Source organism: Dermacentor albipictus, chromosome 8 (genome assembly GCF_038994185.2).
Source record: "Dermacentor albipictus isolate Rhodes 1998 colony chromosome 8, USDA_Dalb.pri_finalv2, whole genome shotgun sequence".
NCBI classification, from domain to species: Eukaryota; Metazoa; Arthropoda; class Arachnida; order Ixodida; family Ixodidae; genus Dermacentor; species Dermacentor albipictus.
Genome location: NC_091828.1, coordinates 51173100 through 51287303, shown reverse-complemented (window position 1 = coordinate 51287303; position 114204 = coordinate 51173100). Strand labels below are relative to the sequence as shown.

Here is a 114204-nt window from a genome sequence, read left to right as displayed (position 1 = left end):
CCATTGACACCGTTTTGCGATCTGGGTGTCAATGTATTAAAGGGCCCCTGAAACGGTTCGGACAAATTTTGTAGGCGCGTAGGGTACAGCTTAAGTAGAACATTCGCACCACAATTTAAGTGAAGCGTTACGTATTAATGGAGCTGCAAGCGATTAGAAGTTACCCTCCCCCCTAGCTATGCTTTTCCTCCTCAACTCGCTCGCCGAGCGAGCGGCGCTAAGCTCCGCCTTCACTGATTCAGCGTCACGATGCGACGTCACATCGCTCACTTCCGGTTGTTTAGGAGCACGCCCCCTCCCGCGCGAGACCTCTCCGCTAGCCGCTTGGCCGTCGACCGAGAGCTATCGAAGCAGCGTGCGTTGCGAGCATTCTGTCGTAGCGCCGAACGTGTCCGGTACTCCGCTAAAAACAGGCAAGCTGGTCATTTCGGCAAATGACCGGAGGCATAAACTCAAGCTGATGAAGGAACTTCAGAGTAGACGTACGTGAGCAGCCTGATCGGTCTGCACAGTCCAGACACTTGCTGGCGCAGCGCTTAACCAGTCAAACAAAGCGCTAATATTGCTCTAACCAAATGTAAAGCATTTTAAACATTTTTAAATCAATGTGTTGATGATTACACTCCTGCGAAAAATACACACCAGCAGCAAAGAATACACTTCGTTGCTGCTACTGTGTATGGTTGAGCTCTGTGCCACCAGGTGGCTGCACCGTGCAGACCGTTCACATTTGCCCTTCTGCTCATCTCGTGGCTCATCCCGGCACAGTCAAGCGGCCAGACCCTGTCCTCTTGCGCTTGCGTTTGCCCTAATACTGGACTCGCGGTTTGCAGGTCGCTAGGTTTGCAGTCCACAAGGCAACAAAGTCGAATCATAGTGCTCGCGAAAAAACTGAGACCGACTCTGACCGCGGAGCTCTCGTCAAAATGGAGTACGTTGTAATACAAGCAGACGACACTTGCTATGTGCCGGAAGTGCTGAAGTGTACTAAAAAACTATTCTTGTGTATTCTCTTTAAGTTATTTTCTTTTTACAAAAACAAAGTAACTAACATTCCAGCTATTACGAGCATCATTTGTTCACCATAAAGTTGGAAAAATTATCGACCACGCGCCCTGGTCAGCCAATCAGATAGCTCGCCCATGTGACGTAATATGGGTTATTTGCATCATATGGGTAGGGGCGGCTTAAAATTCCGCCGAGCAGTGCGCTGCGATCGGCAGCGATGGGTATTTTTAAAACCTTATAATAAATTACACGCTTTACGCAGAGCACTTAGATGCATCAATTAATGATCAGAAGGACCTACTCTAACGACTCAGTACGTTTGTAGAAAATCGCCAAAATCGTTTCAGGGTCCCTTTAAGTCAAAATTGAAATGGAATATGCATGCGTGTGCAATATGCTACATAACATTCTGTTATACAAACGTTACCGTATGCTGAGATATGTTGAGCTGCCGATGTAATTCATAGCATGTTCCAGTATAATGTGAAAGCTGTTTCATTATGATTTAAGAATGCAATGAAACAATCTGAAAACACTGATATGACATGACAATGGCAACACCACAACACCAAAGTCAAGTATCGTGCCAGTTGGTACACACTGTGGAAATAAATATGTTGTAATATAATTTAACAAGTTCTTTAGTTATATTATGATATAGCCAAAGCCATGCAGGTGTGCTGAAGGTTGCGGAGATATTTTTGATAATCAGTTTAGAGCACATATTTCAGTGGCTACCGCCATGTGATATTCCTTAATGGCTCAACGACAATTCATCTGTTTATACACTATGCATACAAAAGACCCCTTGCTACGGTTGGCGTCTGGCACTACGTGCAGAAAGGAATTTCACCCGACCTTCTCTCATCTTGCCTCGTTGAAATGAGGCGTGACTTCTGCTACGGGTGGCATCCAGCACCACGTGCAGAAAGGAATTTCACCCGACCTCTCACCATGTCTCGTCGAAATGAGGCGTGACTTCTGCTACGGTTGGCATCCAGCAGTGCCTCGTCCAAAAAGGACTTTTTCTCACCAGACCTTCACCCACCATGCCTCGTTGAAATGAAGCGTGACTTCCTAATTCGTCATGACCATTTCAAGTGTCTGCCGGTCTGGCGGAAGCCCCGCAGTGTTTACAGGCCTCTTTTGTGTGTGTGTGTGCGACTTTAAAGGGACCCTTTCCTCGAACGGTCAAACTCTACAGGAGGACTTCCACGAACCAGCATCGCGCAGAAGAGATGGACAAGCGTCTACAATTCCAGGAAGCTTGATAACGTATAACCGGAGGCGGGGCCCTCTTTCCGCCAATCCGATTCTGTGCGGGTCACGTGACGTCGACGGAAGCAAGATCCCTCCCACGATTGTAGAGAGCCTATTTAAGGGGCTCCGAAATGTACTTTTAATCACATCATTCTCTTCTCATCATCTTTCATCACCCCGCAGGGGTGTCTGCGTCAGCAGGCGTTTGGTGGGTTGCGACACCACGTACCCGAGCACACGAGGGTTGGACCCTCCCGGGTGTAGCCGTGCGCGGCTCAGCCGTGTGCGGGGAAAGGGGGATCCTGGAGGTTGAGCCGATGCTAGGTGATCGGACCTTTAAGGCCCCCCGGCGGAGGCAACACACCTCTTTGGCCTCTGCTTCACGTAGACGGCACCTCCGGACTGACCCACCCGGGGGAAATCGGCAGTCGTCTCTTCCTGTCTCTTTCTCCCCAAATCTTAGTCTTTGTCTCTCACTTTTAGATGTTTCCTGTCCTCTTCTCTCTTCCATTTACTTCCTTTCTCCACGGCGGCTAGGGTTAACCTTGTGTGGCTATCCTACCTTGGGTACACCATATTTGGTTATAGCGACGGCGTACGACTGGCGTCGTGCAGACTTGTACACAAGCTCTGCCGCGTCCCCTCGTTGGGCTCAGTGGTGGGCGGTCGGCGCTGTTGCCGAACATACACATTTTTCTCATGGCAGTGCAAGCCTCTATTCTCTATGATCGGCGTCTGAAAAGATGCCGCACCGAAGGAACGTTCCAGTTCTCTTTTGGGAGCAACGCTCCATCATTTCCTAAGTTCTATGTACTGCACAGTGAAAACAACGTACCAGCGAGAAAGCTCTCTCCATTACTTGTGGCCAAGCGTCTAAAAGAAAAAGATCGGACCTACATACAAAGCCTCAAAAATGTCTAGCGGGGACCTCCTCCTAGAACTCAATGACAAAGACCAAGCGCAAAAGCGCACAGAACTTACCAGTATTGGTAACGCAACAGTGACAATTTCACCGCACAGAACATTAAATACAAGCAGGGGTGTAATATCACAGGAAGATTTTATTGGCTTAAGCGACGAAGAACTGCTGGAAGGTTTCCAGGAACAAAATGTTACCAAGGACCAAAGAATCGTCATCCGCAGGAACGACCAAGAAATCCCCACAACATATGTAATACTCACCTTCGGAACGAGTGTAATGCCTACCTCGCTGGATGCAGGTTATGTAAAGGTAAATGTTAGACCACTTCTTTTTCTAGTTTACATAAATGATATTGCTCATAACATAAGTAACGACATAACCATCCGGTTATTTGCACACGATTGTTTATTATATCGTGAAATCAATAACCAAAGCGATCAGGCGTCACTTAGTCAAGCCCTTAAAGCTGTAGAAGTCTGGGCCGCAAAAAAATAAAATGAAAATTAACGAATCTAAATCAGTCATGCTCAGAGTTACAAACAAAACAAAGCATGTTATTGAGTGTAATTATGAGATGAACTCAACAATTCTTACCGAAGCTGAAACGATAAAATACCTAGGTTTAACAATTTCGAAAGACTTAAGTTGGAAATCACACATAGACAGAATTTGTGGAGCTGCAGAAAAAAAGTTATGGTTCCTTCGCCGAAAATTAAAACTAGCAACGACACCCGTCAAACTACTTGCATATTTAACTTACATTAGACCAACGTTAGAGTATGCCAGTGTCATTTGGGATCCGTTTCAATCCGGAATTATAAACCGCATTGAGAAGATAGAGAAAATCTGCAAGGTTCATTCTTTCCCGGTATTATCGTACTGACTCTGTTTCCGAAATGCTTCGGTTGCTTGATTTGCCTCCACTGGCTCAACGGCGGAAGTTAGCTAGACTTAAATTTCTTTTTTTTTGTTGTCGAAAGGCTACTTCAATATTGAAACCACGTCCTATCTTGCTCCCAGGCAGGCTAGAAATGTCATTTCATGTTCTCAATTCCAAAAGCATATCTGGACGTGTACGCTTATTCATTTTTTCCGCGAACGATTAAGGAATAGAACAGTTTGCCGGCGTCTGTTTTGCAGTTGAGTAGCACTGAAATCTTTGAGGAACATGTTAAAAACCTTTTATGAAATTTAATCTTTGTGGTGCCGTGCAAACATTGTCACACTATTCAGTGGCGTAGCCAGAAATTTTGTTCGGGGGGGGCTGCGCCACTGGCCCCATGTATATATATATATATATATATATATATATATATATATATATATATATATATATATATATATATATATATATATATGTGTGTGTGTGTGTGTGGTGTGTGTGGGGCCAGTGGCGTAGCCAGCAATTTTGTTCGAGGAAGCTTTAGCTCGGGTGCTCCTATTTAAATACATGTATAAGGGGAATTCTTTTTGCCCTGCAACCACTTCACCAAATTTGAGGAGGTTTGTTGCATTTAAAAGAAAAAGTTTAATTCTAGTGACTACTGGTTTCGAATTTTTCATGTAGGTGGTCAATTATTTATTAAAAATTGGCCAAATCGAAAATTTTCAGAAAACGAAACTATTAAGTTTAAAACTCCGTGACTCAACAATGAAAAATGATATCACAATTCTGTGAATTGCATCTAATAGTACATCTACAGCGGACAAAATGGATATGTTACACATGAATCTAAAAAAAAAATTTAGTATTGTGGAAATACTGCTTGTGCCGAACCCTTGTACACAACGTAACCAATTCACGTAAGATACAAATTGACATAGCAAACTTGTCCGCTTTGACTGTTATAATAGATGCCGTTTATAGAACCACAATGTCTGTTCTTCATGCATAGCTATTAGTTTGTAAACGTCATGCTTCTATTTTTTCAAACTTTCGAATTTTTCAAAATATTTTAAGCAAAATTCAGGCCCTAAATCGAAGTTGTGTTTCCAACAGAACTAGGATTTAACTTTCTCTCTCAAATGCAACGAATTTCAACAAAAGCGATTAGCAGGATTATCTAAGAAAAGCGTTTCTGCGTTGTACAATTATTTGAATAGGCCGCGTCGGATTGGGCCCGAGCTAAAGCTTCCTCTTAAACAATTTGTCAAGGGATCAAATCCATGAATAATAACTGCATTGTCATTGCCAAAGATGCTGCAAACGAATTCTTGAACGCTACGCACAGTCAAAACAACAAAATATGTATTTTTTCATAAAAGAATATACACGTATGTGCCAAAAATTTTGCCCAAAATAACTGGTATCAATGCTTCCATATTTTTGTCTATCTAAGTAAAGAAAATATCACAAGAACTTTAGAACTATATCAGTTCGAAACCAGAAAAGCAGTGCATGCCACTGATATGAAAAATTAAAAGGCAATGAACTGAGCAAGTTGAGGACAAATATGTTAACGAAACTTTGTCATTCAAGAACCGTGCTTACATTCTAGTATATATACAATGGCCAGTGAAAAATCTCAATGACGCTGTAATTTGTTTTATTGTATTACGCAGGAGCAGCTGTCACCGGTCGTGTATCATGAGTAATTGCACCGAAATCATAGTCGCAACAGAGGGCACGTATAGAAAGCAGGAATTCTGCAAGATATACGAGGGCAAGTCAAATGAATGTGAGCCAACAACGGGGTACTTTATTTAAAAGTAGCCTTCATGAGAATTTAGACATTTGTCCCATTGACTAACGAGTCGCGTGATTCCCGTCTTATAAAACTCCTTGGGTTGCTGCATCAAAAAGTCTGTATCTGGTTCCCTTGAGCTGTTTTTTCGGCTGCCCCAAAATGTAGAAGTCGCAAGGTGACAGGTCTGAGCTGTATGGCGGATGCTGAAGCGTTTCCCACTTGAATTTTGCCAGTTTAGTATTAACCACATAAGCGACGGGGGGACAGGCATTGTCGTGGAACAAGATGACCCCATTCGTCAATTTTCCACGTTGTTCGTTCTTGATTGCGACACACTGCCATTCTGGCTTTTCACAATATTGGAAACAATTGATAGCCTCTCAAGATTTAGCAAATTCTAACAGTAATGGACCCTGACGACCGAAAAAAAAGTCAACACCTTTCCAGCGGAGATGATGGCCTTTGCATTCTTTGGGCGTGGTAAATTCGAATGTTTCCACTGTAAGCTTTGCCGTCGTGTTTCAGGCTCGTAGTAGTGGCATCAAGGTTCGTCCCCGATCACAAATGCAAACAAGAAGTCGTCATCCTCATTGTGATACCCGATCAGATGAGTCAAGGCAGCGCGAAACTTCTCCGTCTTCTCGCGATGGATAAAAATCTTGGGGATCCATTGCGCACCAAAGAGCCGATAACCGAGAAGCTCATGAATTATGGCGTGAACCGAACCGTGACTGATGTTCAGACGGTCTGCCAGTTCATCGATGCTTATGCTTGCTCCCTTCTTGTTTCATCAGCTCATGAACCTTTGAAATTGTGTGGGGGGTGATTGCACGATGGTTTTGGCCCGGTCTTGGAATGTCTTTACAACGTCCTTTAAACCGTTTGCTCCAACGCTTCACAGTGCTCAATGAAATGCCATGTTCAACGTAAACGGCAGCCATACGGCGATTAATTGCTGTTTTGGAAACACCTTTAGCTATCAAAAACTTCGCGACACCGAGCTGTTCAACTTTTGAAGTGTCCATTATGCGACGCAACCACATTCAACCCAGTGTATGAGAGCATTAAAGAACAGTTATCTTCACACCTGCGTGTCACTTTTGTAAATGGGACATGCCGTTGTCCTACGCGCATGCCTCGCAGATAATGAACCGAACCATTATTGCGCGGTTAGGGTAGGCGCATTTTCATTTGACTCACCCTCGTACATTAGAAATGCAAAGATACAATGGGATATACAAATGCGAAAATACGGCTTGATAAAGGACAAAAAAGTGTCACTGGAAACAAAGTTCACTTCATGTATACACAAAACCTCGCAACAAGATATTTAAGTATACATATAAGTCTCCAATGAGTCTATGTATGTAAGAAAACGTAACTGTATGTAATGCGTCAAACAAGGCAAATAACCATGTTGCACAATCATAGATTCACAGAATCCTAGATTCCGCCCCCATTCCATCCACTCCCCCCGATGTATTGCGCGCGACGGAAGGCGGCGCGCTTGCTTCCCGCTTTTCTCCTTTGCGCACACAAGACTGAGCCACCATCGTCGGCTCACCCATTCCACCTCCCCTCCTACGCTTTCACTCGCACATACAGCATGCAGCGCGTGGTCACGGTTTTATCACCCTTGGACTTTATACGAAACATGAGGGCGACGGCGACGGCAGGAATGCGCCTGGAGTGTCCATATAATTGCTTTTGCAATAATATAATAAACGTATCCGGAAACTGAAGCGTCCCGTCGCCCATTACTTTCCGCAATAGAAATATCAAAATCGAACTTTCACCATGCGACAATTCGCTACGCCACAACAATGTATTTTTTTTCTGTGGGGCGGAGGCACCGAAATAGAAGAAAGAACGCATAGGAAAGTATGTTGGCCAGAATCGAACGCCTACACCGAGCACCTAATGGGGCTACGGAATTAATACCGAAGAAAACATGGGATGATTGACCCACTGAGAACAATACGCATACTGCTCAGTATCCTACACCGGCGAAACAAGACTTTCCGGAAAGGTTCCGCTCAAGGAACGCGGTGCAATCCTTCGAGTCCCCGCAGTGATGGCGGCGAGCGACCTTTGTTTTTTTTTTTCTCGTCTGCTAGCCAGAAAGCTTCCAAAACTCTGTCAGGTGAAAATCCACTCGGCCAGAGCAAACCGAACGCCCACCGAAGTGCACCGCGCGGTGGTCGGGGCCATACGAGAAAAACATATGCGCTATGGCTCGCTCTGGCAGCCCGCGGGTAGGGTAGCGAGAACAAAAAAATTGAAGAGGCTCAATGTGTCCTCGGCGAAAAAAAGTCAAAGTAGAAAAAATACATAGGAACGCAGTTACTTTGGCTGGCTTTAGTGTCTTGACATGGATGTTCTGACGTAGGTTAAAAAAAAAATGTTTATATTTTTTATGTGACATGACGGCACAAATGAACCACTCCAACGCATCGTCTCATCGGACCTCGCTGCGTGCTTTGTCAACTGGTCTGCTAGTGTGTTGATTTGGCTTGTCTCGTTGTATGTTCCGATGTAAGACTTTAGAAAAGTCAATGGACTTTTGGCGTCAAATGTTTATAACAACATTAAACCCACAAAGTTCCGCAATTGAAAATTTAAAGCACAACTTTGGAAATGTCAATGCACGTTTCACATCAAGAGCTTATGAGATTTATACCCATAAAGTATCGCAATTGATATCCATGCGCTCCATAGATTCCGTGGCCTCAGTGAGATGCCGCGGCGAGCCCGCTCACCATCAAAGCGCCCTTGAAACTTTGTGCTCGGATGGGACTGCTTGGCGTTATATGACTGCCGGTGTACGGGCTTGCCACGAAATCCAGCCCGAGTTCGCAATCTTCGCTGTTAAATGTCTTTTCGAGCGTCAAAAAGACATTCTAGACAAAATCCAGAGTGATTTCCGGCGCCGGGAGTGGCTTTGGGTGGCGGTAAATGGACAGCACGAAAAAATTTCGGGGGGGGCTGAAGCCCCATAAGCCCCCCCCCTGGCTACGCCCCTGACACTATTCTAGAAATACATACAATAGTCTTTCTTTCATGCTGCTTCCAATATCACTGTCACAATGTTAGAAACATGTATTTCTTAGCCAAACTATTGTTTTTGTATTTCATTATTTGTTTCACATTGTATTTCCAACATTTATTGCTTCATGTCCAATTTACGTTTGTAAAGTGTTTACATTTTTTACGCTATGTGCAAACCAGCTGTACCCACCCTGTTACGGCCAAGACGCCAACAGTATTTGAAAATAAATAAATAATTAAATATATTCCGAACCCCAGACGATGCTTCAAATGCCAAAGGTTTCGACATGCTTCGCATGCATGTCGAGGACGAACTTATTGTGCTAAATGCAGTTCGAACGATCGCCAAACTGACAACTGCACCTCTTCGCCACTTTGTGTCAAGTGCAAGGGAGATCATCCCGCTTATTCGCGGTCCTGCCCTTGCTGGAAAAAAGAAAAAGAAGTAATTGCTCTAACAGTCAAATAAAAATCTCGTTCTATGAAGCCAGAAAGCGGCTGTCGTACCTTCCGCGAAGAAGTTACGCCGATGTGACGCAGATGGGGGCAGCGTCACAGAGGCTTCAGGAGTCCTCCGAGCCCACGCGCAGTGGTCCCGCAGTGATCTCTCCCGCCCCCGTGGGGGAAGCAGCCGACGCTGCTCCATCCTCTTCAAACGCCCTGCAGACACCAGTCCCGCAGGGCCCCAAGATCAAGCGAACCCCAAGGCCCGGCACACGTGTCTCGGCGCCTAACTCTCCATCCTCCAGGGCCTCAGAGAGAGCGATGGAGGTCTACGCAAAAACCCCGGTGTCATTGACACCAAAGAACAAGCGCTATCTTGAGCGCGGTAAGAGGGACAAAATCCCAATAACCACTCTGAATAAGAAAGCGATAACCTAAAGGTTATCGCTCATTTGTATAAGCCTTTTAAATTCTATGTCACCTAACATCTCACCTCTTATTCATTCCGTAGTGCCAATTCTTGCCTTTCAATTTTAAAATGGCTTTTATTATTCATTGGAATTGTAGAGGTCTCATGCGCAATCTAGGTGACATCAAATACATCATCATCTTTTCACCAGTTGCTGTATGTCTTCAGGAAACAAATCTCGGTCCGAAAAATAGTCAAACTCTCAAAGGTTTCACCGTTGTCCGAAGGGATCGCCAATGTTCCACCCGTTTGTCAGGCGGAATGGCTATAGTTGTGCAGGGCGGCACTCCTACCCGAAACGTGCAATTGAATACATCTTTAGAAGCCGTAGCTGTCACCATTCTATCTTACAAAACCATCACCATTTGCTCACTGTATATTCCACCCCACACCCACTTCACTACTAAACTATTAGAAAATTTAACAGATCAATTACCGGAACCATTTGTTTTAGTAGGGGATTTTGATGCTCATTGTACTCTTTGGGGCAGCGCAAAAACTGACCAAAGAGGACAGCTGGTTGAACATTTTATCTTATCCAATGATATCTGCCTTTTAAATTCAGGTGCCCCAACGTACTTTTCACCAACTGCCCACACTTTTAGCTGTTTAGACTTAGCTTTTTGCTCACCATCTCTTTTTAATGATCTTAGGTGGGAGGGCCTCGACACGTCATATGGTAGTGATCACTTACCAGCAGTCATTAAACTCCTATCATCACCACCAACCTTAACCACTAGGCCACGCCGATGGAAACTAAAGCTTGCTAATTGGCCGCTCTTTACGGAAAATTCGAAATTGGAGGATGTCTTTTCGCCACATCTAAGCGTTCATGAACTTAACAAAATATTCACTGAGGTAATAATCTCAGCGGCAGAAAAGGCGATACCCCAGTCATCGGGAATTGTGAGTAAAAGGCTAAAACCCTGGTGGATGAAGGAGTATACCAACGCTAAAAAAGAACAAAATAAGGCCTGGGGAATCCTACGGAGGTACCCCACCTATTGCAACCTCTTAAGCTTCAAACAAGCCAAAGCCAAAGCACGATTCATTAGAAGACAGGCTGAAAAATCTTCATGGCAAAAATACATATCTTCAATCAACAGTACAGTAACATCGAAACGAATGTGGGAGCAGGTCAGAAAATTTAGAGGAGAGTACTCATCGTACACAATTGCACTACTTGCATGTCCATGCACACAAACAACAATACAAGAACAGGCAGATATACTTGGCGAACATTTCCGTGATGTATCCAGTTCAGGGAATTATACAGAGAAATTTTTGCAATACAAACAGTCCGCTGAAAAACAGAAGCTGCCGACTACTGGCGCGTCAAATGAACCGTACAATTCCACCCTGACACAACAAGAAATAAACAGAGTCCTCTCTGCAGGGAAAACAACAACGCCAGGTCACGATCGTATTCACTACGCCATGCTGGCCCATCTATCTCAGGCATCTGTAGACGGTCTCCTCAAATTTTTCAACATAATCTGGGAATCTGGTATGATGCCCGAAGAGTGGAAAAAAAGCAATAGTAGTTCTATTTCTAAAAGCCGGTAAATCCCCAACATTCGCAAGCAGCTACAGACCCATTGCCCTCACAAGCTGTTTGGCAAAATCATATGAAAGCATTATCAATATAAGACTCATTTATTTTAGAATCAAGGAACCTCGTAGACCCCCATAAGTGTGGATATAAAAAGGGTTGTTCAACCACCGACCATCTTGTCCGTCTTGAACATGAAATTCGACATGCATTTTTACACAAACACTGTCTTGCAGTTTTCTTCGATTTAGAAAAAAGCCTATTATACCACATGGAGATATGAGCAAAACGTGAACAAGGTACATGCAGGAGCCAACGTTTCGACAAGTGGACTGTCTTCTTCAAGGCGACATATGCTTTCCTCGCCACAGTATATATAGGTGGGGTTCTTCTAAAGGGGAGAGGGTGTGAGGCGGGAGGGCGCGGAAACGAGGGAAAGTGTGTTAGCGTGTCGAATTAGTAAAGGAACGCTGTGTAAAAGGTCAAAGCCAGGACCCCCCCTCCCCTCACCCCAGTCTGTTAACCCACGCGACCTTATCTGTCTTTAAACGACACGGGAGGGGTCTAACCTTCACCCACGAATTACCTGAACAAGATAGATTGCAGTTTTTAGATATTAACATCACTTTAACACCAGATCACACGTGTTGGATGTACTCACCACGAGCCCGGAAAGACCTGTTGCCGTTTGAGTCCGCTCATTCTAAGACGGTAAAACGCGCCATTGTTATGCTGTGCCTGAAGGAAGCCCTGCAGAAATCATCTGTTCACCTGGTAAATGACAGCCTCAACAATCAGATTGGCAGGTTGCAGAAGGCTGGTTTTCCCGTTTCCGTCGTGGCTGCTGTGGCAGAGAAGCTTCTGCAAAGCTTGAAACCTAGAACACCTCAAGATGGTGGCGGTCAACCGAAGACCAGACCGGCGGTTCTCCCCTATATTCATAGGGTCTCCCACAACCTGAAGAATGTAGCCAATCGCTACGGTGTGCCGGTAGTATTTTCTGCCCCGCGCAAGTTGGCCTCTTTGTGCCCCCGGATTGTCTCCGGCGAGGAATGCGTGCGAGACTGCACCAAACGTCACGCCACCCAGTTTGTCAGGTGTTCGGTCGGGGTGGTCTATGAAATTCCCCTGACATGCGGAAAAGTTTACATTGGCCAGACGGGCCGTTGAATAAATGAAAGACTAAGGGAACACAAGCTTTCTAGGTTAACGAAAAAGGGTCAAATTTGCCCTTACATTGCGGCGCATGCCCTCTGGCTACGCCTGATAAAGCATGCCAGCCTTTGCTGGCTAGAACCAAAATCTTAAGGCGCAGTCGTAACCAGGTCGCACGTGAACTCGCAGAGGCTTTTTACATTGATAAGTCAGGTGATGATTGTGTAAGTGATTCCAGTATAAATTTGTATAAAAAAGAAAAAACGTTCTTGGCATGTGCGCTTAGGCAATGATTAAGCAATAAGGATCTAGGTATATATATATATTTGTGTTTCTTCTGAATAAAATCAGTCGCGAGTTTGCGCCCGTCCATGTCCTTACTCGTCCGTGTCTTTTTTTAGCGCAATTCCCTTCTTTAAGTACCACGCGCGTTAGCCGGCGTGTCAAGGGCGTCTGACACGCCGGCTGACAAAAAAAAAGAAGGGAAGAAAAAGGAAAAGGAGGGGGATACGCCAAGAAATCAAACTAAGTGTTGTTGCCTATAGCTTGAGGTTTAGCATAGCGAATAGATTCTAAAGCTTCCTTTGAAACGTTGGTTGCAATGTCTTGAACTTATGGATAAGGTATGATTCTCTGTATTTTCTTTCACGTTCAGAACGTGACTTTGACTGCAAGATGTAGAGTTTACGTTCATCAAAGTTATGACCTGGTTGGTTGAAATGCTCGGCGACGGCTTTGGGAAGCTTCTTAGCTGTGTCCGCGCGATGCCCGTTTAATCTGACGTTCATTGATTGTCCTGTTTCACCGATATATTGTTTCTTACAGAAGGAGTGTAGCGGTGGCGTAGAGGTAGAACACCCGCCTCGCGTGCGAGAGGTCCGTGGTTCGAATCCCGGTGCCGGCAATTTTCCACCGGATTAAAAAAATCCGCGTGTTGATGAAATTGTATAAACAGGGCTGGAGTGTGGCCTCATCCCGGTGACCAGAACCGGTAACGCACTCCCTCACCAGAGCAGGATTGGCCACCCTGGTGCAGTACTTGGCCACAACCTCCTATATGAACAACACAATCAAACCCCGACCCCTCAGTCCCCAGCAGCTGTGAAGCAACTGACCACGGCGGCGGTCAGACCCGCGACGCAGCAGAGGGTGCTAAGAATCACTGGCTCCGGGGCCGCCTTTGGAATATGAACCTGGCAACGTTTAACGCTAGAACGTTATAATATGCGCATAATGAATACCTTTTTCCGCAAGCGGGTTAGACGAAAGTGGACGTGGAGGAGCCCGAATGGTGAGACTAGAAATGAAATCGACGTCATACTCTGCGCGAACCCTGGCATCATACAAGATGTAGACGTGCTCGGCAAGGTACGCTGCAGTGACCACAGGATGGTAAGAACTCGAATTAGCCTAGACTTGAGGAGGGAACGGAAGAAACTGGTACACAAGAAGCCAATCAATGAGTTAGCGGTAAGAGGGAAACTAGAGGAATTCCGGATCAAGCTACAGAACAGGTATACGGCTTTAACTCAGGAAGAGGACCTTAGTGTTGAAGCAATGAACGACAGTCTCATGGGCATCATTAAGGATTGCGCAATAGAAGTCAGTGGTAACGCCGTTAGACAGGAAACCAGTAAGCTATCGCAGGAGACAAGATCTGATCAAGAAACGCCAATGTATGAAAGCCTCTAACCCTACAGCTAGAATAGAACTGGCAGAACTGTCGAAGTTAATCAACAAGCGTAAGACAGCTGACATAAGGAAGTATAATATGGATAGAATTGAACATGCTCTCAGGAACGGAGGAAGCCTAAGAACAGTGAAGAAGAAACTAGAAATTGGCAAGAATCGGATGTATGCGTTAAGAGACAAAGCCGGCAATATCATTACTAATATGGATGAGATAGTTCATGTGGCTGAGGAGTTCGAATAGAGATTTATACAGTACCAGTGGCACCCACGACGATAATGAAAGAGAACATCGTCTAGGGGTATTCGAAATCCCACAGGTAACGCCGGAAGAAGTAAAGAAAGCCTTGGGAGATATGCAAAGGGGGAATGCAGCTGGGGAGGATCAGGTAACAGCAGATTTGTTGAAGGATGGTGGGCAGATTGTTCTAGAGAAACTGGCCACCCTGTATACGCAATGCCTCATGACCTCAAGCGTACCGGAATCTTGGAAGAACGCTAACATAATCCTAATCCTTAAGAAAGGGGACGCCAAAGACTTCAAAAATTATAGACCGATCAGCTTACTCTCCGTTGCCTACAAAGTATTTACTAAGGTAACCGCAAATAGAATCAGGAACACCTTAGACTTCTGTCAACCAAAGGACCAGGCAGGATTCCTTAAAGGCTACTCAACAATAGACCATATTCACACTATCAATCAGGTTATATATAGAGAAATGTGCGGAATATAACCAACCCTTATATATAGCTTTCATTGATTACGAGAAAGCATTTGATTCTGTCGAAACTTCAGCAGTCATGGAGGCATTACGGAATCATGGTGTAGACGAGCCGTATGTAAAAATACTGAAAGATATCTATAGCGGCTTCACAGCCACCATAGTCCTCCATAAAGCAAGCAACAAAATCCCAATAAAGAAAGGCGTCGGGCAGGGAGATACGATGTCTCCAATGCTATTCACAGCGTGTTTACAGGAGGTATTCAGAGACCTGGATTGGGAAGAATTGGGGATAAAAGTTAATGGAGAATACCTTAGTAACTTGCGATTCGCTGATGATATTGCCTTGCTTAGTAACTCAGGGGACCAATTGCAATACATGCTCACTGACCTGGAGAGGCAAAGCAGAAGAGTGGGTCTAAAAATTAATCTGCAGAAAACTAAAGTAATGTTTAACACTCTCGGAAGAGAACAGCAATTTACAATAGGCAGAGAGGCACTGGAAGTCGTACGGGAATACATCTACTTAGGGCAGGTAGTGACGGCGGATCCAGATCATGAGACGGAAATAATCAGAAGAATAAGACTGGGCTGGGGTGCGTTTGGCAGGCTTTCTCAGATCATGAACAGCAGGTTGCCATTATCCCTCAAGAGAAAAGTATATAATAGCTGTGTCTTACCAGTACTCGCCTACGGGGCAGAAACCTGGAGGCTTACGAAAAGGGTTCTATTCAAATTGAGGACGACGCAACGAGCTATGGAAAGAAGAATGATAGGTGTAACATTAAGGGATAAGAAAAGAGCTGATTGGGTGAGGGAACAAACGCGAGTTAATGACATCTTAGATGAAATCAAGAAAAAGAAATGGGCATGGGCAGGACATGTAATGAGGAGGGAAGATAACCGATGGTCATTAAGGGTTACGAACTTGATCCCAAGGGAAGGGAAGTGTAGCAAGGGGCGGCAGAAAGTTAGGTGGGCGGATGAGATTAATAAGTTTGCAGGGACGGCATGGCCACAATTAGTACATGACCGGGGTTGTTGTAGAAGTATGGGAGAGGCCTTTGCCCTGCAGTGGGCTTAACCAGGCTGATGATGATGATGTAAATATGTGGTGGAAATTACCAAAAGGCGATTGGAGGATTGGCTCAAAAGCAGAGAGGTGACAGAAGGTTAAAATGGTAGGAAGACGTATTTAAAGAAAATGGCGAATTTTAGTAACACAACACAGCTAAACAAAAATTAAAAGTTGAGCATGGTGGCAACTGCCATCACCCAGTCTCAAAGGGGGCGCTCCTACCTTCCATCCATCCATCCACGTAGAGTCACTGGAACTCACTCACTGGAACCGTGGCCTCCGCGATCGGTTCCGGCGGCGCGCTGTTGCTCGCGGAGGCTACGGTTGTAGGCATATTGGCAGCACCTCTCACACAAGGCGGCTGATCAACCGTACTGCTTCAGTTTTCTTTCCTCTCGCATTTTCAATCATTTGGGCCAGTGTATGTGCCATGTGTGCGCACTGCGCTGGATAAGATTACGAGACTCTTGCATCCCGATATTGTCACTGAATTCTTTGTAAAGCTATATAGTCGACAATTGCTTAATTTTTCTTTATTATTGCAATAAAAATTGTACGGACACTTCTGACGAAATTCCGCTGATGCGAACGTGCACCACGGTGGCTTGTGGTTTCATGAGCGGCTGTTCCCGCGCAGCTGTAGTGTCGAAGGTCGGGCAGACTTGGCTTTGGAAGTGCATTGCGGCTGCAAGCAGTAAGCGATCGCTTGTCGCTGCTTCTTAGCTTCATCACGCCAGCGTTCCTACAAAGTTTACCGTCAGTGAGATGTGTTCATGTTTGGCTTTGCACATGAGACCAAGTTTCTTAATTCACCAAGGAAGCGAAGGTTTACTGTAATGTACACTGGCTATGCCACGTACAACTGCTTAATTATAGCTGTCTAGTAATTTGCTGTCGCAATCACTCCTTCGCTTTTCCGGTGAAATTGCAACATTTTTACTGTTAAAACCCAGTCAAAAATTCCAACAAGACCATGTCTGTTGGCTATGCGGAAATCTGGCCTATCGGCTTGTAGGTCTATATGCTTGTTAGCTTGTCGTTTTATTGGCCTGTTGGCTTATCAGCCTGTTGGTTTGTCGGCCTGTTGGCCTGTATGCTTATCGGCTTGTTGGAGCTCATGGCTAGGCCTATATATTAGGCCCGCACATACACAGCCTTTTGTTATTTGGCAGAAAATAAGTCGTTCTCTGAATACCTGAAATTATTTTTATTTGTATCAACTACAGGGTACAGCAAGTACACAATATTTCGCTCTGTGGCAGCAGCTTGCGCATCCCAGTATATACACAGGCAAATTTGCACTTTTGCGGCGAAGTTGTATATGACTAGCCAAAACCAAAATCCGTCTGTTTAATGTGCGCAGAAACTTCTCCGTCGGAACCCACGCGCACCCACGAAGAAACCAGGTACGAGAATTATAAGCGAAAGGTGAGGGAATGTGGCCGCGTTTATACAGCTGGATGAAGTAGGTACGCTCTCACACTGACAGAGTGGGAACTGGATATTGGAGGGAGGAAGCGGCAAGAGCTGCGCAGCCGTTAGTGACATCATTCTTTTTGTTGCAGTCGAGCACGCATGCCGCAGTTTCTCTCAGACTTCAACATGGGCAGGCCGCATCATTACAAACTCCCAAACAGCAGGAAGCTTGCAAAGAACAGCGCCGACAGCAACATCATGGGAGAGCTCGTATTCACTGTGACGATGCGGCAGTCCGGGCACAAAACAAACCTGAATGGCCGAGCGCAAGCAGCAACTGCATACCGAGGATCTGGCAGGCTACCAAGCGACACTAAATTGCCAAGCAGAACACAAGCAGCAATGAACTTTAATGAGCCGTAACTAGGCTAGTGCGAATATTCAATATTTCCGAATAGTTCAACGAATAATGCGCTATTCGATATTCGCTTCGGTTCGAATTTTGTAATTCGGAAGTATTTGGCTCGAACGAATAGCCACACGCGGCAGGGAGAAGGCGTCGTCGAAGGTTTTGGTTTTGGATTCAGTAATACTTTTCCCAATCCAATCCAAACCAAGCCACGAAAACAGAACTATACTCAGAACAAAGGCATACAAAAACGCATCTCCTCGGTGTAGTAGTGCGGTCAATTGCGTTAAGTGGGCGGCTCTACCTCTGCCGCGGCGGCATTTGATCAATACCAGCTGCCTTGGACCACTCCAGAGAGCACCATGGGGGACTTGCATGTGAATAGCAATCCGATTTGGAACTTTTTTGTAAAGATTCCACTGGGAACCGAAGTTCGGTGTCTTAAATGCAAGGCAGTCCTGAAGACCCCGACAAGTACGACAACAACCCTAGCAACGCGTTTAAAGAGACACGCGGACTTGCACAAGGACTACCAAGAGAAGTGGGAAGCACGCGAAAAGCCATCCAAGCTCAAGGGGCAAGCAACCTAGACAAGTGGTCAACAGCCATCCATAGCCGACATTTTCAAGACGAAAATGAAAGCGTCGGCCCCAAAAGCCCAACAGATGACAAAAATGATAGCTCGCTTCGTAGCTCATGGTATGCACCCCTACAACATTGTCGAAGAACCGGGCTTCTTCGACATGATGAAGTTCGCTATGCCGGATTATGCCGTGTCGTCTCGGACAACATTCTCGAGAGCCATTATTACAGACCTCTACACATCAAGCAAAGAGAAGGCGAAAAATGAGCTCGGGGACATTTTTGCGAGCGGAGTGGAGTCGCTTTCAATCACAACTGATGGTTGGACATTGCGGGCAAATGACAGCCTTGTTTGTGTAACTTGTCACGTTATGGACAGTGACTTTGTGCAACACGTGCATGCATTGGCTTGCACGGAGATGACAGACGTACTCTTACACTGCAGAAAACCCGGAGCTATTTATCACAGGTGTCATCGAGGAGTGGGAACTTCCAGCCCACGATACTGTGCCGATCTTCGTCGTTACAGATAATGGAAGGAGCTTTACTTCTGCAGTAGAGCGGTTGTCCTGGAGTGGTGTGCAGTGTTTCGGACGCACCCTTCAGTTTTGTGTGTCAGTGATGCCAAAAGAGAAGTGTCAGGGTTTTTGCAGCTCTGTGCTAAGGCCAGATCGATTGTAGCTAGATACAAACGGAGTGCCAAGGCCCGAGGACGGCTTCAGGAAATTGAGAGAAACATGCAGCTGGACCCTCTCAAGGTTATACAAGACGTCCCGACGCGATGGAACAGTGAGCATGCCATGATGGTCAGGCTCGTGAAGCTCCATACGGTCATCACTGTAGAACTTTCAGGATCTGACGCAGTTCCATACTTGAACGCAAGTTAGTGGAAGCTTATTAATGCAGCAGTGCAAGTCTGGAAGCCACTTGATCATGCCACAACTGAACTGCTTGGGGACAGATACCCCACGCTGTCACAAGTCATTCCCCTGTTGCTGTGTACCGAGGTGGTTCTAGCTAAACATGTTTCCGAATGTGGTGAGGCAGTATTGCTTGCCTTAAGCCTTTTGCGTAGCATCAAGACGAGGTTCCTTGATATTAAGATGTCACGCCTTCCTGCATTGGCAATGTTGGCCGATCGTAGATGCAAAATGTCTGTTATGCTGAACAACCCGCAAGGCAATGGACATTCACTCTACTCACAACAGCAGCAGAAGAGACTGTGCCAGTTTGTCAACATGGTACAGCAACAAGTGAGAACAGCACCTGCTCTGCAGACTCATCAGGGGACTCTGTGTGGAGTGCTTTTACACACTTCAGTTTGCGTGCACATCATCAGTCAAGCCGTACAATCTCGGATGAGGTTGTTAGGTACTTGAAGGTCCCCTTCTTTCCCGGTCCGAAGACCCCCTTGTGTGGTAGAAAAGCAAGGGCAGCCATCTTTACCGAACCCTGGTTGCAGCTGCCCGTAGGTATCTTTCAATACCAGCCACCCAGACAAGAAGTGAAAGGCCTTTTTTGACTACAGGAGCCGCTGTAAGCTGCAGAAAGGAGCACCTCAAACTCCAGCATGTGGAACAGCTATAGTGTTTGTGCACGGAAATTCGTAGATTTTCGTAAATAATCAAGTTCTTTACTTTCCTTGAATAAATCCCAGACCTTAGCTCTCTGCCGTTTTTTCTTCCAAATTATTCAAGAATTACTATTTACTTCGAATTCGCTTCGAACCAAAAAAGCACTATTCACACAAGCCTAGCCGTAACATTACTGAACCATCAAAATTAAGCCAGTGATAAAGATGGGGCCGCATGTTTCAGCTTCGCTGGTTAATTTATGTATGAAGTGCTTGGGCGGTGACTTTTACAGCGGACAGCTGTTAAGCTTTTCGAGTCTGTTTCGTGCCGACAGAAAACTCGGCTTAGCTGTGCGTCGCCGAGCCACGCAACCTCCTCACATCACACGTGTGCGTAGGGTGCAGTCTCGCGGCGGCATGCGTGCGCTTCACGTTCCCTCTCCCCATTCGAGGAGAAGCAAGTGTTCGCTTAGCCGTGGTATGCTAGAAAGCTCCGAGCAGCTGGTGTGCTGACAGACATGTCAGCTCTCTCATCTAGTGAACACGCGTGTACAGCTACCAAGGAGCAACCGAAGAAAGGCAAGACTACCGAGGAAGAAGCCGCCTACAAGGAAGCTCGGCGCCCGGCTTAGCGGGACTACGATCGACGAAGGAGAGCCGATCCTGCCCATCGTGCCGAAGATGTGGTTCCCAGGGGGGAACTTATGGAAGCGTTGCGCATGGCTACGATAAGAGGCACCCGCAGAAGCTCTTGTACATTGGGCTAAGTCGTTGTACAGAGCTGGATAAGTTGTACCTCACCAACGCGGAGGGGGACTTCAAGTTTCACCACTGTTCCACCAATGCCGATTCCAGCCTCGCTGAGGAATTTGAGTGACTCAAGAAGTACCCGCTTCAGACGATTAGCCGAGCCTGCCAAGGTGCGTGTGACTAGGTCAGCGATGAGTTTACGACCGCTTCGCCGAGCATTAGGTTGATGCAGAGCCATGCGATGGATGTGAACCACAAAGAATTGCTGCGGAAGGCCACTCTGATCTGCTTTATCCAAACGTGGAACTGCCGCATGCAGATCGACGAAAAATCTATGGGCACGCTGCTGAGGTAGGCGAAAGCCTTTCTGTGTCTGCCTCTGTTGCTGTTGTGCCTCGTTGTTGTTGCTGTTGCTGGAGCTTGTTTTGAAGGCATTGTTGTCGCTTGCGTTCTGCCTCTTCAGCCTTCATCCTAGGAGACCGGTTGAGTCGCTTCAGTCTCATCCCTTCATTGGCTTTCAACCTTCTTGTGTTGTGTTGGGAGACTCTGAAAGACGCTGTTCCTTTCTCCTTGAATGTTGTTGCTGAGCCTTCCGCGACTTGCGCTTTCGCTTCTCCTGTTTTGGAGGCTACGCCAAAGAGACGCGGCTCACTTCATGTGCGTGGTCGTACTGTGTCGTACTGTCGCCTTCGGAGGCTACACCAAGCTGAAGGAACGTTGCCGTGGTAGCACGACTGTTGGGAGCCATCTTCCTGTATAGCAGCATGTTGCAGCGAAATCTGATACTGAGTGTCACCCTTGATTTTTGGGAGCTTCAGCTCACAGGCCCTATGCCGATACAGGTGTAACAGGTTTAGCTCTGTTTTGGTCCCAGAGGGGACCGGACGAGCATCCACTTCGAGCACACATGCAGCTCAGCTGATCATCCCTGAGGGGCTCGGATCCTCGGACCTATGCGATGATCTAGGTGACTCCAGGTGGAACATCGCTATAGCTGGAGACCACACTGTTCACTACAGTGATCACTAGGCCATGTTGGCCAAGATCAGTAAGAAGGCGGCTTGGGATGAGGCTACCATGCGGCGGGGCGATTCGCTAAATGCAATCATGGAGAATTGGGTGCATGGCTACAAGTGTGCCGCGCCTTGCCTTTCTAATCTACAGGCACAGCCCGGGCAGCCGGCTGACTAGTGGGACAATGAGATCATGGAAGTCTACAATGGCAAAGATGCGCTTGCCGAACACCTGCCGTTTGCCCATACCCGGTCGAAGGCCGAGGACCGGATCAACGATGCCGACTGGTACTGGAGCACTGTACACAAGTTGTGGAGCATGTACTGCAGCTTGCATGCATGTGACTTGCTGGAGCTTGTGTGGCTTACCGGCCTGGACGTGTATGACCTCGCAAGAACTTGGCAAAACTTAGCAAATCTTCGAGACACTTAGTATAAGCATAGTTAAGCCATGCATAACCTCATAAGACATTAGCAAAACCTACCAACGCTTGGTATTAGCCTATCCAAGCCATACATCACAGAACATAGCAAAAGCTATCAACACTTAGTGTGAACCTAGCCAGGCCATGCAAAACCTTGCAAAACTTAGCAACACTTAGTATGAACCTACGTGATTCATGTATAACCTCGCAAAACTTAGCAAAAGCCGGAAGTAGCTCCGCTGTGACCCAGCCTTGCTTCACTAGTGAAAACTGCCCACATTTTTTAAAAGTGCGGAGCACTTAGGGGCCCGAGATCTCATCCGCCCGATGTCGGTGGGTGTCACGCACCGAAGCTGATATCGAAACTAGTCAAGGGAGGGCGCCACAGCCTCTTTGAATAGACCCCAGAAACAAAGAGCCAGTCTTTTCCCACCATGGACCCCAAACAGCTGGCACAGATCGAGTGCTAACGGGCGTTTGCTCGCGAAAGACAGCGATGCCAGAGGGCCGATTCGTCGGTGCAAGAACGTGAAACAGAAGCCAACGAAGAGAGCCCATAGATCTCGTCTTCGCGGACGTTAAGATGGCACTAGAAGACCCATTGGCATTTCACTTCACTGACCACAAAGCAGTAATAGTGAAAGGAAAACACAACCCTGCACTTGGCACTATGCGTATGAACTCCAAGAGGATGAACCAATGCAACAAGACTACTCTTCAAATCAACAAGACAATGCGAAATCATGACGTCAAAGAAGAAAGGGGAAACCATATGAGAAAATGTACAACACTTTGCCAGTGAAAAGCCAAATGTAAATAAATGTACATATGTACAAAGTTTAAACAATGTCTACTGTCTTACTAAATGTACTAAAATTACAAAAAATCAAATCTAAAGTCAACTTCACGTAACTAATGAAAATAAACAATGCATAAACATGACAAAATAACAGATGAACAAAAGCAAGACACAAAAAGAAAAGCTAAACATAAAAACAAAAGCAAAGCACAAATAGAAGATGAACACAAGGTGCTGACAACAATAACGCAAGGGAAACACTGGCAAATCACTGCTCCCCACTTACGACAGCTTTCATGTTGAGTGGAACAGCATCCATTTTTTAAATACCAGGCAAAAACTGTGTCAAGTGATATGCTACACAACGTACATTCCAAAATGCTATCTTTCTGCAAAATTTCAGCAAGAACAGTGCACCGGTGTGCACAAAGAATTTTTTTGAACGTACAGTAATCACTCGTTATAACGAAATTGCTTTACTTGAAATATCGCCTTATTCAAAATTTCTTCACTTCCCGACCCAAACGCATGCATCTTAAGCCGCATTACTTGAAGCGCATGAAGAGCTTGACCCGTTTAGAGTGAAGTGGCGAGCAGAGGTATCGCCGCCGCCGAACAGTTGTGACTTTCTGTGCATGCAGTGTCATATTAATGCTGCCAACGAATTTGCCTCATGCAGGCACAGAACAGGCCACAAAAGTACCCAACCCACGACCTATGACTTCCTAGTAATTGGCACCAAGCGACTGCTGAGTGCGCCCACCTGTTTACTGCAGAGCGAATGGAAGCTGTCAAATTCCATGGAGCATCAAGCCTGAACCGTTAACCTCGGTCGTAATCGCATCGCAGGTGTCCTCCGTGATAGAATCCACACAAAAATAAATTTTTCCTGACGCTTTGCGATGCCAGAAAACCGTGGTCTTTTGGATGCCAAAAAGTGTCTAAAAAACCGCGGGCATACTTATTGCGCCGTCGCATTCCATGGGGTGCGCTCAATAAGCAAATTTTTACCGCTCTAAAGAGCACTTCAGGCACTGCAATGTGCCACGAAACACAAAAGAAGTGTCCCTCCCATTATAAGTGCCATGTTCGACGTGAGGAGCTACATTAACAAACCAGGAAGACAACTCCGGGGAAGCCAGTCTAGAAATTATGGCCGCTAGCCATAATGTGCCAGCACTGCGATAAAACACCGCCCTAGCTTCATTGCACTTGTGACGGTGCAAATGTACCGATAGCTTGCCAAAAATAAAAAAAATATGAGCACTGTCAGTGGTGAGTCAGGCTGTCAACATGGCAATTCAACGCAAAGCTGGCATTCCCACGGCGATTTTTTCGAGCCGGTCATACTCGATTCGCACCATCCGAATTTAGACAAACAGTCTAAATTTGTGGTAGGGTCACTGAATTTTGTTTCTAGACATTTGTCAAGGGGCTGATGCAACGGTGTGCAAACACCAACACTTGAACCGTAGAATTAGCAGAGTTTCGTCGACAACGGTGCGCCGAAAAACTCTCGTTTTGCAAACTTCACGGCTACACACCTCGGAAGAAAACTGTGCAGTGATCATGCAAAGCCTCTACTGCTAAACCATTCAATTTTCACAATTGCACTGCATACCCACAATGAGCGCTAATCGTTTTTTGAGCACAACAAACACAGCCTCAGACTCGAGCCACGGCATTTGCGGCGCTTTCCAGTGCGATACTCTCATAGTCTTCCGTGACCAGGGGTGGCTCGTGCACCGTAAGAACTTGAAACAGCCAAACCTCACTGCCTTTTGGCACCTGAATAAAGTTTTGCTACACTGAATACATTGTATTTAGACTTTTTCGCAGTTGAGGTGCAATTAAAGCTCGAGTGCTTTAGCTTTTCTCGAGTGGTCGCTTCTATCGAATTTTTTCACCTTCCCACTGATTCATTATAATAAAGGATTACTGTACGCAGTGAAATATGTGGGACCCTGTACTACAATCTGCAGCACACAAAGTTGGTTGGAATGGCTCAGGGAGGGTGCAGGCGTCAACCTGCTGCAGATGGGTGGAGGGACCCTGGCGGCACAAAGGATTATTTGCGCCGGATGTCACCCAGTTTCTGTGCAAGGTACTTGCGCACGTCCTTGAGCCTCTTGGTCTGGGTGTCTTTAGGCACATCGTTGCCCATGTATATGCTGAAGAGAGCTGTAAGTAAAAAGCAAATAGCGAATTCAAAAAACATGTTTTAAAAAAATCGGTTGGAATCGACACGTGGAACCACGATTATACGACTTTCTTGGGACCGCGAAAAAGCGTCGTAAAATCAAAACATAAATTATGCCTATAAAAATACTACTTATTTTGCGCGTCGGATTTACGAGAAACTTCAATGTCAACTACTAACATACTCTGCAGGGCTTGGAAACCCAAAGTACCAGGTAAATGCGATAAGATTTGATGCTGCAGTGCAGGTACCAATCATGCTTTATTCAAACGAACCTTTACGGTTCTCCACTGCACATTGCCGCGATTTCCGCCAGCCGGCGCGAACTTTAAAAAATAGTCGGCGAGTTTCTTTTGGACCTTGTTTGATCCATGAACCAAGAGCTTTCGCTCGAGTTGGGCAACGTCCAAAAGGAGGTACTCTGCGGTGTCGTGTGAACAGATGAAGTTCTGGATGCCGTTTATGTGTTGTAACACTTGGGCGAATGTGGTAGGCATAGGCACAGGGTCTGTCCTGTTTCGTTTTTTAAAGCAATGCAGCCACCCGTTCGGTGTCTGAAAGTCGTCGATGCTTAGACGCAATGCCACAAGGTCCGCCTTTTCTTTTAGAATGGCGCCGCCAACGTTGATCACAGAGCTCTGATCTTGATGCAGCCACTTGACGAAAACTTTTTCTAACTTCTCATGCTGTCCTTCTTTTGCCGCTTTCCGCTTCAGCTCGAACTTGTTGGCATTCTGCCATATCACCGCTTTGTAGGCCCGGATAGCCTTAAGCGAAGATTCGGGTATCTTAAGGTCCCGGGGAATGCCGGCTTTCGTGGCTGCTTTTCCGCTTCCTCGATAATATTCAGCTTATCGCCGAGCGACAGAACTGTCCGCTTTCGGGACATCGTGCGTCGCGTTACTCCCCACAACTCAAAACCTCCGCTGAACGCTGGTTGCTAGGATTGCAACGAAGAACACGTGCGATAAACCTAGGCCTCTCCGCGCTACTTTGTCGGCGATCTGCTGCTGGGAAACTGGAAGGAGAGAAACGCTTCCCCAACGCGACGACAGGTGACGCCGTCAAGAAGTGAGGGAGAAAGTGATTGTGGAAAAGGCACTATTTCAGCACAGCGGACGTCGCGGCCGGCTGCTGGTTGAGCGTTCCCTTGCGTGCACTACTGTTGTTTGCCTACTTAGTATACAGGCTGTCATTCCCTTGTTTCGCGACTGTATCGGTTCTACCGATTCTCTGCCTCCACTCCCTACATCCTTTTTGTCATTATATCTAGCAGCCCGCCTGACAGTTTACGTTAGTAGCTTCTGCAATGCTTTTGCAAGGGACCACACATAATTACAGCTGCCAAGAGGGTATTGTGATGATGCCCACGGAGTTCCTGAGGGCATTGTGCACATGCGACACAATGGGAAGATCCCAACGAGTTTTTGAGTGATAAGCAGCACAGCTAAAATAAACACACTGAAAGCTCTTTTTATTGACAAAGCATAGCAAACCTAACACATGCAAGGTGCTTCGTGGTCCAATACTTCAGCATACTGAATTTCTACGATTTATGAACATTGCATGGTTTGAAAATCTGAATAAGTGAACTGCGCAGTAGTCCGCCAAACCAGTTACAACAGTAGTTCACTGAAGCAGGAGTTATAGCAAATTACAACATTTCACTGCATATCACTGTATAAGATCTATATACACTATGTTGCAAACCTTTTAGTGAGTCCACTTTCTCTGGGGTTAACGCAGGCCTTGGTTTGGTCTCCCCCAATGCACGCGACTTGTTGGAAAGTGTTCCTGTCACACTGCGGCTCCTCTGTTCATTGGGCGTCCAAAAAACATTCGTGGCCATGCGGCAAAATAATGAATCCGTCGGGGACCGGAACAGTGTGTCCCAAGCCTTCTTCTCTAGCCATTTACCACTCCCTGCATAGAGCTGTAATATGAAGAATAACATTCGGCATTATGTTTCTACAAGTGGAATGAACACAATATAGTATACACTTACAAAGCATGTGTTGCATACGCCTGTGTCGGTGGACATCACATCCTATGTGTGTGAGTTTTGGCAAGTCACATTTCGGCATTTTCTTAAATGTGAGCCCACCAGTGAAATAGCACAAACAATACATTGTTAAAAAAAATTTCCTGCATGACTTTAAGGCCAAGTGCAAAGAAATTTCGATTACATAAGAAGCATAGCTTAATATAGCCTAGCCAGGCAAAATTTGACATTTGAAATGCAAGTGGAAAGAAACGCTAACAAAAAATATGCTTGATCCCTTATTAAAACAAATCGATTAAGCATGAACTGAAACATGTCTTCACAGAAGCTGTTGCATGTTTATTGTATGGAAGAATTAAGTTGCAAGTTGCCATCAGTGGCACCCCACCACTGCACAGAGATCCACGCAACCAAAAGTTGTGGAACAACTCGTGAGCCAAAGACACTGCATTGCATGCCCCAGAGCAATGCGGAGATCCACCATAAAACATAGGTGTTTGCAAAACCATACCAGCAAAACTGAATGGGTTTTTAGTAAATCACTTCGTGAACTCGCACTCCGCCGCAACGAAAGGCACACAATTTGCGGGTCGGTGGCCAAGGGGTGTAGCCAGGGGGGGGGGGGAGGCCCCCCCTTCCAAATATTTCGTGCTGTCATGCGCTGCCGACCAAAACAACCCCCGGCGCTGGAAATCTCCTCGATTTTGCCTAGAATGTCCCTTTCATATTCAAAAAGACATTTTAGCACGAAAATTGCGAAATCGGGCTGGATTTCGTGGCAACGCCAATGCACCGGAAGTCACATATCATAACACAAGGAGCTCCAACCGAGCACGAAGACTGTTAAAGGGACACTAAAGCGAAACAATAAATCAGTTCAGGCTAATCAAGCATTGTTTAAGAACCCTGCAGGCAGTCATTTAAAAAACATAGTTTGATTATTAGATGCGACAATGAAGGTCCAAGTATCAGTATTTGAATTTCGCGCCGGAACCCCAGCGCCGGTATGCCAGCATGAAAGTCAGGGTATCCAAAGTATGTTTTCGCATTTGGGCCGCGTTGGCTGAGTAAAGGTTCCCGAAACTTCCCATGTTCAATATTTGGCTCCTTTAGAACACAATGTAGTCAATCTGTACCGCTATATATAATTAGTAGGCCCTAGAAGATGCCATAAAAAACCATGACGTCACAGCCACCGGGTGCGGGAACTTAAGTAAGCGTCGCCACCCGTATTTCATTCTTGCGCTTTTTCTGGCTTACCAAACGTCTTAACGTTGTAAGAGCGGTGTTTTTGGTGTTGTAGAAAGGTAATTTACTGATGCAGAAAAAATCATTTTTCACTTTAGTGTCCCTTTAAACATTACTTTAGTTTTCTGCAGATTAATTTTCAGACCCACCCTTCTGCTTTGCCTTTCCAGGTCAGTGAGCATGCACTGCGATTGGTCCCCTGAGTTACTAAGCAATACAATATTATCAGCGAATTGAAAGTTACTAAGGTATTCTCCATTTCCTTTTATCCCCAATTCTTCCCACTCCAGGTCTCTGAATACCTCCTGTAATCACGCTGTGAATAGCATTGGAGAGATTGTATCTCCCTGTCTGACGCCTTTCTTTATTGGGATTTTGTTGCTTTCTTTATGGAGGCCTACGGTGGCTGTGGAGCCGCTATAGATATCTTTCAGTATTTTTACATACAGCTCGTCTACACCGATTCCGTAATGCTTGCACAACTGCTGAGGCTTTGACTGAATCAAACGCTTTCTCGTAATCAATGAAAGCTACATATAAGGGTCGGTTATATTCCGCCCATTTGTCTATCACCTGATTCATTGTGTGAATGAGGTCTATTGTTGAGTAGCCTTTACGAAATCCCGCCTGGTCCTTTGGTTGACAGAAGTGTAAGGTGTTCCTGATTTTATTTGTGATTACCTTGGTAAATACTTTGTAGGCAACGGACAGTAAGCTGATCGGTATATAATTTTTCAAGTGTTTAGTGTCCTCTTTCTTATGGATTAAGATTATGTTGGCGTTCTTCCAAGATCCGGTACGCTAGAGGTCATGAGGCATTGCGTATACAGGGTGGCCAGTTTTTCTAGAACAATATGCCCACCATCCTTCAACAAACCTGCTGTTACCTTTTCCTCCCCAGCTGCCTTCCCCCTTTGCATAGCTCCCAAGGCTTTCTTTACTTCTTCCGGCGTTATTTGTGGGATGTAAAATTCCTCTACATTATTCTATCTTCCATTAGCGTCGTAGATGCCACTGATACTGTATAAATCTCTATAGAACTCCTCAGCTACTTGAACTATCTCATTCATATTAGTAATGATATTATTAATGATATAGTAATGGCTTTGTCTCTTAACGCATACATCTGATTCTTGCCTATTCCTAGTTTCTTCTTAACTGTTTTTGGGCTTCCTGTTCCTGAGAGCATGTTCAATTCTATCCATATTGTACTTCCTTATATCAGCTGTCTTACGCTTGTTGATTAACTTGAAAAGTTATACCAGTCTTATTCTAGCTGTGGGGTTAGAGGCTTTCATACATCGGCGTTTCCTAATCAGATCTTTCGTCTACTGTGATAGCTTACCGGTATCCTGTCTAACCAAGTTACCACCGACTTCTATTGCACACCCCTCTCCCTAATGATGTCCATAAGATTGTCATTCATTGCTTCAACACTAAGGTCACCTTCCTGAGTTAAGGCCAAATAAATACCTGTTCTGTAGCTTGATCTGGAATTCCTCTGTTTTCCCTCTTACTGCTAACTCATTGATCGCCTTCTTATGTACCAGTTTCTTCCGTTCCCTCCTCAAGTCTAGGCTAATTCGACATCTTACCATCCTATGGTCACTGCAGCGCACCTTGCTGAGCACGTCCACATCTTGTATGATGCCAGGGTTAGCACAGAGTATGAAGTCTATTTCATTTCTAGTCTCGCCATTCGGGCTCTTCCACGTCCACTTTCGGCTATCCCGCTTGCAGAAGAAGGTATTCATTACTGCATATTCTTCCGTTCTGCAAACTCTACTAATAACTCTCCCCTGCCATTCCTAGAACTTTACTATATTCCCCCACTGACTTGTTGCCATGACTTGTCACTGACTTGACTCGCATTTGTATATACTATTGTATCTTCGCATTTCTAACGTACGAAGGCGAGTCAAATGAAAGTGAGCCAACACTGCCTGAGCAATAATGGTTCGGTTCATTATCTGCGAGGCATGCACGTGGCACAGATGCATTTTTTAATTCACAAAAGTGACACGTAAGTGTGAGGATCAAGGTTCTTTAATGCTCTGATACACTGGGTTGAACATGCTTCTGTGACATAATGGTCACTCCAAAAGTTGAACAGCGTGGAGTTGTGAGGATTTTGACAGATGAAGATGTCCCTCCCCCCCCCAAAAAATTAGTCACCATATGGCTGCCGTGTACGATGAACATTGCATTTCATTGGTCAATGTGAAGCGTTGGAGCAAACGGTTCAAAGAAGGACAAGCAAGTTGCAAAGACAATCCAAGACCAGGCCAAAGCAACCGTGCAATCACCCCCAACACAATTGCAAAGGCTGGTTAGACAAGAACGGAAGATAAGCACAGATGAATTGCCGGGGTGTGTGAACATCAGCCAAGGTCGGGTCACACCATAATTCATGAACATCTCGGTTATCGGCTGTTGTGTGCGGAATGCATGCCCAAGATTTTGAAATACTGCCAAAAGACAAAGTGGTTCGGCGCTGCCTTGATTCATCTAAACCGGTATCACGATGAGGGTGAAGACTTTTCGTCTGCAATTGTGAACAGAGACGAATCATGGTGCCAGTACTACAAGCCTGAAACACGACATCAAAGCTTACAGTGGAAGCATTTGAATTCACCACCCCCAAGAACAGCAAAGGCCATCATTCCTGCCAGAAAGCTGTTGTTGACTTTTTTTTTGATCGTCAAGGGCCATGGTTGATAAAATTTGCTATACCTGGAGAGGCAATGAATTGTTTCCGATATAGTGAAACGTCGGATCGGCTGCATGTCACAATGAAGAACAAACAATGTGGGAAATTGAGGAATGGGGTCATCTTGCTCTACGACAATTCCCGTGCCCACATCGCTGATGTGGTTAACACAAAACTGGCAAAGTTCAAGTGGGAAACAGTGCAACATCCGTCATACAGCCCAGGCCTGTCGCCTTGTGGCTTCCACATTTTGGAGCATTTGAACAAACAGATTCGTGTCGGACGATGAAGTGAAAGAGTCAGTTACAGATTTTTTTGAAGCAGTGGGACAAATGTTTAAATGGTCATGGAGACTACATTTAAATAAAGTACCCCGTTTGTCATATATTCGCATTGGTTCACTTTCATTTGACTCGCCCTCGTATATTTTGCAGAACACCTGCTTTTTATATATTCTCTCTGTTGTGACTATAATTTCGGAGCAATTACTCACAATTGACGACCGGTGACAGCTGCTCCTGTGCAATACATTTTAACAAAGGACAACGTCATAGCGATTTTTCGCTGCTGGTCGTTGCATATGTACAAAAATGTAAACAAGGTTCATAAATGATAGAGAGAGAGAGATGCTAATGAGGGAAAGGCAGGGAGGGTAACAAAGTTTTATAACAATATTTGTCAACTTGTTCATTTCACGGCCTTTATGTGTTTAATATTAGCAGCATGCACTGCTTTGCTGGTTCCAAACTGATATAGCTCTAAAGTTCGTCTGATATTTGCTTTACTTATTAAATATACAGAAAACATGGAAGCATTCATATCAGTTATTTCGGGCACAATTTTGAGACCTACGAGTATGTTCTTTTATTTAAAAAAATACATATTTTACTTGTGTTGATAGTGCATACCTCTCAAGAATTAGTTTGCAGCATCTTTGACAATGGCAACGTAGTTATTATTAATGTTTAATGTATTTCATCCCTTGACAATTTCTATAAGGAGGAGGCCAAGCTGCAAAGTGAGCCCCCCCCCCCATAATGAAATTTCTGGCTATGCCACTGCGGCGGCCGTGTTGCAGGTTTGCTTGGCGTGTGATGTCCTATTGGCAAGTGACGTCCAGCTGCTGAGTCGCTTGCCAGTTACAGATTCAAAGTTACAGCTACAGTTACAGCTACAGTTACAGCTCAAAGGTACAAGCATTTTGGTCCAGCTCCGTAGTGTTTTGGGCAGCTGCAACAGGCTTAGCTTCAGGAATGTGAGCAGCAGATTCTGCAGCATGCGCCACAAACCTGTTCTGATTCACGCTGGCATGTCTCTCGCCGGACCAAAGCGAGATTTGCTTGTTGACATAGTGACCTTTCTGCACGGCTTAGTGCAGCAGTTTTCTTAATTGGTGCCATCGCAAGCAAAGCAGTAGGTGACGTGTAAGCACTGCCGATGCATGTTGAAGCTGCACTCCGTAGGCAATGAGGCGTCGCAATCTAATCCGACGTGAAAGACAAACCATGTGTGGAAATTGTTTTAGAAACGAAAGTGCTGTATGCTGGAGTCCACCGTAAACTTCCTGTAACGCATGTGATGTTGGTGCGAAAGCTCCGCCGTCTAGGAGCAGTGAAGTGGAGTACTGCATCGTGACACGAGCACTGACAGTAAGCGCTTCGGTAGTCTCAGTGCAGCAGAGGCTTCAACACAGTGTAGCCTGATGTAGGTGGTGCAGGCCTTCTGCTGAGGTGATGACACAGTTTCCGCATATGGGTTGTCTTTCCTGTCCCATTAGCCAGTGATGCTTCGTCGGCTATAAAGTGAAGCTTCAACATGTCTCATCAGTGCTTACACACCACCTATTGCTTCACTTACGATGGCACCAAGAAAACTGCTGTGCTAAGCAGCACAGAAAGGCAACAACATCAACGGGTTAATCTCGCTTTGGTCCAGTGGGAGACACGCCAGCACGAAGCAGAACATCTTTGCACATTGGCAGCGCATGCTGCTGATTGCATTCCTGAATCTAAGCACATCGCAACTCATCTGGCTGCCCAAGACACTATGGAGCCAGAGGAAATGCTCGTAACTTTGCTGAAGCGACTCAGCAGCTGGACGCTAATAGGACACTGCTCAGCGAGCAAACCTGCGACACGGACGCCGACCTGCAAATTGTGCGCCTTTCACTGCAGCGAACTGTGAGTTCATGAAGCAAACACACAACAGCTTATGTGAAGACACGTTTAGCTTTCGTGTTCTACAAATTTCTATGAAAGAGGGATCAACCATATCTTTTTTATACTAAAACTGGAAATGGCGTAGTTACGACTTGCCTGGCATGACCCTCGAGACAAGGCCGCAGCTGCGACGTGGTAAAATATCATGAAGGACCTGTGCAAGTACTTATGTCATGGCCATCAACCCCACCTAGGTGCATGCGTCATATGCTTAGGTGCTGCTTAGTAGAGGCTGCTAATATAAAAAATCACCAGCCCTGTTGTTTTGCCAAGTGAGCAGATGCAAGATATGACTGCAGTGTAATGCTTTCAAAGGTCTAAGCATACTTATATATACTAGGCTGCATGGCCTAGTACAAAAATACAGGTTTTCATGGATCATGACTGCTCTTTTCATGAAGAAAAAAAGCAGCCCCCAAGGCATAATGAAATTACCATTCCATCGTCCCTTTCACTGCCAATCACAGTGTAGAAGACCTCCGGAAGATCACTGCGGAGTGCTTCCTCCAACTCCTGTGAGGGCCCGGGTTCTAGTATATCACAAGCATTTAATAGGGATAAGAATTGGACACAGACAACAGTAAAGGACAGGCAGTAACCAAACAGTCACACTGGCAGAAATTTCAAAAGAAATTACTAGAGTTTTGACAAAATTATAAATCCTGACAACAATAGCTCTCGAAGTAATAAATACAGTGAAAGTGCGCAGTCCTCAGTCTTATCCTGAAGCAATTCTCGGTGCAGTTCTCAACATGCTGTTGACTTTGTGCTCTGCACTCTTTGTTATTGCTTTGCTCAAGGCTTTCACTTGCACTGCCTATATGTAAAACCTTGCAGTGTGGCACCAGTTTGAGAGTACACTGCAGCAAAGCAAAAGGTTGTGATGTAGAACAGCTGTAGCAGACTACTAGAGCTTAGGTACTAAGTTCATAATTTTGCAATGATTCTAGCTATGGACGATGATAACCAAGTACTCTGAATAATATTCTACAAGCTGCAAAGTGCTGCTGATGCGTGGCAATTATTTCTACAGCACTACTTTAACTAATAAAACAACTACAAACCAGGCTACTTTCTAATGCCTAATTATGGAATAGATGCTAACTCTAGATGGTGCTCTGCTACAGAAGAGGCACCTGTAAAATCTATTGCACATGTGCACAAAAAGAAATTTCAAATAAAGAATGCATGCATGATGAATAAATGATGGCTTCTACACATTGCAAGCCACCCTGTACACACAGATTATACTACAAGCTACCTATTATGTGTCAGGGAATAAACTTAAATTATCTGCGTACATGAATGAAAGGTGCCCTGCAATTAATGCTTACGACAAAGCTTGTTCGAAGGAACCAATACCGCCATCGCAATGGGGTGATTTTATGCACTTCGTGTGACATAAATGGTATCGAAGGAAGAGATGCATCGGGATCTTTGGTTAAACTGCCACGTGATATTTATGATTGCAGAATATCATGAATACTGCAGACAAAAAAATACTTGTATAAAAATATATATGTATCAAAAGAGCATGTCTCAGAAAACGTTTCCTACCGAGCTCATCTGGTAACACTTGTTCGGTGCTGTTTTGCACATCTTGAGACACTGGAAAAAAATAAATTCAAGTTTTTTGCCAATTTATAATTGATTAGTTCTCTTTAAACAACTGCTAGCACACATTACCACTAATTATCCAAGCGACGCATTAGCTAAGTTGTAACAAATGTTATGAGCCTCACTTGTCCAAGGATTTTTTTTTATACACAGTGCACCACAAATGCGTGGCAGTCATTTTGTCATTTTTCGGTGGATGCTATGCTACTAGATGACACCAGCTTTAAAAAAAAGGGTATTTTTGTGGCTGCACTTTGTAGAAATGTATTAGAAATCTGGCTTCTTGGGGTTATAGAGATTGTGTGGAATGAGACGGCTGTATTGACAACTGCCACCTTTTTCAATGCCCAAATCATTGTGTATTTCGATGTTTCCTCACCTCAAATAAACAATTAGGCGTGAAAAGCTGGTGGCCTCACCAGCTTGATAGTGGCTCCACAAAGATGCTGTGCTACTGGCACTTCTGGGGTTTCCTTTCCTCACAGTGCCAGAAGTAATGTGTAATATACAACCTCTATTCCAAGAAACCTCAAGCTTTTAATAGACAGTTTCCACAGGAATGTTTATCTACAACTTAAAAACATTGACAGACAACAGAAAATATCAAATGAACTGATGATACAGTAAAACCTTGTTAAACCGTACCCGCTTAAACAATAGTTTCATTTTAAAAGTGGCAAAGTCAAATCTCAGACTCGGCAGCCTTTGAACACAATGCGTTTGGTATCCGCATAAACCGTACCAGCTTATTGCGTATGTATTGGTTAGCACTACTGTTTCCACTTTTCATCGCGCAATCACAGCAGTGCATCGTTCCCACTGGGCGACCTGGCAGAACAAGCCTCCGATATCGGAATGGCCTCCAAGTGCCTTATCCGATTTCATGTGAAGCTACATCAACATCCCTTCGGGGCCGTGCCAGAGAGCATTGTGGCTGTGGTTGCGACATCATGCAAGCTAGGGCTCGCGTCACGTCGTAGCTCGAATAAAAACACCAGGTGCTCAGCAAAGAAAAAGAAAAAGTGGACATTGTTCTACTATCGAACGTGGCATGAAGTCGGTGCTGGCACACAACAGGGATCTACCCTTGACTACGGTGTGAGGCATTTGGAATGCGAAGAAGTTGCTCGGCAGTGCTGCTGTGACAGCAAAAAGATGTCGGATACGAGGTTCCGACTTTTCGCCATGGTTGCCTCTGTTGTTGCCAAAGTGTCGCCTAAGGACAGTGACGAGGACGACATGGAAAGCGACAGCACGGGCGATTCAGGACCGACACTGGCAGAAACTATGCGTTACATCAGCGTCATGAACACAACTGTCGTGACAAGAACAGCACCCTGCAATGGAAAAGGTGCCCTGCGACTTCTACAGTGCTACCTCGTCCTTTTACAGAGAATATGCAACGCAAACAAGAAGAGGGGGCTGGCTAAAAAGCTGGCTGACAGCATGAAACAACAATAAGACTTTTGTCACACGAAGTGAATAATTACTTCACGTTTTTGCCTTTTCATTGCACTCTCTCTGAGTTCCATTTTTGGCAGGTAAGAAGGCGATCTCATGCTATTTCGGTTAAGCAGTACTACTGTTTAGTACATACTTTTTTCGAGTGCTGGCCAGCTACAGTTTAACGAGGTACAGTGAAACCTCGTTAAACCGTAGTTGGCCGGAGCTCGGAAAAAGTATGTACTAAACAGTAGTGCTGCTTAATCGAAATAGCATGAAATCGACCTCTTACCTGTCAAAAACGGAACTCAGAGAGAGTGCAATGAAAGGGGAATAAAGACATGCAGTATCTATTCACTTCGCGTGACAAAAGTGTTATTTTCGTTTGATGCCGCGGCGGCCTAGTAGCGACGACAGCGGCCTCAAACTTACTGAAGCTGCGAGCCAGCTTTCAAACCAGCCCCCTCTTCTCGGCAAGCAATTGCATGGCAGATTCCTTGTTGGCGTTGCATATTCTCCGTGCATAGGTGTAGTAGCATCGCAGAAGTCGGATGGCGCCTTTTTCATTGCGGGGGTGCTGTTCTCGACGCGACGATTGCATTCATGAGGCTAACGTAACGCGCAGCTTCTGCCACTGTCAGGCCTGAATCGCCTGTGCTGTCCTCATCACTGTCACTAGGCGACATTTTGACAACAACAGAGGCAACGATGGCAAAAAGTGGAACCTGGTAGCCGACATCTCTTCGCGGTCGGAGCAGCGCTGCTAAGCAACTTCTTCGCATTCCAAATGCCACACACCGTAGTCAACAGTAGACACATGTCGCGTACTAGCGCCGACTTCTTCATGTCACGTTCGATAGCACGAACTATGTTTTTCTTCTATTCTAATTTCTATTCTTTTCTATCCTTTCCTATTTCTATTCTCTATTTTTCTAATTTTTCTTCTTTGCTGAGCACCCGGCATCTTTTTTTATCCGAGCTTCAGCAATAACGCGAGTCCTCGCTTGCACAATGCCACAACACTCTGGCACGGTGCCGAAATGGTGTTGATGTTGATGTGGCTTCACGCACAAACACACAGGGCGCTTGGAGGCTGTTTTGATCTCTGAGGCTTGTTCTGCCGGGCTGCCCGATAGAGACGATGTACCACCATGTTTGTGCAACAAAAAGTGGAGACACTACGTGTTAACCCATACATATACAATAAGCTGGTACGGTTTATGTAGATACAAAACACATTATCAATGGCGACTGAGTTGGGGATTTGACTTTACTACTTTTAAAATGAAACTATTGTTTAAGTGGGTATGGTTTAACGAGGTTTACTGTATTACAATATTGAATGCTATTCATAAAAGTTAGGCATACAAAAATCGAGAAATAGTGATGGTTTCCTGAAAAAAAGAAAGGTGGGCTTAGAAGTAGTCGAGGCACTTCTGGATAAGAGTGTGCTTATCTAAAAGCTTTCTACACAAATGCGTGTGAGCATTATACATGTGTGAGGAAGTGCTCGTGAGAAGTGCTACAGTATGTAGATGAGTATTGGTGAAAGTGACTAGATAAGCATTAGCGAGTGCACACATAAAATATTGGTTAGCAGGAGCAAGTGTCTCACAATCCGTTCATGAGCACTAAGCAATGGTGTTACAGAAATCTTTACAAGCTGGTCTGACATAAATCCTACGGGGCTTTTAAAGGCACACAGCAGCAGTACTGGATCCTGAAGATAATAAACATGCAATGTTCTCGCACGGAAGTTCTGCAAAATTCGTGAACTACAAAAAGCTTAATGAAAGTGAAAAAAAAAATGTCATGCACCCAACAGTAGCATGAAGCTACACAGAAATTTGTAGCCTTGTGCTGCTGTAAGGTGGAGGACAATTTTTTACTTTCAAGAAATATTAAGACTGAACAACAGTTACATGCGAGGATGGCAAACAAGAAAAAACTGGCCCTGTACATGAAGTATTATCTTACCCGAGGGCTGAAATGCTTCCGCATCACCAGCGCCAGATGGCCTGTTGCTAGGTTCTGCAATGATAACACACCAATAAGTGTTTGCACATTAATTTCATACATTTCAAAGTAAACATGTCAATGCAGCACCTTGCTGTGACATGGCTGATTAACTTGTTCTGGACTTCAAACAAGTAACCCTCTCCTAAGGCAATGAGAGAGATTTCTCTGAACAGCATTCACGACGTTCTTGCCCTGCCTTGTCCCATAGTGGACCCAAGTGCCCATGGTAGGTTTATGTCACGAGCTCCACCACCTTTTTCTTTCCTTTATTCTGCATGGAATATTTTCAGATTTGCTTGGCTGCATATTAAAGAAAACCCGTGGTGTTCTGCCACCTTGTGCACTGCGGACAAACCCATATTGAACAAGAGCTGTGCTGTCTGTGCTAATTTGCCATAGCGCATACTTTTGCTTGAATTTTCAGCTATTTTGGGCACATGCCTATGTACTATTTTCCATACACAACCATCATGTGTACACATTTGTTTACAATGTCTAAACCTGGTGCCCCTCGCGAGCCATTTACCAACAGGAAAATTTGTTTGTCGGTAATGTGGTACTTCTGACCCAAGGTGGCACGACACTGCATCCAACAACCCCTGACACAAGCACACAGTTGAGCATCTAACCTGACCTTCTTTCGATGGATTGATTTATGATGTTCAACATCCCAAAGCAACACTGCAGCTGTGGAAGATGCCATAGTGGAAGACTCTGGATTAATTTGGCCGCACCTAAATCTAAATAAATGAGCGTGCTCACGTTTCACCCCCTTCGAAATGAAGCTGCCACGACCAGGAATAGAACTTACAAGCACATGCTTAGTAGCACAATGCCATAGCCAATAAGCCATCGCCGTGGGTATCGTGTTGAATTCTCAACTGCATACTTTCCTAGTACACTGTTGGACACATTGCAGGCCCAAATTTACGGTCCTGCAGTACCTTATTACAACTCAATCAATTTAAATGCCGATAAACATCTCCGTGCAAGCGGCTCCAGATGGAAGCTCTCTAAAAGCAAATGACCAGTGGTCCATATAAAGAACTATGCAACAGTGGCGTATAGGAAATCTCTTACCGAGCTGCTGTGACACACGTTCCTGGACTGACGCAGCTGAAGCCACAGCTGCAGTGGTTCCTGAAGACCACACAAACAGTAAGTTATTACAATGTGGGCAACATATACTAGCACCCATACAGCCATAAAAGTAAGATTTATCTGAGTGTGCTAGTTAATTCAAAACTGCATATGTGCACTAAATATTTTCTCACCCTTGTGGTGCGACGACTTGTTGGCTTCTGAATGTGACCTGTTGCGCGAGTGCAAGCCCAAGTCTGCAATGATAATGTGCCAACAACAGTGTTTCTGGTACCTTCAACATGATATCAAGCAAATAGACATGTTGTCATGTCACAGATTTGTCATGTCACCTTGCAAGTGACATGACAAATCAATTGTTTTTTGGTTGTCAAAGGGAAAGCAAGCTCCAATTCTGGACACGTTGTAGAACTTAGCACATAGAACACTACAATGTAATTCTGGGGCCCTGAGTTCTTAATTATAGAATACAGAAAGAACAGAAATTGCTTGCGACTACACTGGCCCTGTCACAAAGTACCTTGAGCCCTGTACAGAGAACTTACAGCAGGTAACTGCATATAAATGCTCTAAGATGACTGGTCTGACATGTACTTCAAGTGGTTATATACCAGACATGAACAGCTGCAATGCACAATTTTAAGTTCATGTGAAATGTTTGCAATGTTTCATCCCAGGACTGAACAGCACATGAATCACTTTTGCCAATATATCTAACAGTCAAAATTTAACTGTATAAATTAAATGCAGGTGCCTGGTTATTTCTGGGGAAGTAAAAAAGAAATTTGGTGCAATAGTAGTAAAATGAAGACAACAAAAACTAAACTTGGGGAATGAACCACATATGTAGCTTGCCTTTTGCTCCCAGCCCTGAGCTCCGCGAGGGTACAGGAGCTTCTGCACCTACCACCACATCCAAAGACCGGGCGTAAATGATCTTGCTCTCTGAAATTATTATTACAACACTATAAGTCTAAATCAACAGGCATGTTATTGAGTATAGGTAAGCTTTACATTTGTAAACATAGAGGCAGAGTGCAGGAAAAGAGGTGACGATACTGGCGTTTCTTTACTATTCACCTCTTTGTACAATAACTTTTATCCAGTAAGTCATGAACACATAGCCAGATTTACTTATACTGCTTTTATGGGAAATTGATGGCAGTAGAGTCGGTTCAAATTTATTTCAAGTTCAGACTCTCAGTCTGCTTGGTTGTTTAGAAACAAATCTGATAGCTTGCATGAAAGTTCAAAGTTAGGCTACTACACATACCTCAATATAACCAATGCCATTGTATGGAAGTAGGGTCAGTGCATAACAAGCACTGGTGATAGAATGACAGAAAGCTGAGCTTGTTGGTAAGGATTCATAATGCAAAGAAGGGGTAAGGCGTGAAGACGCGGACACTAGAGAAGAGAAGTGGACAACCCGAACGCCGACTATCAAATAAGAAAGAAGACACAAAACTCGTCTGCGCATGGCCTGGAATGGTAGCACCACGTGTCAGTCGGGTACACGTGCCGGCCTACGATGTCGGCGCATGTACCCGACTGTACCAGCACATGTACCAGATTGACATGTGGTGCTACCATTCCAGGGCATGCGCAGATGAGTTTTGTGTCTTCTTTCTTATTTTACCTCAGTGCTTCCTTCAGTTGATAGTCGGTGTTCGTGCTGTCCACTTCTCTAGTGTCCATGTCTGCATGCCTTACCCCTTTTTCACTGGTGATAAGTGAATGAAAACACTGCTGCCCAAGTGATTTTGTCCTGGCTTGATGCCTGCCATTTCGTTTCTCACTTGGCCCATGAGCTGGTGCTACAGCAGATATACAGGCACTTTCCTAAATGAACATGCGAGACTTGGAACAAGGGCATAACCAAAGCACGGAAATAACAAGCGCAATTTTCAAAATTGCTAATGATGAACTCCAATGATGGAGTGAATGCAACTTTTGCTGCTCTTTTTAGAGCAACTCTATTGCAATGACAAAGTGATGGCACGACCCACGTCTTTCAATGAAACTGAGAGCAGATTTTGTGCTGTGACCACTTTGTAGAGCACTAAAAGCTGCTCCGCAAGAACCAGCAGAGTGAACAGCAAGTACACGACGTACTGCCTTCATGCATGCTTTTTCAGTCTTTTACTTCTCACTACGCTTAGTGGTGCTGTGTAGTTGTGGCTTTTGTAGTAATGGCAAATGCCCTCAACCCACCATGGCATACAGCATTGTTATTGATGTTCTATAGTGAGCGCTCTGACTCATGAGATGAATTGGACACAGAGAGCAATGCTGAAGCCAACAATTATGAGCAAGCATTCAACAGGATTAGCATGTAGAACAGGATGCCATTGCTGGCAGCAAAGAGCACACGCGGATGACCACACGCACGATACCCTGGATAAATCTCACTATGCTCCAGCAGTGTGGGTTGCATTCCAAACGTGTATTAGGATTCACTGCTCTATGCCAGAAAGCGGTGCTCACTCGTAGATTAGGTCAGCTGCTTTGAATCCAACAGTGGATTTTCCCATGACAACTATAGGTTCGTTTCATTTGCCTGCACCACTGAACCAGTTCACAACGGGGCACAAGCAGTTCAGAAATGGCGAACCTCAACTCCGGCGGTGCAGGCACGTGTCACTTGAAATTAATGCTGAGGTGCAGATGCGATGCAGGTGTTATGTTTTGCCACCCTAATGTGCACCGCCCATGTAAGTTTGAGAGGTTATGAGCCACAGGTATGGCCACTTTCAGAAGCATAAGCACACCCTACATTTCCTTGGGCACAGCACAGCGTAAACAGGGTTTCAACAGTGTTTAAGCTCATGTACTGTGTCATCTTCTGCGCTGCTGCTTCACACCTGCGTGTCTGCACCAAGTCGGCATCATCACTAGGGAAGTAGCAGAAAAATCGTGCACCAGCCCTGTACCTTTCCTGTACCTTTTGACGCGAATGACATGATTCACATGGCATCATCACCGCGCCACTGAAATGAATGACATGGTGTAGTACCTCGTCAACTGTTTCCTGTGGTGCAGGTGAATCGAACCGACCTTAATCTAGCCATGTGCACGCAGGCTAATGTGGTTTCATCATGGTATACCATGGTGTGCTAAGAGCACTACCACTGATGCGGAATTGCTTGATACTTGCGACCTACAACAGACTTACTCTTTGCTCAACCTTCACTTGAGGAAAACTATTTCTCCCTATTTAAGGTACAACAGCAAAGCTGTTTATGGTTAGGGTTCCGTGCATTTCTCATGTCTGTCAACAAATCTGTGCGAGCAGAAACTTCTCTCAACAGCAATGGCTCGTGCCACTGCTCGCGCATTCGTTGTCGTTTCCCACAGCTGGCTCATGCCGCTCATCATGCTAGTGTTCCCACACTCCCCTTCCCTTTGCGAAGGCACTTCTTTGCCAAATTCTTTGCTTCAATATATCGTAAAATGAAAACACAAATGTATATAATGAATGTATAACACAAGTGAATGCGGATGTATAAAAATAATTGTGTGTGCAAACTTCTCGCCACGATGGCCACTGATCTAGACAGTAAATGTGTTCGTACCTTTGTTCAAAATTCTGTGTAACCTCTTTGTTATGCGCTGCAAAGCTTCGCTGGTCATCCACCTTTACAGAGTGGAATGGCTCATGATTTTAATGTGATTAGCATTCTCTGGGTATTTTTCACACTTTATCATCTGTCTGTCTGTGTCTAACTGTTTTCTTGCCAACACGTGTCGCTGTCTAGTTTATCACCATATGATTATCGCGTTGGGCTTATGCGCTGAGGAAACGGGTTTTGAGACCAGTCATCAGACCAACTTAGGTCACTTTATATGTGACACCGTGTAGGCGCTGCTCTTTAATAACCTCTTTTAAATCAACTAGGGTTACTGGGTATGTGCAAATGGGTGCGGGCTAAACTTTGATGAACCTCTTTGACCACAACTTCAGTCACTGGATGTGTGCCTTTTTCAAAAGACAAAATGTACTTAAAACTTTTCTGGTGTTGGGCAGAATCAAACGAGAGTCAAATATATCCGACAATTTTGTCTGAATTCACACAAGCACCATGTGCGGACTTCATGATGGCACTGCAAGATGGGAAGCACAAGATAGGAGCCAGGCTGTTTACACGTCTCATACATAAGGCGTTTCAGCTGTGGCAATAAGGTATGTTGCTGCGCTGTTCCAATGCTAATGGCATTAACATTGACACTCATAGTGAGAGGCGTTGAGCTGGAATCAGGTACGTACCCAGGATTTCTTTCGGGGGGGTGCACCCCAAGGCATCTTTTCAATTCAAATGAGGGGGGGGAGGTACCTTTACTAGCACAAATGTGAATAATGCCCACCATTCGCCATAAAGACTTGTAAACCCACAAAATAGAATTGAAATAAGGTGCACCTCACAGGTACGCCTGTGAGATGCATCGCTCCTTTACTTGGTAAACAAGGAACCTCATCAAATGGACTCGCGCTGACAGAAGTGCTGGAAGAACACTGCCAAGAACAACTAAACAAGCGAAAGTGTAAAATAAAGATTTGTATTAGCGTTTTTTGAATTAGCTCTGGAAGAATTATAGAGAAATATATATATTTGCGGAACAATCACAGTTCTTTTGGAACCCTCATTTACTACTCTACCAATTTAAGTGCCAGAACCGACTTGTGTTGTTATTTGGGAAGTTGCTTAACGGTGCGTGGTCACCAGTCCCGTACAAGTGCATAGAGCACAGGACACTGTGGTTCTCGATGTACTATGCCCACCGCGGAAGGTTAGAAAAACGCCCACATTAGCACAGCAGAGAAGTGGCTATGTCAGGCGGATCGACTGATAACGGTAGAAGAGTCACTCAAAACACACGGAATTATTCTCTGCTTTTGGCGGCAATATCTCTGCTTCATTTTTAGATAAAAAGATGTTGATCCATAAATATTATCACAAACAACAGTTAAATCTGTTAATTTTTGCTTCTCCTTCCTGTTTGGCTGTTGCCTTGGCTCTCTCCCTTAGCACATCGCTTAATTTCTCAACAGAGGGTCCCGCTGCAGTCGTTTGACTTTGGGACCTTCGCCTGTGTACTGCTAACTATGTATCTTGAATGAGCAATAAACTGAAACTGAATCACATACGCAAATGCCCTGCCTGGCAACATATTCATTTGCTGCCGCGAGTGGCGCTGCTCACAGCGTCCTCGAGTAAGGGTACAGCTCGTGTAAACGACGACGATGATGATGATGATGATGATGATGATGATGTGTGGTGTTTTATGGCGCAAGGGCCAGGTTTGGCCAAAGAGCGCCATGACAAGTGGTAATGTTGACGATGTATTACGGATGGCATGCACAATGAATTCCTCATGGTAGATGTCACATGGCTGTAAAAGGGCCTAAAACCTGTAGCTGTAAGTGGCGTAGAATATATAGTTGCTAAAATAATGACAGTGACTAGGCAGTAATGTGGGCTATGGCAATGGGCTTTCGTTAAAATTTTATGCAATAAAACAACACTGACACCAGAGTTTCAGGAGAGCCCTTGAATGCAGGGCTGTTAGTCATGTGCTAAAAATTGCCTGACCAAATTATTTTCAACATGTCGGTTTCGGCTAAAAAATCTAAGACTATTTGCAGTTTAAAAACTGGTTCGTCACCAAGGAAAAATGCAGGATGGAGAGGTATATTTTCCCGATATACAGAAGGGAAATACTTTTTCCTCTCCGTTTCTATTGCAGGGCACTGGATAAGAACATGGAGGACTGTCAGGCTATTGCCGCACCTACTACAAGTAGGAGGATCCCTGCCAGTCAAGAGGTGTGTCCTATTCTTAATCGGCAAAGAAGTACTTCTTTGTACCGTGCTGTTTTGTCACTTATCCAATTCTGCAATCTTGGTTTTGTAATATGTAACTTATTCAATGTTTGTGTATCCAACTCTGCTTGCCAATGATTCCTCAATTTAGGGTGCAGAAAGGGCTTTAGGCCTGTGGCAGGAATGGGGATATTTCCATCTGTGTCACTAAAACTCACTGACGTAGCATTTTCGTCAGCAGCTACGTTGCCTTTTATACCTTTATGGCCAGGTACCCAGCATAGTATAATTGCTTGGTTGCACATGTATACGAAGCACAACAAACTATACAGCTCATTCAAAACGGAATTACTATGCTTTCGTAACCTAATTAGAGGCTCTCACGACACTTAATGAGTCTGTAAATACAACAGCCTTAGCGACATTTCTGCGCCTTATGTTTTTAATAGCCGAAAGTATAGCGTACGCTTCTGCCGTGAAGATACTGGTGTGCGAGTTTAGTGGCCCAGATGTTGAAAATGAGGGTCCGAGAGCTGTGTATGCAACACCAGCAGGAGACTTCGAAGCATCTGTGTAATATTCGTCACAGGAATACTTTTCTTTAAGTTCAAGAAAATGCGATTGTATGTGAGTCTCAGGTGCTTGTTTCAATATTTCTAAGAAAGAGATGTCACATCTTATAGTCTGCCACTCCCAAGGCGGTGGAAGCCGTGTAGGAACCATTAGGACATTATGTAAAAGAGGGACCCCTGTTTTTTCTGAGTGTTTCCAAACGGAGGGACAGAGGAGGCCTAGTGGCCGGGCGGTTACGAAACAGCCTAGCAGTGGACAAGTCGCATATAGTGGATTGACAAGGATGCTTAACATCTGAGCTAACTTTCAGCGCGTAGGAGAAAGTTAAATATATGTCCTTTGGTAGTGCAATGACCATTCGTTTGATTCGACATAGAGGTTTTGCACAGGGCTAGTCCTAAAGGCGCCTGTAGCAAGGCGGATACCTAAGTGGTGAATAGGATCTAGCATTTTCAAAGCGCTTGGTGCAGCAGAATTATAGACTATTGCTCCGTAGTCAAGCCGTGTTAATATTAGACTTTTGTAAAGTTTTAGAAGGCACCATCTGTCGCTTCCCCAAGATGTACGTGATAAGAGCTTCAGCAGATTCATAGTCTTGAGGCACTTTGATTTCAGATACTTCAGGTGTGGTACGAAATTCAGCTTACTGTCTAAAATGATTCTTAGAAATTTGTGTTCATAGCTCACAGATGGCCGCTCTCCATTTAGATCTATTGCGGGGTCCGCAAGTATACCTCTCTTGTTAGAAAACAGGACACATGTACTTTTTTGTGGGTTTAGCTTGAAACCGTTTTTGTCCGCCCACATACTTAATTTATTTATGCAAAGCTGTACTTGCCGCTCGCAGACACTTAGGTTACATGATTTGAAACCTATCTGGATGTCATCCACATATACAGAATAAAACATAGTATGTGGTATGGCAGTCTGGATCGAGTTCATTTTGACAATAAAAAGAGTGCAGCTTAGCAAACCACCTTGGGGAACACCAGCCTCTTGCGTAAATGGACGAGACAGAATGTTACCAACTCTAACACGGAATGTGCGATTGGAGAGGTACCTCTAAATCACGTTCAGCAAGTTGCCTCGAACTCTCATATCAGAGAGGTCACGGAGGATTCTATAGTGCCAGGTTGTGTCGTATGCCTTTTCCATATCTAAAAATACTGATAGAAAAAATTGTTTGTGGACAAAGGCATCTCGGATATTTGTCTCGATGCGGACAAGGTGATCTGTTGTGGATCTACCCTCCCTAAAACCGCATTGAAAGGGATCGAGTATCTTGTTGCTTTCAAGAAAATGGCTGAGGCGACGGTTAATCATTTTCTCAAATAATTTGCATAGACAACTTGTCAGGGCTATAGGCCTATAATGGTTGGGTGAGGAAGGGTCCATGCCCTCTTTGAGAATAGGGACTACGATTGCTTCTTTCCAGGCAGAAAAAATGTAGCCAGCAGAGAACATGGAATTGAAGTGACAGTAGTGTTTTTTGGGTTTCAGGGTGTAAGTTTCTGATCATCTCATACATTATTCTGTTAATTTCTGGAGCGGCCTTGTTGCAACAGTTCAGTGAGGCCTGGAACTCAGCCATACTAAATGGACTATTGTACGCTTCATTTGATGTGCTTTTTCGACCCAAATGCAGCTGTTCTGCTAGTCGCTGGTCTGGACACGCTCTTCTGGAAGCGCTCGATCTTCTGGACGCGCTCGAGGGAGCTGCGCCGTTCCTTGGGCGTCTGAGACACCGGATTTGTGTTTGTATCCATCACCTCGTCTGAGGCGGTGGATAGTGCCTGCGCAGCGGGCATGTTCGCGGGGGTGGTGGGCCTATCTGCACGCGCAGTGGCCCTATCTGCACGCGCAGTGGCCCTGGGTTCAACAGGCCCGAGGGTCTGCTGTTCCTCTTTTGAGGGGTCCTGAACAGCGTTGGCTGTTCCGGCCGGGGGGGGGGCTGGTGGTGTGACTGCCGTCACCCTCCGTGTGACTTGGGCGGCCGCCGAATGATGTAGCGCTGCCCCCCGGCGCGCCACATTGGTGTAAGACGGACTAGATTGGTTCATCGAGAAGCGCTTGCGCACCTCTTGGAAGGAAAGGTTCAGTTTGATTTTGATTTCGATGATTTGTTTTTCTTTTTTCCAGGATGGGCAAGAACGGGAGTACGCTGGGTGATCCCCGTCACAGTTAGCACAATGGGTGGTGGAAGTGCAAGTGTCAGATGCGTGCTCGTTTGATGCACATTTTGCACAAGTAGTGCGCCCTCGACAGCTTTGTGAACCATGCCCGAACCGCTGACACTTGAAGCATCGGCGTGGGTTAGGAATGTATGGCCTTACATGGAGTTTTCAGTGTCCTGTTTCTATTGAGTCTGGTAAGTTGCTAGTTCCAAAAGTTAAGATTATGTGTTTTGTGGGGATTTCCTTGTCGTCCCGCCTAATCGTTATTCTCTGGACCTTTACTACATTTTGATCTTGCCATCCCTCAAGTAGCTCACTTTCACTAAGATCGAGCAGGTCATCTTCAGAGACGACACCGCAGAGAGTGTTCAAAGATCTCTGTGGGCCTACTGAAACTGGAATGTCCCCAAAAGCAATTCGTTTTGACAATTTACTGTACTGTGTCTTGTCACGAAGTTCTAAAAGAAGATCGCCGCTTCCCATTTTAGTTACTTTGTAACCTGGGCCGATGGAGTTTGCCACAACAAAAGGAGATATTGTTCGGACTGTCTTGCTTTCATGTTGACTGTGAATAACATGGTATTTTGGGAACGTTTCATTCTGACTCATAAAGAAGTTGAAGGAATCTTCGGTGCGCCTCCTCTTGAAGGAGCGATCAGGGAGTGGAGGGAAATTTGATTCCATTAGTAATAATAATATGTTCGGCAGGGATGGCCACCACCCACCATGGAGCCCTACCAGGGGATGACACAGGACGGGAAGTATTCAGTTCTGCACACGTCAGCGGTACATCCCCACTATGACCAAATACCTATACCCCAGGTTGGGCATAATGCACAAGGTTAACCCTTGCCGCCAGGAAATACGGAAGTAATAAGAAGTGAAGAGAAGACAGGAAAGATGGAAAAGTGGGAGAGAAAGACGAAGAATGGAGAGGAGGACAGGAAAAGGCGACTGCCGATGTCCTCCAGGTGGGTCAGTCTGGAGGTGCCGTCTATGTGAAGCAGAGGCCAAAGAGGTGTGTTACCTCCGCCGGGGGGCCTTAAAGGTCCTAACACCCGGCATCGGCTCAACCCCCAGGATCCCCCTTTCCCCAGACATGGCTAAGCCGCGCACAGCTACACGTGGGAGGGTCCAACCCTCATGTGCTCGGGTGTGTGGTGTCGAAACACACTAAACGCCTGCTGACGCAGACGCCCCTGCGGGGAGCTCGTCTAAACGAATACAAATACTTTGGTGTATGGATAAATGAAGGCGATAGATATCTGGAGACAAAAAAAAAAAAATCATAGTGACTCTTGTTTCCAGTTGCCAGTTTTGTATGAAACGTGCTATACAATTAAGGAAAAGCCATACGAGGTAACAAGTGACAGTCATATTGCTTGCGGGTTTAACAGTTATTGCAGGCCCTTATGATAGACGCTCTTTTGCATTATTTTATTTTCCACCTTATCTAACCCATATTGCGGGTATATAGTTCCGAGGACCTGCTAGCATCGCGGCGAGCTGTTAATCGAGGAAATAACAAAGCAAAAGGAAAAGTTAAACGCAACCGACGTTTTCTACGGCCGCAACTCGGTCCACGAGCTTACACACCAGCCGACTACGAACCGAATCCCTTTCCTGGTCCCTGGATCAGTCTAAACAAAGAAGGTTGAACTAACGAAGCAACAGTGATGCGTGTGATCGTCGAACAGATGGTGACAACTGAACTCATCACAAGTTAATCACGCGAACACCGAATGGATGAGAAAACTGGCCTTCACACCCAGGAAATGCCAATAACTACCACCATCCAAAAGGAGTGAAAAAATTGACGACCAATCCAGTCTGTAAAAATGGAATCGCAGCAAGCGCTGACAACACTCAAAGCTCTCAAACGAAAAGCAAGCAAAGTGCTTCACCTCCGTCGCGGATCGGCCCGAAGGTAGTGCAACGCCGGGCCTACCGGCAGCAAAGGTGAAGCAGACGTTAAGCACTCCCCATACGTGGGCTGATCCCAAAGATAATGCAAGACTGGGCCGACCCCTGGCAGAGGTGAAGCAGGCGTTAAACAATCCCTATACGTGGGTCGATTCCGATGGTAGTGCTATGCCTGGCCAACCCACTGCGGAGGTGAAGCAGGCTTTAAGCACTCCCCATATGTGGGCCCATACCGAAGATTTTGAAGGGCTGGTTCAGGTTCCCGAGCCCACTGGGGTATGTGCCATTGAGCTTGGACCCTTCTTGCACATAGTACAGCTTTCGGTGTAAAAGGCAGCAAAATGTTGACTGCCGAATAGGCTGATTTGTTGGTGCTTTAGGAATGTGTGTGAGGAGTGGTAGCGTGTGCGGTGAAGGGGGGATGGGTATGCCGCTTGATATCGGGGGAGGGGGGGGAGAGGGGGGTCCCGGCTCCCCTGCTGGGTACGATCCTGGCTGGAATTTTATGTAAATGACTATCATAAGAACATGCAAAGGTCACTCACCACTTGTAAAAATCTTTGAAGTCAGTGCTCTCTGAAGCTCTGCATTGCGATGTAGAGCGTCATTGAACTTTTTCTTGAGTTCTTCTGTTTTTTTGATGAAGCTCGATTTCTGAGCCAGTAGCTCCTGTCTCAGCAGAGCATTTTCCTCTCTTGTTTGCTCTAGTTGGCCGCGCACTCTACAGCCGTCATTGCAACATGTGCAGCTAGAGGGTGTGACTTCTTCAATATGAGCTGCAAGCTCCGCCTCAACAGTGGTTTGTGTTTCCAGGTGAAGCTGCTCTGCTGACGGTGCGGGCTGCAGTATTATTTTTTAAAAAAGCAATGATTGTTGTGGCAATACACTAAAAGCGTGAAGCTTATTGCCTTTCACAGAAATAATATATCACATACATAAAGTAAGCCTTTGAAACTCAACAAGTATAAATTTACAATGATGTCTAAAGTTCCACCTGTGACAGTGTGATTCCAGACCACCATTTGAATAGAGAGAGCATTAACAGGCCATAAATGCTTTGCAATATTACAATTAGAGCTCACATATTTCTATTAAGATTGAAAGCAGGTGAAATGGCTTTTAGTTGTGCCTGACTAAATTATAACATCACATTGCACTTTTCAATTTGACGATAAATGTTTGAAGACAACATTTCAAAGCTAGCATTCATGCTCTTCCCAGCACATCAAAGCAGCAAGTTCACTAAGGGACTCTAAGATATAAGCAAACAATAGAGCTATGCTAAAATGAAGTTATTGTATATTTGCTTCTACAGTTCTTTCTCAACCATGCTTTTTTATACAGTAAATTGCACATTGCATTAGGTGTGCAATAAAAGTTGGCACTTAATGATGGCCAAATGTGTTCGGTGCACGGACCCAATTGGCATAACTTCAATGCATAAATGCCATAAAAGAAGAATGTGTTGGGCATACCTTCGTTTTTGTCCCCTTTTTTTCGTTTTCTTCATTTAAGTTTATTGCCTTCCTAGGCCTCTTGCTTGGGAAGATATCCATTTCCTGTGACATTTCTGCACGGCACCAGAAAGCAGTGACATATGAGCACAGACATGAAATAATATTGCACAATGCACACACAACATTGACAGTATTGACCCTTTTCACGAAGCAGTTTGCTCTAGAGAAACGAGATGGCACTTTTGACGGTGTGCCGCACGTTGCCTCAGCGAAAGCACACAAATAAGAAACTATCACCTCTTCTGACCTGCTTCTGTGCGATCAGCTGTCGGAACTGGGTGTTCGCTAACACACTCTGCTCCATTCATGCTGCAAAATATGAAGCGGTGAAGTGAGGACGTGTGCAGCAGTTGGCTGCAAAGGCAATATTGCAACTGGCACATTAAGAAATGGAATGTATCTGTGTCCGAGTTCACGGATTGCTGCTACATAAGCACTACCCGTGTTGCCAGCTCTTCGCGATGCACGGCATCCCTCGAGGATAAGAAAAGTTAACTCGTAGTGCTAACCTCCAAGAAAAGGACTTCCAATGCCAGAATGTCACCAACAGTGAATACCACTCTTCACACAGTGCTAAAGAGTGTAGCGCCACTTCCTGGCATAGTAAGTTTCACGCACTTTATCTGTACACATCAACCCCGACTCACATTCACGATGTCTTCACGATGATGACTCGTTTTACGGAACATAATAGTATTGTTTTCATGGTGCCTTCTGTCATTTTTCACATCATGTGCCTTAGCCTTGTTCGTTTACTTGCATGGACATCCAAAGGAGCCAGGTGCAGCTGCTGACTAAGAAGTCAAAGGTTTGTCTATCGGAGCGCACAACAGAACTCACCGAAATCATCGCGCCAATTGGCAGCACCACGACACATGGTGCTATATATAAACCGGCCACGAGCACGGTCTGTCTCTGTGACCACGTGACTTTATGTACCATCTCCATCGAAGGTTCATCCATCAGAGCACATGACAGAACTCACTGAAATCACCACACCGACTGGCAGTGGGCCAGTGCCACCAGCGCCTTTGCTGAGGGAGGGACTGTATGGAAACGCTGGCATGATGAGTGGCATCAGAGCTAGCTGTGTAAGAAGATGACAAACGCATGAACAGTGGCACGAGTGCATCTCTGTGACCAGGTGACTTTTTAAGGCGAAAGCCTTTAATGGCTCATGCTTGCAGAACATGTCCCACTGCGCTAGGAGGCGCTGGTGACGTCATCAGAGTGGTGCACATACTGCGCATGCGCCCAGTAGATGGCACCACACTCGCGCTCCAAAACAGCATCGGTAGACGTTCCTTGCTAGCTGAGTCAGTCGGATGTAGCCGAAGCCCGCTCCAGTTTCTCCAGCAACCAAGTGCGCTCGCGCTGAGGAACAGAAGTGCAAGTCGCAGCAGGCTCGGTGCCAACATTCAAGTGGAAAGGAACAGCGACTTCCAAGGTCTCCCAACACAAGAAGGTTGAAAGCCAATGAATGGATGTGACTGAAACCACAGTCATATGCTTCAGACAAAGAGGCAGTCATAGAAAGGCTTTTGCTTACTGCAGTTCAGCTTAGCAAAGTGCCCGTACATATTTTTGTACTATCTCCGGCCATGCCACCAGATTTTCCACTTCATGAACCACATAATGCTTTCGCATCAATAAGTGAATGGGCGCACACTTGAATAAATGCGCACAATAAATGATGGACTACACTGACAGCATACGAATGGTCAAAGCTGAATTTTTTGTGACAGTCCACAGGAGTAAGCAAGTCATAGCAATACTACAAGCCATTAAAATGTATAGAACAGCTACGTTCCAAGACCTGTGCACAGCAAGAACAAACCTATCGCAACTGAGGACACCTGCAAGCGATCAGGCAGAAAATAAACAATTCGATGGTGAACACCCAGGGAGTCTTACTGAGCCAGAGAGGTGACAAGCTGCTGCTTAAAAGTATTTGCTAAATAAAAAATGGAGAGCTAAACACAGTGATACTGATTCAATTTGAAAGTGGAAAGTTAGGATAGCTTGGAATCCATTTTTAGCCCCACTTTTATTGCAAGCACCATATACACTACTCACGCTGCTTGGACAAAGTGTAATGAACGCTGAAAGCTCTGAAAACATGTCCTGTGAATCTTTAACGAAAGCTTTGCGTGTTGTCCACCCAGTCGTCTACAACATCCGCCGAAACAAAGGTTTGCAGAGCCGCACTGGTATCATATGCATCCATTATAAACACAGAGGCAACAAAGGCAAGCAACCGACACATCATCGTGTGATCAAACATGGCAGTGCCCACAGGATTCCTGTGAAAAGCGTCAATAAATTACAACTGTTTTTCTTTTTAGCATCTTGCAACACAAATGTAACATTACAAGAAAACATATGCTCTGAGTGTTTGCCATTCATGTTACATCTGACAACTATTGACAAGCATTGCAAGTACCTACAATAGTGAGATTTCCAGCGGATTCAATTTGTACCTGCAAGAACTACCTAAGAGGAAATTAACATGATTAGCATTGTGCATGTGTGTTAGACTCCTGTAATGCCATACCAACTTTAAACAAATGTCTGCCAAGTTATGTGAGGTGTTGTCTTGTCCTTAACTAAGCTATTGCTTCTTTTTTTCTTTTTATTTATTCTTTTTTCTTTCATTCAAGTGGGAGTGCCAAGAATGTAAACGCATTTCTGTAAATTACAACAGTTGTTTTCAGAGCACCGCATCAAAATTCGCACTGTCAGAGCCCGTGCACTAAGATTTGTATCATTTTTTCCTGTCAAAAATAAATAGTTATTATTTGAAATTTGCCCAGTCCTTTCGTTTTTTGTTAAGCACAATTGTATTTATTGGCTCGCTCATCTAATCTCTCAATGGACTCGTTGGCATTCTTATGGAAAAAAAATGCCCTAGATTACTCTTAACTTTCATACGCCGCTGATAAACTTGAAACTCCATTCAAGATTCTTAGTCATGCATGAACACGCAATGGTAGTTCTCTTCAATGACATATCCGCCATTCACCGGTTCATAATGTCAGGTGTTATATATGCAAGCAAAATTTGGTTGACCAAGTGATGCCAGTGGTTCAAAGAAATCGGTAGTTTCAATGCAGATTTTTAACTTCATAAATAGCTCTCCATATCTGACCGCTTACATTATAATTATGTGTGTAAGATTATCAACTTTTGTTGCTTCACATATTGCTCAGCCAGTGACTTCAAATTAGGTAGGTCTAATTGGCATTTTGAACCCCAATGATGTCTAACTGTAAGCACTTGGATCTGCACTGATCCCCAATTGCGAGCATTTTGGCCCCATTGAAAACCCCAATTGGACTCAATGTTTTCTTTTATTTAACTTTTTTGGCAACCCAATATCACTATATATACCGATACTGTACAGATTGTGTAGCAGTTTGCTTGTCATGTGGAGCAACTTGGCTTTGTAGTAGCCATCGGAGACACTGTTGTCGCAGGTCCACTATACATTATACAATTTAGTGCCGTCAAAATCGGCAATAGTTGTCGGGTGAAAGTCCCCAAACACATTGCGTTCAACAACCTCAGTTGTCGAGTCAACCTCGTATTGAACACAAACGAGCATTTTGTCTGGGAAAGTACACCACTAAACAGAGACAAATGTGTTTTGTAGAAGCGCGTGCACAGCAGGGCAATTCAGACAAAACACAATTGCCACGCACACAACGTCGAGCTATAGATACGACTTCAGGAAAGCGATCAAATTCGAACCATTACAATCTTGTCCCTAGTAGTTATTGATCTGTAGAAACGAAACCAAAAACACCAAAAAGCGCAGTGTTCTAAAAGCAGTAATCATACAGCACTGCAAGTCATATACCACTTTATATTTTACATTTATGCGCCAGATTTAGTTCTCTGCATCGTAGAGGCGGCACAGACAGAGTGTTGCAGTTAGGTAGAATGTTGGGCTAGCTGGAATAAACTGGACACATTACAAAGCGGTGGGAATTATATACTGTGTTTTTGTGCGAGCTTGGCGTCGTAGACCTCGATGCCCTCTCCCCATCCACTCGTCAAGCCACGAGAAAAGATTTTTTTTCCCAGTGAAATATATTCGAGCAGGTTCGTATGGAATCACGTCACTAAAAGGCAAGCTTGCAAACACAGGCACAAGTAACGAAAGGGGCAAGATAGACGCCGCCGTTTGCCTCACCCTTTTCGTTGTTCTCTGCATTTTTATTATTTTTTACGTGTTTGCATGTCTGTTTTACATTGTCATAAAGCTTTTTTCCTTCTTCCATGCAGGCAGCCCGCCAGCACATCCTCATGAAGAGAGGGATGCAGCTGACATTAAACTATAGCTAGGACTAATTCACTTCCAGGCCTCCTGTAATACTGCATCACTTTTACTCGTCACTTGTATCCCAGCCGTAAATGTGTCAGCATATCCAAAACTAGATCATTCAGATTCTGCCATTCAGCACGTAGCGCTAAAGCTTGCACACAAATATATATATATGTATGTATAGTCACATGCATACACATATTGGACGTTTGAGAGCGGGGTCACTCGCAGTGCATGGTCATGCAGGGACATGGCGTTTCTTGCAAGAATTTAGCTTTTATGCGAATGAAGTGAATGAATATTTATTTAAAAAAAGATAAAAAGCAATCGTGTTTCTATGGCATGTGTAAAAAACTACAACTGCGAACAATATTGCAGACCATGTGGTAGGTTTATTTTAATAATGCATATGACTTCCTAACGTTGTCAATACCTGATTAACACGTGCAAGCGTGCAATTCGAAGTTACGATAACTTCAAACACAGGAGCCATATCAGGATGTAGTATAGCAGGCACAACACGAAGAAAATTCTCCGATGCCTATAACATGCACAGACAGCGAAGGAAGTATAAGTAATATTTTGTATCCATATTCATGCATTCATCCAGAGATTCATAACATTTTTTTGTAGAAAACCAGCAAAATGTTTTCAGTGCAAGGAGTGTATAAATGCCGTTTGTAGCAAATATATTCACATCGAGAATAAAACCGACGTTTCTTTGAAGGCTTTCGTTTATCTGCAACACATGAGGGTGCTTGCCTGTGCTTTCCTTCTTTAGCTTTATGACGAAAAACAAAGTTTTATGACAACAACAAAGTTCACAATAGGGGTTCAGAAAGTTTCGTTATCAGAATTCATTATGGGTTTTTCTTCTTTTCTTTTTTAACATATGACATAAGGCAATACAATAGCTTTGCGGCACAACTCACCACCCCGTTTTAATGGGGACGCTCATAGTATCCATTCACTTATCCATCCTTTCTTCATGTCGTCTATGTAGAAAACGATAATCCATTTATCCATTTGTGCAGCCACCCTCGAGCCGCACAATTCCCATTCTTAACGAATGACCATAATCTGACGCACGTTTGGCGACATATTGTAATGAATGAAATGTCTCAAATACCACCGAAACGTTACCGGCAGTATCTGCAGCCTGCATCGAGCAGCCAAGTCCCATGGCAAACTTGTTAGTATGTGTCAAAAAGAACCACTCTTGTCGCTGCTACTACTAACGTACGCATGTGTGTGATGCAATTTATTAGATAGAATTCACTGGAGTGCAAACACGAAATTAAGAGTGGATAATAAGAAGCACATGTATGGGATGTGTTACGAAAACTACACACCTTACCTTCTAGCAACGTCTTTACAGCCGGCATAATTATCAAAAGGATTACGTGTGGTTCCCATAGCATTTTCTGTGTTGTGCCATTGCTGTTATCAATTCTTTAAAGCCCGTTTACTGGCGTGTGAAACATGCTATGGAAAGGAGAATGATAGGTGTAACGTTAAGGGATAAGAAAAAAGCAGATTGGGTGAGGGAACAAACGCGAGTTAATGACATCTTAGTTGAAATCAAGAAAAAGAAATGGGCATGGGCAGGACACGTAATGAGGAGGGAAGATAACCGATGGTCATTAAGGGTTTCGGACTGGATCCCAAGGGAAGGGAAGCGTAGCAGGGGGCGGCAGAGAGTTAGGTGGGCTGATGAGATTAAGAAGTTTGCAGGGACGGCATGGCCACAATTAGTACATGACCGGGGTTGTTGGAGAAGTATGGGAGAGGCCTTTTCCCTGCAGTGGGTGTAACCAGGCTAATGATGATGATGATGATGATGAAACATGCAACAGTGTGACACTGGCACCCGCTGCAGTAGGCAATGGCGTTGCGCTGTTGAGCTTTAACATACTAAAAAAGTCTAAGGTGCCCTTGGCTATCGCCTAAGAGACGCGAATGTGAACACCTTGTAAAGCCTACTGTAATTAACCTTGATGCATCCTGATCCACCTTAATCCTCCCTTGTCCACCTTAACCTTACTTTGCATTAACCCGCATTAATACACCTTAATGGACCTTAGTCCAACCTAATCATTCTACATTTACCTTAATTCACCCAAATCTTCCTTAATACACCCTAATCCACCTCAATTCAATCACTAATCAATCATTAATCATCTCTTATGCATGGCTGGACAGGCTTTGGTTTGCTTCTGGCCATCTTTGGGTCACGTGATATTTTGCGTACCTCGCAACGTGACCATGAAACAACAGATCTAAGGCATTCACCTAAAATGAAATAGAGGTTGGATCCCCACCACGGTGGCTGCATTTCAATGTAAGCGGGAATGCAGAAATACTTCTGTACTTAAGTTTAAGTGCACATTACTCCCCCACTGTGGCGTGTCTAACAATCAGATGTTAAGTTTTACATGTAAAACCGCAGGATTTGTTTTGTTTAAAATTGCCAGTACGCCGAGTCAGTGCGCTGAAGGTGCAGAAGGTAGTCGCCATTAGCCACGGCACACCCTGGAGCTGTGGACGTAAGGCATTCCTTCAAATATGCAGGTAATTACTGTTGTTTCCAGAATTGAACATAAAGAATAAGAATTTCAAAAATAAGACGCAGTCATCTTCGCGCTTTATTCGTAGTCCAATACATAACTCTGCTTTGCACAAATTAGAAACGTGTCAACACTCCTCAAAGCTTTATTGCAAGCAGCATTTGGGGAAAGAACACTTGAGTTTCAAAGAATGTATGTGTGATGGTATTCCATTTTTTCTTTGCTCCATGTTGTTTCAGAACACGCCAGCAAACCTGCTCAGCCTTCCCACAGATTCCACTTGTGGCGATATCACTGAAGACCACAGTGATAATTCAAGGCAGAACAGCTCCAGCCTTGCAGAAATATCTTCTGGTGCAAATACGAGTGCAATTGCCAGTTCTGTGGAAGAAGAGGAAATTAGCCAAGCTACAAGTGAAAGAGATGTTCATTGTGATGAAGATGCAACAAGCTTCAGCGGTAGTGAACTCAATTTTGCTTCTCAGTTGAGCTCAGACAGTGATCCTCAAGAAGCAGATGAAAGAGACAGCAATGATGAAGGAAGTGCACAGATGCATGATGACGAAGGAAGTGGGAGTGAAGCTGCAGGAGATGACGATTTCGTGAAGTATTTTGTGAAACTAGGACGGGAAACCCTACCTTATCAGGCAACAACAAAAGCAGAAGCTTTTCTGCTTGTGCTCACATATATTGTCACTGCAGGATTGACATGGGCACAAGTTCAAGGACTTTTAACTCTGATGAGCACCTTGTTTGGGGAGAAAGTTGTGCCATGCGCTACCTACTCCCTGATAAAGTTGTGAAAAAGCAAAAAAGAAGCGTTGAGGGTGCACTTATACTGTCAAGCCTGCCATAAATACCTCGGACTATCTTGTGATGCCAAAAATAAGGCCAGTGTAACCTGTGCTTCCTGTGGTGCATAAAAGAGACTTCAAGAGTTAATGAGCTCTGGGAGTTTCTTTTATGCGAAGCATATTACGAGAGCTCAACCCAGCTCCTCAGGCGCGGCGGTGTCGCCTTGAATACCACGTGACACCGTGACGTCACGACAGAGGAGAAGTGGCTTTGGCTCAACTCTTGCAAGATGGGGTGGGTGGAAATCGAACCAGGGTCTCCGGAGTATGAGACGGAGACGCTACCACTGAGCCACAAGTACAATGCTTCAAAGCGGTACAAAAGCGCCTCTAGTGAACGCGGTGTTGTCTTAGAAACAAGCTGTTTCTAAGGCTCAGGCGTGCGTCGCTTGCACAGGCGCACATTTCGTTGCCACGCCGAACGCTGCGTTGCTCGACGCTCACCGCGTCCAATGCGGGGCGTCCAAGGCGGAGCAGAGTAACGCATGAGTTGTTTCTTCGTCTAGCCGAACCAAATATAGCCAAGCAACAGCAGTTCACCAGGCTAAACAGTGGTTCAACAACTAAAATAAAGGCTAGTATGCTTCGCATCCTTGGCTTAACCTTACCTAAGCCACAGCCATTTTTTTAAGGTTTAACTTGAAGCAGCAGTTGTTGGAACTCTCAAAACAAGTTAGAAGAGTGCTCCACACTAACTTACAGAAGCTGTCATCAAGACCTCTAGTGCCAGGCGTATTTTCTGACATCACCAATGGAAGTCTGTACCGTAACGTACGAAAGCAGGTAAACATGGCGTGGAGTGACATCACATTGACCTTTAACAGTGATGGGGCACCTGTGATTCCAGCAAGAGCACAATTTGGCCAATTCAAGTAATGATAAATGAGCTGCCAGTTTTGATGTGGCGGCAAAATGTGCTCGTCTCAGGGCTGTGGTTCTCAAGGACTCACCCATCAATGCATCTCTTCGTGACACAATTTGTTGAAGAAGTCGCTAATGTTCGAACTCTAGTGTGGTCTCCTGCTGGTAGGACCATTAGATCAGCAGTGCATGCAGTTGTTTGTAGTGTGGACTCTCTGGCCAAGGCAGCTATCTTAAACAGCAAGCAGTTCAATGGATACTTTGGGTGCAGCTGGTGCTTGCAGCAAGGTGAAGTTATTGATGGTGTGCTTGACTCTTACCTGTTTTCTAAGCTTACAATAAATGTATTAGCTTTGTTTGGAAGATAGGGGTAAACCTGTTTTGTGCGTTTTATCACAATCTTAATATCCGTGCACTGAAAACTGGACTAACGATGCTACACTTAAAATCATGAGATGGTGCACATTTAGTAATATGGTAGCACATTTGAGTGACAAGTGCAGGCAATGTATGGATGAAAAGCTCCAGAAAAGGTTACACAGCTGAATTGGAAACTGTCATGCCTTTCTTTCCGTTACTCTAGAGTGGAAAGAAATAGTAACATTCTGGTTCAATTCTGGTGTGAGCAAAATATAAAATTTTATCTTGGTTTTTGGTTTTCGGTTCAGATCCAGTTCACTTAGTGTTTCATCTCTCAAGCTACAGTCCCGAATATGCAGTCTTTCCCTCCGTTGCCGTATTTCTAGCCTGTGCCTATTTCACAAATTTTATTATTCCCAGCTCAAACAGCAGCCATACATCTGCGCACCGCCATCACGCACGTCTCGCCGAATTGGTCACCCGCTGAAAGTCTCACGCCAACATGCCCATACGACTACATTTTCCAAGTCATTCTTCCTCCGAACAGCAAGTGACTGGAACGACCTTCCCCATGAAATTGCAGCCATCACCTGTCCATCAACCTTCCTAGAAAAAGTTACGTCCCACCTGTCATCATGAAAAAAAAAATGTTTTACTTTCTCACGTTAACCCCACTCCTTATGTAAAACCCCCTGCAGGGGGTCTTTAAGGAAATAAAAATGAAATGAAACTAACTTGCTGTAGGGTGTAAAAAGAACTGATGCTTTAAAATGTCTTTTTTTCTAATGCAATGCATGAATTGTTCAAGCAGGTCACTGTTATCAATATGGGTCAGCTGGCAGTCATAGTATTTATAAACTTATTGTGCTACTCCAAACCCTTCTGAATAAAATTAATGCTGGTGTTTCAAGCATTTGGTTGGTTTCGTGATTGGAATTCCAGAAAAGCCGGGATTTCTGCAGTCATGTTAGCTTACCAAGTGTGTGGGAGAGCAAAAGCACATATGGCCAGTTAAGAGCATACTCTGCATTTCAGGGGGACCTTAAGTGGTTATCAGATGCAGTGCAGCAGAGAATAGATCATTTTTTTCACTTACGTAAAAGATGCAGTGTTGGATGTCAGCATCTAAGTTGCAGTCACTAATATATTGAGCCAATATGCTAACTTTCTAATTATGAACTTTGAAAGAATATTATTGCAAAATTAAAGTCTGCTAGCACATAAAGGGGCCATGACACGGTCCTCCAGCTCTTCTCAATACATCATTGTAACTGAAAGTAGAGGTCATATGGTCATACACGCAAAAAAACTAGTCTCTCACTGCACATATTCGCTCCAAATTTTAAGTTCAAATCACTGCCTCCAAGCCTCTTCCGTGACAGCAACTGCCATTTTGGCAAGTACTGTGAGACATCAGGAAGTGCGGGGCCACTGCTATGTTGTTTACTCTGAATTAGCTGAAAAGCACATCAGACATTTTTCTCTGGGTGCTCTGGCACCAGACAACACTGTTGAATTGTGCCCACAGTTTTCTCGATCGTGGGATAAAAGTAAGACAAACCAGAGTATACCTGCAAAAAATATCTTGGGTGACCATCAATATGCAGTGAGAAAAAAAACAAAAGACACATGGCGAACATGGCTTATTTCTGACTTGTGCAATCACTGCCAGTGCCTCATGTACATAAAAGCACGGCCTATGAGATCAGTGTCCGTTACCTTGAGGAAGTTGCTTCCAGTGGTGTGATTTCATTTCCTCACCACTTAGACTATAAAGCCATTCAACTGCAACAAAAGAATGTTAAAATAGGAGTTTTGTACCGCACTAAATGTGCTCGTATTCTTCCAGCTTGATCTGGGATGCATGCGGTGTAACATGATATCCATAATTCAAGTGTGAAACATTGGCTTAATGGCTCCTGCAAGTGCAGAGCATGGACTGCTCTTATGAGAAACGCAGGAACACATGACTGCACTTTTTGGGGCACCCCATACGGCTGCCAAAAGTACTCGCTCAGGCGTATTGAGAGCCAAAGACAGGGCCTGTGGCATGTTGTTGAGTATTCTTATGGCGCACCTTATGGATCACCCGATTGTACCACCAGTTTTCATTGGACGCCGGCATTTCCCTTGGTATACTTGAATGTACAACATTCCTCTATCTAAAGTGCCTAAATTATTGCCAGGTATGAGGTCAAGGCTATTTGTTTGTTTTTTTAATGGCAATAGCCATTATGCAGATCACAATGAGTCTTCAGGTAGTGCCTTCTCTCATTGTGCATGTTTGTGTGTATGTGGTAATTGACAAATGGGGTAGAGAAGTGGTTTTGAAATCACAAGTATTTCTCTGCAGTATAGCATGTCTCTCCAAGTGATGGTAGTAGGAGCATGTGTGCAGTGAAAACAGGTTTGACATATGGGTTGAGACAATTAGATGGGCCACATTACATGTGCTTCATAGAGAACTAGAGCCTAGGGCTGTATTTTCCACCTTTTCCTTTTTTTTTCGATCTTCTTGTCCTTCGTCATTAGCTTGTACATGACTTACATGTGGCTGCACTGTTGTTATCACTGGGATGGGATTGATCATTTGGCATGCCATATGACAAAAATGAAAAACAATGGCAACATTAGAAAATTTGGGCTCTGGCTTTTGGAAGCATTGTAAAATCATGTGCAACTGTGGTATGATGGATATGGTGTGCGACTCCACACAGTCTTTGCAGAGCAATAATCCATGTTCATTGTGTCAGGAACAGTAAACTTAAAAAATTTATCTCAGTAGAAAATAATGTTAGTTAATGAGCAGTCTTTAAAAATTTTAACATGTCAGCCCATTGCAAATACAGGAACAGGCTGGGAAAATCTAGTTTAAACTCATTTAAACATGACTTCTTGGTGATTGATATTGCATATATACAGTAATTTACTTTCAAAAGCAAAACATTTAGTCTTAGGTTTTGCTACTGCAGGTTTATAATTAGCCTACTGTGTATACACGGTTCAGTTAAGGTTTACATACTGATAGACCTGCTTAATTATGCTGTGGTTAAGTGCATAATAATATGTCTACCTATTTGTCATGTACATGATCTAGCAAGCTTTAACACAGAAATCATTTTGATGAAAAAAAAAATGGCTTTGCAGGTACACTGAAGTACTCATTTTGCAGCGAAGTGCCTGGAAGGACACACAGTCGTGTGTTGAAAGCAATGGTGGAAGCAGTGCAGAAGAAGGAACCAGTGTTCGGCATAAAAGGTCCATCCACTCTGATCAAGCTTTGATCTCGTCTGGGGCCTGCCTCCTGACTACATGCACTGCGTCTTGGAAGGTGTGACCAAACAGGTTACTGAAATGTGGCTGTCAGCTACAGGTTCCACATGGTATATTGCGAGGCACATAAAGCTAATTGATTCGAGGTTGCTCTCGATAAAGCCACCAATCATATTTTCAAGATCAGGACGGCCTTTGTCAGATCGTGCTTTTTGGAAGGCTGCAGAGTGGTGCTCTTGGCTTCTTTTCTACAGCCTTTCATGTCTCTCTGACATATTGCCGCGACCTTATCCGACACATTTCGCACTTCTTCCAAAAGGCTGTGTTTCTTTTATTGAAGGATCTTATCCTGAAAGATGAAATTTGTGTTGCTGAGAGGTCTCTCTTAACATATGTTCAGCAGATGGCCAAGCTGTATGGGCAGAACAAAATGACTTTTAATATGCATAAATTATTGCACCTCACAAAGTCAATATGAATCTTTGGCCCCTTGTGGGCTACATGAACGTTTCCCTTCGAAGATGGAATTGGCAGGGCACTGCAGCTTGTGACAGCAGCTAAATATGTGCCTGCTCAGATTGCTGAATGGTGCATCATGCACCAAACCTTCAGAACAGTTTCAGTGCATATGGACCTTTCACCAAGTATTTTGTCTGCCAAAAAAGAGCTTGAACATAGTTTTAAATGATGTTCTCAGACATGTGTTCTTGGACAGGCACAGCCAGTTGTTGATATGCCAGATATCCTTTTAAAGGGGCTTTTTGTTTCAAGATTTGGTAATGTTCCACAAGTGTCCAAGTACTTGAGAGCCCAGGTAGGCACCATGATTATTCACAGTTCTGAGTATTGTGTGCCTAGCAAAACTTGCTCTTGCTACATTAAAATGTCTGATGGAAGGATGGATAGTTGGGCGTGTTGGTTAAGCTTAATCTGAAGTGAAGGCGCTAAAAAGATGATGGATGAAGAAGGAACAAATATACACACAAGGCGCCACTTCCAACAATGTTTAATCAGGAAAAATGCCACTGACTTATACTAGGAGCACCATCACAGTTTCTCAGTGCGCATTCGCGTTCAGGTAAAGTTCTTTGCATGATAGTGATATGGATGCAACACTTACGTAGTTATCACAAGCTTCAATGATTCTTTTGGCCTCAATTATTAGTCGAACCCATTTGTCATGGCTTCTGGGAACCAAGTGCAGGCGTGGAAGTATGGCTTACATTTGCAATTTCTACAATGAATTGCCAGGTGGCCCTCCCTCCCATTGCTGACTTTGTTATTGCGTTGCCTCAGCCTGTCATTCAGGCCCACATACTTTCTACCACAATCTAAAGGAATCTCATAAACAACTCCTGCCTGATAATCTACGTATTTGTTATCGTGTTTAGTGACACAGGCCGGTGCCTTGTGGGAAAAAGGGTTGGTCATTCTTAAAAGCTTAGAGAGCTTGCACGGGGCAGAAAACAAGATATTTCCGTTAGCTCGCTTTGCAATCTTTTTCAAATTATGCTACATGCGGTGTATGTAGGGTATGACAGCTACCTTCTCTTTTTCGCGGGTTGACCCCTAGTCCGGTTGGCGAGTTCGCGACTTCTTCAGTATGTGTGTCAGGTATGTGTGTCAGCATAACAGTGCATACAAATACAGCCGTCTACACAGCCACATTTCATTCAACGAAGCGCAGCGGTGATCGAGTGTGACGTACATGCTGGCAGCTTTCGCGTCTTTCGCGTAACAGCGGCATGGGCACCGCGCCATGTCGCCGCTTCCTGCTTGCACTGTGCAAAGGGAAAGGTGGTCTATTTTAAATCGCTATAGTTGAAAATTAATCGTAATAAAGCACTTGTCAGTTCAAATCTGCCGATAACGGGCACATGCGAACTGGTTCTCTGCACTGCATATATATCTTTCACTGAACGTAACAAGGGCTGATCAAAGTTTGTGCATTTCAACTCTCGAAGAATGATTCAATTCTTTCGAAGCATGAGAACATATAAATATATGCGGAGGCATTGTGGAAATAGCGCTGTCGATGAACGGCTGATATCTAGCTGGTACGGCAGTCGATCGGCAGTTTCGTCAGCATTGCATGGAAGTTCACTGAAGCCCGCACACTGCAAGGACTCGCGTTCGTTAGTCACGACGTCAGACTATTGTGACTACATTAAGCGGTCTGCATACTAGTTTGTTTGTCGAACATATTTAGGAAGCCCAAAAGTTCTCAGCATATACGAGGCACATATATGATTCCGCAATCGTATTGCTGTTGGAAGCGGTCTTGAAGCGACATCGTCAAAAATCGTATTTCTGTTGGAGGGTCGCCTATAAGCTTGAGGGACCTTCGGGAATCTTATCGGTGTGGGAAGCGTGCCCATAGAAAGCCTTGAGGGAAATCCAACAAGCATACTGCTGTTGGAGCCTCGCCAACCGCAGGTTTGAAGGACCGTCAAGAATATTATTGGTGTGGGAAGCGTGTCGATAGACCGTCTTGAAGGACCTTCAAGAATCTTAATCTTCATCATCATCAGCCTGGTTACGCCCACTGCAGAGCAAAGGCCTCTCCCATACTTCTCCAACAACCTTGGTCATGTACTAATTGTGGCCACGTCGGCCCCACAAACTTCTTAATCTCATCCGCCCACCTAACTTTCTGCCGCCCCCTGCTATGCTTCCCTTCAATTGGAATCCAGTCCGTAACCCTTAATGACCATCGGTTATTTTCCCTCCTCAATACATGTCCTGCCCATGCCCATTTCTTTTTCTTGATTTCAACTAAGATGTCATTAACTCGCATTTGTTCCCTCACCCAATCTGCTCTTTTCTTATCCCTTAACTCAATGAATCTTATTTGTGTGGAAAGCGTGCCCACAGGCTGTCCTGTGCGACCTTTAGGAATCTCATCGGTGTTGGCATGGTGCTAACAAGAAATCCTGAAGGACCGTCCAGAACTCTGTGGGTCCAACAAGATTGTTCTGTCAGATATTTTGTACTGGGTTATTAGCTCGTTTGACAAAGATAGGCTGACGTAGAGACTAGGAGAATTCCTTTTATCTTTGTAGGGAGTTGAAATCATTACTTCTTTTCTGATGACTGCAGCTCAGCACATGTATAAAGCCACTAGGAAGCAAAGTTGCTGTCAGAACCAGCAGATTGTTGTTAAAAGTAGTCAACATGCACATGGCGGATAGAAGTTTTTATACACATTGCTAACACGCTTTTCTTGCATGCTTTACAGCCATAGTGTTCCTGCCATCAGCATGGTGTCACTCTGGGTCAACGTCAGTCTTCGTTGATGATCAGCACAAAAACACCCCCACAGAAATCTGCAAACTTTCTTTGCACCTTTGATTTTAACGGTGCATTTTCGTGTTTGCGACCACTGGTACTGATCCTGCAAGATGACTAGTAATTTGTGTAGTGTACCCGTGATCTCTTCTGTTCCACACCTGCAACCATGGATGAAAGGCTGCTCCCAGCGAGGGGTAACTTCCTTATGGGGCGACGTACCTGTAAACTCCGGGTTAAGTTTTGTCTCTGCGACTGTTGAAGCAAGCCAGCACAAATCCTCTGTTAACTTTTGATACAGGTGAATTCGTACAATGCATTTTTGTGTCTATGACTGCTGAAGCGAGTATGCTGATAACCTTTAGTTAATTGAGTAGTCGCCAAGGTACCAATGACGCCTTCAGCAATATTTGGTTGTGAGCACGGAAAGGTCTTATTCAGTTTCTGTTTACTTGTTTAGAGGCCTTTGAGCCTGTGAACAATTAAAGTGAATTTGTATCTGTGACCACTCAAGTACCGCAAGCATCTTGTCACTTCTAGTACCTGTGAAATCAGTTTGGTTTTGTGCTGAAGCAAGTGTCTTGTAACTGCATTTGTACCCAGTGTATCTATCAAATCTTTAGTAATGTTGAACCATTGGAGCAGGCACGCAGATTCTGGAATGGCTTCCTTCATAGCCGAGACACCTGTGAACTTTACAGCATATATTGCATTTGTGCCTGAGAATGCTGAAGTGAGCCAGCCTGCAGTAGACCTCCTACTACCTTTGTACCCCCCATCCTTGCACAAGGTTTTTAAAATTATTTTACTGACCGAGGTGCACCTGAAAAATATTTGCTCAATTGAAGTGGTCCCGTCACTACACGAAAGTGTCAATGTTTGCTCTGGTGACCTTTCCAGGAACTTATGGATACAGAGCGCATTTGCTATATGAATGGATGATCATACAGAAGCTGTTTGTGCCTATATATGACCACTGAACTAGTCTCAAGTAGTTTCGTTAATGCCTAATGTAGTTGTGACGTCTTTAGCAAACCTCATGTTAGCGTGTTTAACTACTAAATATGGCTTAGACAAAGACTCTGGGAACTTAAAGTGGCTAACATATCTCAACTGTTGAGCAAATTTTGCATTGATGTGCCTGCAACCACAAAAGAGAGCCCACAGAAAGCCTCATGGTAACTTCCGTAGTGACCCCACTGCGAATTCTTAAGTTTTCTTGCTGCCCAAAGTGCATTTGTAGACAGCTTAATTCATACACATTTTTAATAACCATGGTGCATCATAAATAACTCCTAATCATTGAGTTTGCGTGATGAAATTATTGAATTTTATTTGTTTGCATTGATGCACTTTACTGAAAACTGCTGAATGCATTTGAGAGTTGAATTCGTGATCTTCCTGCTACTGTTTAATGAAATAAATGCTGTATTTTTAATGAGATTGTCTAATGAATGAGATTTTATAACGATTCAGCAGCCTGCACAATTCATTTCTGTAGCTTCGTTACTGTTAGCCTAAAAAAGTAGAGCTTGCATGTTTATATGCTTCGATTTATAGCAGTTTTATCAAGTTGTATGTAATGGATTAGATTACCGAAGCAGGGAATCATGTACCCAATGCTTAGCTGCACTGCAGCCTTCTTTAGCATGCTTTCAAATGCCATGGGGTGTATTTTACATTTCAAAGACGTTTGGTCGCCTCATTGGACCGCTGGGATTTCAAGGGCCATGCAGTTTTTTTCATCATTGACCCACAAGCCAATGCAAAACCAGGCCAAGCTTTGCTTACGGTATGTGAAATACAGCAAGCTTGTTGTACTGCTAAGGCACATTATCACGAACACACGTATTGTGTTCATTTATAATCACTATGCATGTCCCGTGTATATCTTAAATCCACAACCGAATGTCCCACAAACGTCCTTTGGACGATAGATAACACAAAATGTCCCAGAAGTGTCCTAAATCCTGACAGAAATGTCCGTAGGACATGCTCGGGGTTATGCAATAAGAATAATGTATATTTAGACATCTCTTGGATGTCTGAATATCTCATTATGACGTTCGTAGGATGTTTTACGAACATCAATTCTTGTGCATGGGACGATCCAATGGACATTCAAGAAATATCCACAGGCTTCTTACATATGAACTAGGGACGTGCGAATGTCCCGCTTCGGATCTCTGCTAGACATCTGCAGAACTTTGGTGGTGCAATGGGTCATAGCTTTGCGTGCCATGTTCTCGCCGTTTAGACATGCTCACCCGTAACTTGAAAGCGATTTGCGCAAGTGGCAGAGTGAAGTGTTTGCTGTGCGCACCGTCAGCACTGTATTCTCACCGCTTCGTTGGCATTGAAGTGAGAGGCAGTGCAACGACAAATTTGCTCGCTGCTACGGGCACTATCGTGAAACTGGTTTTCTAGTTGGGTATGCATAGAAATGTTTATGCATTTAAAACTAACTTACCTGCACTGCCTAAACTCTGTGGATTCGGGCTGGGCTGAGCAGACTACATGCCCAGAGAAAGCCAGGGACTTAAGACCGCATGCCTAGAAAGATCTAGGGCGTTTGCCGTGGTGCTTCGGCGAAAAAGTACAGTAAAACCTCGTTAAACCGTACCCGCTTAAACAGTAGTTTCGGTTTAAAAGTAGTAAAGTCAATTCCCCGACTCAGCGGCCATTGAACATAATGTATTTTGTATCCGCATAAACCGTACCAGCTTATTGCGTACGCATCGGTTAAAACGTAGCGTTTCCACTTTTCGCCGCGCAAACACGGCGGTGCGTCGTCTCCATCGGGCGGCCCGGCAGAACAACAAGCCTCAGAGATCGGTGCAACGGCCTCCAAGTGCCCTGTGCGTTTGCACGTGAAGCCGCATCAACATCAACATCATTTCGACGCCGCATAGACGCTGTGCCGGAGAGCGTTGTGACGTCGTGCAAGCGAGGACTCGCGTCATGCCGAAGCTAGGATAAAAAAGACGCCGGGTGCTCAGCATAGAAGAAAAATTAGACATCGTCCGTGCTACCGAACGTGACACGAAGAAGTCGGCGCTGGCCCGCGATATGGATCTGCTGTTGACTACAGTGTGTGGCATTTGGAATGCGAAGTTGCTCGGCCGCGCTGCTGCGACCGCGAAAAGATGTCGGCTACGAGGTTCGACTTTTCACCATCGTTGCCGCTGTTGCCGAAGTGTCAACTAGCGACAGTGATGAGGACGACACGGAAAGCTACAGCACGGGCTATTCAGGACCGACAGTGGCAGAAGCTGCGCGTTACGTCAGCCTCATGAATGCGATCGTCGCAAGGAGAACAGGGGCGCGATAACGTAACTATTCCAAACGAAAAGTTTTCTGAACTCCGGCACCCGGCAATGAAAAAGGCGCCCCGGGACTTATGCAGTACTACTGCGCGCGTGCGCGGAGAATACGTAATGCCAACAAGGAATCTGCCGTGCGAGTGTTTGCCGAGAGGAGGGGGGCTGGCTGAGAAGCTGGCATCCAGCTTCAGTAAGTTTGAGGCCGCTGTCGTCGTGCTAGGCCGCCGCGATATCAAACGAAAATAACATTTACGTCCCGCGAAGTGAATAAATACTGCATGTTTTTCCCCTTTCATCGCACTCTCTCTGAGTTCCGTTTTCGACAGATAAGTGGACGATCTCATGCTATTTCGCTTAAACAGTACTACCGTTTAGTACGTACTTTTCCGAGCTCCGGCCGACTACGGTTTAACGAGGTTTCACTGTACCTAGAAACGTGCTTTCTGGGTTTATTACATAACAAGGGTCTCGAATCCAGGAACACTTTTGCCTTCAGGTAGCATGCGTGGGTTTATTGACCAGTTGCCTTCACGCAAAAAGATCAAGTACTCGTGACGTCTGTGGCAGAAAGGATGTTTCACATCCGCCGCCAAGGCTTGTGATTGGTGGCACTGGCTAACACCCCCCAGGGTTCTAATAGGAAACATAAATACCCAAGAAAGTAGATGGGAAAATGGCGCCGTGGTAGGGGAATTGGTAAAGCATCGCAAGCGTAATGCGAAGAAGTGGCATCATTCCTCACCTGCGGCAAGTTGTTTTTTCATGCACTTTAATTTCCATAAGCTTCATTTTCTTTAATTCATTTAGTTAGCACAAGTAATTTCCCCTGTGTTGTACTTCCTGTCAATGTTTACTGGTTTCATATGATAAGGATGTTATTCACTCATTTAGCGACTGCGTCTGTTCCACCCTATCTCTGCTTCCTCTTCCCCTCCTCTCTACCATTCTATCTAGCTCGCCTCTGAACTTGCATGTTAGTACAAAGCTAAGCGCAGCAGTTCCTGCAATCCTTTTGCAGAGGGACACTGATCATTAAAGCTGTCAAGCTGCTAATGTGGCGACGCCCAGGGAGTTCCAGAGGGTATGTGCAATTCGACGCGATGCAAAGTCCAAGCGATTTCCTCACGTCGCTTGCTCTGCTGCGCTCCTGTCATGTATACACGTGCTCTGAACCGCCCCTCGACGCGGTGTGCAAGACAGCAGCAGCAGCAGTGGGAAAGTCGAAAGAAGAGGAAAAGAAAGCTTCACTTTAAGGGGTTTGCTTACATTATGCATACGGGCGCCAAGTACAGAAGCCCACTCCATGTAGAAGCTAATTCTGAGTTCACATCAGGACACATGACCCTCTCTGAACGAAAGGTCTCCACTTTTAACCTTTCGTCTTCCTTAGGCGACTAGACTAGAAAATCTGATGACTGTATCGCGGTCAATTACACACGTCGAATCGGTCGCAATATCCCGCCAGGATTTCATGCCGTTCCGCCGAACTCCAACTTCGATGGTATGAATTGTGTCAGCGTATTGTAACCTAGGAATCCAAGGTTAGTGCTGTTCTTCAGTAGCAGTCGACTTGGGCCCCTTTCATTTATTAGTTCAGATGATCATTTTCATATAGAAGGTCTTGACCCATCAACGGTCAGCATCAAAGCTGCATTGACTTTGGGATAGGTGGGTGATGAATGGGGTGGCGTGCCTCTCGTCAACATTTAAGAAATGCTCTTCGCCGCATTGAGTTGTAACAGGAGCTTCAGTAGTGAGCGTCGACAGCGCCAAAGCTACTATCGTGCCTCGACGCACCATTTGCGCTGCGGCGCAGCTGTTCCCTTCATTGCACTGACCCATTCTAGTCTTCTAGTTCACTGCAGCGGTGGCACTAACCACTTCAGGCAGTTCGTTTTCTCGCTCGCAAGCAGTGATCGTAACGTGGGAGGAAACGCCAGCCCATCTCGCCACCGGAAGAGGCTCCAATATGTGGTCGATGCCACAGGACCTTTGTGTTGCCTTAGGATTTTGCAGAAAAGGTCAATTGCCAATTTTCTTTTCGAATGTGAGCAAGCAGCTCAAGCAACAATGCGTCCACACCAAGCTTTCTGCTTAAAAAATTGGTGATTCGGAGATGCACCATGAACAATAAAATCTTTCTCAGCACTCCGTTTTGACTCTTCTTGAAGAGACTGTGAAGAGCATCTCTTCTGACGACGCTTGTCCGTCCTCGTCGGTCCAAATGGACAGTGAATGCGACAAGCTTTCCACACCGTGTGCAGCAAGGGATGAACCTGATTCCGCGACAGAACTTACCACCTCTGATCTGGATGTCGACCATGCAGGCCAGTTGAACATTTCGAAATTTAAGACAGAGTCACCCACACAGCCAATACTAAACCCATTTCTAAGAAGAATGGCAAATTGAGCATAAGCTTCCACTCGGACTGGTACTGCCTATTTCCTTGGTTGGAGTGCAGAATGCAGGCTGACATAGCTCTCTGTTACCCTTGCAGAATGTATTCTACTGGTACTAATGAGAAATCTGCATTTGTCAACGGTGGATATAGTAACTAGAAGTCCTAGAAAAAGATGCTCGTTTCAGAAAGCACGAAAACTCACTCGCGCATAAGTCTTCCCTGACACCATGGGTTTCCTACAGGCAGATGAAGTCAGGAAGTCAGGAGCAAGTCCTTTGCAATCCATCTCAGCCACATGTAATCCAGGGAGATGCAGGAAAATGGCCTCTATACAGGAAAAGTCGCAGATATATTGCGATTCATTGCCGTTCAGGGAATTGCTCAGAGGGGCCATGATGAAAGTGCTCCAAGTGAAAACAATGGAAACTTCGTTCAGCACTTGAACTTGTTTGGCACATATGACAATATTGCCGGAAAGAACCTGAATGGTGGAGCAGCGAATGCGAAGTATGTTCATCATTTGATACAAGACCAGATCATCGAAATTCTGAGCCACATCACATTAACAAGTAAAAAGGAAGAGATGAAAAGCTCGAAGTATACTTTGCACTTCAATGGAAACAATCAGAGTCGGTGTTTTTCTTTCCATCTTGGATCACCTTACAGCGGAGCTGACTAGGCGGTTCATGGAGAATGATGACGTACTCTGCGAAGTTAGCCCTCTCCACCCACGGAGTGAGAATTTCACTGAGCACAATGCATGCCACATTGAAAGCGTTGAGGATGAGTGCAAGCTGATAATGAAACTTCTTCAGCGTATTAAAGCCGAAAGGAAGTGCAAGATAGAGACACAGCAGCAACTGGCGACTGTCTTATGAGAACATAAACTAGCCTTCTACAAACTGCACAATCTAGATATTATTGCTGCAACAATACCGGCATTGTCATCTTGTGAGCGCATGTTTTCGTACCTTCGAAGATTGAAGACTTCGCAGCAAGAGGATGAATAACCATCTGAGCGACCTAGCTTTGCTTGCGGTTGAGCGATCTCTTGCCAATAAGATACATCTTCAGCGTGTTGTCGACATGTTTGATGCTGCGCACAGTAATCGACGTGTACATCTGCACTAGTAGGCTGGTATAATGATACACCATTGTATCTTTGCGGCATTTTCGTGGAAAAATTGTGCAGCGCGGGAGTAGGACCGATACCCATACCAGTATCTGCAGAACACCTGTTTCACCATCGAATAAATGCCGGCTGTGTTTTGTCTCTACTGCCACAGCGCAGACATTGGCGTCTGTGGTTGTAACAAAACCTTCCTCTGTTCCTATCATCACTTTGAAAGAGACAACACATACAGTGCTGTCCAAGGCCACGTCAGTGGCCTAGCTTGTGTGGTGAACATTGTATAGTCCGAGAGCTGTTATTTGCGATTGTGAAACCTGCTGTACTGGGTGACCAAATGTGATGCTGACTGAAATGCCTATTGCATGCTCTATTTCTGCACTTCTGTTTTCTCTTCTATCTGTTTTTTTTTATTCCTTTGCCACTACAGCTTTTCTTCATTCTTTTTCCCATTTCCAGCGTTTAGAATCACTGGATGGTGCTACAAGAGTGTATTCACTGTTTTTTTTTATCTGGCGCATCTTTACCAAAGCTGGAACTGATATCCACTTTGCTTAGTGGTGTTTGTCCTCTCTCCTGTTGTGAAATGTACTCGTTAAAAACTATAATGCAAAATAGTTAACTAATGTTATTTTGTTGCTGCTGGTTATGTCTTTTTCTTTATTTAATACTGTTTTTTATGTATGTACTGTACCCTGTGTTATATAAATTTTCCTCTGCTGAAGCACTGTTGTGTAAATATGCTAAATGTTAATTTATATCTTACTGTTATGCTCAGATAGCTTATTCACACTGACGTGTTTAGAAAGCCTTCAGCCCAGTTAAAAATAGACAGAACACAATGCACAAGTTCCCCGCCTCCCTGAAGGAACTCACTTGCTGTAGGTGACTCCTCCCCCTTAATGAAATCCTGGCGCCGCCCCTGGCCTGCACCCGCTTTCACGACGAAGTCTTCGCACAGCCATGAATCCTGGTGGAATGTGACCACTGTGATCTTAAGAAACCATTCTATATATGTATACTAAGTGTGCAAAGAATGCACGATACTCTGGGAATACTCTCTTAGGATAACATACAAACCGGGAAACAAGATGATCATATAGCAGATGCCCTGTCTCGGTTTTGTTCGAAAGAAAAGGTGTCCGAAGAAAAGCACTTTTAAGTATATGTCGTCCACGAGCTAACAGTCTCCAGAGAAAGACCACAGCAGATCAAGTGTGAAACAAACTAAGATGACGATCTCTGTACTCTGAAGCTAAATGCAACCTCAAAATGGTCCGAAGAATAAAAGTCCGTCCTGGAAGAAATACGAACCTACTGACAGCAGTCATATTTGCACACATCCTACATTTACAACATTGTGCAGGCTAAAGCAATGAACCTATGTTGTGTGTGCACAAATGATGCGAGGAACATTGTGCAAACATGGTGACTCGCATAGCACCCTCAAAAGAAGCAACACTAAATAGCAACTTAGAAATCTAGCTGGAATTAATCTCAGAATATTTCTTGGATTTCAGAACAGCTAAATTTTAGAGAAAAATTGCATCTGAGTAGAACTATCCTGATTGGGCCATGTTCCTTAAAACTCGCCTTCATTGTTTACATTTGGGTTACTGAACATGTACCTTTGCATTGTGGCGAGCAGGTGCTTAAGCAAGTCGTCGATTCACTAGCCACAAAAATCTGAGATAAACAGGGTAGCAGTATGAAATGCAAGGCAAGAAATAGTACACATAGACGCTACATAGAGTGCCATTAAAATGTGCAACAGCTCACCTACTTGCACATTACGTGCAACAGGAAGCCCCACGATAGAGAAATTTTTTTTCGTGATCTGTGCACCAAACTGAGTGGCAACAGCAGCAACAAACTCAAGAACTAGTTTAAATCTTAGCACCGTAGGAGAAGAACGGACAAGCTGAGAGCCCACATGTGCCCTGTTCGCAACGACAAATTCAACAAACAAGAGCAACAGTACTAAAAAAAAAGAGAAAAGCTGCAGAGGACCAATCTACCAACCACAAACGAGTTGCAAGGCACAGGGAAATGAGCTGCTCCAGAGTTGCGCCCAAGTGCCCCAGCGTGTGTGTGGTGCGACTTCACCATTTCGCATAGTTCGCATAGTTTCGCATAGTTCAATGCTAGTTCAGTGTTCAAAACTAACGAGACCTGACGACTGCGCACTAATAAACAAGGTGGCCAAAAATTGATGCCTATGTGGGTGGCTGCGGCCGAGCATGAGGTTCCGGAAATACATAATTATTATCGAAATTCTAAAGCAAATTTTCGCTCACTTCAGCCTGGTTATTAAACCTCGTGAATACATATACACAGTAGCTGTAGGAAGGAGCTCACTGATCCAAACGCCATTATTGATTGATGCCAGCTATTCGTCAACAGCAGCCCCATATCAGAGTCACCTGTATTAGAAAATAAGTAAGCCCGACAAGAGTTAGGAGCAGCTAGCTGCTCCTAAGTTCGGGATGCTGTAGGTGTCTCAAAAAGAGAGTGTATGAGAAAAAAGGTGAACTTGCGCTCAACGCGCGTCTTGCACAACTCCAAAATTTGGCTGAGATGTTCACGTTAGTGCGTGCTATCAGCAGATTGTGTTTTTCCAAGCCCGAGGGGGGTTGAGGACCCCTTTAAAAGGTACCACATTTACCGACAGTCGCGGTGCTCCATTCCTATCGCTATGGAAATTGTGCCATGAGTATACGAACTTGGATGATCTTTCACCTTGGAATTATACATATATAACCAATCACAAGATGGCGAAGCTCAGCCAGTGAGTTCAACAAATTCCAACAATTGAAATGACCGTATACCTACAAGATGCTCTGTGATGCACACAGACGTCACAGTTAACTCGAGAAGAGGAAAATAGCTTTCTGAAACCTCACACACCCTGAGATCCAAGCCACTTCAAACTAGGCAACTGTCTTTTCAAACCCCTTATTACTTGAACTGCAGAAACCCTTACCAACTTGCCGAACATCAACGTAACCCACATCTACACTGACAGGCACGGAGCAGTTAAGCAAAAACGTTGTCTATTTGTAAGCAGAAAATCCATTATCCAGCGGAACATGTTTGCCCTTATCGCCCGCGTGTCTGCCCTGTTGCCCACAATCTTTCTCTGGTGGTGGAAGTCTCTGCCTGGAGACTTTAACTCTTTCCGTACTGTGCCCTGTTGCAATCGCACCGCTGGCACGAGTTGTTGCATCTGGGTCGCAAGCCCCAAGGGTAGCGTTGGCCTGGCGGCCTGAGGCACAACTGGAAGCATCCGAAGGTCCCGGCAAAGCATGAGTCGACTGCTAACAGAACAACTTGTTTATTCTAGCATCGCAAAAAAGCGGGCGGTCAGGTCAACCGAAGTGGAGAGACGGGAGAGCACGATACTCGACAGACGAAATCGGAGCCTCTCTCTTGGCGTCCGGGGGCAGCTGCTTTTATGCTCTCGGATGTGAGAGCAAGTAGGAACGTCTCCGGATGAGGCCACGTGACGGTGGGGCACGGACACGCTGAGAGACACGTTGAGACAAGAAGCTGACGCATCCGCCATGCCGGCGCCGGTCAGACTTCCTCGCTTCACACTTGGGGAGCTCCTCTCCCCGGCTGCCGCACTTTGACAAGAGTGGGCAAGAACATGCGCACACACGCACACGCACACTTGAAGACACGTGGCAATGAAACATGCCTGGATGCGCTTGGCGGGGAGGCGTTGCAGCGGTGCTGAATGGGCCGCAATGTCCGCCGCTTTGAACGAAGCCCCAGCATCGTAGGCGAAACGCAACAGCCCATTGGGCATCGTTAGCCTGTTAACGATAGTTTGAAACGCAAGTTTCAAGACTTTCCACACCACCCACGGAGACGCTGCGGTATCGGACATGAAGGAGGAGAACTATTTTGGTTTCTAAGCAGTTTGTTTTTTACTCCCAGGTGGTAAAACATTTAAACGCACTCCAAAGTTTTCAAGATCGTCACAGTAGCAAGCAAAAATGGCCGCCCGCTTTCAATGGTTTGAAACGCCACTTTTTAAATGCTGACACTCTGCACCATGGGATGAAAAGGAGAAGTACATTTTTGTTTTCTAAACAGTTCGCTTTTTTCCCTCAAGGTGTTAATTTTTTAACACACTCTGAAGTTACACTACTGCCAAAGTAGAAAGCAAGAATGGCCGCCTCGGGGAGCGGCGCTCGTGCTTTAAAAGATCGCAGATCTCGTGATTCCGCTGTGTTTGCAGCAGATTTTATCGGTGGATCGAGCAACAGCGAGTCTGAGAATGCTGCCTTTTGGTCATACATTGAGAGCGACGACGACGCAAGCCAGCCCAGAATATCGAAGGCCGCAGCATGGCCTGCCAAACTGTAGTGCTTCCACGTTAAATTTTCTAGTGGAAAACCTGTTGAATGAAAAATTGAGTTTTTGGAATATATTGCCTGTTAGACGCAGTACATATTCTATATCATAAATTATGTTACATATTTTTTTGGTAGAGACAAGCACTTTTTTACAAACTTTGCTCAATTTTGTGACACAATCTTCATTTTGGCAATTTATGTCTCTTTTATGACATACAACTCTTTAATAAATATGTCACCTTGAAAAAGACAAGTCCACTTGTCGAGACCTTCGCTCCCATTTTCACTGTGTTCTCCTTTTGCTCATCGTCCTGAATTTTCATCTTCCGCCTTTTCCTGTTTTCCCTGGATCTCGTTAACAAATCTTTTATGCGGGAAAAGTGCATTCCTTCTGCTTTTTGTTTATGTATAACATAATATACTTAGTGGAGTAGTTCAGAAAAAATATGTGGTGTAACCTGCAAAAAGCACCCAGTTTCCCCATGGTGCGGAAAGAGTTAAGCCAACTAGCCATAACTTCCACCTGGGGTCAGCGCTACGTACACATTGCCCAGTGTCCACAGTGCGCCACTCGTGCATCTGCAGCTTATGCCTACCATCTACTTTAGACGTGCCCTGGGTCTCTCGGACAAAGATAACTCCCAAAAGTGCACTAAAAGGTGTGGATTTAACAGACTATGAAAAATGGATTATGCACAACACATTCTTTAAGTCTGTTGCAGTCTTAGTGAAACGAGCCTGCATGCGTATATGTAGATTCACACCGACGTTACGCCGAGTAGCAGCCAAAGAGAATAAAAAATAAACACTTTGCTGCGGGCGAGGGGCAGTGCTACATTGCAGGCGATGCAAGCATTTATGCTTAGCACTGCGATTGATACACCAAAGACCGTTCCGGAAGGTGAATGCCCTGTATAATTTCTTCGCAAAAAATACTGTAGGCTTTTGTGCATGTGACACCCTTCCGTTCGCGTGAACATACTGGTAATGGCGCACTGTGCATAGGATGGCAGCCAGATGGTTGGCCCGAACAACGCATTATGGAGAGCGGAAAAGAATTGTCCGTACATCATCGTACGTAGCTCATCAACAGAAATGGCCCTCGAGAGTAACGACAACACATCGAAATGCACATAATGGAAGCCAAACCTAGACGCGGCAGCAACGCTAAGGCAGATTATATGGCTCACCCACCCCAATCCTCCCAAAACATGACAGCTTCTCTGTGCTCACAGCGTTGAGTGTGCAGCAACGTCCCCTCTTATCGCCATTCCATTCTCCATAAAACTAAATGAGCCCTTATGTTAAGGCTGTGTGTAAGGAGATCACTGGGAAAAAGAAGGGAGGGGTTCTGCAGCACAATGTAAAAGCTGGCGGAGCATCGCCAAAGCCAAAAGTTCTGAGAACCCCTATCTTGTCTGAGTGTGCACGGTTCTATCAAAGAAAGGGCACTATGCAAGCGTAAATTCTAATGAAATCTGAAGCGATCTATGAAGGCTTCAATGTGCCGCATATAGTGAAAAGAGCCTGCATATGACAAAAATGGTGTACACATAGAATAAAATTTGGTATTGCCATTTTGCTTCAATGCACTCGTACAAAGAAGGATCACTCATGGCAGAATGACAATATTCCAACAATACAAATAAGTAGGTTCATCCACGAGTACATTTACAATGCTTATGTTCTAAACATTTCAGAAATGTAGCTTAGCTCCAACTAAACAAGGCATCCACAAATTGGTTCACCTAACCAGAGAGAATTTCCCACAATTCAGGGCACAAACTAAGAAAAACAATGAGCAATTACCTTTTGTTGTGCACATGTAAACCACTTATCATGCACAAGGATGTTTAATTAGGCAACGATTTACTTGGAGAACAACATGTCCTAGTGAGGCGTGCAACATTCAAAATTTCTCGCTGAGTATTTTACTGTACACAGGAATCTTTTGTACGCATAGTGAATAAACAAATGCTTCATTGTTGAGCAGTTACATCATGGAATATCACATGGCTGTGGCCACGGAAATGTGTGCTCTAAACTAATTACCAAAAATGTCTCCGCAACATTCAGCACCCCTGCATAGCCTTGGCTATATCATATTATAGCTAAACAACTTGTAAATTTGTATTACAATATATTTATTTCTACACTGTGTACCAACATAACTGGCAGGATACCTGACTTTGGTATTGTGGTGTTGCCAGTGTCATGTGTCACGTCATATCAGTGTTTTCAAATTGTTTCATGGCATTCTTAAAACACAATGGAGCAACTTTTCACATTATACTGGTACATGCTATGAATTACCTCGGCAGCTCAACATATCTGAGCACACAGTAACACTTGTGTAACAGAATGTTATGTAGCATACTGCACACGCATGCATGTTCCTAATTCACATTTGGCTTAATACATTGACACCTACATCGCATGACGGTGTCGATAGACAATTGCTATCCGAGTTCCCAAGTTACAAATAAGCAAACTTTGAAAGAAGACCGAGCACTGATATGGCCACATGTTGGTGCAGGTGCCTCTTTACGTGGATGTAACGTTGCCATAGTCTGAAGGCATATGTGCCACCAATATGGCTGAGTGGATGTGGAAGTAATCCTAAGGAGTGCAACTTGCAGAACAAAAAGAAAAAGCCACAAATATGTTTATTTATTACATGAAGGTACATTGTCGCCCTATATAGAAGAATTTCTTGCATATTGAATGGAATACAAATCAAATAGTGCGAGAATTGAAACAAATGTAGAATATGTTTGAAACTGTTTTCGATGAATGCACAGCTATTGTCAAAATATGGGTAAAAATATGTACATGTCTTCGTGTTCCTCTACTACACACACTCTTATGTTTTATGCCTACTATGCCCTTAGGGGTGACATTTGTCATACTTTTGCTTCACTTTGAGGTTTACTAGTGCACAGGTAATGTGTTCGACGAATATTAGAGAATAGTTGTATTGACAAAGCGCCTACTTTAACGTATGAAATATTTGCACTCCCTTAATCGAAACAGTGAACCCTCGTATTTATTATCTTAAAAGCATGTCCTGTGCACAATTTCGTCGGTGAGGAAATTCCTGATGAGAGAATAGCACAACTGTAATTCAGAAAAAATCTTTTTCAGATTTCAAAAAACACGATTGGCCCAATTTCTTGGTTTCTGCACATAAAGTATTACACAGTGCAGGTTTATATATAAGCCCAATTCAATGTGTAAAGTTTATACAAATATTTCCACAAATATATGTCACACTAGTGCTTATAGAAATGCTGGTACATTAGCTGAAATAAAATGTAAGAATGAATTAGGCATGGTGGACTTGACATTCGACTCAAACCTTAAATTACTTATAGCAGGTTCTTTCTGTTCTAACAATGAACTTTCAACTGCCGTCACTCAACTTCTCTTGAAGCCCCAGATACAATAAAGTGCTAACATCCCTATATTGCATGCTGTCAATAAACTATTGAAATATCGAGAACAGACAATGAATATTCAACAAACAGTGGCATCTATTAGGTGCTCTGGTGAAACAGACAGTGGAAAGCTTACAGAACAATCAATTCCTCTAAAAAAGTACCCATTTGTAAAAAAAATAATGGCGCAAACAGAATAAGATAAAAAGAATCAATGATGAATCATGTAGACCAGAACCAAGAACAAACAAATACATGAATTGGTCTAAGAGAACAAGTTCATATGTACCAAAGAGAATACTGCAAAAAAAAAAACAGAGCCTAAAGAACACATAATTCAGACATTTGTAGTGTAACAATAATGATTACAATGAACATACATAGTTTGCTGGGGCATGCAAACAGTAATTTTTGAGATACAAATGAACATTGAGTACTTTTCAAATAATGAAAAGCCACAACATAACAAAGCAAATAGCAATTTTTGCCGACTTCTGTTAATTAAAGTTTAACTGTATATTGTTTTCTTTCTCAGCTACAACAAATTATGTGGGTCAGTTCTCATAAATCCTTTTGCTCTGTGTTCCATAACGTGTTGAGAAAAGATGTAGAAAAAATATGGTGATGCCGCAAAAGTGTTTCAGGGACCCTTTAAGAGCAAGATTGGGCTTGGGGGCTCCCATCTAAATGCGTGGGAAAGGAGAAATCGGTTTTCTTGACAACTACAGCACCAGACCACAGGAGGTTTGCTGCATATAAAGGAAATAGAATCTGGTGATTGTTGGTAGGGAATTTTTTATCTAGGCCATCAACCTTTTATTAACAATTTTTAAAATCACGAATTTTCAGAAAACGAAACTATCAAGTTTACATCTACTGAGCAATGAATATCACAATTCTGTAAAATGCTACAAGTAAGACATCTATAAATGGACAAAATTTACGTATTATACAAGGTGTTAAAATATGCGACTAATAGTGAGTCTGGTAGCGGCATGGCGAACAGCTGTCTGAACTTTGCTTGCTTCATTTTACAGATCTCTGTTTGCGTCGGCCGCCACTATCCAGAGGACTATGCTTTTTCCATTTGTCGATTGCGTGGCATTCCGGTACATGTGAACTTGGACTCCACCTTGAACGGCACGTGTGATTTCGTATCACACGAGAACCTGCTTATCAACAACGACGAACTTCATCGGTGCTGGTCAAACAGTGGATGGCAGACTACTGCTGAAACGCTCACGTGGTCGCAGGATGATATAAAGCCAGACTCGCGGCTTCTGCTCTTCAGTGGGTCCAGTAGCAGCATGGCGAACGGCTGTCTCAACGTTGCTTGCTTCATCTGGCAGGTAAGCAATAGACACCATGTGCATTGCTTCAGGAGTGACAATCGTTGTTTGCTGCTGCTGCTGGACTCCGAGTGCCTCTTGTGTACCTTTTCTTGTTTGTTGCATTCCTTGAGAATGTTGCTAATTATGTCGGGTGATGTAAAGTCAAACCCTGGCCCAGAAACAAAATCTGAACATGTGCTCACGGAACTGCTAGAAGGGCAAACACAAATAAGCCAAGATTTAGTAAGTCTGACAGCTAAAATTGATGCATTTGAAGATAGGATCTCGAAAATAGAAGCGTGGGTGTCGGCCACCGCTGACATCGACCAGTGTGTGTATACTCTATAAGAAACAGTCGATGACCTTAGAAAAGCCATCGAACTGCTGGGCAGAAAACGTGATTTAGAAAACCAATCACGTCGGAACAACTTAATAATCTATGGTGTGCCTGAGCGATCGCCTGAATTCCCAGAGCAACTACTTGCCACTGTGCTGAAGCTCGTTTCCACGAAACTGAAAATAGAATGCAACTGCGTTGAGTGCTGTCATTGGCGCGGTGCACAAAGGTGAGACCTATCATACATTTTTACTGCTCAATTTCAGAGTGAAGAGTTCGATACTAAGGAATGCTATTGAATTCATAGGGTCAGATACTCATATCAGTGAGGATTTTTCTTTCCCTGTGTGGCAAACTCGCAAAGCATTGTGGGTAAGTGGTCGAGCTTTGGAAGAACGTGAACAAGATTCGACTGAGCTTTGACATTCTGAGAGTAGACAGCATCTGCTACTCCTGGGATGACACTAGCAAGTCGCTTATCAAAACTTCCAGCAACATACTTACCACTAGCAGCACAGAGTTACTTCGGAAAAGATACAACCTAACCCTTTTGAATATAAATGCACGCAGCCTATTGAACAAGCCAGTTCACTTCAATTGGCTAATTGAATGCCATAACCCATCTCTGATCTGTGTCACAGAGACCTGGCTAAATGACTTGGTCACGGAAGGTGAGTTTGTGCCTCCTAATTACTCTGTCTTGCGATGTGACAGGTTAAAGGTAGCGGCGGCGGAGTAGCTTTATTTATTGACAAAGGCATTGATTTTGTAGTGATACCGAGTCTTTTTAACACAGAGTCAGTATGGTGCAAATTATAAATAGGTGATCTTGTGGTGGCTACTGGCACTTTATACTGGGCTCCTGATTCCAAAAAAATATATATATATTTCCAGATTGTTGCAATTATATATTAAAACACAAGCTTCACGACTGTAAATTGATCCTTGCTGGTGATTTCAATACCCCTTGTATTAACTGGAGTACATTGGTTTCGTATGGTCGTGACAGGCCGATTTATGACTCGCTTGTTGACTTTGGTTTTGTTGTTAGATCTGACACAGATTGTTAGTAGTGTTACCCGTGAGAGCTCAATCCTTGATCTGATTTTCCTTAACCAAAGGTTACTACAAAATGGATAGGACTGCCAAATCATAGAAGGCCTGTCCGATCACACGGGAGTTCTGCTGAAGGTTGATGTCACTTGTGAGTGCAATAGACTTCCTTTTAAGATTGTCAATAATTTTTCCCATGCTGATAACAATTCTATTGGTAATATTCTAGCATCCTCTTCTGGCGCTTTTCTACAATGTAACAGCATTTGCAGTGTAGACAAGTTGTTTGATATGTTCTGCAACATTCTTAAGAAATGCATCTCGCAGCTTGTTCCCAAGCAGTGTGTGAAACGGAACCCGAAGCACCCTTGGTATAATGGGGACGTTATTCATCTTATCAGGGGCATCAAGAGGCTCCGGAAACATAAAAATGTGTCATAGTAACCAATGCTCAATACTGCACCTGCTTCAGTCCGAATTAAAAACCAATAATGCACAAAGCCAGACACTTTTATTTCGACACCATGTTATCAACATTCTTGAAAGAAAACTCATCGAAGTTTTGAAAACAGTGCTTCCGGCTGCTCATGGCACTTCATCATTGATCATTAACGATCACCCTTCCTCTGATCCTCTGATTATTTCCAAAACATTCAATGCTTATTTTCAGTCTGTATTTTGTCAGGACGATGGCGTCGGTCCCCTTTTTGCATCAACAACACTTTACCAGAGCGTCCTGCTCTCGTTATAACTTACGCTCGTGTTCACAAATTATTACTAACAATTGATACTACAAAAAGTTTTGGAGCTGACGGAGTGCCAAACAAATTTTTACAGTGATACTCTGAAGGGAATGCCCGGTACTTGACAGTTGTATTTAACAAACCTCTTGAGACGTTGACAGTTCCCCAGGTTTGGAAACCAGCTAACATCATTCCCATCTTCAAATCTGGCAGCAAACAGCTAATCACTAGCTACAGGCTTATATCGTTGCTGCCCACGTGTTGCAACTTTTCGAGCACACGATTCAGTATTTATCGGCAAATAACTTTCTGTCCCCACAGCAGCATGCTTTTCGAGCAGGATTTTCTACAGCACAGTTATTAGAATTTACGCATGATATAGCCACATCATTAAATTATCGCGGTCAGATTGTTGCCATCTTTATCGACTACTCAAAAGCATTTGACAGGGTAAGCCATCGATAACTACTTCTACAACTTGCTGCAATCTTTCCTGGTAATAAACTAATTGACTAGATATCCGATTACCTGCACCTCCGACTCCAATCCGTCACTTTTAATTGCCAAACCTCTTCTATAGTTCAGGTCATGTCAGGGGTGCTGCAGGGCTCAGTTCTCGGGCCGCTCTTATTCATCATATACGTTAATGACATTATTGAAGTAGCCAAAAACAGACAAGTGAAAATATCTCTACGCAGATGATTGCGTGATCTATTCCAACATTCGTACTCTTCGTGATCAAGAAGTTCTTAACAACGTATTTTCATCATTTTCAGACTGGAGTAACACATGACAGATCAGCATTACCTTAAGCAAAACTGTGGCAATGACTTTTACTAACAAGAAACAGCCCCTAAAATTCACGTACAGCACTCAAGGGTACAGTATTACCGAAGTTAACAAGTTCAGATGCTTTGGACTTACTTTCACAACTAACCTAACCTTAGTAATGCCAACCCTTAGTTGGCATAATAATATCAATACAGTCTGCTATAAAGCGCTGCAAAAGTTAGGGTGCCTAAAACGAACTTTAAAGCAACGCACTAAAAATGCAAGCTTACAGCCTATAAATCACTCATTAGACCTGTTTTAGAGTGTGCTTCTGTAGTGTGGTCCCCTCAACGCATAAAGGATATTTCGAAATTAGAATCCACTCAGAAAAAAGTTACGACCGTATGTTTTCACCGTCATCACACGCACCTGCTTTATCAATGGACCAATTGTCGTTTCGCTGCACGTGTGACCTTCTAATCTTGCAGCACAAAATCATACAAGGATTGACTAACAATGAACCGCCTACCTTGCTAATGACACCTTCTGTGCGAGTAAGCCGACGTATTCACCCATTAAACATAGCTCCCTTCATTGCAATAATAGATGGTTTTAAGTTTTCTTTTTTTCCACACACTGTTGAATTATGGAATAACTTAGTTGGTTCTATGCGTTTATTGCCGAATAATCAATTTCGGAAAGAACTGCCTAATCATGTTAGTTGACATTTTTGTGTTCATGAGTTATGTAACCCACTTCTGCTTTGCCTCTAAATGAGATAGCAGCGTTTGTAAATAAATAAATAAATAAGTGAGTAGGACATTTGAAAGGTCCCTGAAAATAGTGTAAGAAATTAACAAAAGAAATAAATCCATACATTAAATTTGTCCGCTTTGAAACATCTAGCTTATGCAGCTTACCGAGCTATGATATCTATTCCAGGTACAGAGCTAAAAATTTATGAAGTTCTAGCTCCAATTTTTTTCATGCTGGACCATCTTTGTAAATTCCTGTTATAACATTCAGGCCTTCAACCAAAAATATGCTGCCAGCAACCACCATATCTAGATTTTTCTCTCCAATTGTAACAAATTTCGTTATAATCGATACACTGGTTATCCAGAAAAACATTCCTGCATTTTACATGTATTTGAATAGGCGGCATCGGTGTTTGGCTCGAGTTAAAGCTTGCTCTCAGGAGTATGTAGAGACACTTGTGTTACGTGATGCAGTAGAACACCACGTAACATACTAACATATGTATATTTTGTAATTCAGACTCTAGTTCAACAAGACTCTTGACCTACATTACAGCACCATGCTGCTGTGCTCTCTTTAATCTGTTCAAGTGATGAGGACCTGGAGCAGACGGTGCAACTTTATGGCCGGTCACCTGTATGAATGCACTGGTGTATCTCCAGGGCATTCTTCAACGAGAATCTCTGAAGGCAGAGTGGGCACTGAAATGGCTTCTCGTCTCATGTCTCCTGAGACTGCCCTTTTGTGAGAAGCTCTGAGAGCATGAAGGGCACTGATATGGCTTCTCACCTGTGTGGCTGTGCAGGTGTTCTTTCAGGGAGATCTTTTTCGAGAAGCTCCGAGAGCATGAAGGGCACTGAAATGGCTTTTCCCCTGTGTGGGTGCGCAGGTGGACTTTCAGGTTGCTCTTTCGTGAGAAGCTCTGACAGCATGAAGGGCAGTCAAATGGCTTCTCGCTTGTGTGAGTCACCAGGTGCACTTTCAGGTGATACTTTCGTGAGAATGCCTGCGAGCATGAAGGGCACTCAAATGGCTTCTCGCCTGAGTGAGTGAAGAGGTGCATTTTCAGGGCGCCCTTTCGTGAGAAGCCCCGAGAGCATGAAGGGCACTGATATGGCTTCTCGCCTGTGTGGCTGCACAGGTGCTCTTGCAGGGAGCTTTTTCGTGAGAAGCTCTGAGAGCATGAAGGGCACTGATATGGCTTCTCACTTGTGTGGGTGTGCAGATGGGCTTTCATGTAAGACTTGCGCGAGAAGCGTTGAGAGCATGAAGGGCATTCATATGGCTTCTCGCCTGTGTGGGTGAGGAGGTGGGTTTTCAGGTTGGACTTTAGAGAAAAGCTCTGAGGGCATAAAAGGCAATGAAATGGTTTCTCGCCCGTATGGATGCGCAGGTGGTCTTTCAGGCGAGCCTTAGCTGAGAAGCTCCGAAAGCATGAAGTGCACTGAAATGGCGTCTTGATTTTGTGGGTGAGCAGGTGGGTTTTCAGTCTCTGCTTTTGTGGAAAGCTCTGAGGGCATAAAGGGCAATGAAACACTTTCTCGCCAGTATGGTCGCTGGCATGTTCTTCCAGAAGAAATAGTTCATCAGTCTCATAGTCACATAGCTGACATCGGTGGAAGCATCCTTGCTTTGAGTTGTCACATTTGGCAGTTGATGCAGAAATTAAAGGCCTCGATGCTGCACAAACAAAAAAAAAGTAAATAGGAGCTGTTAAGAAATGGCAAAAAAGAACACAGAGGCTAAATTTAATAACAAGCAATCTTTCTCATTTGATTTGGGAGATCTTCAGGGTGATTTCAAGTACGATGAAACAAAGAACTCCTAACGGTTATTTTTATTTATTCAGTAGCCACCAAAAGATCACCTATTTATAATTTGCACCATACCGACTCTGTGTCAGGAAGACCCAGTATCACTACAAAATCAATGCCTTTGTGAATAAATAAAGCTACTCCGCCGCCCCTACCTTTTCACCTGTCACATCGCAAGACAGAGTAATTAGGAGGCACAAACTGGCACAACAAATTTGTTTTATACCAGACTTCATCAGTTAATTTCCTCTTGATCATGCACTGAACTTTGGCAACATTACCTTAAGTCGAGATTTGAAGGAGCCGGCTAGGAAACGCTGCAGTTTTTCCCATATAACCTGCCAACCCGCATCCTCTTTCAGAACAGCCCAGAAAGAAAAAAAATAATATGCGCGTATAACCCATGAAAATAACTGAATACACAAGCCCCAGATGTGTACAAAACAGCATCCATTATGGGATTAACTGCTTGTCCATGTCGTATCTTAAGCCAATGACTGCTTTACTGTTTCCTGAGATTGGAGCTGGGCCGTTGATCACAGCTTATCGTGACCCAAGTTCAACTCTGCTAGCGCCATCTGCACTATTACCTGCTAAATGCAAAATGGCGACCCACACAGAGGAGGAGAATGACCGACAGTGGAGGAGAGAAATGAGCTTCAATGCGCAGGGGTGGAAAAAGGGTGGGATTCCCCAGGAGATAGCGAAAGTGTGAGTACTCGAGAACCTTGCCCTTATGTGTGGCTTTGTGGCAGCGCAGGCTGTGTTGTCATGGAGCGAAACTTCAAATCCAAATTTCAGTAATTCACACCCCGATCCTGACCGTACAGTAAATTTTTACAATGTTTGGTGTGGCTCAGAGCTGCAAAAATACGGCAACTCCTTTTGGAGTGCACTCTGCTCCTTGTTCTTTGCCATCAGAATATAGCGGCAAATGATTTCTGGAACCGACAAGGAATAGTATGCTCCCGTTGCAAAGCGCAGTGAATTTTAACACACTGGCAGGTGAAGGTATTGTAGTATTTGCAAAGGGAGATACCAAGCACCCTCGGTTACTTTGAAGGAATGACACACACACTAGCTTCATACTGTGCCCAACTTACCCTTCGTCTGCAGGGGGGGTGTCTATATATATATATATATATATACACGTGTGTGTGTGTGTGTCCGTGTGAGGATGTTACAAGTCCTCTTTGGAATGAAGCGATGGGTAGTGCCACCAAGCTCTTGTTATTTTAATGCCCAGTGCCATCCCTATGTTCAAGTAAAGAAAAAAAAACGACGGTGAATTCAAATAAACAATGTTTCTGAAACCCTACAGTGAATTTTGTTTTTGTCCACCACCGTTGTTTCTAGATTACCTATTTTTCTTTCGCCATGCTTCAAACCGCCTTTTACTAATCTCTATTGCAGACATGTTTACTTTACCCATGCTCTCGTTGAACGCAAGGGTGTCAAGAAGGCCAGTGATTCCTAAATCGACCGCTGGGCAGATATCTTCACATTCTAATAAAACATGCTCCATGGTTTCCCTAGCTTTACCACAGCAAGCACATGCTTCTTCTTCCTTCTTATATCTCGCTTTATAAGTGCGTGTTCCAAGGCATTCTGATCTTGCTTCGAAAAGTAATGAGCTTCCCTTTGAGTTATCATAAACTGTTGCTTTCCAGATTTCGTTTTTTCCTCTTGAGTAGTTACTCATGGTAGGTTTCTTTTCCATTGCCGCCACCCACGAGATTATTTCAGCCTCTGACTTTTCACTTGACGTTCTTTGTAGCTATGTTGCTCACCACACAGGCCGCATACTTGCTGGTAACCTTCCTAGTTCTTTTCCTCCACAATCAATGTTTTTCCTGTACAGTTACCTAAACACTCTCCCAGCCCATTTACTTTCTTCCACATTCCTCAGTCATTCTTCATGATTAATTTTTCTGTGTGCATCCCTCACTTCAAAACTTGTCCAGCCCATATCACCCTGGACAGCTTCATTTGTAGTCCTCCCGTGAGCGCCCAATGTGGGAGTCCCACCGACCTTTGGTTGCCATCAAGTCCTGATTGTAGCCCTGATTTCAAGCAAACAATCGCATTTCCAAAAGTAAGTCCTGGAACCCGTACACCTTTGCACATACCCTGCAGCACCTCGTATCTATTGTATCCCCATAGCGCTCTGTGTTTCATTATGGCCGCATTTCTCTTCCCCTTTACTTCATTCTTTTTTCCTGTTTCCATATATTTATTGCCTTCATTTATTCGTATACCAAGATATTTGTATTCATTTACGCAAGATATTTCCTGGCGCGGTATTGTCACTGTCTGTTTGCTGTTTTTAATGAATACTGTAACACCCCATTTTATAACGCTAAATTTCAGACATAACTTATCGCCTTCCTTTCCACAGAATTAGCCGGACATTGCATGTCACTCTGTGTGTTAGCTAGCAACACAATGTCGTCCGCATAAAACAAACCTGGAAGCTGCTGCTCTACTACTGTACCGGCCTGTTTGTATGAGAGATTAAACCCGATATGACTTCTTTCTAGCTCCCTTTCCCTCCTCACCATGTACATCATAAACAGCAGTGGGGATAACGGGCACCCCTACTTCAGTCACTTGTTGGTATCAACTTTCCCCTTGCTCCTCATTCCTTCTCATTCGATGCAAACGGTATTTTCTAGGTAAATCTCTCTCAAAAGCTCTATACAATTGTCACCTAAGCCTTTCCCTTCGTGAATATCCCACAAATTGTTGTGGCCTACGTTGTCGCTCCTGCAATTTCTAAAAACGCCACATACAACCGTTTCTTTTCTACTCTGAACACTTCAATAGACTGAGCATGGAGAAAAAATCATAATCCAGACGCCTATCTATTATGAAGCCATCGTGAAGTTCCACTAAAATGCTATTATTCTCTGCCCATTCTTCCAGCTTTAATTTAATTGCCTGCATTGCTAACCTGTATATTACTGATGTCATGGTCAACGGTCTATACGAGTGAATTATATCTTTCTCTCCCTTACCTCTATAAATTATATTTATTTTACTTTGTTACCAACTGTCTGGTATTCGTCTATCTTTTAGACTTTTTTCTACTGCTTTCCACGAGGTATTTTTAACTTTTTGGACCTAGTTGATTAATCAGCCTAACGGTAACTTCGTCTAGCCCTGTGGCCATTGGCTTCGGAATTTTTTCTTGGGCTTTCTTCCAGTTGAAATTTGTCACCACCAACTCCATTTCCATCTGGTTCTCTTTCATGCTCTTTCTTTCCTCAAGTAAAACTCATCATTGCCTTGGAAAGATTCGGCTGTTAATTTTCCAATGCAATTTAATGGTGCGTTCCCTTCCAGTTTGTTTCCATCGTCATCTAAGATATGTTTGATGTATCACCAACTTAATCGTCATCTTCATCGTGCTTTCATCGGCACTGCCATGGTCATCATGACACGTGAGCATCGGAACACATGGATGCAGTCTACAATAAAGCTGCGGTGCTTGCGGCGTTATGTCTGACTGATGTCAGTGTTTTAAGCCTAGTGCGACATATCAGTGGCGACGAGGCCTAGCGTCGCTAGGTGAGAAGACCCGGGTTAGCATGAGTGCTGGACGGCCACCGGAATTTGCCGATGCAGAAGGTACGTACGTGGCCTACGTATCGCGTTCGCCTGGAGGCGTACTTTGAGGCTCATAGCATCGTGGACCCAACGAAGAAGCGAGCGCTGCTCATCGCTTTGCTCACGGACAGTGCAGTGCGTGTGGTGCAGGACCGTCAACCAAAAAAGGTGAATGAACCGAGCTATGAGGAAGTCGTCGGGTATCTGGAAGATCACTATGCTCCGGAGGTCAACGAGATCGCTGCAAGTTATGTTTTCTTCATGCGTTCGCAACATGACGGGGAAGCTGCTCAGGACTTCATTGCGGACATTCGACGCCTAGCTGAGAAGTGTAACTTCGGCACGTCATTGGAGCGCATGTTGAGGGATCGAATCGTTTGCGGAGTGCTGGATGAAGACGTTCGGCGCCATTTACTGACGCGACGGAAGCTCACCTTAGAAGAGGCTGAAGACTTTGCCGTCTCGGCACAGAGAGCTGTTGAAAATGCCAGGAGCATGAACTCGGCGCACTCAGAAGTACATTTTGCCCGACAAGAGCCATTCCTCGAAGCGACGTCCCAAGCCGGAACAACGCGACGTGTGTGGAAGGTGTGGAGAATCGCATGCTGAGGACGAGTGCAAACACCTTCGCGCGGTGTGCCACCGGTGTGGAAAACGAGGACATCTACGTCGGATGTGCCTGTCTAGCACAAATAGTGACCGTCGGCAGGGATCTTATCCAGCAGGACAACGGCGCCAGGGTTCGTACGCCATGGCAGCCGGAGAGGACACAAGCTCGGACGACAACGACGCCTTGCACATGATTACAGCGGTTCTCCATCTCGCAGCCAGTATCCGCAAGGGTAGGCCTATTTACAAGGACATCAGTTGGAATAACGTTCCGCTCACTATGTTGGTGGACACGGCGTCACCTGTAAGCGTCATTCCCGTAACGGTGTTCCGCAAGTACAAGCAGCTCTGGCCTCCGTTGGAGAGTTCACAGCTCAAGCTCGCTTTTCTCTTGGGAGAACTTCCAGTTGTCGGCCAGCTTAGCATGACCGCTACGTGCGACGGGAAAGATATTCCTGGTACTGTCATAGTGGTCGACAGCTCCGGACCATCTTTGTGCGGCAGAGACACCATCAAGGCATTTAATGAAGTTGGAGTGGCAATGTTGTCGAATGTGGTAGCGAATCTGCAACCAGCTGGAATACAGGCTGTCAGCATAGGTCTGCAACAGCTGCTTGACGAATATGCCGACGCGTTTGCTCCCGGACTCGGCCTGTGCAAAGGACCACCGGTCACATTTCAATTGAAAGAAAACGCGTGTCCACGGTTCTTTAAGGCCCGTACTGTAACCTACGCTCTCAGAGATAAGATGTCTGAATCGTTGGATCAGCTGGTCACGGAAGGTGTTTTGACGCTGGTAAAAACCGCTGAATGGGCAACCCCTGTGGTACCTGTTCTGAAGGGCGATGGGTCCCTCCGACTGTGTGGAGACTTCCGTATGACTGTGAATGCGGCCACTGTGGTAGAACAATACCAGTTGCTTCGAGTGGACGACATTTTTGCTAGGTTAAACGGTGGCAAATTATTCACGACCTTAGATTTGCGTCAAGCCTACAACCAGTTGCCATTGGATGAGGAAGCAAAGAAGATAACAGTCCTCAACAGCCAGAAGGGTCTCTTTTGTTTTAACAGATTACCGTTTGGCGCAAGTTCTGCTCCAGCCATATTCCAAAGGCGAATGGACAGACTGCTGGGGGATATTCCTGAAGTGCAGGTGTACCTGCATGACATTATCATCGCCGAGAAAAAACATGATTCATCTAGGCTCAAAACCGTGCTGCAGCGGCTGCGGGCGTATGGTCTCCAACTGAACAAGGGAAAGTGCAAGTTTCGGCAAGACGAAGTCACATTTCTCGGTCATCGTATCGACGCGAAGGGTCTGCGACCGAAGGACAACAATATCAAAGCCGTTGTTGAAGCCCCAAAGCCCACCTCGGTGAGTGAGCTGAAAGCTTTTCTCGGTCTCATAAATTACTATGGCAAGTTCCTGCCCAATCTGGCCACCATGCTAGCTCCGCTACATGCTCTCTTATCCAAAGGAGTCAAGTGGCAATGGAGCCAGGAACAGGAGAAAGCATTTCAGCAAGTTAAGCAGGCAATTGTGGCTTCCAAGTTTCTGGCTCACTTCGACCCGGATAAGCCACTGCGGCTGGAGTGCGATGCATCATCAGTAGGCATTGGGGCCGTTTTGTCGCACCGCGTGAATGGTGTTGACTACCCCATCGGATTCCGGTCCAGGACACTTACCAAGAGCGAGCGCAGTTACTCGCAGTTAGAAAAAGAAGCTTTGGCACTAGTATTCGTCGTCGCCCGGTTGAAAGACTACCTGTATGGACATCAGTTCGTCTTAGTAAGAGACCACAAGCCTCTTACTGGTTTATTCAATCCAGGTAAAGCCATACCACCAATGGCGGCCGCAAGAATACACCGTTGGGCCTTGTTTCTTGGCAACTACAACTACACATTGCAGTACCGCAAGGGCAGTGACCATTCCAATGCTGATGCCCTCAGTCAGTTGCCCTTGCCAGTAATGGATGAGCCGCGGGACTTTGCTGCCGACGAGTACGTTTTGTATGCCCACTCTCTTGAGGAAACAGCACTTTGCGCCCGCGAGGTTGAACATCTGACTAATCGAGACGCCAGCCTTCTGCAGGTTAAAAAATGAATTTCCCAGGGATGGCCGTCATATCTTCTGCAGGGCCATGAGCATCTCCAGCCGTACTTCAACAGAAGAACAAAGCTTACAGCCAGCCATAATTTGGTGTACTGGGGACATCGCATTGTTCTAACCCGGGCGGCGGCAAGGCGTGTGTTGCGTCTTTTGCACGAGACACACTTCGGCATGACAGCCATGAAAACCGCAGCGAGAACGTTGTTTTGGTATCCGGGACTGGATTCCGACATAGAGCGACTGGTGAACTCATGTTCCGCATGTGCGCAGGCTTCAGCGATGCCACCAGCACAGATACCTTAGGCCTGGCCAGCCACCAGGGAAAGGTGGAGCCGGCTGCACGCAGATTTCGCAGGCCCGTTGGACGGACAAATGGTCTTAGTCGTCGTTGACTCGGAAACGAAATGGATGGAAGCCATTCCAATGAAAACTGCCACTTCGCAAACCACGGCCAACGCGCTAAGATCAATATTTGCACGGCTCGGCCTTCCAAAAACCTTTGTTTCTGATAACGGACCACTATTTGTGGGCAAAGTTTTTCGTGAGTTTCTGGCATGGAACAATGTGCAACAACTCACAACAGCCCCTTATCATCCACAGGCGAATGGGTTAGCCGAACGAGCTGTGCGTATGCTCAAGGAAAGACTAAAGAAGAACCCCGGAATAGCCCTCAAAATACGCATAGCGTGGGTTTTATGTCGATATCGCCGAACGCCCGTCAAGGATGGAAAGTCGCCGGCGGAACTCTTATTGGGGCACCAAAAAAGAACAAAGCTGGACTGTATCGCTCCCGATGAAAGGTCAACAGAAATCCAACCACGAGTTGGAGGGTCTCCAGTTCAGGCAGGTGACCCAGTCTGGATGCGCGATTTCCGAACAAGTCGTCGCAGGTGGATACCAGGAGTAATGCGAGATCAACTGGGGTCCAGAATGGTCACTGTTGATTCCGGGAAAGGAATTCAGTGGCGACACTTGGACCAGGTGAGACGTCAAACTGTCTCAGACTCTTTCTCGACACAGAGGGTAGCCGCAAACCCTGCAGATAGCACTCCAATCACGTCGCGACATAGTCCGGAAGTGGCCCAGACGGATAGCCCGCCACCGTTACGAAGATCGACCCGACAGCGACGGCCTCCTGAACGCTTGGACCTGTAAGAGGGCAAGAAGTGATGTATCGCCAACTTCATCGTCATCTTCATCGTGCCTTCATCGGCACTGCCATGGTCATCATGACACGTGAGCATCGGAACACACGGACGCAGTCTACAATAAAGCTGCGGTGCTTGTGGCGTTATGTCTGACTGATGTCAGTGTTTTAAGCCTAGTGCGACATATCAATGTTGTATTGTTTCAGACTTACTGCCTCAAGATTTATGTGGTTTCAAAATATTCTAGTTGCGGCCTTCTGTTTCTCCCGTATTCCTGACAAACAATGTTCACTTTCACCTTTTATCATTGCTTGCACCACTATTTGAACCACAGACTTTTTCTCCCAGTATATTTCCCATTTACTGGCTACTTCATCCTGCGGCGACTGCGCCTTCTTTGCCTGCCTGTGCTCTCGGGATGCTTCCTGTTGTTCGGCGATCGCTTCTCGTATCTCCCTGTTTGACCAGCTTTTCGGTTACTCTTTTTCCTTTCAAATGAATAGCTGCTTCTCTTTCCGCATTTCTTTTGTTATTACATTTGAAAGCTCACTATATTCCCACTCATTGCAGGACTCGCAACTTTCATTGATAGGATGTTGGCATATATTAGGAATGATCTTCACATGGCGGATTGCAAGATTGAATATATCATGATGGAGCTAATTTTAGGTCGGCAAAGCTTACTGCAGATGCATTTAGAATCCTAGTTCCAGTTCTTTACCTTTATCAGATATAACAAAATGGCTAGTTTTTTTTACTTTGCTGTAATACACTAAAACCCACAGATACATTTTCCGAGAGCCAGAAAAGAAAAGAAAGTACTGTACCTATTCGCATAATGATCACACTTTATTGTAAAAAAAAATTGACGCAAATTCATGGGTGCCATCATACACAAGTTAAATTACCTGAGAAAAGAAAAACAATTTTTCATCCTGCATTTGCTGTGGGATGACAATAGGTCAACAAACAGGCGGCTGCCGTTGTAATAGTGTGGGACACCAAAACAAAAATGGAGGCCGGTGGAGCAAGCCGAACGCGCCGAACGAAATTTATTATTTTTCCTGAGTATATTATCCGCATTGAAACAGTTTCTTCTGTATCAGTAATGAATAGTATTGTTAATATTGGAACATCTGTGGCAATAACGTAGCCATGTCCACTTGCGGGGACAGAAACAGAGGTGGGCATGCTTAGCTGCCAGTGACATAGAAACACATCGCGGGTATCAAGTGGAAATTGCGGCATTTGTCTTCACTACTATCCTAATACGGCACGTTTCCGCTAAGGGTGGGGGAATATCTTAGCTGTGTTACAAGCGTCCGCATATGAATAGGGTACACTTCTAACGTATCAGTGCAAACGTGGCCACTATCGTTGCTGCTTGCGATTTGTTGCGTGCCCACGAGTGCAGATGAGATGAACCGAAAGGCGTTCTTTTTTGTGGTTGTTGACCACAACACTTTAAAAGCCTACATATAATAAAGGCAACACAAGTTAGGTTGTAGCTTTTTTTTTTATGGGAGTGCGGAATGTTTTGAAAGGAATGAAATGGGGCATCTGCTCAAGAATGTTCGGTGCGTGCAGACCGCTTGGTATGCCTTGGAAGAGTCGTTCGCGTAGCATTCGACAGATCGTAAGCGCGATCATCCTTAGCTAGACTTGGCACACGACATATCGCTGCAGCAAGTGCGGGGTGCAATCATTACAAGGGAAGGAAAAAAATCTAATTTTGACGACAAAATTCAGGGGTACGATCATTACGCAAGTGCGATCATTATGCAAGTAAATGCCATACCAGCCGGAAAAATGTAACAGCCAGGAAGGCCGCAAATTTCCACAGCAGTGATAAAAACAGCTCTGAATGGCTGCCAGTACAGTTATTAGACATCTCGGTGCTTGTACCTTGACTGGGGACAGAGTGTGCACATGCGTATAACTAAAGGACACACACAATGTTCCATCAAAGTGGCCACTTTCAACTTTATTATGCTTCACTGCAAAGCTATGCATATGCTTCATTAACATCATTAACACTAAATTTCTCATGAAATAATTAATTGCATTATACACCACACTGATAAGCTTGAGTCCCTAGTGAGCACAAGTGAAATACAATGTGCACTTCAGTGATCTTGCTATACTGCACACTATTATATCATGTATATCAAATGAAATGTCATAAAACAAGCGACTCAACTATACCTACTATGAAGCTGTATGCCTAAGTCACTAGTGAATACCATCATTGGTATCGATCCAGCTGTAATAAAACAAACATATTTTTGTTACCAATGCTAAAAGATAACGCTGAGTCATTAGCGATTACTAGTGATACGCTGACCACAATGTACTATACTTTCATGCAGAATAGCGTCATGGATATCAAATGAAACGCCATCGAGACGGCAATTCAATACCTATAATATAATAACTAGAAGATGTTAAGTTTGAGTCTCTAGTGATGATGAATCACTTTGTGCAATGTGACTATTGCAGCCACCATTCGTGCACATCTTCAATGGCATGAGTGAACGTGTCAGTAAATAAGCCTAAATCATTCAACTTTCCTAATTTATATCACACAGTCATTAATGATCAATATTTATAAGCTCTGTTCGGTGTCCTACTTGTATGCGTCACAGCGTCATGGATGTCAAACAAAAAACTCTTTTAAACATCAATTCAGTTGTGATAACTAGGAGACGCAGAAATGTAGCCACTAGCAATCACGGATCACGTATTTCTTTGACAGTGGCAGACATCCTTCGTGCAAGTCATCATTGCTATCTATCAAAACGTCATTATATGAGGACTTTTTTCTTTTACCATTGGTAACTGATAATGCAGAGTGATTAGTCATCACTAGTGATAAGCTCCATTCCGTGTTTTTGTACTTTTACACAGCATAAAGTCATGAGTATCAAATTAAAAATGAGTCAAATGATTATTTAGGCCATTTAAAGGTGATTGAATTATGAGAATTATGAACAGAGTAGTTTGAGCCAGTAGTAAATATCAATAACCTTCTTACTGTGATAGCATTTACCTGTACATACTACTGTTGAGCAGAACAAAGTGTCAATATACCAGCGGTTAGCTGAAGAATATAAAGACTATCAGCTAATCACTAGCGACAAGCATTGATTTTGCACAGTTATGTGTTGTCGGCATTTACAATCCTTCGCTGCAAGGGTATCACATGAACAGTCGTTAACGGGGTTACTAAATTATGTTGTGCAGGATATCATATGCTTAAGTCCGTAGAGATGACAAGCAAACACAACATTGATGGTGCTTTGCAGTGCAGACGGCAGCTGTGATGCGTACAGGACGATTTCGCAAGTCCCGTATGTTCAGAGAACGGTGACCAATTTGACCATTTCGATGATACATTTCTTGAAACGGCATATGGTGTGAAGCAGTAAAAAGATGAGAACAAAGGATGAAATGCCAGACAGGTGTGTAAGGAATGAAGCGACTGCGTGACCGTTGGTTCCGATTGCTCGGTGCGACTGCTATAATGGAACCCCATTTTGCCTGGCCTGTGCCTATGGTTATGCCACACTTCTGTTCACAACATGCTGCTACGTGCCAGGAAATGGCGGAGTCGGTCGATTATGACAGTGCTCCTTCTATTTGATGTTGTTCAGTTAGCCGTGGATGAAGAAGTCGTTGGCATTGTCCAGATTTTATTGGTGGCTCCTTTAAGGACATTGCCCTTACGAAGTTCTCTCTTTGCCATTTTCCGAGACTGCAACAATCTGACACACTCGCTGCAGCGACGACTGCGGTTGCTACTGGCGTCCCACCAGGCTAGAAGGGAGGCCCAGGAATCCCGTGACAGTGTCCGAGCAATCGCAGAGTCGTCAGAGGGGTTAGTTTCCTTTTCTTTTTGGACCAGTTCATCAATAGCCGGTTGTCTATGTCATTCTTGTTCTCGACTTAGGCGCCAGGAAGCTGTCCACTAAAACAGCAGCGTGACGATCTGCTGTACATCATGACAGTGCCGCAGCAGTTTCGATCGAACGTGACTTAAGGGGGAAACGTGGGTCCTAAAACATTTTTCTTATTTTTGGGTGAATCTTTAACAAACTCCACTGTCTGGGGTAATGTTTCATGCTGATTTCAGATCTGTAATCAGATTTTTGATAGCTGTAGCAGTTCATAAAATATTGAGGTCGGAAGCCAAATTAATTTCAAACTCGTTACGGGGCTTTTCGATGATTCCTTCTTGCTTAACCAAAAACTAAATGCATGAAACCATTTCTAAAAACCTACTGTAGGAGGTGATGCTATTTTTATTCATTTGGAAGCATTTTACAGACAGGATAACAATTTTCCATTTATTATGAACATTTTTTTCTAATTAGCAGTGAGTACTATACCTGAATGTAATTTTCATGACGGTGCAAGAGTAATCAAAAAAGCATCAGCCCCAAGATCATTTTAACACGAATAAAATGTTACCACCCTTGTCATTTTTGGCCAAAAACAACCTAGACAATACACCTGTAAGGCTGAGTACGGTGTGCAAAAACATCAAACTGAAATAAACGCACTTGAAGTTTCAAACAAATGTCACTTTCGCTGAAGTGAATCTACAGAAATACAAATGGCACCGTTTTGAAGCTCTATGTTTTGTTAGAACGGCCATACTAAATGTGTGACTGCACACTCTCAAAATAATAGCACACTGGCCAATGAACTAGCGCAAGAAACTTTATTAGGCACCATTCTCTACAAAGAGCATGGTGCCTGGGTTTCAAACCGAGGTGCAGAACTCTGTGTGGGCATGAATATAGTTCCAGTGTTGTATCTGCAGGCTGCCTGATTGATAGCAGTCTCCAAAACAATCAGTGAGGCATTTTTTTTTCATTTTGTAGAATTGACCATGTTACTGAATGAAGGCTGAGTGTAAGCAGCCTTCCAAGTCATCTTCACCTAACAATGACTTTGGAACTTAGCCTCAGAGAGCCAGTTATAAATATGCAGCTGCTAGGTGCTTTCCAGAATTGTACTTTTGTATGATGCCTCGATCACTTCTGCAGCCAGATGTTGTGCCAGCCCAAGAAGCCTAGTGAACAGAGCTCATGATGAGGTTTTCTTTATGAAGAAGGGGTGCGGGGGTATGATAGATATTGTTACGAGCTATTGTGACAATATGATCATAGAGTGAAGGCGCAATATGCTTTGTTGCAGGTCCAAGGTGCCGACGCGCGAAATGGCTTGCCACAGATACAAGGAGTTGAGGCTCGGTCTGCTTAGTCGCACAGTCCGAGGTGCAGACGCGCGAAATGCCTAGCCGTGCAGTTCAAGGAGTCGACACTCGATGTTCGTGCAGTCGCACAGTCAGAGGCGCCGATGCACAAAATTATTAGGTGAGGGTCCGAGAAGTCCGCGCGCGATGTGCATGATCGCCGAGTCGGAGACTCCCTATGCGCGAAATGTTTAGCCGCATGTCCGAGGAATGTGTGTGCTATGTGCTTCGTCATGAATTCCAAAACACCGACTGCTCAAAGGCTTAGTTGCATGTCCGAGGATTCCACACATGAATCTACCGTATTTACTCGCATAATGATCGCACTTTTTTGTCAGAAAAATTGACGCAAATTCAGGGGTGCGATCATTACGCAAGTTAAATTTCCTGCGAGAAAAAATTTTTTCGTCCCGCGTTTGCTGCGGGATGCGGGTGCGGGACACCAAAACAAAAATGGCGGCCGGTGGAGCAAGCCAAACGCGCCAAACGTGATCTTTCTTTTTCTTCTCGTGAGTACATAACGTGCATTGAAACAGTTTCTTCCGTAACAGTGATGAATATTATCGTTAATATCGGCAAGTTTGCGGCAATAACGTAGCCATGTCCACTTTGAGGGAACTGAAACAGATGGGCGCGCTTAGCTGCCGGTGACAGAAACCCATGGCCGGCGTGCTGCGGAAACCGCGGCATCCGTCTCCACTACTATCTTAACACGGCACGTTTCCGCTAAGGGTAGGCGAATATCTTAGCTGTGTTACAAGCGTCGGCATATGAATAGGGTACACTTTTAACGTATCAGTGTAAACGTGGCTACTATCATTGCCGCGCGCGATTTGTTGAATGCTCATGAGTGCAGATGAAAAGAATCGAAAGGCGCCTTTTTTTGTTTTTGCGGACCACAACCATTATAAAGCCTACCCATAATAAAGGCAAGTTTGGTTTTACCTCTTTTTGCCATGTAAGTACGGAAAGTGATGAAAGTAATGAAATGAGGCATCTACTTAAGAATGTTTGGTGCGTGCAGACGATTCGTTCGCGTAGCCTTCGACAGATGGTAAGCACGATCATTATTAGCTAGAATTGGCACACGACATATCGCTGCGGCAAGTTCAGGGTGCGATCATTACATGGGAAATAAAAAAAATCGAATTTTGACGACAAAATTCAAGGGTGCGATCATTACGTGAGTGCGATCATTATGCGAGTAAATACGGTAGGTCGCGAAGTCTGTGTCGCGAATGCTCGGAATGCTTAGCCGAGAGTCTGAAACGTCCACAAGCGTAGCAATCGGCCACGCTACTGCCATGTCCGCGTGCAAAGAGCCGAGCAGACGATGCGAGCGCCAGACCAATGGCGAACCGTGCTGGAGTCACGTAGCGGGCGCGGCAAATCGCAGACTCCGGCGTGACGGTCAATCATTTGTTCTTTGTGCGCTTCTTACTGTAAGGAGGACATCGCTGAAGGAGCAGATTCAAAGACGGAGAAATGCGCTTTCCAACGAGACCAAGATGGCAGCGCTCGGGCACGCCGTTGCCGAGATATTGTGGTGTGAAAAACGCTGTTCTTTCTTGATTTCCGCGAAATTTTTCGCCACCTTGGCTGATAAAACAATTTTTTTAGAGCCCTTCTATGTGGTTTATATGGATGATATTTTGGAGTCGGATAGAAAAAGAGTTATAGAAACTGAAAGTGTAATTTTCAAAAAATCATTTTTTCCCCCATTTTTCGGGGTGTAAAACCCGCATCCCCCCTTAAGACGTCTAACATTGAGTCATTGGACACCTTTGGCGATAGCGGACTCTGCAGTGCAGTTAGTGGAAAATAGCTCGGCCGGTCGATGACGGTGAGCCATTGGTCAAGAAATAGGTGCGGTCGCATATGACCGGGTCAGGGTTACGAGGTCCTTAAGGGGGGAAGTGGGTCTTAAAAATCTTTTTCTTATTTATGGGTGAATCTTTAATAAACTCCACTGTCTGGGGTAATTTTTCGTGCTGATTTCAGATCTGTAATTAGATTTTGGATAGCTGTAGCAGTTCAAAAAATATTGAGGTCTGAAGTCAAATTAATTTCAAACTCGTTACGGGGCTTTTTGATGATTCCGTCTTGCTAAACCAAAAACTAAATGCATGACACCATTGCTAAAGACCTACTGTACGGGGTGATGCTATTTTTATTCATTTGGAAGCATTTTGCGGACAAGAAAACAATCTTGCATTTATTATGACAATTTTTTTCTAATTAGCAGCGAGTACTATACTTGAATGTAATTTTCATGACGGGTCAAGAGTAATGAAAATAGCATCACCCCGCAGATCATTTCAATACGAATAAAATGATACCGCCCTTGTCATTTTTGGCCAAAGACAACCTAGAAAAAACACCCGTAAGGCGGAGTACAGTGTGCAAAAACATCGAACTCAAATAAACGCATTTGAAGTTTCAAACAAATGTAGCTTTTGCTGAAGTGAATCTACAGCAATACAAATGGCACCATTTTGAAGCTCTGTTTTGTAAGAATGGCCATACTAAATGTGTGACTGCACACTCTCAAAATAATAGCACACTGGCCACTGAACTAGCACAAGAAACTTTATTAGGCACCATGCTCTACAAAGAGCATAGTGCCTGGGTTTCAAACCGAAGTGTAGAACTCTGAGTGGGCATGAATATAGTTCCAGTGTTGTACATGCAGGCTGTCTGATTGATAGCAGTCTCCATTACAATCAGTTAGGCATTTTTTCATTTGGTATAATTGACCATGTTACTGAATGAAGGCTCTGAGTGTGTGTAGCCTTCCAAGTCATCTTCACCTGACAGTGGCTGTGGAACTTAGGATCAGAGAGCCAGTGATAGATATGCAGCTGCTAGGTGCTTTCCAGAATTTTACTTTTGTATGATGCCTCGATCACTTCTGCAGCCAGGTGTGTGCCAGCCCAAGGGGCCTAGTGAACAGAGCTCATGATGAGGTTCTCTTTATAAAGGGGTGGTATGATAGATATTGTTACGAGCTATCGTGACAATATGATAATAGAGCGAACGCGCAATGTGCTTGGTTGCGAGTCCGAAGTGCCGATGTGCGAAATGCACAGCCGCAGGTACAAGGAGCCGACGCGCGATGTGCTTAGTAGCGCAGTTCAAGGTGCCGACGCGCGAAATGCCTAGTCGCGGGCCCGAGGAGTCGACTTTCGACGCGCTTATTCGGGCAGTCCGAGGTGCCGATGCACGAAATGCCTAGTCGCGGGCTCGAGAAGTCGACCCTCGATGCGCTCATTCGGGCAGTCCGAGGTGCCGACGCGCGAAATGCCTAGCCGCGGGCTCGAGGAGTCGACACACGATGCGCTTATTCGCGCAGTCGGAGGCGCCGATGCACAAAATGATTAGGTGACGGTCCGAAAAGTCCGCGCGCGATACGAATTTGTCACGAATTCGAAACGCCGAGTGCTGAAAGGCTTAGCCGCATGTCCGCATGTCTGAGGATTCCGCGCGTGAATGTTGGTTGCGAAGTCCGCGTCGCCGATGCTCAGAATGCTTAGCCGCGAGTCTGAAACGTCCACAAGTGCAGGGTTCGGCCACGCTACTGCGATGTCCGCGTAGCGCCCGTTTTGACACGTCGAGATCACGGCGAGTGGAGACATCAAACACGCGAGGTGCAAAGAGCCGAGCAGACGACGCGAGCGCCGGACCAATGGCGAACCGCGCTGGAGTCACGTGGCAGGCGCGGCCAATCGCAGACTCCGGCACGACCTTCAATCATTTGCTTTTTGTGCGCTTGTTTCTGTATGGAGGAGATTGCTGAAGCGGCAAATTTGAAGACGGAGAAATGCGCTTTCCAACGAGACCAAGATGGCGGCGCTCGGTCGCGCCGTTCCGGAGATATCGTGGCGTGAAAAAACGCTGTTCTTTCTTGATTTCCGCGAGATTTTTCGCAACCTTGGCTGATAAAACGAATTTTTTAGAGCACTTCTAAGTGGTTTACAGTGATGATATTTGGGTATCAGATAGAAAAGGGGTTATAGAAACTGAAATTGTGATTTTCAAAAAATTGATTTTTTGGCCATTTTTCGCGATTTAAAACCCGCGTCCCCCCTTAACGGAGTAGTAGTGCTCGCATGGGTCTGTTCAAAACTGGGGTGGCTGCTAGCAGCGATCGTTTTCAATGGTAACGTAGTCATTTGTGCGATGATGTTTGTAGCAGCTTGTGTCCTTGTTGTGGTTGTTCATGGTCTACAGAAAGCCTTGACTCTGTCGTTTACATGGTGTACCCATGCTTGTGGTTCCGAACACTGGTTCACCAGTTTGTAGTTGCGAACACCGCTTCGCCAGTGTTGATTGATCTCCTCGCTGCGGTGGCGGTGGTGGGAGGATCAAATGTGGTAGCAATTTTCTCACTTGTATTTCTGATGGTTACGGGACAGGCTCCGAATCTGTCACACTGTTCGCACAATGTAAGGCGAGTGGGCAGGTGTGTATGAATAATGGGCTAACTTGAGTTGTACCATTTGGCTGGTCGCTGACATCTGTTCCCCACACGCTGCATGATGTGGGGATTGAGGTGCCTTCCTGTGCCTCTTCCTCCAGCTCCTGCACTGTGTTTAGCTTGATTTCCAGGAACCGCCATCATAACCGCAAGATTGCTGACAGAGCTAGCACACCGAAGCTAATTTTCTGCGCAAACTGTGCTTCTCCCTCCCAAGGTCAAATTAGCATGCGAGCTAGTGTCACAAAGATGCGCCTCAATCGGCCTCCCTAGTGGCGGTCCCCGGACACCGTCTCCGTCTGAGCTCTCATCCGCTGAGTGCTTCATTGCCACGGAAGATGCTCACAGGCCCACAACGAGGTAGTTACAAGGACCTTTGCTCCCGCAATTTCTCGTTTTCACGCTTGGTGGACCGCTTCCCAGTTTGCCCTACTGCAGGGACCACACATACTCGATCAGTCTTGGGGTGAGCCTTTGCCCATAAGCGCAGTGACTGTCAAACTGTGCTATATCTTGGTTGAATAAACCCATGCTTCTTGGCAATCTGACTCTGGAGCCCTGTCTGTGCCGTATCAGAATCAATGAACCCTGCCCAAGCGCCTTTGTGCGTTGCGGGGTGGAGGAGCGTTGTGCCCTTCCCAGACCGTCGTTCGTACGGTGAGCCTCGTGCAAACCCACTTCCACATAACTACCACCCAACCCTGTTTCAGCATGTCATAAATGCAGGCCCCCTTACGGCCGTCGTTCCTGCTTGATCCCCTTGCCATGTGCTTAATGTCCATCGACGCGGATAACATCCACAGCATGAGGTACGTACCCTCTGCTTTCGGCCAGCAGGAGCAATCCCTTCTTTGGACAGCCCTTTTGTCACTTCGACCGCCTGGATGTGTACCTCCTAGTCCTAGCCATGTGTTTTTCTGGTTTTCTCAACTCTTTGAGGTGCATGTGGAGCAGGTGCTTACTAGCCCCTCCAATCTGCTGCTCCTGCTCGCTGGCACCTTTTTGTCCCGAGCGCAGTTGAGTGCTCCATGCGTCGCATCGGAGCCACCCTGCTTGAGTGCTCGCACTAACTCGCTCACCGGTCCCTCTTTGTCTCGAGCGCCTTTCTCGGACGAATTTGCCGTGGACCAGACAGAGTCGCGCGTCACTATGAGTGATATTACAGCAGTGTGATGCATGTAGGCGCACTTGTGAGAGGCAGTCATTGACTGATTTTTCAGACTCCAAAAATTCGGACATGCTCGATTATTCGGTCTGCTTCTCAGCACCGCGATTCTCCCCATACACCATAATGTATAACAACTGCCAAAAGTTCGGACACTTTGAAACCCCTGGTCTGATTTTTCGGACACTCCTTGAGCCAACTCGATCGAGAGCCCCATGCACCGACTCTGACCGGTGCATGGTTCGACTTGCTGAATGCCATTTTTGTTTTGAACGGAGCCTCCTTGCTGCCCCACGAAGTGGCGCTACTGGAAATCCCCGCTCATCATCATCGTTTCTGCCTAGTTCGATAGAGTGGCTCTGCAGCAGTTCCGGTTTCAGCTTAGTAAGCCATGTCAAGACAATCCAGCAGCTGATTTGTTTCTTCTCGCACGACGCTGCGAGCTGGCCGCGTTTTTTCGTTTGTGTGACTGGTGTTGGCACGGTAGTGTTTGCTTTGTGTGCTGTGTCGAGAGTTTGGTGATCCAACGCGGCATACGGAAACATCGCATCAAATCTCTAATGGCGCCGACAGTGCCCGCGCAGACTGCGCTGCGGAATGCCGGCAAGCGGGTGCCGGGAGGCCTAAGATTTGTCGCCTTCTGCGGAATGTTTGCGGAAAATGTTCTGCCGAGACCTGGGCACTGGTTGCAATGCGATTCCGGACACAGTCTCATTGACAGTTTCACAGGTGCCGACACTGCTGTGCTGACATGCGCAGAACTCGACGACGGCGAGATCATTCGTCAGGGTTCTGCTGCACCGCCGGGCGATGACTCTTGAAACGGAAGATGACACACCATGTGCTACGCTGCCGTCGCATGCGGAGCGTGTACAAGCAGTGACTGTGCTTTCAGACGCCTATATTGGCCGTACAACCCTCTCTGAGATTCAGGCTTATCTCATTGCGCCTAAACGGAACAGCGTGCAACGGCGCATTCACGATTTCTTCCAAGCCTACTGCCGAGCCCGAATCAGTGCATGGAAATAAAGGATTTCATTTTTTTTTCTTTATCTGCTTTTTCGGACACCTGTTTATTCGGACATTTCCACAGTGCCCATGACGTCCGAATAAACGGTCGGCGACTGTATATAGAGCACGTGGCCATAATATGGGAGAGTCCAAATATTCGGGTAGCCCCAGAAAATAGGGTGTCCAAAAAATTGGTCGGTGATTGTATCATTATTATGCTGTGAAAAAGAACATATTCGAATTCCACTTTCTGTTATTAAACAGGTCGTAAACCATTCTGCTAATCTTACGCTTCAACTGCATGCACCTGAATTACCAAGGAGTGGTTGCGCTTTGGTCAGTTGTCGCACAATAACTAGCACGATTTTCCTGTGTCTGTCATGTAGTATACAGTGGAATCTCGATGATACGAATCTCACGGGGTCACGAAAAATATTCGTATCAGCCGAAATTCGTATCATCGAAACAATTAAAACTAGCTAAATCAAAGAGTCAGAGGTGAACTCACTCAGACACAAGTACGTAGAAAGGATTTATTTCTCGTAGAAAATTCTCTAATGTCCTCTGCCTCTTTTTCTTTGTCAGGTCAATTAGCAGACTTTGTTCAAATCCATAAAAACGCGTGCCCGTGTCGTCGCTGATTTCGTTCACGCACGCCTCAGAACTTAGCGCGCATGCAGCGTTTCAGCCCCCGGTGGTGGGTCCTTCGCCGTCGCCCACGTCTAACACAATGAATGCGGCCCGAAGCACAGCAGCCACTCCGTCCAATGGCACGCGGAAAATGAAGAAAAGCACAAAAGCAACATAAGTGCCACCGCTTCGAACTCTTCGCGCCCAGTCGCGGCCTCCGCGCTGTCCGGCGCCGCGTCCGCGCCTCCGCACCAAAAGAGAGAGGGAGAAATCGCGTAACTGTGCACTGTTCTCTTTCACTGCCATCGGTGGGACTCATTCTCGCGGTCGCGTCCATCCGTGCGCTGGAATCGTGCCAACTGTGGTCTCTCCTCCGCGCAGCGGCGCAACCTCCTCCCCTCCTTAGCAACCGGCGCGCCGGTCAGGGGCGCAGCTGCGCATAGCAACCATGACGTCACACAGTAGCGGTAGAACGGGCGCGCGCGCGTCGGCGGTGGCACCGCCGTTCGTTCGCCAGCCGTTTCGTTGCAGTCGAGTGAGAGGCCCGTGTTTGGCCGCAATGCGGTTCGGGGAAGCGCCAGCGGACGCCGGATTCCCCCAACTCCAAACGCCAGAAGAACGAGGAGCGAATGCGCATGCCACGAATGAACATGTCACCAGATGCGAAAGCAAGGAAGGCAGAAAAGAAACGCCAACAGCGACTGATTAGGTCACCGGGTACCAAAGGCAGGGAAGCAGAACGAAAGCGGCAGCAGCGACAGGCGATATCGCCGAACACCAAAGCGAATGAATTGGAGCGCAGACGGCAGCAGCGTCTGGCTTTCGCCAAGCACACTTTCAAATTTCCAATGTCTTCGGTACTTTTCGTATCAACCGACGAGGGTCGAAAATTGATTCGTAACAACCATTCTCTAACACGTTGCAAAGTAATGGGGCTCGGCCGGGACCACAGAAAAATTCGTATCATCCAGAAATTCGTATCAGCCATGATCGTATCATCGAGATTCCACTGTACTATGAAACAAAATAAAGCATTCTTGTTTGTAGTTGTCAAAGTGGAGAAAGGATCATAGTTTTTGTCATTATTGTGGCAAATTTGCCACATTTGCAAATTTTGTCCAAACACGAATAAATACTGCAAGGAGGGCAAAAATAACATGTCAGGGCTTTATAAGTGCACTTGAAAACAATGTGATAAAATGGGTGGAAGCGTAAAGCATGATTATGGCAGTGTGCCGTTTTGTTTCTATGAATAGAAAGTAAAACAGAGCAAATGTCGGTTTTCACTGGAGGCTTTGTTGTGCAATGGCTACCCTGTTGACGGTGAACTTGAAGACAGTGTCATGAAATGCTCTTGTGAGCACCGTGGACCAGTTTTCCTGATGACAGCAGATTCAATTAAATGCAAAGGCATTTGAATTGCTCACTAGTGCCTCATTTTTCATAGGGAAAAGGCTTCCCCTTTCGCATCAGCAAAAGTGGATAGCATATTGTAACAAAAGTGCTGAGGAGGAATAACTATCCACTGGCACAAACTGTTGGTACAAAAGAGGTCCCATCGGCCACTGCAGTTTGTAAATGCGGCAAAAAAAACCTGAAGCTGCTATCGACGGGAGAGCACCAAAACCAGCATTCACCTCAAGACGTGTACAGATCGTCTGGGGCGATTGCTGGCGAGCACCTGAGGAGCCCAGTGCATGCTGCTCATTGCTTGAGGGCAGTGTTGGGCATGCATAGAACCGCTTAGTCATCGCCGATGATGTGCTGTGGGATGTTGTCACCAAAACCTGTCCCAGGATGAGAATCCTTACAGTTCCCGTGCCGTATTCAGCTCGCTCAATGATTGAGCATATTGATGAAACAAGGTATGTTTAATAGTTGACAGCATTAAATAATTTTGTTTGAATTTTATTCACATCAAACCCAGAGGTCAACTTACAATCTACATTGATTTATATTCATGGTCATACACTCGTACACCGACCTATACATAAATAAGACTCACTGGGTATAAGGTTATCATAAAGCAATGTAAGGGCTACAACAACACCACCTCAAGACGGCTCTGCATTAAGCTCTGCAATCTAAGGGGCTTCAGTGTGCTCAGCAGAGCATTATTTTTTCATTTTGCCTCAATCAGTATGCAGACAAGAATAAAAAACCTGTTAATTTGTCATCAGCAGCAGAACGTTGCACACACTTGAGCAAGTTGTGCCCAAGCTAGGCAGGCTTGGCCATTTACCACACACACACAAGCAAGCAAACGTAAGAGAAGTGCCAGTCACTGCCCACCTGAGGTGGAGCTTAACTGCTCCACAGCCTCCGTAGTCTGCACGCTCCTAGACTCGCTCCCTGGTTTGAACGAGCAACCAACAGACTTGTCAGCCAGAGGCAAGCTGTGCTGCATGGCAACGTCGACCTGACCAAGGACCTTTGAAGGGATGTGGCGTACCCTTTTGGCAGTGATGCTTTCAGCTATGCTCATCGCATTTGTGAGGCCTGCAGAAAATAGGTGGGGCAATTGCAGTCCTGTGACAGCATTAAGAGGAAGAGGTAAATACAACAGAATAAATACAGGCGCATAGCCAAGCAACACAAAATAACCCTTCCGGTTCAGTATTTTTCAAGGGCTACAAAGGACAATCCACATTGAATACTCAAAAGCACAGCAACCTATTTTTTGTGGAAGGCTTACGACAGCAGAACCTATTTGAGACACTCGGCAAATGAGTTTAGGAGAAAATGTACGGCTATGGAGAATTGCAGTGCGAATGTTTACTGTACCCTATGCATCTACAAAACTTGTTCAAACCGTAAAAAAAAAAGAAATCTGTTTTTATGTGCCAAGACCGCCATCTGATTATGAGCCACAATGTAGTGGGCAACTCCGGAAATATGAGACACTTGGGGTTCTTTAACACGCACCTAAAACATGGGTGTTTTCGAATTTCATTCCCATCGAAATTAGGCCACCGTGGCCGGGTTTACATCCCACAACCTCATGTGTAGCAACCCAACACTATAGCCGCTAAGCAACCACAGTGTGTCTTGAACCATTTTAAGAACCCGTTAAAGAGCACGAGGGTGTCAAAATCTGTAGTCTGCCATTACGGCATACTTCATAATCTGATTGTAGTTTTGACACATACAACCCCATAATTATATTTATGTTTAACACATCTGCCATGATACGATGTGCCATGCGAGGGAATGACAATGCTCAACCTTCCTATAGGTCATGAACAGTGAAGTACAACTCCTCAAGAAATGGGTTCCTTTAGTAACGGAGGCATGGCAAAACTTTATCAAAGGTGTGCAATATTAGCTAGGAAGAGTACAAGCCCTATGCTCTAGTTGGTAAGATTGCTGGTAAATTACAGCGTGAACTTCTGTGAAGAAAATGAGCAGGGTCCATAGATGATAACTGTCAATGTAAGGGAATAGCCTAAAGGAATGAAACGGTGAACAAACAAAAGAACAAGCACATGAAGGAACAAGGAAAAGGGAACGAATGTTTTCCCAGGAGAGCCCGACCACCAACCATTACAGACCTCCAACTAAGAACGAAAATGATCGAAAAAGTCAAAGAAATTCACTTCAAAAGATTTCATCGCAGCTACATGTCCATGTCATAATGAAATGCAGAGTACACAACACTGCTAAACATAAAGCCCAGAGCAAGTGGCAAAGTTTCAATAGTATACCACCATACAAACAATATAGAAACAGTTGCCGATCACAACTCAGACAAACACCGAGACATCTAAGTATACCTGCAGCCTTGCAGAGCTATTTCTGATGCTGACACAATTTAAGCCATTGTTTCGGCCGACTGTGGCATTTCCTATGTACGAGACCTAATATATAAACACTTTCACCAGCATTCACTGACAGCTTGTGGCGCAGCAACTGCATTGTACAGATAGACACAGTCTTATGACAATGAGTCAGACATTGAGGATGCAACTGGCAAGTGATAGTGCAATTGACACAAAATATGCTGAAAAGCAACAGTATTCGCACAGGGAAATTACTCACAGCTGTGGATGTTCAGTCACAGTTCGTAACATAATTACTTCTGTATGATTTATTGTCTCGGGACAGCTCTACACAAGTTTTATGGATTTTTCTACTGTTTCTTTTGTGATGACATCAGGCACCAAGGGCACTACAGTATTATAAGAGTTCTGGCCTAGACAATTTTATATTCGAATTTAATGCTTTGTGGGAACTTCCAACATATAACTGCTCGGCCTTACTGGCCTAGATCTGAAGATGCCTTGCCACCTGAATGGCACAACAGTGATAGGGTGTCACGCATCAGTCAAACGACACTTAATTCAATCTTCCTTTTCTGGTGTAGCTGAAGTATTAGAAGCATCAGAATTCCTTGAGCAAATGGATATATATACCTGTTTCTGGACTGAGCCAACCAGCAGCAATCAGCACTTGCGGCTAATTGTTGTCAATGGTGCAGAGATGGCCTACATCTTGACGGGCACAACTAAGATCAGCAGAAGCTGTAACGACAGCAGTAGCACAGTAAAACAAATTAGACAAATGACGGTACAAACATCCAGGGATATGTGCCTTGTGCACTTCACCGCGTAACTGCCGCAAAGTGAAATATGTGCTCCTCGCGCAACCAGGAAAAATGTTTTTAGCTGTAGGCATCACGAGTCTGTAGCGTTTGTCTGGGTGGCTCGTAATAGATATCCTAAAATCAGCATACAAAATTAAGGCAGACAGACAACCTGTGTAATATGCCGCATTAGTGTTATTACAATGTCGACCACGGATGCAAAGCTTCGCGCATGACATATTGTTACAAGGCGGGAGACGTCTATTTAGAAGGATCGGCACTAAAGCAATGGATGGAGCGATGCCGCCAGAGCAAAAACAAGATCCTCCTCTTCCCGCGCTCTTTTTCTTGTTCGTGTGTACAAGCGTTCCGCTACAACATGAACAAAGAAAGCAACGGACGTAGGTATAATGAGCCGATTCGTGCGCTCATCCATGTTTACCTTTGAAGGTGCTCGTAAGCGACAGCGGCAGGGAAGTGAATTTGTATACCTGCTCGCTCACCACGTGCCGTAAACACAGCCACCACAACTCCACCGCAGAACCACGTGAAGTCGTGCACAAAACACTCAGCAAACAAAGTATGGTGTACTAGAGTACGGGTAGTGGATCCAGGGAGCGCACGGGAAAGCGCGAGCGTGAAGCGGAAAATCCGGAAAATCTTTCGGCCGCGAGGCGGCGCTATGGAGCCTTTCACTGTAGATCTGCAGGAATTAATGGACATATGTGGTACAGAACATAGAGTTTCCTACAAAATTACTAGAGGGAACTCTGGCGCTAGTGTCTACGTGAGCTACAATGGGAGCGGTTGTCCCAGCATGGGAATTATGGAAAGTCAGAGTTTCCTACAAAATTTTGTAGGAAACTCTATGTGGGAACACATGGATTTGCCTAAACTTCGTCCTTTTGGCTTCAAACAGCTTTGTGACTTTGTAAACTCGTCATTTTTAACAGTTTATTGCGTAATAAATAATTAAGTAAACATCATTAAAATTGCCCGACAGCAGGATTCGAACACAGGGACTCGAGTACAGAAGCCTGAT

General features: G+C 44.8%; 1 protein-coding gene across 8 annotated transcripts; it reads right to left on the bottom strand.

Moving 5' to 3' along the window:
- Nucleotides 1-17210: 17210 nt before the first annotated feature.
- LOC135896026 (uncharacterized) lies at nucleotides 17211-113783 on the bottom strand. 8 transcript variants are annotated; one of them, XM_065424330.1, is made up of 14 exons: nucleotides 113654-113783; nucleotides 112993-113100; nucleotides 110873-111109; nucleotides 87537-88427; nucleotides 51527-51621; nucleotides 50597-50891; nucleotides 40416-40505; nucleotides 39734-39796; nucleotides 39540-39599; nucleotides 38418-38471; nucleotides 34938-34988; nucleotides 33816-33910; nucleotides 26912-27134; nucleotides 17211-25182 (listed from the first exon to the last, which is right to left on the bottom strand). In XM_065424330.1, the coding sequence occupies exons 3-14, from the start codon at nucleotides 111063-111065 to the stop codon at nucleotides 25070-25072; spliced, it is 2223 nt and encodes a 740-aa protein (XP_065280402.1). In that variant the 5' UTR covers nucleotides 111066-111109; nucleotides 112993-113100; nucleotides 113654-113783; the 3' UTR covers nucleotides 17211-25069. The 8 variants fall into 8 exon arrangements, with proteins under 8 accessions (XP_065280402.1, XP_065280400.1, XP_065280399.1 ...); XM_065424328.1 differs by having other exon boundaries at nucleotides 110873-111079; XM_065424327.1 differs by having other exon boundaries at nucleotides 113605-113776.
- Nucleotides 113784-114204: the final 421 nt, after the last annotated feature.

Bases quoted from the DNA above. Each gene is read 5' to 3' on its own strand.
- LOC135896026 (XM_065424330.1), bottom strand. From the start codon at position 111,065: ATGAGCATAGCTGAAAGCATCACTGCCAAAAGGGTACGCCACATCCCT. The intron at 88,428-110,872 runs GTGGGCAGTGAC...TTGTTTGTGCAG, and splicing joins GCAGTTAAGCTCCACCTCAG to CATCGAGGCCTTTAATTTCT. The intron at 39,600-39,733 runs GTGAGAAAATAT...TGTGGTCTTCAG, and splicing joins CAAGTCGTCGCACCACAAGG to GAACCACTGCAGCTGTGGCT.